The sequence below is a fragment of the Semicossyphus pulcher genome, unplaced genomic scaffold (genome assembly GCF_022749685.1).
Source record: "Semicossyphus pulcher isolate SPU_LCO1_2020_fin unplaced genomic scaffold, fSemPul1.0.p SCAF_18, whole genome shotgun sequence".
In the NCBI taxonomy this organism is placed as follows: domain Eukaryota; kingdom Metazoa; phylum Chordata; class Actinopteri; order Labriformes; family Labridae; genus Semicossyphus; species Semicossyphus pulcher.
Window position 1 is genome coordinate 6,020,134 of NW_027211691.1, and position 144,179 is coordinate 6,164,312.

General features: G+C 40.2%; 1 protein-coding gene across 1 annotated transcript; it reads left to right on the top strand.

Moving 5' to 3' along the window:
• Window positions 1-10,468: 10,468 nt before the first annotated feature.
• vstm2a (V-set and transmembrane domain containing 2A) lies at window positions 10,469-92,459 on the top strand. The gene is made up of 5 exons (XM_069667790.1): window positions 10,469-10,792; window positions 12,043-12,209; window positions 71,530-71,580; window positions 74,203-74,539; window positions 89,348-92,459. The coding sequence occupies exons 1-5, from the start codon at window positions 10,714-10,716 to the stop codon at window positions 89,422-89,424; spliced, it is 711 nt and encodes a 236-aa protein (XP_069523891.1). The 5' UTR covers window positions 10,469-10,713; the 3' UTR covers window positions 89,425-92,459.
• Window positions 92,460-144,179: the final 51,720 nt, after the last annotated feature.

The window sequence follows — 144,179 nt, forward strand, 5'->3', positions numbered from 1 at the left end:
TTTAGATTATATCTTTGATTACAGGGTACTTTTAAATATGAATATTCCCACATCTTATCAGACTTTTGTCTGTTGTCAGCTGTAAAGTTGGGTTTTCTACTTCTTTGCCATGCTACCACCTCATGTGAGGAAACCCACAAAGCAGCAGGGTTATGTTGTGAGCAGAGCAATTAAACTGATGGACTCATGTAGCCTGCGAGCACTGACTGAGTGTGTTCGTGCAAAGTGCATCCAGGAGTACTCTCTAAGGGGTTTCTCTTTCAGAGACAAGTTCTTTTTTTTCCTTTTGTGTACAGAGGCATAGGTTTAAAACTGCTAACCACTGAGTACTGTCAAACACGGATTTTCACTCTTGCACATACAGCAGAAAGGACTGAACTCACTTTGAGTAACTTTGATTTTAATGGTCTCTTTTCTAGGTAGTGAGGCAGGTGGTAGAAATACAAAGTTCTGCAAACCCCTCATGACTTAATTTGACATGTCTGTGATGTTATTACTCTGTGGGATAGAGCTCTATGGTTGTCTAAAAACTTTTTAAAATACATCAGTGCGCTACAGTGTTGATACATTCTTTCATTAGGAACACAGAGACTGTCATTTATTTTGACACATTCCCACTGAGACTGTCCTGCATCCCCAGGTACTCATTACAGCACAAATATGGATTCCTCCGCAGCTAAAAATAGTCCCCAACAAAGGGTCTTTTGTAAATAACTTTTACATTTTTAAGCATGTGACAAGCAAGTTTTACATCATCAGTCTGCATCTTTTAATGTGTTCTTTGTGCTGTGTTACTTGATTGACAGGTGTGGGTGACACTCTGGGAAACCACAGACATGTTTTTTCTACAGTCTAAGGTTGCACATGTCCTGACTAAAGCCAACCACAGGTCAAATCACTCGTGCCTTGGAGGTGACATTTTGTGGCTGACCGTGACCTCTGCCATAAAGAAAAGGATTTGCCCCTCTGGGATCTATAAAGCACAACTTTCCATTAAAAGTTCATTGGCTTTTATCTTGTATTACACACACAGACTCAGCTCGACTAGTTTCTTTTATATATGACATTCTCCCTGTGTCTAAGGTACAAAGCCACTGCATGCTTGTCTCATACACCTCTCACACTGCCCGAACACCAAATGCTGCATCATTCTGACATCAGGCTGCTTTAGGAAGAAGTGACACTGTGCAAGAAGATGATAAGAATAAGTAAAAACCATTGGTCAAAAAAAATTGACCAATTAGGCACAAAATAAGTGATGCAGTTAGTTCCAGATGAACCACATTTCCATTTCTAAACGTTTTTATTGAATGTTATTACCCCCGCATGTACACTTTACACATTAGTATTGTAGATATTGCTCACTGTACACCACTACACTGGCTGTAGGGGGTTTGGGTCTCATTAATGTGCTAGTTGTTTTCCAAAACCAGATATTATACCTATAAAACCTTGGGAAGCAAGATAACGAGAGATGAGACAGTTCAGTGGAAAGTATTATTATTGTGGCAGTCACATTAATGAACATTACTGAATGCAAAGGCAATTAATTACTGCTTGCATCATCACACTGGAAAAAGTGTTTAATTATTTTTTGATGCACTCTGTTGCACTCAGCGCGCCTCGTGGAGTGTGCTCAGGCTGACAAAATGGATGCTGGCAGGGAACCAGCTAAACTGTGGTTTCACTGCCTAATGGCTATTGTACTGGCAGGGCAGATGGTGTTTCTTGACAGTGGAGATGCACTGAGGTTTGCTGCGGCAGAGGTGACACTGCTTCGTTTGAAAGCTCTTTCTTTTTTTCTTTTTTCCAATGATCAGTGTCTGCAACAGCTGAGAACCAACCAAAACGTTTTACAGTGTATGGATTTCGGTTTTTGAAACAGATTAAAAGCTGGTCCAAAAACAAACAGAAAAGAAAAAGGCCCTGAAACAAGACAGTATTTTACTTACACCGAGGTCAGTTGTCCTCCTATACTTTCAGGAAGACATGAAAATGAAACTCTGTAAAATATTTTATTTATTCAGTTAATTTGTGAATTATATTGTCTGCAAATTTTACCTTGCACCGCGAAGGTCAACAAGGTCAAAGCCTGACAAAAAATCTGGTGGGAGCTGAACCCTTAAATACTGAGTACGCCTTTTATATGAGCTTAGTAATCATATGGAATCATGTTGTATTTTAATTACAATAAAATATATTGAATGTAAAAAAATACTGGATGTAGCATTTTTAATATACCTGTAGTGTTGGCTTTAACCCCAAAACACACAAGACATATTCTTAAAGTATTACATATTCTTAGTAGTCAGTAGTGAGTTTGCAAAATTTACGATGGTGGTTACAGCTGGCTCACGCATCACTGAAGTGGTTGCCATAGGTTGCACATAATGATATGCATAGCGTCACCCCGTTCATTAACGGGATTGGCTCCTCAGGTTCGTGACGTCTCAAACCTGCCAATCTGAAAACGTGTTGTTCAGCCTGTCCTTGGTACACTGCAGTAGAGGTCTTCACGGGTGTACCGGAACCTGAGGACCCGGACGGGTTCGGGTCCACATATTATATTATATTATATTATGTGTAATGCCTGAGTGGATCTGGGAAGACCCTGCCGTGATAAGAAAGCATTCATGATTAAAGTGCTGTGTGTGTGTTTGCCTGAGAACATGCGGGTAATAAAGTGGAAAAAAACGGAAGACAGAGCAATAACGAGTTGAGTGGCGTGTCACGTGACTGCAAGTTCAGAGAGGTAAAAGAGGTCAAATCTCATTTACGCAAATTGTGGACAAAGACGAGAAGAAAGTAAGCGCAGTGTAACATGTGTGTGGCTTCTAAATGAGCCGCGCATTTGTCATCCGTCTGCATGGCAGCAAGTGGACTTTTAATCTGAAATATCTAGTGGATTAGCATCGCTGTTTCTGGATGTGTTTTATGAACTTTCTTGGCGGAAGATGGATAATATGCACGGACAGGCGCAGGGGAGAAGGCTGCGTCACACAGGTAGGACAAAACAGGTAAAATACCTCTATTTTCTTACCTCTTACCAGTTTTTTTCTTACCCATGACCAACATTGTCAAAAAAAACGAACCTTTAGAAAGGTAATAAAAATAGTTTTGACTGTTGGTGACATGCAGGAGGCAATCAGTGTTGATGTATTTGTTGACCTTCCTATCTGCCTTGAATTCCTTCCCAAGTTTTGTTGAAGGGGAGCAATTCCGCTGTGTTACACTTGCATAATACACAAACATTTCAGTGGCCAAGGTACATTGTTGGTAATACAGATGCAATGTTTTGATAAGAAAGAGTAGCAATTGGAATGAAAAAGATCCAATGTTTTTAACCTTCAACTTGAGTCTAACAATGCTGAATTGATGGGTAAGGCTGGCAGCACGATTAATCCGCAGCTGAAAATAGTCCCAAACAAAGGGTCTTTTCTAAATAACTTTCAAGCATGTTTTCAAGCATGTAACCTGCTCTTAAAGATTTACATCATCGGTCTACATCTGGTCTTTGTGCTGTGTTCCTTGATTGACAGGTGTGGGTGACATTCTGGGAACCCACAGGCATGTTTTTTCTACAGTCTAAGGTTGCACATGTCCTGACTAAAGCCAACCACACTCGTGACTCGGAGGTGACATTTTGTAGCTGACCGTGACCTCTACCATAAAGTAAGAGTATTTCCCCTCTGGGGTCTATAAAGCACAACTTTCCATTAAAAGTTCGTTGGCTTTTATCTTGTATTACACACACAGACTCAGCTCGACTAGTTTCCTTTATAAATTACTTTCTCCCTGTATCAAAGGTCTTTGACGACAATTGTGGACCATCCTTTCTCCCCGAATTCCTTCCCAAGAGGTTTTTTTTGAAGAGGAACACTTCTAGTAAAACTTGTGGCCAAGTTGCATTATGGGTATTATACTGTAGATGCCATGTTTTTATAAGAAAGAGGGATAAATGGAATGAAAAAGACGATAGCTCTGATCTGCTGCATCATCGTTTTTGATTGAGTCTAACAATGCTGAAATGATGGGTGAGGCTGGCAGCAGCCCTGGAACCCAAAACCAACAGGGTGAAGTTTGCTGTTTGCAAAGAAGTTGGTAGTAAGTTGATGCAATGCTCATTTGTTTAGGAATACCATAAACTGTTTAAAAGATGGACGACATGACAGCTCCCCAAAAGTGAAGCCAAAACATCTCTATCGCCCCCTGCTGACTGACCTGGCTGCAGTATAGGTCATAAAGCCCGCCTCCTCCATGTTAACAGATGGGACATGAGTCAAACTTTAAAATCAATATTACACATCAAATACATTTTTTTCAAACATGGTTTCTGGCGTTATAGTTAGTTCTTATCATGCTGATTTATGTCCAAGTGTTCATTATTTTGAGAAGTGTAGTTTTAATTAGTTTTTAATTTACTTTTTACAATTTGATGCTGTAAAAAGGATCTAACGCCATGAATGACAGCTCTGTTGACAAATCTGGCTCCTTCAGCGTTCTGTTCCCAAGTAGCGGAATAGAGGAGGAGCTGAAGGGAAAAAATAAACTGAAACCTTCCAATGATACCAGCATTGTTGTTTCTTTCTTTCTTTCCTTCTCACTTGTTCACAGCTGCCTTTTATTAAACTATTTTAATACATATATTTTAATAACTGTTCTAATTATTTATATCTGCACTGTATATTTTATTCTTTTTTTTAATGTATTTTTTGGCTTCTGTTTTAGCTGTTTTTATTTTATCTTCACTTTGCTTTTGTTGTTATGTGTAAAGCACTTTGAATTGTCTTGTTGCTGAAATTTGCTATATAAATAAACTTGTGTAAACCTGCCTATTATGACCCCATGTTTTGGAGGGACCACAAGTTAAAATCCAGTTTGTGGCCCTTTAATTGTTCAGTTGTTATATTGCTAACATGGTGTATATTCCTAAATGCATATGTGCTGTAATTACAACAATATACTGCAGTGTTTTGTGGCAGAGGTGGGCTTCCACGCCTGACAAAAATGCATGTAATTTTTTTTTTTCTTTTAAGAATACTTGTGCTATTTGAACAGCAGGGACACAGTACAAAGAAACCCGATTGAAGCAGAGAAACAGACATTAGGAACAGTAACTACGTCTTGTGTTTGAACTGTTATCTAGAACACAGAAGTGGCTCGAGTGTGCTGTTATGGTTTGTTTGCTCATAACCTAACACTGAGTCAATCCTCTAATCAAACAACTAGGACATGCTGTATCAGAGCGTTGGGATAAAAATCAGATTTACTTGTGACGGGCCCGGAGATGCTCTCTCGTCCTCACAGCAGGGCATTCAGATTTTTATCTGTCAGTTATTTCTTAGATCTTTCTTAGATCATGAAATATGTTCACTTGTATAATAGCGAGCGATGCTCCCAGAGCACATTTACAGCTAATGAAATGTCACACTATGTACCGAGACATGCAAAGATGGATTGAAACATAATGTGCAGAAAACGCTTGCAGTTATGCTTTCGGGTTCAAAAGTAAAACCAAGTTTGGAGTAAAAAAGAAAATGAGACAAAGTAACATGATGATTCTTCTCTAAACTGACTCTTCTCTCTTACAACCCCCACAAGAGATACTGTAACTTGGTTTTGATATTTGTATCTTAAAGTGTATCAGTAAGATATAGGATGAAGAAAACATTCTTTGGTGCAGGGCTTACTGCAGCATTCAGACTCAAACAGAATATTGAATAAAGAAATCAGTTTTATGTTGAATCACAGTGAATCCACACTCTCAGAACTTTCTGTTGAATTTAGAAACAACTGTGAGTCTCTACATAAATAATCTGCATTAACAAGAAAATCAGAGACACGTTGTCGTCATCCTCAATCAGAACGCTTCAAAGACTTGTTTTGTATTTGCACATAAGCTGTGTATGTATGGATGGCTGATTTGTTTTGTTCAAAGCCTTTATAAATTTGCTCAGCCTTTACATTTCAGTTTGTGACCGCAGTAGTTTGAGGCTGATCACAGTATGGGCACTTGCTCACGCAGAAGAGTAAAACAGTATCAATAAACTGGAATATCTGCAGAGTTTTAAGAGGTAAAAAAACCATGTAAAACTGTCCAAATAACCAATCATTTATTCTTTACATTCATCCATCCGTCATTGGGCAAGAGAGCGGGGTACCCTGGACTGATGGCCAGTTAATCACAGAGCTGAAAATAGAAACAGGCAACCATTGAAATTTCAGTGTAGTTAAAACTTCAGATATTGCTACTTTCTAATGCTATTTTAATCAGGAGAAACCAGTTTGTTATTTTTTTTTTTGGCCTTTATTTAACCAGATTTGTCCCATTGAGATCAAAGATCTCTTTTACAAGGGAGACCTGGCCAAGAATAGCAGCAACAAGGCAACAAACAACATTTAAAATGTATCAACATAAAAGCACATTACTGAAGTAAATGAAGTAAGGAAGAACATTTATTTTACAATGATGATGTGATAAGGAATCATGGTCAGAAGTTTTGGCGCTTGGACTCTACAGGGAGATATGGTGATCGAAGGGTGTCGGCCCTGAGCGGCCGCAAGATCTATCCCCCCATGGAGTCCGGGCACTGGTGGTGGAGGTGTTGGCTGATGATGTCATCTGAGTCTGATAAGAAGATGAGCTGATGATGAAGACTGGGCGGTGATGGGGAGGTGGAGGGTGAGACATAAGGACGGCATAAATTAACTGGAGGCAGAGAAAAGTCATATTTAAAAAGGCAGCAGCAGTATGATAAGGGTGTGCTGCAGTGCGATTGGACAGATGTGACCAGGTGATGAGAACAGCTGATGAGTGCAGGAAAATAAGAGTGAGCATGTGAGAGAGCGTGCAGAAAGGGATGAAATATGAACAATATCACCAGCATGCACAATGTAGTCTTCCTGACTGAACCTACACTAGAGCTTAATTTTGCTCAATCCCTTGATAGCATTTTACATTTCCAATTGATTTTAAATAATTAAATCTTAAATTAACAAGTCCAGTAAAGGGGATGTCATGAGACATCTTACATTCAAATGTTGGAATTTTATGGATTTTAAAACTGAGGTATGCATAATAGGCTTTTGAGTATCCCTGATTTAGCCTTCATCAACATATTGAATTAATAATTAATATGTCTGTATTCTCTGGAAGAGATTTTAATTAGAGTGGCACATATTTTACATATCACAGTTGTTTAATTACGTTTAATCGTCAGTATTTTGAATAGATGATTCACAGTGAATCCACAGAAAATGTTTGACAAAGACAAATATATGATCTTGTTCTATGAAAACACCTGTTGAGGTATCTTCACGATACTTGTGGGTACAGTATACAAACACTAGTTATGTTCATCAAGACGTATGCTTTTGGATGTCCTCAACAGGTGCGAGACAGCTTATTGTCTCACACACGGTGCACCTGCGCAGCAAATGTGGAGCAATGATTAGAAAAGCTGCAGTGTTTTTGTGTCACTGCTTCTTCCGGTGACACCTCCGACGCCCCCGCCGAACAGGTGCAAACACAACTCTGAGTCTGCTGCGGCACAGATGGGAGGAAAAACAAGGTTCCGCCAAAGACATGCTGCAAAAGAGAGCACAGCGTAGCCTCCAGGCTAAGGCTAATCAAGCTTCCATTGAGAGGGTAATCACAATTACTGTTTCTCAAAACACTGCTTTGGTGACGGTTTTGGACACGTCCCTGCTGTGTATATTCACAATGAAATCTGTATTTGCTTAGAAAAGAAGCTTAGAAGTTGAAAATAAATTGTATGAAAATCTATACACTTCACACTTTATGTTGATGACTCTAAATGTGACTTGTTGAACGTATTTTAAGTCTTTTCTTTTGTCATTGGTCATGTAGTTCCTCTAAGCAAAATCAGACTGAGGGTTAATCTAAAGCATCTGGTTTCAATCAACAATATCATTTTATTTTTTAAGGGTTAGTAGGTGTAACTTTAATATATGAAGTACAATTGTGGACATGCTACACGTCTGCTTTTCTTGCTTTTTTTCTGTACCAAACAACAGGTTGACATCAAAAGGTATGTTCTTAATAAGCGATTTAAAATGAGTGATAAGATCCTATACGAAAACAGATTCCTCTTAATAGGTTAAACAGTTTCTGGTTGTTACACATTTCACATTTGTGTCTCCATCTGTGTTTTTCTCTCTGGTTTGAAGTGGCTGGGGCTGGGGTGGTGTACTTTAAGAGCCAGCTTAGAGTTATCAGCCTTAAAAATGATACGTACTGATCTTTCTTGTACTTTTTCTTCTTCTTTCTTAAAGATTGTAGGACTTTAAATAAATAATGCTGACTTCTTCCAAGAGGTTCTTTTCATTAAAAGTGATCAAAAGTCTGTTTGGAAAGTTTGTGATTTCAGCACCACGGACAGTTACCATAAGTGCAGTTTCTTCTTTCACATTGAGTTTTTTCCTTCTATTTGAAGTACTGAATGACAGGAATCAAAACATTCATCATTTTCATCATCATCAGCCGTGAAATAAAAGAAATATATATGCATATTTACAGTTATTTAATTCTCGAATTGCTCCTCCCGCACATGCAATAATATTAATTGTGCAATAACATTTAATGTGCAAAAATTTCCCTATAAAGTGCAATAATATCCAAAGTTTCTATAAGAGAGCATTGAATGCACTGTTTTCCTAGTACCTCCTTTTTTATTTACCTCTTTTTTAAATTATATTTGGATACGCATGTGTGTTTGGCTGAATGCGTGTGGGTGTGTTCTTAATGTTATTCCTGTGTGTTTAATGTTATTCTGTTTGTCTTTTTGTTTTGGAGATGCACAGCCAATGCTGTTGTACAATGTGCAATGACAATAAAGGTAATATATTCTATTCTTTTCTATACAGGCTACACACAGACCCATTCTGATACGGGACGAATCCAAAGTCCTTTGAGTGAAGTTTAGTTTCTCTAACATAATTTATTTATCCAATCATAAAATGACCACAAGTTCTGATGTTACAAATCAAAATACTTGTTTAACTCAAACAGGCTCAGTTACAACAACCCTGCCAATATTTATTATCAAACACTGTCAAAATGTAAACCTATCCTTTAATAGATTGATTATGTAATCTTAATACCAGGGCAGCCTTCCTTGCATGTAACCCCTCACCACTTTTCCTGTCACTCTTCTCCTGCCTCCATCAAAATGAAGGCAGTAATTGCCCTCCTTCAAAATCATTGCAAACAATTATTGATCAATGATTAAAGGTTCAAAAATAAAGTTAAAGACATAAAGAATCTTTAAAATAAAAATTAACATGTTTTTCATATAAAATAAGCAGCCACTTTTTGTGGGAAAATACCAGACCAGGGTTGCTACAAATCCTCCAAAAGCTAAAACGATTAATAAATAATGATAATAAAATAAAACTAGTACGCATTTTTTCATTCTTGTGATTTGTATGTTTTCCAGTTTGAAATACTTTACAGCACTATGTAATCCATCTGTTAATGAAGCACATTTACTTACAAAAAATGCACCATCATCATCTTCAGCTGTAATGTTTGTGTTTCATTCAGTTCAGTAAAATCATTGTGCTTTTGTTTTCTAAGGTGTAGCTTTAATACTCAAAGTGCAAGTTGTAGGTCAGCTGTGCGACAGCGGGCAGCAGGGACCAGTGATTATCCGGCTGACTTTAGACCAGTCACTTTAATACCTCCGCTCACAGACTCGTCTGTGGATGGAAGAGAAGAGTGCGTGTCCCTAAAGGATGATCTCTGATTTGTCTCAGAATCAATTAAGAGCAAATATTAGGAGTGGCACAATTTGTGCCCATCGCCACAAAGGGCAGAGTGTTCTCAGTCTGCCCAGGAGGCTAATAATATAATACAGCAGGATATCTTCTATCCTAATGATCAGGACATGCTGTGCCTGCCCTGCACTCGCCGGGTCGCTGGTCTACCACCACGTCCCCATCCCCCTCCCTTTTTGGTCCCATCTAATGCAACAGTATTGTTTTATAGCCTCTTATACAGTCAGGGGACATTCCGTCAGCCAGTCTAAGCACTCACGAGTAGGACACACCCCCTCTAAATACGCACACTTATTTATGCTATATTTTGAGAGGGGAAGTTTGACATTATGTTAGTTTCAGCTTCGTTAATAAACAACCATTTGAAGGCCTTTATGAAGTCATTTAAAAAGTAGTGCCTAATACACAAACTAGAAGCAAAATGCACCACTTGGTGCTCATTATACAAACATTGCTAAATACAATCCCCGCATAAAGACGTTAATATTTGTGTTATTTGTGTTATGATTGTGCGGCGCATTTTTTTTTAAACAAGCGGTCAAGGACAGTAAGGGGCCGGATGAGAACTAGATTTGCAGAGGTGTGGAGCGCGTGGATGCCACAGTGATCCACTAGACTGACGTCTCTCCGGTAGCGCAGACGAAGACCGCAGCCCGGTTATTCTACAGACTTCAGTGCAGCCAAGCAGTCGACAGTCTCTCCTGCAGAGAGAGACACAGAGAGCGGAATAAAAAAAAAAAGAACTTCTGCAACGACAAGCCGTAGTTTTGCAGCATGATCCACCTTCCGCAATCTCCGTTTCAACACACGAGCCCAGCAACTGTTTGATTTTGCTGGTGTGCAGGCTTTTTTGGGAAAGATTCGTCTTTTTTCCTCCTTCGGCTGATGTAAAAAGATCAACCCCTCTATATTGGAATGATGTGGACCTCTCACGATACTGTTGGATTTGTTTTCTTAGCCGGATTTTGTGTGCAATTCGGATTCTCTTTTGAAGGTAAGAATATATTATTTTCTTAACCAGCAGTCTAATTCAGTGTCATCGTGTCGGGCTTGCTGCCCTGCATGGTGGAAGCAGCTCAGTAGGAGAAAGTGTTAAAAGTGCGCAGCCTTTGTGGAAAAGCAAAGGAGGCTGTTTGGAGGAAATACTTTAAGTGGGGTGAATTGAAATAAGCCCGGAGAGGGAAAATCAAGCTTTCGATGCTAGATATCAAAAGATATGTTGCATTTTTTACCTCGTGATGACGAAAAAATGCAACTGGTGATTGTTTGAAATCAAGTCATTTCTCACCGTGTGGAAGAAAGCGGACGGCTTTTTTTCGCGTCTTCTCCAATGCAAGAAGATAGACAAGCAATTACAGAAACCCAACTTCTTTCAAGATGCATGAAAAGTGAACGATCAGGCGGTGATTTCAGCACCGCGGACAGCTGCTGCTGCTGCTGCATGCGGCTGTCCGTGGTCCTGAAAGCGATTCAAAGCTCCTGTGTGCCATGCTTCATCTGAACGAGATCCCCACTTTCAAACTGCGCCTGGTCTCTTCTTCGTACTTACTGTATAGCTGCATTCCCAAACCCCTAATAAACGCTTACAAACCTATAAATAGTCTGTGCTCGGCTGTAGTTTCTTAAGCAGAATTGAAACGATGGTTTGGTATGAAACTTTGCATGCACGGATATCCCCACTCTTTTTTTTCATCGTCGCCACCAGTCACCCCTTCAGGCTATATTCCCTTTATAGCCTCCCTTTAACTCATTTATTATTTCTTGTGGTTTTTCCTCCTGTGTGCTTTCTGTTTCTCTATCTGTCTCATTCTGAGACAGTCGAGTTTATTCCGCATTTAATCGCGGTCGCAAAGAGCACGACAACGGCCACAAAATGACACAAAAACAGATTGAGGAAAAGGTAAAAACTCCCATAAACCCCCAACCAGCTCCTAATGAAATATCTGACTAATGTTGCTAATGGTGCGACTGTGCGTTATGTAAATTCCCGATGAAGACGCGTCAGTATGTGTGACAGGAGGGGGGAGCCCCCGCCATCTCCTTCAATTAAAACAAGAACGCACCTTTATCAAGCGCTTGCTTTCAATAACACAGCTGCTGTGACCGCGCAGCCGCCACATTCATGACTGCAGCCACAAGCACACCGTTTAAGTGATTAATTAATGTCTTTGCGTACAAAAATCACACAACTGTCCCCATCATATCGCCCCCCCTTCCTTCCTTCCTCCCGTCTTTCATCTGCAGGTCGATTCACGGATCTGCCCTCCAACATGACGGTTAAAGAGGGACAAAACATAGAAATGGCGTGCGCGTTCCAGAGCGGAACCGCGTCAGTCTATTTGGAGATCCAGTGGTGGTTCGTGAAGGCGCCGGAACCCACTGACAGCGAGGAGGACGTGGATGCTGAAGAGGTACAAGGGATCTTTTTTTCTCCTTTCTGACTTTTTTTTTTCTTCCCCATCAAGAGCTGCGTTATGCGTTATGCGTTATGTTGTCAGCACACGCACTCATAGAGGGGAATAAAGGTATCCAACAAGTATCCGCGCTTTTACGCACACGCTCCCCATGTAGTCTGCACTTTGCTTGTGGAGCATTCATGAAACAATGTCCGACACTATGATGGAAGTTATAGTTGACCTGTACAAGAAACAACATGTTATTACATTTAAATACATCAAGCTGTTGCCTGTTGTCAGTTTTAAACGTATCTATCCCTTATTTATTGCCTTATGTGCCTGGGAACTGTAAGATCTTCATCCACAAAGAGGCAGACCCTTATAATAAGACATTCTTATAAACCCTTTAAATAACTATTTATTCGTCTTTAAATTTAAATCGGCAACTTTCTTATTTGATCTGATATTTTTTTAGCTTAAAAGTCCCTTCTTTCCCTCAAACAGTTAAACTAATCCCTCCATACACTGAGCAGGCAGCAGCCCCATCAAGAAAAAAATAAGAGCATTAATCAAGGGCTACTGTTGGGTGGAAAAAAAGAGCTCGTTCTGGATATTAATTACATTATAAATGAAGTAAATGAGCCTGGCTATTCATGAATGGATAAAAAGTGTCTGAATCAATACAGCCGGAGCATATTCTTGTACAGTGCCTCATTAAACAGTGCACTGGAAGCATGTTGGCATTTTGTTATGAATTACTCTTGCATTACTTCTGCGTATGACAGCTTCCCTCGCCCCAAATAATGATTGGCTGCTTAGTGGATGAGAGCTTCTCAATGTGTTTACCGCATTCAAATGGATGGAAAATGACGTGCTCACATATTGTATGGCAGGTAGCTGCACGTCAAGATTTGGAAGGGGTTTGGATTATTGTCATGACAGACATCAAACGCCGCTCTTTCTATTTCTGTGACAAAGAGGAAGGGAGATATGCATGTGACAGGGGGTGGCTGGATATCCATGTGGCTTTAATTATTGTTCCATTGTTGCCGGGCTCTCATAGTGGCGTCGGCCAGGCTTTGATGTGGGTTTGATCCCATGTGACTCTTTGGATGTTGGGGCTGAAGTGGCCTATTGATGCAGACATCACATTGTTAGCCACATTTCTTATCAGGGAAGGCTGTTTGAAATGAAAGCCGCTGTGTCTCTGTGTGTGTGTGTGTGTGTGTGTGTGTGTGTGTGCGTGCGTGTGTGTTTGTCCTGCAGTGTTGCGGTTTGAATGGGAACAGAGTCAAGGCTGTGTGAGAGAGATGCTTGCTTGGGAAGCAGCTGGTCTCCTGGAAATTCAGAGGAAATGAGCTCGATGTCTTAGGATGCAAATATGTATGCAAATATGAGCCGGATGCATGAAAAGTGAGAAGAGTTGTTGGATGTTTGAAAAGGTGACATGAAAAGAGGAAGGCAGAGAAAACAGGCAGCAGCTTCACATTGGAAAAGTGCAGCAGAAGGTATAAAGTATATGCGTCAGGTGGATGGGTGGGTGGATGCTTTATGTTCAACTCTCAGCGACCCAGGATCAGTTCTCAACTTTACAAATGAGTATTCTACTGTGACTGCGTGTTATTTCTGCTTTTTTTTATTTTACCTTGATGTTGTTTGAAGATTTTATTTCAAGCTCTTCAGTCATACAACAAAGAAAAAAAAACAAAACCCTGACACCTGTACTTAGCTGTATCCACACCTAAAAAAAGTAATATACAAGAGAAGTTTTGTCTTAACTTATCAAATAACATCTATTTTTTCACTTCACAAATGGGTCCATTGTCTCGTCTGTGGGAAGTTTAACAGAGCCCAAAAACTCCTGGGTAACCGGTATCCCTACAGTATTACATGGAGCAGAAACTGGTTTAAGACAGTGATAAAACATTAATGGTTTTTTAGGTCTCCTGAAATGTAAAGGTATTTTCAAGTAGGCAAGAAACGAGAGTCATTATATATCTAAAAGCATGTGTTAGGTTTCCAAGCTAGCAGAAGGCTTCTGCTTAATAACGAGTTTTCTTTAAAAACAGGAAGCAAGGGAGGGACGTGTTGCAGATATTGATCGGTGTTAAAATGCGGGAATAGTGATTGTTGTTTTAACAGCGCAAAATGTCAGGGAATTTAAACTAAAGCTCAGTAAGGACTCGTACAAGCTAGCTATCACATGCCGACCTGACCTTTACGGTGAAGTAGAAGAAAAAACACTTAAGAAAGTGTTTCATTGGAAACAGAATGGGTATACAACCCAAAGTGCAGAATTAGTCATCCTATTTCTTTTGTCTTTTCAGGAAAAGACAAAAAAAAATCATTGTTGTTAGGCTTAAACTAGCAGTCAGTTGACAATCAGCGAAACGGTGATAAACATTCTTAAACATCTATTTTCACTTAGAGGAATTTAATTATTCAGAAGCAAAAGAATACATTTCTCAGTTACAACCTTTAAAGAGTTACAGTCTGCTAATTTAGGTGACTAACCATGTTTGCAAGATCTGTTTTGGTGTGAATGTCAATCATTAACTGTATGTTTGACTAACACTGAAAGATCTTGTTTGGAATGAAAACACACAGAGAAAAGAATAATTTGAATAAAGAGTGCCAGAGTGGTTTTAACAGCAGCAAATCAACACTGAAGGAGGTTTTAATGAATTCAAAATCGTACAAATATTCACGCCTACATACTGTATTCATGTACACATTCATTCACAATGAGACACACTAACTCACACAGACAGGTGCAAACGTACAGCTTAAGCCATTTTTTAATGATTTCAACAGAATCTAACCGCCCTTTGCCATTATTATTTGTATTTCACCTTTTAAAATGGAAAAAAAAACATAAAATATCAGGACAATTTCACCAAAGAGCAACATTAGAGTTATCTTTGTCACTGTTTCCCACCAACTGAGGCATTTGTGTCAAAGAGTTCATTAAGATCTCTGTTTATTTTTTTCACAAGGTTAACAGACGATCAATACTTGGATAAATGTGTCATTGTCAGAATGCTGGCGAACTGCTGTCCCTTGAATTAAATGAAAAAGTACTTTGTAAGAACAAAGAACCACCTGTATATAAGCCTCTTTTTAAACTGATGCATCCAAGGCATTGTGTTACCTTTGAAAAAGGTAATCTGTTTCCAGTGTCATGCAGCTGGTAAAGGTTTGATTAGGTTCCTTAGCTTGTGTCAGGGTAGATCATTGTTAAATTTAATTTATTTTTTTTTATTTTTAAAGTCATGAATTGACTGTCAAAAAAAATCAGGATACAAAAAAGGGCAGTGTGGGGTTTTTTTTGGTTGGGGGACTACTTTCAGCAGTGGATTAATCCACATTTTGTGCTCCAGTGAAGGCAACTGTCATTCACTTTTTGTAAGTATACCTGGGAGAAGAAATGCATTTTACCAGTTACCTGAAGCAAATTGCACATATGTGTGGCAACATTAGACATGGATGCATTGCATTACATTAGATATAGTCCACTTGTGGTGATAGTGAAGGGTGAATGTTAGGTAGGCGGGACTTTTAAACAGGAGAAACAAAAAGTCAATTTCAAGATATTATTTTAGCCCACACCATGTTTTGTTTCCTCTCTTAATCTTTTTCTTAACTAAACCAAATCAAAATTCACGATAGAAAGGGAGAAAACAGACCTTGAAACAGAGGCCTAACAGAAGCTATCGTGTGAGTCAGTTTCATACACCAAAGGTGGGCCATGTCAAACCTTTAGTATTTTAATTGACCCTGGGAAGAAAATGCATCGGACATTAATGCATGAAAAATAGTGCAGCACTTGTGGAAGATATCACATGAAAGGTTGTAGGAGGGTATGTTGTCCAGGAGAGGGAATGAGAATCCTTAGAAATGTTTTATGTTGACAACAAGTAGCAGTTCTTTTTATGAGGAAAATAGCATGTTTATTTCTTTTTCACAAAACTATTTTGTATTGGAAGAAAATAATGTGTAAAATGTTTACATTGCAGAGTTTTGTGCTAATTTAATGCAATTCTATAACATTGTGCTGGGCACCGATTAGAGGAAAGAAAGGAAACAACAATCAGAGCCGTCAATTGAGAAAGCTGCTTGGCTCCGGCTTCCACAACAAGTGGTAAATGATTCTCCTCTCCGATTATAAATGACATGCTGCCAGTTCATAATTATGCACAAACACAGAGAGATGGAAACAAAATATTCACACCTCCATGACAAAGAGGATTCACGCTGCTGCCTGGGATTTGCTACTCTTGTGATGTTGTTGATTCAAGTCAAAGAGTAAAGATACACAGACAGGAGGAGAGTGGCGGCAGAGTGTGAGCTAAACATTTGCTGTTACAGAACATGAGCAGATTGCTGCGACAGCAACGGGTCATCACTCTGTGTAGCATTTTGGCAGCAGGTTTTCTACTACAAAATGAGGCGGTGCGGGGCATGATTACATCTGATTATGTGCTGTTGTTTGATTTTCTATGGCATGCTCTGGGCCTACTTTTTGTATTTGGAAGTATAATCAACAAAGGCTTAAAGGTGGCTCTTAAAAGAATATATCTTTGAGCACCATCATTTTATGGAAAATAGGAAGACAGAGGTTGTTTCCCTTTCAAATGAAGGATCTATTTTTTTTGGAAATCAAATGTCAAAGAGAACAACCCTTCAAAGTGTAGTGTGGTTCAGGTAGAGCCCTGTCTTTGCAGATCCAATACACAATGCACTTTAGTTGTTTTAGGTCTATTTTAAACCTCCATGACGGTTGTGATCTCGGATCAGTTATGCTCTAAAAAATGTTTGCTGTCACTAATTTGACTTAATCCACCTGATGCCTTTGTGTTCTCGTACAGCACCATCACAAGTCATATGACTTCAAGATTGGTTCATACCAACATTTTCCGTGTGATAATCCTGATCGCGCACCACTTTGTACTTGTGCACCACGCCCTGTCTAATAGAAAAGACATTTATCCTTTCCCTGTATGTTTTGGAGGAAAATTCTTTGCTGTCGGCAAATATATTCACTGGCAGCTATATTTTTTAATCAAGGAAGTGCCACATTAATGTTCTGTTTATAGAGTCTGCTTCTGCTCAAGGTTTTTGCCTTTTACAAGGAAGTTTTTCTTTGCCAGTGTTGCCAAGTGCTTGCTCATGGTGGAATTGTTCTCTGTGAATATTATTATGACGAGTACAGAATAGGCCGCTTCTATTTGAAAAGTGTCATGGGAAAACTTTTTTGCAGTTTTTTACATTATATTGACCAAGGTCCATGTCTAGTGTCAGTGTATGGGAAGGTTTTAGACAACAAAAACTTGAACTTGAGGTCATGAAATTTGGTTTCAATTTGGTAAGACATTCTGATCTTGTGCTTCAAGATGTGGGGCCCTATTGTCAACCTGGTGCAGTCGTCATTTTCACGCCCAGCGCCCACGTTGTGTAAATAGCAAGTGATCTTGCACCACCGTTTGTGCCCATGGGCGTGTTGGTTTTGATATGAGGTGTGGTCAGGAAAACGGGTAGCGTGTTGCTATCTAGAGGACGCAGAAAGTGAGCGCGCTTTAAACCAACAAAAACCTAGTCTAAAGTCTATGGCGCAATCTGTGTTTGCTATTTAGAGGGCGCATTATGGACATACATCGCTGAGTTTACAACACGAGTGTGCTTGTCACTCACACGGGGACGCACAGCAGCGCTTCTACTCCTCAGGAAAAAGCAGTGTGTTTGCAGATACAGTGAAAAAACGTTGTTTAAGGGACAGACTGCAAGCTTTGGTTTCCCTCGTCTCCTTAAATACTGCTTTCGGTTTGTTACTGATCTGCTAAGAAGTGCAGGAAGACGTGGACAAGCTCTCCTCCACACACACCTGCTTCAATTCAGGAAGATTCCTGCTACTGTTGTTAGGGATTTGGCATCTTTGTAAAATCGTCCCTTAAAAAGTGTCTCCATTATGCTGAAAACAACATGATTAGGGCGGCATTTGGATTGTGGTTTGTTCCTTCTGCAGATAGTTGTATGAAGTGTTTGGTAAAGTGGAAGGGCTGTCTTATCACAGTAGTTATTTGAGTATTGCAGACTGATTTTTCCCTTTGTTCAGATTTCTAAAAAAGACAATTATCTACCTGTTCAGTACCTCATCAGGAGAAAACAAAAACTAGTCCAACATGGTGGCTCTTTGAAGGGAGCCGGATCCGCTCCTTTCTGAGAGCTCATCGAACGTGCCTGTGCTCTATTCTCCCATGTCAACACACACATATTTAAAACTCTGAGCTTTTAAAATTGAAAAGGAAACAGCAGAATAATGTAGGAACAATGAATCAATAATTTATGATACAACTCTGTATGGTATGACTACAGATGTCAACAAAAAAAACAACAAACTTGCCAGAGGGTTATAATGTTGCTCACTGTCGGCACTACGTTGTGGTGACATGACTCCGCTGCTCATGACCTAGTGTAGTTGTAGTTGAAAAAAGCTGCCTGTGGTAATTCAGCATAAAGGGGAGTGGATGTAGGGCAGTGAAATTTGGTTCCAGTCGTTTCCACCAAAGAGCCGTTCAAAAATATCGGATCGTTCGCGAACGTCACACCACTAGTTGAACAGTATTCTTACATCTCACATACCTCTCATTACGTATAGCCACAACTAACATAGAAGCCAATTTAGAATATACATTTATTATATTATAATGTTTATGTGTGAAATGTATGTGAAAGTGATTATTATGAAATATTTGGGACTCAGAACCTACAGGTGGATGCTGGGTGGAGGAGGGGCTTAGAATCACAAAAGCGATAAATCTGTTGATGCACAGCCAACAGAAAACAATAGATGCGTCCTACTTGCTATAATACTTGGTTTGCGTTTATTTGCACGTATTGCCTACACCTACATTAAACCTGTATTGTTACTTTTGTAAATACTGGGATGTTGTAAAGAAGAAAATGATGAGGTATACGCGATATAACTTTGTAAGAGGAAATGGCAGGTGAGTAAACCAGCAAAGCCAAATTAGATGTTTAAATTCACTCACATTCTTGGTTTCATTCATATATTTTATAATTCACATTTCTTTAGATGCAAAATCCAAGTCCATAACATTAATATAATCAGCATGCAGTCAGGTAATCCCCCCCACCACATTTCTATCACATCTGTAGCTATACTCTTGTGATCGTAAATAAAAGTCAGAGGTGAAAAACATGGTGGAGGTAATAAATACCGCAGCACTAAAGACGTACACCCTCCGGCTGTGAATTTCTGCTTTGCTGCTGCGACCTCCATCATAGAATCAGAAAGCATAGAAGGAACAGAACGCAGCCTCCTGGGTGAAGGTAATAGCTGTAGGCCGTGTCGCACATGGTGGACATAAAAGCCTCATTTCCATGAATTTCAATTTAAAAACGCATTAGTGAATTCCCCCTTTGGTTTCAAACCCTAAATCCCTCTTATTCTGAAGAGGTGGATTCCATTCTTCTTGGGGTTGATCTCTCTTTTTTATCCAGCTAATCCCAGCGCTATTGTTTGCCATAAGATCAATTTATTGAGTAAATCTTTACGCTGTCCGATGGTAATTCTATTTGGTGTGGGATTATGTTTGGATATAAGGAAAAAAGGAGAAAAGCTGAGTTAGATCTATGAAGGTAACTCTTCTGCTCCTATCAGCCAGTGTTCGCTAAGTTTGGAGTCACGTATTTATATCCCTACCCAGGTTGAGAATAAATAGATAAAAATAAAAAGCAGCCAAGAATCAATTTAATGCTTTCTGCGACGGGAAAAACCATCTTTGCATATCTGAAATATCAGAAAAGCCTCAGCCTGACAGTACGAAGCTCGGAGCTGGATCAAGCAAAGAATCAGAGATGATGCTGGAGACTCGACGCAGATGTGTGCTGTTTAAAAATTCATTCTGCATTTCATTCCTCAAATACTGCCCGGAGTGCATGAATGGCTGGGCTGCCGGTGGATTCAAACCTGCATTTACCTGACCTGGGATATGTTAAAAGGCGACGTGATGTGTCTCTCAAAGTGAGATGGATTAAAAAAGGTAAGAGGACATGATGCAAGGCTGCCCTTTGCCAGGCCCCGGCAGCGAGAAAAACAGGGATCAGCCGAGGCCTGTGGTTGGAATATAAATGACAGTTACATAAAACATCCACCGGCGCACTTTGACCAAAAATTCACTCGAGCCACAGCGAGCTTTACCTCTCTTAACAAGTGAGTTTATAAATCCAGTGGGTGTAACAGCGAGGAAGCATAAAATCCATAGGCCGCCATGCTCTCTGAGTGACCTTACTGTCTGCCTCTCCGCCCCTCCATCACCGGCTGACTGCAGCTTGTGCAGCCTCCTCCAACACTCTCGCTGGGATAACTGCACTGCCAGTCAATATGATGCAGCAGGCGTAGTCCCGGTAACTGCTCTCATCAGCCCCGCCGCCCGCCTGTGCACACACACGTCCGTAATGATTGTAATGGCTTCCAAATGGTTTGCGGTGAATATGAGTTCTCGGCGGGAGGTTGCTGTTTGTGAGTGAGCATGCACAGACACACGAGAGAGCCTGCTGCTTTCATTTTCCACTGGTGGACTGTGGATGGCTCACTGTCAGGCTACAGTCATCAGTCATAAAGGAAGGCTTCATTTGAATACACTAAAAGCTGCTGTAACACTGCAGTGTACCAGCAGCACATTGCACCAGTGCCCCTCTTAAGTGGTCTTCCCCCCCCCCCGTTCAGATTAACCTTTGTTGTGGCTCAAAGAACAAGAAACTAGCCAATAAGTTTAAAGTCTTATTTTTTCTTTATGCTTTTAGGTTGTTTTCACATTATGTACGATTGCATCGTACCATACCCAAGTACGATTGCCCCCCATCTCCTCTCCCCCGCCGGTCAGCTTTCACATTAATAATTTAGTTCCATGCGAGCACACTTGCGGGAGGACTCCGAAGCTGAAGGTCGCGGCAATGCACCTTAAAAACAAGGAGAAGAAGAAGAGCATCATCAACTTTCGTAGCATTGTATTGGTTGTCGTTCCAGTGTCGAAAAGCATGCGAATTGCATGATCCCAAGCCCATACAATGGAGCCGACCTTCGCACTTCGCCTGCTATTATTCACATTTTGGAGAAAATGTCAAGAACAACCCTCTCACCTACATTTCTATGGTATCAGCCATGGTCGTGCAGTTCAGAGGATGACATCGGCGGTGCTACGCGCATATGCGGATTTTGGAGAAGACATGATAAAAAGCGGTCCACTTCCGTGGTTTGGTACAGCAGCTATTCACCTGATGCGGACCGTACCCGAGTACACATGGACCCTACTCAAGACCACCTTTTCAAGTGGACCCGGGCACAGATCAATGAACCATGCCCGAGTACAGTACACAGTGTTCACACTAATCAAACAAACCAGACTTTGGGTTCAAGTGTACTCGAATCCGGGCCCAGGACGTTCACTGACTGATGCAGGATTTTGAACAACACAGAAAGTTGTCAATTGTTAATAATCACACTTGTTGTAAGTTGGACCTCCTTTGGTATCTAATTTAGCGTTTGTAAAGCAGACAACAAGTAGATGCCAGAGGGACACCTCAGTAACCAAATGGTTAAGGCGTTTAATGCATAGCCATAATATCCACAGGATAAAGCAGAGGTATGGCATGCAAACTAAGATGGAATTGAACCGAGTGTGATCGTGTGGTGCCGTTCGCGAACGATCTGATTCTTTTGAGCGGCTCTTTGGTGTGAACAATCGGAACCGAGTCGTAGATGAGAGCCGTTCTTTTTAAAGTTGTGCATATTAAGAAAATGACCTTACTAACCCATACAACACACACATATACTCAAAGTATAGACACACACACACGTTTACATCAGGCACACTCAAGGGAATCCACACAAGTCCACACACACACAAACAAAAACACGCTAACAGTCAAAGGCACAAGACAAAAACCAAGTTTTAAGTCTGCTTTTAAAAGAACATAAAGTTTCCACAGATCTCAGGTCAGGAGCTAGTTTGTTCCAGAGAACAGCACCATAGTTATTGAACGCACCTTCACCTGCTTTGGTTTTAACTTTAGGTACATGCAGGAGGCTCATACCTGATGATCTGAGGGATCTGGTTGGGCTATAGCCATGAGCAGCTCACAGAGATATTGGGGTGCCTTACCATTTCGAGCTTTGTAAACAACAAGTAGTACTTTAAAGTCAATTCTCTACTGGACCGGAAGACAATGAAGATTTTTCAATACAATACAGTGCAAGTTTGAATCTGATCCAAATCTTACCCTACCATTATCCTAGTGATTATTTTGCAGATAAACCTAGTAACCTCCGCCCCCTGAAAAAAAAAAAAAGAACGATGAGCCGGCTGTCAGAAAGGATCAGAGCCATAAGATCAGGATCCCTTCAGAGAGCCATATTTTCCAACACTGGAGTGTGAAGGGCTGGTTCATGTTTATTAATGTGCTAAATTAGTTAAGAATCTAATGTTTTTTTGTAAAAACTCTGTTGTATAGAATGCTGATGTATAACTGTAAGTGTGACTGTCAGTTAGATTACAGCAGATTTGTGGCATTACTGCTTCACGAACATACATTTACATAGTAATGTGATTTTCTTGGCTACAGGAAAAGAAGCTTTTCATGTAGATGAGGTGCTGTTAAAAAAATAAATAAATAGCAGAAAAAAATAGTTATCTTCCCTTTTGGTTAGAAAGCACAGTTATTTAAAGAGCAGAACTGTATGCTACAGTAGGAAAACAAAACAAAACAAAACACAATCCATGAATATTTAGTTTAAATACAATGAAAAAGACTGACTAGTTTCTTAAAACAGCACAGGTCCTGTTGTTTTTAACAGACAGTACTTAAACAGAAATACTGGGGACTCTTTTCAGCGGTGGCATAATCCACATCGGCTGCTTTAGCCAGCGTTGGGGGCAGCAGGGCAGTGGATGCTGGACTGAGTGAAGATGAACTCCAGTGTGTGTGTTCATTTTAATAGTTTTTGGACAACAGTGGAGCTGCATGGCACAGAGAAATAGGATTCTGTATACTAGGCTGTTGGATACACAGCCAGTACTTGTTTGTAGGGTGAATTTATTGTTGCTCCGGCTCTTTCTGCGGTCGATAAGCAAAATATAAAAATGTTCAGAATATCTTTTGACGTATGCCTTTAAGATGTAGAATAACTAAATCGTTAAAAGCACACTTTGTCTTAGCTGAGGGTGAATAATGGGACATTGTCAAGATTAAAGAAAGGTTATGCCAAAGTTTTCTAGTTAGAGGGCATTTATTTTATTAGGATGATAATGGACTGAGTGTTATGGACCATGATTGACTGTTCTGGTGTCAGTGAGAATGACTGACGGAGCTCTGCCGACTGACTCACGGCTATACTTCACCGTATTGATAAATCTGATTCAGATGCCTGTCTGCTTTTCTCTTCTTTAAAAATCAAAGCGCTGGAATGACTCATTGGACTGTCATGCCATACAGAAATAATGTGTTTTGAAATTTAAAGGTCACAGAGAATTTTTTTTCTCTTTTAAAAGGTTTTATTTGCGTGTGGATTTGCAGATTTTTAATTTGGGCTGCCTTTTATGGTATTATAACACTCCTCCATCTGCCCTGCAATGTGCTTTTTGGTCTGCAAAATGTGCAGATCACCAATGATGGTTACTATTTTCCTCTGAAACCTCCTTTCCAACACATCGAGAGGACCCCGGTGTGGCACTTTAAGTGGCTCTGTTGTTGGATCGAGGGCAGCTTCAGCCATGTTGTGTCCATTCATGTGCTGTAGAGGAAAGAGATGGTGAAGGGGAGGATGAAGGGATGGGCAGATGGATGAAAACATATGGGAGATGTGATGTAATAAGGATACAGGATGCCTCTGGGGGAAAATCTGGAAGAGGTTCATACATGCATGCAAAACAAATCCTCATTTACTGTCCCATGTGGATCTAGTTAGAACAGTATGCTGGCCAGACATGAACACAGTGGACTAACTAAGAAGGGACCTGATGTTGCATTGAAGCCAGCTTTCCTGGCTTCTTGTCCATAATGAGGGAAAGAGAAGTAACAGAAGCTAGTTAGCTTAGAGACTCATTATATTATTTGGATCTAATGGCAATATTGTCTCAAAACACTGAGATTTAAACCCCCGGAGGTTTTTATTTCTTGGACAGAGATACGAATGGTTGGTTCATTGGTATGATTGCATTGTTCTTGTTTTTTAAAAGTAAGTATTGTTCCCTTGGTTATTTTTTATTCCAATGCATCGGCACACTTGGTACTAAGAGATGCTACACTTTCACAGGCATTGCACTGCTCTTAACCTCCTGCTTTTAGCATCCAGCTTCCTTTGATCAGCCTCCAAATAGTACACTGTGCACTTTGCGCTCAACATACAGCATATCTACCCTCTGGTCAAAAGAACCTCTCACACCGTAATTATATCATGTTACTCATGTTGCTGCCAAGATTGAATCTATCTCTTGCTATCCTATATTTAAAGCAAGTTAAAAGAAGGGAGGAGAAGAAGGGACTCAGTTTGGCAGTGTTTCATAAATGGAAAATAACAGGACTGTATAACTGACTTAAGATGTAGGCAGAGTGCGGCTGAGACAAAAATGACCCCAAGGTTTCTGATAGAAGCCAAGGAAATGTAGTGATGTTGAGAAAGATAAGTGGTCAAACAACAAAGTCAATTTTGTTAAACTGAACTAAAGGATGGGAAAAGATGGAGCAGGGTATCGTGAGATGCGCTGTGTCTCCAAAGCCTTTTGAAGTAAGAGCTCACACTAATGGGATTGACTTGCGCAACTTTATGTGGCACCTGCAGTTCATCTCATTGGACTTGCAAAGTAGCCGACAGAATGCTGACTGATCACTATGGAACCAAGTGGATGGATTCAAGTTGAATCCGTAAACATAAAAAGGGACACAACCATTGATTTAGGCCTGAATAGAAGCTAACCCATAGCCTGATTTAGGTCTGTGTGGACCTCATCTGCATCACTGTTAAAGGCCTGAAGAAATCTGAGTAGCGGAACAACAGTCTTCTTATTTCCTGGCCTTTTTAATTATCCTTGAACTGCTGGGACTAATTTTTCTTTTCCAATTTAAACAACTGACACATCATCATCCATAAAGGGATTGTGGACAAAGTGTTAGCAAACAGTTGCCCATTTAAAAATCCACCAGATCAGCAACATTATCAGTAATTTAACTTCCAATATTACCTCTCTTTTAGCTCTGCTTTTGGTCTCCACCAACTTCTTAGATTATTATATTGCTTTTGGGCAGCTAAAGGCTCAAATGTGTTCAAGATCTCGTCTCTTATAGTGCTGACTGCTAGTTTGTGCTAAGCAGATAGTGTAAAAGTAGTCTTGCTCAGTTGCAATACTTCATAACCAACAATGAACTAAAATGCTAAAAGGCTTTGTCGAGCTGAGAGGACCTCCAGAGTTAGGGGGGTTCATCACTAGAATCAACACCTTTTACAATGTATGTGGTTATTTGATTCATTGTTTAGATCAAAATATTAAGAAGTGCAACTTCAATCGTTATTATCATCAGACAAGACAATGACTATATCATTCCTTTTTTTTTTTTTAAATCTCCATATAGTTATAAATACTCAACTGATCAAGCCACTCTTTTCTTGGTTATACATAAACTATATACATTCACCTGCCACTTTATTAGGTGCACCTGAAAAATTTATGTAATCCAATACACCAGCTCAGCCAGAAGATTTTCTTTTATGTTGCCTATAATGTACAGTCTTTTTTCAAAGCTGTCATAGAGGGGTTAATTCAATGATATTTCAGAGGTCAAGGTCATAATCGGTGGTGGGGCTGTACTGGGGCTGTGCTGCATTATATTCAGAGGTGTTCCTAATACTCTGGCCCCCTCATGTATGTAATTAGGGAGGACAAAACATTACAGTCACATCTAAATATAATTGAGCTCAGTACAACACCACCATTAACTATGGCCTCAGTAGTCAACATGATTGAGTTTACACACTTCCGACTCTCAACAAAACAAAAGGCAAAAAAAAGTAAACTTCATAAAAGCAGAATCCATGGCAGTGCTGTCATATTTGGCAGGCGGCCAAACATTGAAAGGTTTAACCATAAAATTAAACTAGAACAAGATAATAAAACACTAAAAATAAATAATAATAATTAAGGAAATTAAAACTAGAGTAAAATAATAAAATAACACACTAAATGAATATATATGAATCTCTAAAACAGACTAAGATGCTAAAAAATAAATAAATAAATGAAGTTAATAAAGTAAAATTCAGACTTGAAATTAATTCAAGAAATGCCGTTAAAGTAATCAAATAAAAACAACCTATGTAGGCGATGTAGGTCTACTGCAGGTGAAACTGTCTAAGTGTTCATCAAAATGCTGCTGTTGAAAATGAGCATATCTACAAAAAAGGATTTTTTTTGCCATTATTTATCAACATTAAATGAAACGAAGCAGTCAGATTTTAGTATTTTATTTTATTCATGAGACAACCTACAATCAATCTTTCAACGTGCCTTGCACAGATATTGGATATGAAGCATTTGAAAGTACTTCAAGTATGATATGACAAGAAGCAAAAACAGGCACTGGTAAACCATTTATATTGCAGAATTATCAGCTTAATGATATATTTCTTATTTAATGCTCCGGGAAATGACCCGCCAGACGCCAATTTACCGCATCAAATGTCAAAGCTTCACGAGTAGAGGTGGAAATGAATCCATCATTGTCAAAAGCGACCAATGTGGACTTTTATTTTGGCTGAAATCAAACAGCATCAAACACACAAGAACTAAACCACTCAACTCCACTTTAAAGGAATCGGTGACCACACACATTATTGATTCTGATAAATTAGACAAAAGTCCATGAAACACTCATCAATCACTGCTGCTTTCACACGCCTATACATTTCCTGCAGCCAACACATTCACCAACAGCTTTTCCATAATCCACCATATTCCTTTCGGTGCTTTAATCAGCAGCAGATAATGACCAGTGATGTCAGTAACAGGGCTTATATTCATCACAGTGGGACAGGAAATTAAACATGGATTAGGGAGATGGTTTATCCTTGCTGTTTGATAGCAGAGGCAGATTATAATACCAGCGTAATGACGGAGGTGTTAAGGTTCACTGTGACTTTAACACCGTGGAAATAAGCTTATATACACAGACTATTTTCTTCACGTTGTTCTGAATGTACACGCTCTATTTTATTGCTGATATGGCAGCGAAGATTACTTTGAAAACAGGACCTGCTGCTGCTGCCTGTTGTGATGCTTACATTCCTTCAAAATAATAGCATTTCACTTTTACAGACGCCGATGTTTTATACCAGTGTTTCAATCTCAGCCTTGATTCGAAAGCAACCTATCCTATCAGAAAAAAAAACAAAGAAAATTAAAATGCTTTTTCTCTCCTGCCAGTGGGAAATCTCAATGTCCTGAGCTACACTCACTCCTCTTCTTGTTCTATTGTATTTATGCTCCTTGCACACAAGGGTGGAGAGTTCACTGTCACAGATCCGCCGTTGTAAACAGCAAAGTCACTTTATTGCTTTTGATGTCAGCGCTGGTAACTGCCGCGCAGCCGATCCAACGCCGGACAAGCGGGGGGGGCTGGATCTCATGTCTGCCTTTTTCTAACAGCCGCTGCAGATAATTCAATCAGAGGATCCTCTGCTGTCACTGTTCTTCTTGACCCCTCTGTTACACTGTCACCAAAAGGAAACTGAATCCATTTGGCGTCACAAAAGCAGTTGTCAGACTGAGAGGAGTACTTTTCAAATTGAATCAGAGGCTTCTCCAAATGCCTACAGATGATGCCTTTGATGTCAGCTCTGTTGGAATACTCTTCTATTGTTGCAGGCCTCGCCAATTGCAACCCTTTGCTCACCCTGTCACTCCGTGCCGTGCTATCTGACGCACATATGTGCTTTTGTACATCTGCCAATCCGAGTTGATTTTTTTAATTTTTAGCAACTTTTCTGTCATTGACATTTTCAGATAATAAGTGGACTTTTCAGGTATATATGATAAACTTTTTCATATGTATGCTGTATAATAATAATAATAAATGGTGTCTGATGTTTTTTCTTCAAAATATGTTTAATTGCCTTGTAAAAATCCTACTAAGGCATCTCCTCCTTCTCCCTCATTAAGGATTCCTGAATCAGCTTAGGCCCCGCCCATTATGCAAATTTACAACCGCCCCCTTGTCACGAACCAAAACACGTCTCTGCCATCGTTTAGTGGCAACTTGTTGAAGTTAAGCTTAAAATGTAGTAATTAGTAGTAGTAACGTTAACGTCAGTAGTGAGTTTGCAAAAAATACGATGACGGTTACAGCTGGCTCGCGCATCGCCAAAGTGGTTGCCATATGTTGCACATAATGATATGCATAGCCTCACCCCGTCCATTAACGCGATTGGCTCCTTAGGTTTGTGACGTCTCAAACCTGCCAATCTGAAAACGTGTTGTTCAGCCTGTCCTTGGTACACTGCAGTTTAAAAAGCAGATGTTTACAAGGTTAAACACTTGATTCGATAAATCAGGTTTGTGGTACCACTGGCACTAGTTTACAGAAGGTTTTTATGTTTACAGACTGCCATTTAATATGATCTGGAACATGACAGGTTTCTATCTTAATACAGATAGTCAACAACAATTTGAACTTCTGCCCTTAAACATACTTTATATTGTATTTCACCACTAATTCATGTTACAAACTGAGCTGCTGTGTGTAAACCCCATTTAGTTCTACATTTGTTCAATATCAACATTGAGGCATGTCAGATGGAGCCTGGTGAATCATATTGATGTGTAAATGTAAAGTAGGAAAAAAATAAAATAAAACGAGGGACAATCTGCTGTCTGTCTGCTGTCCACCCAAAATAACGCAGTACTTAAGGTCCTTAAATTAAAGGCATTTTTGTTCCATGAATCCATGGGTTTTCCATGCCTTTCATTCTGAGCTTGGAAGGTTCTCTTTGAGATGTGCTGATTCACCTTCATGGAATCACTTCCAACCGATCTGCAGCTTTATATTCTGCTGTCCCTGAGTCATTTTCCCCCATAAATCTCAGCGGTACTTGTTGTGGCAGTAATGTATTTATAATGATCATGATTATTTTCTATTATTATTCTCTGCCCTTTTCATTAGTTGTTATGAAATTGAAGGAAAAATATATCCCATAATGTTCAGTCCATTTCTAAACCACTTCGTCGTGCTGTGGAGGGTTTTTGAGAGCTGGTTGCCTATATTTTTTTGTATCTCATCCCACCCCACAAGAGGACTTAAATGCATAGTCAGGAGCATACAATTTTAAACACACATTTGTTCTGATCAATAGCAGGTGGTGTTAACATATTAAGAAACACAGCATTGTTAAAGCAAAGCATAGGAAGAAGCCAGTAACAGATGAACTACAACAATGCAGGTTTCTATAGATACTAAACCTCAGCTTTGCATATGTTTTAACACATGTGTCCCTTTTCAAGGATACACACACGTTCATGTTGTCATATTCTGCATTAATGACCCCAGATTAGCTTTTAAAAACATAAATGCAACCAATTGTTTTTTGCTTTTTGCATGTATAAGAAAGTAATAAAAGTGAATATAATTACAGCTAGGGTAATATCCATCCATCCATGCAGGGGGGATGGAGCCTATCCAAGCTGTCACTGGGCGAGAGGCGGGGTACACCCTGGACTGATCGCCAGTCAATCACAGGGCTGACACATAGAAACAAACAACCATTCATGTTGAAACACACACCGACCAGCAATTTAGAGTCCCCAATTTACGAGCATGTCTTTGAACACACAAACTCTACACAGAAAGGCCCACTTCACCTTCTTCACAACCTTCTAGCTGTGAGGCGACAGCACTAACCACTGCACCATCGTGCAGCATTAGGATAATATATTTTACACATAATTCACTAATGCAGTTGTAATCAGCGAGTTCATTTATACAGTTTCTTGTATAACTTCTGCCGTGAAGATGAACGCTAAAAATAGTGTATCTGCTTATCGAACACAGTGATGTATCATTAATTATAATTGAAAGCCCATGGACAGCTTAAAAATGCTTATCATTTATTCAAAGGACATTAAATGATCACATAATTTGCACATTATTTAGCATTTTCTAACACTTTTTACTTCCGTTTTCCACAGCACCTTGTTACATATGTTCCACATCCCTCGCTGCATCCTCTTTATTTCTGCATGTTAATGTCAGCAGAGGCAACTTAAGAACAAACCAAATGAAAGAAAAACAGCGCTCTCTTTGTTCCAAACGCTTTGACTTCAGTCCGGGCTCTCTCTCTCTAGTGTTTTTAACATGAATAATAAATAAAATCACTGTACAGAATAAAGCTGAATATTACCACATCTGACTGTGTGCGAATTTAAAGAATAACTTGATGAATAACTTATAAACTACAAAGATTGTTGTTCTTGTGGATATGACACTCCGGGTGGAAGTGAGGGCAGCATGACTCTTCTATTCATGAGGAAGGCAGTATTTCTTGTAGTTTCAGTCTGGAGCATAATGGAAGCAGCTTCTGCCAGAGAAAGAGCGGAGGATGATTTGTTTCAGCTTACAGGACTTATGGCCCATAATGCTTTCCCTGAGGAGCTTAGACCTAATGTAGTGGACTTTTATTGGCTATCATGATTCATTTCTGTAATTGTGTCCAGTCCCCTTAACCACCTACCTTCACTGAGAGATAGACAATTACATGCTCACTGCCAGATTTTAAATATGTGCTGTATTGCTTCACTTTAAGTAGAAAGAATTACTTAACCATTTCTTCTCATCAAGACCTAACGTGACATACGAGAAATAAAATGGCAGTGAATGGAGCATGAACCTCGAGAGGAAGTTCACTGTGAAAGTTTTCTGAGAAAAGATCTGAAACTTCTGTCCAAGCCAAACAAAAGTCACAAAGTCAATATGATTATATCTGGCTTTTCTAGAGTTTGAGACAAAGTGGAGCCACAGACAAAATATCCAACAACACTGATGCAAATTTATAGGAAAAAATAATGTTTTTTCTTTCCACAAACATCGAGGTGACTCAATGGAACCTTTAAAAGAATCCAAATATATGTATAAAGAAAAGAAAGAGACGTTGCTTAACCAAATTAGAAGAACAGATGAAGTCATCACAAGTCATCATCAGTAGCAGGGCTTAAATAAATCACAAGGGCAGCCGCTGCAAAAACAAAAGAGCTGTCGGGTCCTATTTACAGTCAGTTTCTTCCACATCCATTCAAGGGGCGTGACTGAATACAAAGACGTTGTTCAGATAAGAAGATAGAACTATGAACAGCTATCAAACCAATGCATTCACAGAGATGTAATTCACACACTTGTGTTTCCATCTTTCAACTTCAGCTTGGTCTCTAGACTGTGTATGATAAAATATGACTAAATAGTTTTTTTTGCAAGAGCTTTTTACCACCATATTAATGTTTATACTTGGGTATTGACCTTTTTGGGCTGTATTTATTAAGGGAGAAAAGGCGAAAGTCAGGTGAGAACTATAAGAAGCAATAAAGTGCACTTGGGGTCGGCAGTCCGGGTCAAAGAAACTGAAGACCAAAGTTTGAGTGCTGTGTGAAACCAAGGGTCAACACTGACCTCTTTTAGGGTGCTTTCACACCTGACAGCTTTGGTCCGGACTTTCGGACTATACTTGCAAAGTCTCGTTCGTTTGGACAGGTGAGAACACGCATTCAAACTCTTGTGTGGACCAAACCTCGAGGCCATGGTCCACCAGTTTCCAAACGAACCACGGCCTGGTTCGATTCAGGTGAGAACATAAACAGACTTAAAGTAGAACCTAATATAAGAAGCAAACCAATACACTGCATTGTGGGTTGGAAACGGGTGCTGACACTTGCAGAGACAGCCACGCAGTCAGGCAGCAAGATGAGTAGAGGACAGACGGGGGGAACGACGAGGAAATAGAAATATGGGCTGACCAAACAATTTTACAAATTCTTGTGGAAACGCACAAGAACATGGAGGTGTTCAAACTGTTCAGTGAAAAACTAAAGGAGAATGGAACTGATTGAACTGTGGAACAATGTCGGTTAAAAGTAAAAAAACTTTAGACAAAACATTAGTGTGACTAAGGAGTGTGCCCTTTCTCTCTCTGTTTACTTCAGAGAGTTTTCCCACTTGAAAATTCTGACCAATCAGAGAGCAGTTTCCTTGTGCATCAAAACGTTTGGTCCGCTGGTAAAAGCTGAGGTGTGAACACAAACCAAACTCGAGGCACAGTGAACATTGTAACAATTTGGTCTTTGCTGTAGTCGCAGCCGGTGAAGATTGCAAAAAAGACGCTTACGTGTCGCGCGCATTTGTCTGACACTACAGTGTCGGTGTTGATTCCCAGTAAAGGTGATAATAATAAGAAAGTAATATTGACAGTTTATTGCTGAAATATGAAAAGGATATATGCATGATGTGGAGACGGTGATATGAAATGCAGCACTGATGAGTTTATTTGGTGTCCAACTGACATTGATGTGTTCACAAAATGATAAAATTGCTCAAATAGGTCTTACAATGATTTTAGTTGTGACTTTTTTTTCTTTTTCAGTTTAGCGAATTAATTGTGGAGGATTAATTATTAAATAATTAATTTAGGGTGGGGGGGGCTTTAATGTTCTTTCAGGCGAGGCCCACTTTGCCATACTTTGAAAAGCCCTGGTTTAGACCACATGGAGATGAGTCATTTCTATCCTTTTCTCAGTCACTTTCAATTATTTTTAAGCACCACCTTCATCTTTTATTTGCTGCAATGTGACCTGAAGAGCTAATATAAATAACCTTTTTTTTATTTTTTCTTTCTCTTCAAATGGTCCATTTACAACCACTGAATCATGCAGTTTGGTTTATTTCTCCACTGCTGAAACTGCTCAATCTCTATTATTATTCCCGCTCAGATACAGATCCATCAAGTACATTTTGTAGAGTAGTTAATGTGTAATTATATGTTTGTTGCAAATGGTTTGTCCAGTTGGTCATCTATGCAAAAACAGTCACTAGAAGCTTTGATGTTAAGTAAAATGCATCTGTTCCAACTCGAATAGCACATTTCAGCTGTTATTATCTGAACCTTGTTAAAGATTTAACATGGCACCGAGTGATTTTTTCAGATGGCTGTTAAGGAATTAAGATAACAAGAGAAAATACTCCTAATGTGCACAGCACAAGTTATTGATACAAGTATCCAGCTAAAGATTTTCTATGTAACAAGGGATGGCAGTATCTTCAAAGTTATGAAGACTTGGAACTTCGAGGGTCAGTTTGAGTAGCAAGGCCGGCTGAGAATAAAAAAGCCCTGCTTGAATCAGAATCAGAGCTACATCTGGGTGAAAGTGTCTGATAAACTGACTCATTCTGCACAACCTTTCATTGTATTTTAAAGGGCAGGGTTGGAACTTACACAACCCACCCTAAAGCATTAATGCTTGTCAGTTACGATTTGTGGAATGTCTTACCTCACAGCAGGAGCAGTAAAACAACATTGCCATTAGAGACTACATCCATACCAAGATAGCGTGGCACACTCTCAACACAAGCTTGCTCATTGAGAGATGCTAAAATTATTCTTGTACGGACCCCACAGACCATCATTATCCTCATGGTTACTGTATGGAATATTATCAGTGTCAAGAATGACGTGCACAGGACGTGGTTTACATTCCCAGGGTGCATGAGGCATAATTCTCATTGCAGATGCTTGTCTACTTAAAATGCTTACATGTGTAGTAACACAGACAGGCTGCAGGAGCTGCTACGCTTCATTAAGGCAACCTACTGACAGTGAAGTGACAAAAAACATGATGGACTCTGCAGGAAATCTGGCTTCTTCAGGCAGCGTCCTCATCAGCCAAGCATGTCTGTCTGCTGGCATTAAGCTCACCAACCGGCATGATGCTGATGGACTGTTTGGACAAAGCGGCACAGGTGAACAGAGAGAGAGAAGTACATCTGCTGTTCTTCTAGATTAAACATCCAATGCATTTGCTCATTTTGAACATATTTGAAAAAGCTACGTTTTTTCAATACAAGTGCAGACTTCAATCATTGGAGTGGATTTTCCTTTCATTGGAATCAATAGTGAAGAAATAACAGGTGGATTTGTGAGGTTTGTTCTGCATTATCCATGTCGAATATCTCATAAAACAGATATGGGAAAAGATAATAAAGAGTCAATAAAGTAACCAAAGAAAGAATAGTAAGACTTGGCGTGTCATATTCAACCATTTCTACAACACAATCAGGCACTGTTCGGCCATAATTGAGCATCTGTGGCTGATTGCCACTCTCAGGTCTGGCAGTGTGTTTGGCATCGTCTGCTGGCTGTTGTCGGCCCTTGTCACTGGTAATTTAGGCAACCCCTCATGTTGAGTCAGCGGCAGGGAAGCCTGTGAGAGATGGCTGTCTGACTTGCATTCAGAGGATGACAAATTCAAGGAAAAATGAGAGGAGAAAAATAAACAAGACAGATGCTTCTCTGCAAGACAAAAGAGCTGGCTGTTTGATGTGATGTGATGCATATGAAAAGAATGTGTTTCATATGCTATGGTTACAGTCAATAGATCTCAACCCAACTTAATGCCTATAGATAATTTTGAAACAATGTTCTAGGGATGTGGAAAAATAAAAAGATATGTTTATGCAAGGTTTGTTAAAACAAAGCACTTTTAAAGGAAATTAAACGGTTTACAGACCCAATAAAAATCTAAAAGTTGCAAGCAAACTTCCTGCATGTTGGGGTGTGGTGCAGCTGTGGCTCTTAATTTAAATAGATTTCAGACCCTGCATGAAGGAGGGGAATGTCACTTCCTGTGTCCAGGATGTGGTGGTAGAGAGTGTAGACCCCTCAATGTAAATTGACTATGGCTGGATATTCCCATGTAGATATTTTTCGGGATATGACTCTCATCTGAAAATGTGAAATTTTGGGCAGATTGAACTGATTATTATACAATTACAACTTCTTGTTCAATGGCAAAACATCACCGTTTGGCACACAGCCACGCCCTACGATAAAAAGGTCTGAAACATCTAATCAATCAAGTTTTTCTGTAGGCTGACTAAATTTGAGGTGGATCAGATGAATGGCTTACGACAAGCTCATGAAAAATGACCCCAGAAATACACCACAGCAGATTTCTGGTTAGGTTTAGGTTTAGGGTACCACCAGCTTGTTCTCAGTTTTGGATATGCTATATAATTTCACACATGTAGGTGAAACATACTGCTTGATGTACTTTGTGGATGGATGGATGTGTGGGTGGGTTTGTGGATGGATGGATAGATGGATGCTTTATTGATGGCGAGGGAAATTTAGGCATCCAGTAGCTTACAAGACATATGAAATCACACATCTGCCAACCCAACACCCCACCCCTCCTTAAGCCCGTAAGAAGATAATTAAATTAGAGACAAAAAAATAACTAAATAAAGGGTATTAAAATAAAGGCTACTAAACTCACAACTATACACTTCAACATTGAGTGGTGGCTGTATTGAGGTAGAACATGGGTAGAGGATTCTAGAGAGCTATTTTGCAGCTGGCCCCCCATAAATCTGAATTACTTTGGCAAACAAGTCCTATTGAAAACATTCCATTGAATAAAACTCTGACTAAAATAAGTTTCCCTTAACTTTATCACCCAACAACTGAAACAGTATTTCGATATTCTTTTCAACAAACTTCCAAGGACGTTTGTTGAAAGTTATTGACTGGTAAAATAAAGAGGTGCTATTTTTATTTCCCAACTTCAAAGTCTCAGTGCTGTGTCATAGCTCTCTCGATGAGGACAATAAAGAGAATAGAAATACTGAACACTGGTGGAAATATACTGGGTGCAAAAAAACTCAAGATTTTTCTTGCTTAAACCCCCAAATCCCCCAAAATAAACCAGATGTGACCCCATTGTCCTTAATATTAATTAGTTCTTTGGTTGGTTGGCTGGGTGCGTCTGGGCCAAATGCATAACGCTGCGGAAGAGAGGAGGAATGTCCTTTAGGAAGATTTACTTTAGATAATTTTAAGCTTACTGTAGCTACAGTGTTCACCGAAGCAAAATATTATGTGTCAAAATGAACTAATGCAGGCAAAAATCACTTTTACCTTTGCTACCTTAGAGGACTGGAAGTTCCCGAGCACATTGAACAGTGCGATTAGACTAAAGCGCTGTCAGTGCTGATGTGCGTCTGACGTTGATGGGGTTGGATTTCAGCATTAAAAGACCGATGCTGACAGACAGGCAGACAGAATGAAGAGAGGCAGGTAATGAAGGAAAAAGCAAGAACATACCAGATGGGATTATTTAAGACTGAAAGACCGTAGGAATTTTCTTGGGGGAAAAAACACACGGAAAATGGCTGAAAATGTGAAAGGTCTGTGTATTATGTGTGTGATAGTGTGGCGGTGTATCTACTCTACTGCAGATGGTTAAAGACGGATGAGAGAGAGAGTGTGTGTGTGTGTGTGCACACCAGGCAACAGGAAGGGAGCGAAGCAGAGAAATGGGACTCCACTAGGCCTCCTATATCCAGGGATAATAGAGCTGTCACAGTGTTTTGACTCAGGGCATTGATTCTGCCTTTAATTGCTTTAGGCCTGCGCCGGCTGGATGGCAGTCCGAGGATATTAAATGTAATGTATTGTTGCACTAGAACAGTTATGACACTGATCACACACTGATATGTACTCATGTGTTGTCAGTGCCAATAATCCTTTTATCGATTGGGGCCGCCTCCAAACAATTACAGCGATTGTTTGGGGGCATAACTCAGGCAGAGTAGCGTTCCATTTCCATCCAGCATGGATATTTTATTGAGCCAAACTAATGATTTCCTGCATCCCTGCCGCCTTATACACCCAATATTATTCTTTGTCTGCAATGATTTTTAAAGGAATAAGGCTAAACTGCGTCTTGAGTCACAGGTTAGGATCAAATGCCGGAGGCACACGACCGAGAGAAATTTCTATTTTCTTTTCTTTTTTTCTCAGTCAGCTCAGTTTTCCAAGGATTCCATTGGTACATTTGCAGTCTAAAAGCTGCAGTATGATTGAAACAAACCAGGTCATGCACAGTGTCATTCAATCATGTCTAAAGGCAAAAGTGGTTATAGCTGGAGTTTCCGAATGGCTACACTCAAAGGTGCGGTGAAAATCCTTCCCTCCGAGAAGGGTGAGATGCAAAAGTCCTTCAAATGGGGATTAAGGTGCATGCTTAAGGCCTTCATGGCGTCTCACCGGGTTGTGTCCGTGATAAAGGACAGAACTACTTGTGTGAAGAATGAAAATGGAGCTCTTAAAAGAGAAGGGCCAGTGCTCCTCCACACGGCTGGCCAACCACGGCCTAAACTGAGCAGGCTTGTTGGTTTGTTAGTTCTCAGAAATTCTAAAAATAGTCGTGTACGGACCCCGACTTCAGAAAGGTGTGAGGGGAGGGGATTTCAGATGCTAAATTGATCTGACAAGCCATTTGTTTGAAGCATACTAACGCCTTAAAACAGACAATGAAATACTGAATCTGATGAAGCAAAAACAAAGTAGTCATGTAGGGAAAAACTGCTGTTTCACTGAGATTTAACTTATGACATCAGCCTAAATTGAAGCATCAAAAGGGGAGCGATGCCTTTTCTGAATAAGTTGTTTCCCTCTGCTTTCAGGCTTTGTGCTAGGCTAGGTTAAACATCTGTGTACTGGATGCATACAAATGAAAATTATATTGATCCTCTCATCTCACTCTGGGTAAGATGGCAATCAATGTGTATTTTCCCAAATGTCAGACCTTAACTGACAGCAGGAGACAGCAGCTGGTGTTAGAATTTTGATGGATTTCATTACCCGGAATTGTGAGGTCGTTAAACGTCCCCCTCTGTGTCCCTTCTCGATGTGTCCGCTGCCAATACAGTATCACAACAGGGTGAATCCATTGTGTACGTTTGTCAGCCAACGGCCCTTTGCTCTCTTTGGCTGTGGTGCCCTATACGACAAGCAGAAATAGATAAATGTCCTTGTAATTATTAATGGTTTTGTTCTTGTTTACCCTTACTATTGTAGAAAAGAAAAGCTTTTACACTTCAATGAGTGATTACATCATTGTTTTAAGTACCAGCGTTCATTTCTGACTTGAACTTTCTCTCACACCATTTTTTTCCCCTGTTCTTTAAGTTTGCATGATGCAAGCAGTTCTTTATCATAGGGGTTGATTAAGTAAGCTCTTACAGCTGCTGCATAAAGCCAAGGTTAGGCTGTACGATGGGAGCAGTCCTCGCTCGAACCCCTATAATGTGCATGAGGGCGGAGATCTGACAGGCCACCATATGGCTTTTAGCAGGTGGCAAAAAAAAAAGTATCCAACAAAAAGAAAAAAATATCTTTTGTGGGAAAGCAGCTTTACCCCAAATAAACTGCAACAACTCTCAGTTTAAATACAGAAAAAAAAATTTTTTTTATTAAGATTCTGATATTTTTAAAGGTTTTTATGCTGATTTTATAATTGCTCCTTCCTACTAAACTGTGTACTACTGTTGTCATCATGCTGCGTCGGATTTTCCCGAGCTCATAATTGCACTACACTATTATAGGCTAATTGTTGACTGTAGTTAGCTAAGGTTAATGTAGCTTTCTAAATGACACTTCATATTGCTTGTTGCACACTGTTTACGGTGAAGAGAGGAGGCGGAGAAGACGAGGAGCCGAGGGAGGAAAAGGGGAGAGCTTTTTGTGGAACTGAGCTGTGTTCCAATCAAACTGTACTTATACTCGCCTCCTTTTGAGTATATTTAGAGAATAACTATGCATTATAAAAATACTAGATTTTTGAGTGCGGTGTTGTTATACATATTATATACATATTGCTGCAAAAAGCGATGCAAAACAGATGTAAGCAAGAAATGAGCCCACTTGTGGATGAGGGTGGGGACATTTATTGTCGGCTGCAAGCGGGAGTACAAGTGCAATCAGGACGCATTTATGTAGCCGTTTCCTTTGTATGCATTTTTTTACATGACATATAGCAATTTAATCCATTGTTCAATAAATATATTTATTCAAAATAAAGATTAATGTAGATTTAAACCTTCGATTTTACAGTTAAAGATAGACGCTGTTGCTTTTTTAACAGGTACTTGAAGGCTTGCATATAAGGTGATGGATATCAGCCCTCTCTGTTAATGTTAAGTCTTCATAATGATAAATTAACAGCAAGTTATAATTTAGAAGCAAGGCTAAGATTAAATGTTATGCAACAAGCCAGTTGTTCAACAGTAATATCCACAGTTACCTCCGCAGACTGCTCCCAGCGTCCCAATGTTCTTCTTAAAAATAATAATGATGTAACAAAGCTGTCTAGGAGGAAGAAGACAAATTAAAGCTCGGTTCTGAATGAATTGTTTCAAATGCAGCCTTTCCCTCCATCTGTGAAATAACCGACCAAGGTTAAATCATGTTTCCACTCAGGCTCTAAAACTGTCTATTTTAGTTTTCTTGGTTCTTCCATTATTTCTCAGATTTGTCCCCTATGCTGATCCTGCTGTACATGCGAGCGTAGTAGTGTTGGGAATTGCAGCTCTTTGAAGGGAGCCGGATCTTATGGCTCCGTTCCTTCCTCCGTTCATCGTTCTTTGGTCAGACTCGTGAACGTGCCTGCGCTCTATTCTCTCGTGTCAACACACACGCATATTTAAAATTCTGCGCTTTTAAAATTTTAAAGGAAACAGCTGAATAATGTTGGAACAGTTAATCAACGTCATTGATTTGCCAATAATTTATGATACAACTCTGTATGACTACAGAGATGTTAATCCCTAGGCAGGGACGTGGATTTCCGGGAAGGCATGTGTTCTATTTGAAGTATGCTTGTAGTCCGAGTAATATGGATCAGGTATCAGCAGGCTGCGGCGTATGCAGGAAAAAGTCTGTGAGGAGAGGGACCAAACCAGGCGGAACGTAATCAGCGTGATCTGATGACGATTTAGCTTCTTATTAATCTCTATAAACAGACATCTGCATATGTTCAGCTAACAATCCTCCGTTCAACAAACAAGTTAAAAGTTTTCTTCTCCTCTTGAGGACAGACCTGACAAAGCTTCAATTTTTCTTCTTACAAATCTGCATCATCACCCAGAGGCTATATCGTCTCAGACTATGGCTGATGGGATCCGAGATTGCAGAGATGTCAACAAAAAAACAACAAACTTGGCGGCACTATGTTGTGGTGACATGATTCCGCTGCACGTGACCTAGTACAGCAGTTGCAGTTGAAAAAAGCTGCCTGTGGTAATTCGGCATAAAGGGGAGTGTATCTAGGGCGGGCAGTGAAATTTGGGCACAACTATAAAAAGAACTCTCTCACATTTCCTTCCTCTGCACCAAAGAGCCGTTAAAAAGAATCGGATCGTTCGCGAATGTCACAACACTAGAGCGTAATATTCTCTCTCTTCTTTTAAGCAGATTATGTACAACTCACTGTTAAACTTCGTTTGGGTAGTTATAAACATAAGGCCTTTTCTAAGAGTGATCAGCCATTACGCCAGCTCATCTTTATTTACATGGAACCAAATGATGCCGACAGATATGCCGTCATTTTAGACAGCAAACAGGCTTTTCAGGAGCGTCTGTCTGCATCACATGCACACACTCAGCGCCGTTTTGTCAGCTCTGCCGGCATTTAAACGTCCATTTGGCTCTCTACTACCTTCGCTGCAGCGTTAATAGCAATGTGACATCACATCCTCATTCCATCTTTGTACTTTTTATACAGAATGGTGAAGCACAATAACAGCTTAACATTCATCCCTTTAGTAGGCTGTGTAAAGGAGGCTGTCGAGTCTGCATGCCATAAATCACTTTGTCGAATCCTACTAGAAAGAATCAACCGGCATTCATATAAACTATATAGAAGAGCCAATCTTCCTACTTAGGTCTGGTTTAGGTCAATTAAAGAAATCATATATAAAAAAAACTCCTCATAGAAAGTTCATCAAATCACATAATTACAGGTCTGTGAGGGATGAGTGTTTGTTTGAAACAGGCCTTATTTTCCCTGTTATTACTCAGACATGACCCTACATGGAGTCTACACAGGCCGGAAACCGAGTAGCCTGTTATTTCTTACGTTAATATCAAAAATATCCATTAATGGAGTTTAAAATAAACTGAAAAAACCTTGAATCATTGGGTCAAGGTCACCGCAAATATGGCCCCTGATGGATCTTTGTTTTTTTGGTATCGCAGTCGACATTTTGTTTGCTTTTCAATTCCGGCGAGCGGGGGAAGAGCTCATTTAAGAGCGACCTTATCCTGTGACAAAGCCTTATCACCAGAGTCTTCAGTCTCATTCCACTCTCACTCCTCACACCTAATTTAAATGGCCACTTCAAGTCTTAACTCATCCTCTGGGTTTTTGTTTGAATTACTTTCACGTCTGATTCTTTTTTTTTTTTGTCTGTCTCTTTTTTTGTCTTTGGACCTCTTTGTCTGGAACATTAATGTTACCATGGCAAACGGACAAACTGTCAAGGAAAACAGAGAGCGGGAACAAAAAGAAGAGGATTGCTGTTAGTTGGTGTGGAGGGGAAGAAGAGTTGCTTGTACAACAGTTGGATTAACATTTAGGCAATTTTCCCCAGCATGCTCGAGGTGATGAAGCAGCAGTACTTGTACTTGCAGAGCCTTAAATTACACTCGCAGCAAAGCTTTATTCAAGAATTATCTTTGGTCTGCACTTGCATATGCGCAGATGAGATGCTGTAACCATAATACATGTGGCGTCATTGTGCGACCGTGGCGGTGAATGTGCTTTCAAAATACAGAAACCACATGACATTTGTTTCGGTGTCCGGGCAGGTAAAACTGAACTAAGAATCCAGCACAGTAAGATAAGATAATACAATCATGTCCTTCAGACCTTGTTTATTCAAAACCACAATTGCTGCCAATGAGTCGCGGCTGGCTTATAGAAATTGAATACTCCTACGCTGCAGACATTTACAGACAGGCCCCTATCATTCTCAGGTCAATGACAGTCTGAAGGCCGGCAGAAACTTTGAGGGAAGAAAGGGAGATTTTTGTGTGTGTGCGTGTGTGTGTGTGTGTGTGTGTGTGTGTGTGTGTGTGTGCGGAGGCAGGGCAAAGCAGTGGGAATGACTGATTCAATATCCTCAGGTGGAAGCAGACAGAAAGCACTTTGGGTGAGTAAAGAAAGTCATTTCAAGCTGTCAATCAAAGAGAATCGCTGACATCTCCTCGGAGATGGAGGTATCAATCACTCAGAGTGCAGCCGGGTTTATACTGGTAATGCAGTGACATTAGACCCAAACTGAGGACTGGTTACTGGGGATCGCTCTCCATCCACGAGGGAATTGAGAGGCAGTCTAGTCGCAGTCAGTCCCTTTATGTTTTTTCTGTGAGGTACCTCCTGCTTTCTCTTAACCATTTCATTTTCAATTCTCATAAATATTCAAAACTATTTCTGGTGCATTCTCATCAAAAAACTTAATGTACTGTAATTTAAGAAATGCCACATATTTACTGTATCTCACCCAGTTATACTACAGTCGAGCGCACCTGCAACAGCTCCAATAAAACACTGTCAAACAAAGCTAAGGATCTAATTCACAAATATGGTTTGTTGGTACTGATAGCACCTTCAATTGCAACCACTATCAGCCCCGTCTCAAGGTCCAATTCACAACAGATATTGCACTAATGATATTAGTAAGCAAACACACCTATAAAGTGTCTCAGCTGAGTGCAATTTGCCCTTGTTATGCATCTGATTGCAATTATCCATGTGGCAAAGTATACATAGCTCTATGTCAAGAACACAGTAGGCAGAACAATGGTAGTTAAATCACAGGGTAATAATCTCCTCCAAAATATCTGCTCATGATCTAGCCTCGCTTGATTCATCCATAATGAATGTGCTTCAGTTAGCCTCTAAATGCATCTTGCTATTGGCACTGTTGTTTGTGAATTGGACTCTCTTTGCATTGAGGCACATTTGCATAGAAAGCAGCCATTTTTTTTCTTAAAAACCTTAAGTGCCTGAGAATTACCTGCTTTCCGTTGGTCTTATCTGTGCTGGTTTAGCTGCTGCATCAGCTGTGCAAACCTTTGTCCTAGCCATGTGACACTGTACTAGACAGCGGGCATTTGGGCTAAATGCTAATGTTAGCATGCAGACATTATGACAATGATCAAGAAACATGTTAGGTAAAAAAATAAGTATGGGAATGTTGTGAATGTCATAGTTTGCATGTATGATTAGAAACAAAGGTATCTGACACAGTGAAACTTTGTACTCATTATGCTGCTGGTAGAAAAAGTCAGATCGTCAGATGATTTAGTTCACGGGAACCATAAATAGAGATATTTCAGTCTAAATCACAGTCATTGACCAACCACCCAACAGACATCCCAACATTGCCATCCCAAGAAAACTATTTGAACCAGGTATTCTGTATGTCACTGTCAGAGTTCAGGTTTTAAACAAAAAGGGAGAGGACTCAGGTGCAGACTCTCTATGATTTATTGGAACACAAAACTCAAAAGCGCATATCAAACATCTAGATCTTAACAAAACTGAAAACCAAAAGGTAGAACAAAAAGTCTTTAGTCTAGGTAAAAGAATAATCCAAAGGAAAAACAGAAACACACTGGGAGCCACGAGGAAACAGGATCCAGACCAGAGACGACGACGACGAACTAGCACAGACACGGGAAGGCAAAAGACTACATACACAGGTTATACACAGGGACAGGTGAGACTAAAAAACACAGGTGAAAACAATAAGGGGCACACAGTTACAAAGGCGGGAAAAGAAACAAAGGAAGGAAGACATGACCTACATGGGGCAAGAACTACAAAATAAAACAGGAAACACTAAAAACCAAACTCAGGACTGTGACAGTAGAACTCCAAACTAAAACAGGAAATGATATCTAAACAAAAATGTAATTAAATAAAAACCTTAACAATAAGAATGACAATCAGTTGTGGTAATATGATAAAATTACTTTACAGAGTTACAACTTACACATAGTTTGAATCATTTGTCATTTGTTAATCAATCTGATTGTTTCCATAATTACCTGATTGACACCCTGCTCAACATCTCCCCTGATTGGCTCCTGAAAGTGTTGACTGACTATAACACTGTATAACAATAAGAGGTGAAAAGGACTACTCTCGCTAAGGAATTCTGCCAGTCTTGCATGCATTCAGTTCCAAAGCAGTAGAAACCAGAGCAGAAATACATTCCACCATCTTAATTAAAGTTGGCTTTGCAGTTCTTGGTTAGTAAAAGTTTATAGCCTGCTGTGCTGTTATTCACGGGCACTTGACTGATGATTCATACCATTGATGTTTAAAGGGCAGCCCTACTGTGTATTGTGGGATTGTGTCCTGTGTCCTCACTGACTAGCATCCTAGCCAGCAAACTTCAGTTACAGCCCTTTACAAAACCAACGATAATATTTCAGACTAGAAAATATTAGATTACTCTTGGTGTTTAAAAAAAAGCCCCCATTAAAGTTTCTCTTTCCAGGCCATTGTGTTATTCTCATTAAAACTATCTTTAATTGATGAGTTCTATTTATGCCTCTCAAACTCAGACATCGAAGGTTCAGCGGCAAGACAGTCTGCAATGGTAAGAACCCTGTCAGAAAGTGACACAGCAAGAAAGAAGACCCAAAAATGAGAGATTAAAGATGCAAAACAGCAGAAAAGTATTTATTTGAAGTGAGTGTTGATTCTTGTTGATGGACAGTTGTGAGATTAAGGTCTGTTTTGTTGGGATGAGGGGAGAGAGTGTGATGGATGCTGATGAAATGAGTGTGCAGTTTCACAGGACAGGGCAAGGTAGGCTGAACAACAGCAGCAACACAAACCAAAATGCATTTCAGCAGGGCTTTGTAGTCATTGTCTCCGACAACAAAATTGCAAAACAGCCTTGTCAAATACAATCACTTCTGTTTGAATGTTATCCTTAGTTAATTTAGTAGAGGCGAAGGGCATGAGGAGTTAGTAGCAAAGGTAAAGCTCTTCAAACAGAATAATAGCCTTCATGCGTAGCTCGAAACTAACAATTTTTCATGACAGCATCGCTCCTTAGGGCGCTGTTTTCATGGTTGGGCTACGACTGGCACAAGTAGCACTCTGACAGTTTAGTGTTTCCCTGGCCTTGAAACTAGCCTTGCCCATGGGAGGAGAAGTTCAAACCAGTTGGAGTTTCATTCATATCAGGCAGCGCGAAGAAGGATGTTGGGCTGGAGAAAATGGGGCCAGAGAGGTTGCATAATTGGCACAGGCAGTGTAGCACTATGAGATGAGTCATGCAACTGGCTGCCACCTTTGATTTAAATTCCACAACCACCTTTTGAACACAGCACTGCCGGGCCAAGATGAACCAAGCGGTTGCACTCTAACGCCCAGACATTCTATGCACCCATGACCTATGTTTTTTGGGCTTATGTCCTTAAAATAGGGTTCTGGCTACCTGTTCGGGACTTGAAGGCTCTTATTTACCTTTCAAGTGCCGGAAGCTTGCAGTGTGTCTGTACTGAGCACATAATTGGCATGCTCAGCTTGAGTTGGGCAGTTATTTTCTCCTGTTACCACAAAAAGTGCACAATGACCTAGTTAATTTTCCTGGAGAACATTTGCATCAAGAAAAAACCTGTCTCAGCTTTGACAGGTTGTGTGGCTGTGTAACTCTAGTGTTGAATCATGGGGGATGTTGTCAAATTGTATGTCATAGTAATTGCATGCTCGAGCCTTCAGTGTTTCCGTCAGTATGTATGAACTAAAAGTTGGGGATTTACCAGAGTAGAGCTTTACATTTCAAGTGTTTGCAGGGGGTGGTGTATTAGAAAAGGCACTGTGGGCATTACAACTTAAAATGAATATCCCACTGGGAGCATGAATGTTTAAATCATGTGTTTAAAGGTGATGCTTTGGCCTTAGGTCCTGCATAGGCACAGGAACAGAAAGAGTTCATCTTCTAGGGTAATTTTTTCCATTAGATTTAAAATTAATTTCAGAATCAGAATCAGAATTGGGGTTTGTTGCCAGGTAGGTTTGCACATAGAAGGAATTTGTTTTGGTGATTTCGGGGCCTTGTTGACGAGGCTGGCAGCAGAGGGGAGGAAACTGTTCCCTGTGTCGGGGGGTTTTGGCCCTGATGGACCGCAGCCTCTTACCAGAGGGGAGGGTCTCAAAGAGACTGTGTCTGGGATGAGAGGGGTCAGCCACAATCTTACCTGCACGCCTCAGGGTCCTGGAGGTGTACAGGTCCTCGAGAGATGGCAGATTGCAGCCAATCACCCTCTCTGCAGAGCGGATGATACGCTGCAGCCTGCGCTTGTCCTTGGCAGTAGCATCAGCGTACCAGACGTGATGGAGCAGGTGAGGATGGAATCAATGATGGCGGTGTAGAAGTGCACCATCATTGTCTTTGGCAGGTTGAACTTCTTCAGCTGCCGCAGGAAGTACATCCTCTGTTGTCCCTTTTTGATGAGGGAGCCGATGTTCAGCTCCCACTCGAGGTCCTGGCTGATGATGATCCCCAGGAAGCGGAAAGACTCCACAGTGGAAACAGTGGAGTCTCTGATGGTGATGGGGGCAGTTGGGCTGATTTCTTCCTAAAATCCACAACCATGTCCACTGTCTTCAGATCATTAAGCTCCAGGTTGTTCTCACTACACCAGGTCACCAGATGGTCAATCTCCCACCTGTAGGCACAAAACAACGCGCACAAACACACGGAGGCAGCCATCTGTGGTGCCATCTTAGTTTATATTTGTGTAAAAGAGAGAATTTTAACCAGATGGTGACACTAGAAGAAAGATCAGACAGCCACATAAAACATTGCCTCTGGGGACTATGAATATGGTTCTGGACCAAAATGTTGTGCAAGTCAACAGGCAGACTGGTGGGGACCTGGTATAAAAAACATGGCTTTAAAATTCAAAGGGAGGCACGTCGCCAGGGCCGGCTCAAGGCATAGGTGATAGAGGCGGTCGCCCTGGGCGTCACGTTCCGGGGGGCACTGGCTTTAGCCTGAAACGTTTTGAAACTAGCCCCAGCTAGGATGTTAAATATAAGCCTAGTGCCAGATTGACACCTTCATTCCCGACTTTCCTCTCGTCGTTCTGCTGCTCTATCTCTATTACTTGCTCTACCACACACGCGCGCTTCTTCAAGTTGCAACGAGAGGAGAGGAGAGATGCCAGAACGTTCAGGTCCAGGTGGAAAAACTCAAACTCGATCTTTTAATAGAGGGGAGGGTAAGACGTTTGTCTCTGTGCCTTATCAATAACTGTTGATTTATGTTTTGATGTACATACATGTTAGTTTGCCCTACTCGTCTAATCCCACGGTGACAGACAGACAGACAGACAGACAGCAGCATGTGATAGAGAGAGAGAGAGAGAGAGAGTAAAGAGAGACATCACAAATGATTAAAAAAATTGTATTGTCTGCCAGAAAAACTGATATGACATTTTCGGTGTGAGGCGCCAAATCCTAAACTCACCTAGGCCACCAGAATGGCCAGAGCCGGCCCTGCACATCATCTACACCACTGCACTTCCTCAATTAATCAATACTTTTACCACCACATCATTAAAGTCAAACCTTTCCTGTCGTAACTGTGAACATCTGCAATACAGTTACGTTTTTTTTGCAATTTATTTCTTTCCGTCTGCTTCCCCTGACGCCGAGCCTTCCGACGTCTCCGCTGACTGCTGTGATCGTTTACCTCATAAAATTGATTAAGACACTAATGGGTGCCCGTGAGAGAGTTGAAGAAGTTGTCCAAGGTTGCTCCCTAGATTGAAACACCATCCATTATCCGAGAGCAACATGCAATTAAACTTTACAGATAGATTGCTGTCAGGTTGATGGGCGCAGGATTTGTGTGCTCGGACTGGAGAGGCTCATCCCCGGCGATAGCTGAACTAAGTGAAGGGTTTAATACCGCCAGTAGAAGAGTGCAATCTGTGATTAATGAAAATGCTCTACAAATATTGTTTTAATAGTGCAATATACGCTTGATATACTTTACCCGGGGACTTAATTCTTGCATGAGAAATCAGGCTCAGTTTCAGTACTTTCACAATCTTTTTAAAGGAATGTGACATCTGAGTGCAATTTCTCCCCTTCCATGCTTTCATTTCTCCCTTTTAACTTTGGGAAATTTTGTGATAACTATTTCATTACCTTCTGAAGTCAGGCAGCTGAACTTCAAAGCTGATATGGATTCATGGCAAAGTATTGTGGGGAGACTCCCTCTCTCTCTCTTTCTCTCTCTCGCAAACTTTTTTATCTGCTTAAAGAGGTCTATTGCTTATAGAATCAAAGCACTGCAGGAGCACAGCCTCTCAATAATGCAGCGCGCACACCTTCCCTGGCTACGGCTCACTGGAGGAAAAAGGGAAAAGGTTTGACTCCAAACCCCAGAGCAATAGTTAAATAACACAGATTGGAAGCACCTGTGGTATAACTGCATTCACTTTCACTGCGACTGAAAGCCGTCTTTCTCCAAACACATCTCTGTCTCCATGACTCCAAGCTTGTCAAGATATTATTAATATGGCTGCCCCTGTCATCCTGTATTAATCTAGTCATAAAATTCACTCTGTTTTGAATCATAATTAAACCTGTGATTGAATATTGCAACCATTAACACTCCTGACATGGAAACGACAGAAATGGAACTCCTGAATGTAAGATTGATGTGCCAATTAATTTCCATCAAAAAAGATAATATCACACAATATTATTATAATCTGCATAAGTAATAGCTATCCTGTAATTAGAGCTGTTATTCAGCATGAATGGGAAAAAAGTTAACGGTCTAAATGACTGATGCAAGCATCATGCAATTTCTACAGAACTGAAGTAGATACAACAAAGGCAAAGATCGACTGATGTAAGTGTTTCTGACTGTAGCTAGCTGGTTTTAATTTCATATCAAAGAGAACTTAAAAACATGATGACTCACAGTCATGTTCTCCAGTTCTACACTTGAGGAGTGTATTTTTTCTGTCTTCTAAGTGGATCTATGTTGTTTGAAATGTACTCAGTAGATAATCCTCTAAATGTGTCAAAGAAATATTGGAGTGATTTTTGAAGCAGGCTTCCAAAATTAGGTGCTTCATCTCTGCAGCAGCTGGAAGCTTGGGTCAGCAGCTGGAAGCTTGGGTCAGCAACTTTTTATAGAGATTTTTAAGTATGCAACCAAAAAAATGTCACTTTGCCCAAAAAAACCCTCTAAATCCGCTTTCTCACTGGTCAAAAAACTCACTAACACCAACTTACGACCGTTTTTTTTGCTTAGTGGGAAAGGCTACAATCGGCATTCGGACCCGGGTCAAATGACTCTGCAGTAAACCGGTGTTGACACGCTAATCTCCGCCCCCTTTCCGGCACGATGCTATGCTCCGTCGGTCACTTCTGCTACTCCTTGTCATCTCAGCTACAAATTCCGCCTGTCTCCGTCCGAGCAACGCTTAAACATCGTTCCAAATTTGTCGCCGTTGAGTTTGATAAATACACTGAATATGTAATAGATAAAATAAGGACCTAATTACATCTTCACTGTTTACTAACCCTGTTTCCCGCGCGTTTGTGACGTCAGAAAAGAGACCGACAGGAGTATACTTCACTGGCAAAGGGAAAAGAGACAATCGGCATCTATAAACTGATCTTCCCGGGTCTGAAAAACCCGCATCTACACGCTAAATTTGGTGGGAAAGGGGTATAACAAAAGGTCTGCCTAACTACTGCTGGTGGATGAGTCCATAGGAGAGCGTACAGGAGAGGAGCAAAGTGCAATGTTGTTGTTTATTGTACCCAGCTACCCTTCTTTGCTGCCATTCTTGTGGTACTAGCTTTTTAGCTTTAGCTTGGGGAAGACTGTCCTCATCTGCTTTGAGTACAAAGCACACAGGTGGACATAGGTAGACAGAGAATTGGATTTACCGATTACTGTCTAACAAATAAGGCAGAAAATACCTTGAAAATAAAATAGCTAACTCTAACTGTTATTACCGCTCTGAGCCTTTAGAAACAGCGTTTGAAAAGAATTTCTTGTTGTTTTTGGACCACCTGCAGACACACGTCCTTTTCACCTCAACAAGGAAATCTGCCTGAGGTCTTTCCCTCCATGCCCACCTTTCAACTTTCTCACACTACCCTGGGGAATCACGTCTCACAGTTTGAAAACTCCTGCTCCAGAGGTTACTCGCTCAGGAAACACACATCTTAGAGACAGGGCTTTAGCTGCTGCTGCTGCTTTCCCTTGCCCTCTGATTGGCAACCTCAAAGTTGGTGGCTTTTCATCTCCTGGCAAGAGACTGCATTAAGGAAGGAGGGCAGGCTAATCTAAGTGTGCTCCAATAATTGCTTTCCTAAATCATCTTATTTGAGGCCTAACTATTTTAAATTCAAAAGCAGATTGTGCCGCAGCCAGAAATGACTCTGAAACATATCTCAATCTTCGCTAGAGTAGATTCACTATACATCCCCCAAGTTTCGTCGAGCAGGATACAAATGCACTTTTCATCCCTGCGTATAAGCACATAGCACATGAAAGCTACTTCAAAAATGTAATTACACTTATATGGGCGACAATTTAGATGGCAGTACTTAATTTTACTCCAGTAACTGAGCACGACGAACTGTTTTCACAATGATAGAAGTTCAAAATCAGCTACTTTTGTTCTGCTGCAGTGGTTTCACCTGCCTGTGGTTATTTAACACCAGTAATGGGGCGATGCCTGCGAGCTAGTTCAGGCAGACGGCTTGAGCTGCACTGATTTGATATACGTCACTTCCACAGTCGCCTGACAAACACTTCCTCCCAATTGGTGGTCTATTTAAGCTACAAGATTTCCAGTCTCTCCCTCTGCTCTGTCATTGCCATCGCTGCCCTGCACCAGTACTGCGCTCTTACTTTAAGCCCCACCGCCACCCCAGCATCCACCTGCAGGCTCCGAAAAGGGGGCTTAAGATCTTATCTCATCACTCCTCAATTTCTGCATGTAAAATAAATCTGCAAGAAGTGATGAGGTCGAAGCCTAGACGCCAAACACAAGCTATGTTCTGCTGCTGGAATAAACATTTCATACTATCACAGTGTGAGTTGTCTGACTGAACTGTCATTAATAAAGATTAAAAAGCAAAAGCAGACTGTCATCCATCTGTGTGTGAATTAAACAAAACTAGTTCCTACATAACGACAGGGAGTGATTTTTTGAGAAATTATACTCAATCACATGGACGTTTTGTCAATAATTCAGTGAATAAGCCATCCACCCATCCTCTGTTATTTCACTGAATCCCAGTAAGAAAAGATTAACTCAACCAAACATATCCAGTTTAGCCGCTGGCCACAGATCCAGTATACGCCGAACACACATCACTGATGCGTGACACTCCACATTTGAGAAATAAGACGCAGCTAAAACACAAGGCCCGTTTTTCTTTTTTTTTTGTCCCTATAAACTCACATTGTTGGAAATGACAACTGCCAGGAAACGTCCTCAGAGAACACGAGGTAATGAAAGAACACATTTTTGGAGCAGAGAAGGAAAAAATACGACGCATGAAGCTACCTCACAGGCAGATATTTTCACTTTTTGTGGGGACTGATAGATGCTTTGCCTCCATCCTCCCTTTTGGATCCATTTGCTATGAAGCACCATACATCAGCCTGGTTGGAAAACATGAGCATGCTGTGTGATGTACACTGCAGTTTGAAGTGATCAATAGTGAAATGTTTACCCCTTTTAGGGTGTTGACACGGCGTCTTGCAGTTTAAGTACTCGAGCTGTAAGGTAATATAAGAGGTTAGCTTGTGGTGATAGGTTCAGTTTGCTTTATAAATGAGACAAAAATATCATGATAAAAATTGTGCAGAGTGTTTCATCCTCCTTTCTCTCAGGTGACTATCAGACTAAAGAGGCTGTATCAGGGATGCTGCTATAGGTAATGCTCCAGGAGCTAGGAGGCACAAGGTTGGTTCTCTGGGAGAAATTGGGTTGTTTATATTCTTCAAAGGTAAAACAGAAAAGAAGATATTTCTTTTGACGAGAGAAAATCCTCGCTGAACTAAACTTGTTTTTATAGTGGTGTTTGCTACAGCAGTTCTTTTAAGTTCAAAGCAAAATCAGTTTGATATTGGTCTTTATCAGCTACCCCAACGATAAGCTGTTCCCTTTAACTAATGGAAGGTTTAGTGTTTCGTATATTAAGAGAAATAAATGGACACAGTTGACTGACTATAGTAGTGACATTGGTGGAAGTGGGTGCTTAAAATACCACACATCTAAATATAAAAAGACACAATTAAGATGTTTCCCAAAAGCCTATCAGCAGTGGGATTCTCCTGAATTCTGAGGTTGCACCAAAAATGGTTGATCCAAAAAAAATAGCATGAAATAAATTGTTTCCTCGGCTTGTCATGCAGACAGCAATGCAAACCAACAAAAACGATCCCGTCTTCAAAGTCAAGTTAGTTGCACAGTGCTAAAATGTGCTTTGAATCTGAACACAGCTTAAAAGTTTAGCAACCAAACAATAACAACTAAGGGTGAAGCGTATTGTTTAGCAGAATTGACCAGTGAAGTGTTTTGCAGTCTTAGTTTTGTTTTGCAGTCCATTGTATTGACTGCACAGGCGTTAGCTGTGGCTAGTGCAAAGTGTCAGTGTCTGAGTTTTTTGTCTGACTCATACCAGGATTTCCAGTTGTTGTTTTTTCTCCAACATTTTTTATTCTCTCTATTTTTTTATATTGCTTTTGCTGTGGTCTCCCTTGAAGAGAATTTTGGTCAACCCTAACCCTGACCCTAAAACTAAAAAAACAACTAATCTAGTAACTGAAGCAACCTCACCTCTAAAAAAGTATAGTTGAATGAAAATCATAATTTGTAAAACAGGCAATTGGCTTTGTCAAGAACAGCACTCGTGCTTAGCACACAAGTGCACAGTTCCACCATCATGTTTGCAAGCTGTCTTTGACAAACTGGGTTAGAGAGTCCAAGGATGGTGGAGTAAATAATGGGACAACTGATTATGGCCTAATTGTGCTCCTTTATGAGATTTATGTGCATGTTTGCATGACCTTGAATAGATGGTTGTTGGGTAACGTGTTGCCCTGTTTATTTATTCCTCTGGTAATATTCAAGGTCACAGTTTGGTGTTTTGTCAGTCAGGGAGTTTCTATTTGCCACAACTGTTCATCTTTGTCAGTGATGTTGCCATTGTTTGGTAGATGGTTTTGTACATCAAACAATAAACCCTTTGTGTCCAATTAATGCAAACCAGTCAAATCAGGAAGCATGTGCCAATCTCCAGCAGGATCTATGCACATTCATGCACCAGAGGCTATGCTTTTCAGAGCAATTTGGGGTTCAGTGTCTTGCCCAAGGACACTTCGACATGTGACTGTATCAGTCAGGGATCCAACCGCCACCCTTCCGAATGAGAGACGACCAACTCTGCCACATAGCAGCACAGCTCCCATATATTAAAAAGCAGTTCTATTGCAAGTCAGGACAATTTGTCATCTGCGTACGTTACTATTTCCATGTTTTATGAAGCTGTAGAATCACACAATGCACACTTTAATAGTAGTAACTGCCAAACTTCTTTTACACTTCCTCCCACTGACACATACGCTGCTAATTGTCATTCAACTTGCTATACCACTCACTTGTGTGGCTGCATTTGTAATTCTGATCTACTTATTTCAAAGACCTTTTTCAAGTGCTGCTCCCATTAATGTACCACCCCTGTGGCTCTATTTTTACAGTCTCACACCATTACTGTAGGCAGCAGACTACAGCCATCTGTAGTGCTTTGAACACAGACTCTTGTGGGATACGCTTGGAATCTTTTTCAAGTTTTGTGAACTCGACTCTATCCTGTACACCTCAATGAGTTTGGTCCGTATTGAGCTAAGATCATCAGTTAGTGGGTTCAAAATGTAAAGTGATGTTTGTAGTTTTTGTTCAGCTGAGATTGCTGACATCATAGCACTTTTAAAAGAGAAGAAAAGAGCTGATTGGATTTCTTACCCAGAGAGCAGAGAGTTCATTTGGAAGTTGGAAGGCTTGATGTATTGGCAAAGCATTGATGTAAAAGTGACCCGCCTAAGTGGGGCTGGGAGAAAAAAAGGCTTCCCATTATATGTGCTGCTATAGTTTCACCCTATCTTAATTAAATGCTATTCTTTGTGTTGTCACTGATGGAAAAGTCTGTCCGCAGGAGGAGAGAAATCTAAACTGATTTAGAGGGAGTGAGAGAGGCACCATCCTGATAAAACTGGACAGACCACCAGCTGATGTCATCTTGGGTGGTTTCTGGGCATTTCAGCTCAAGATTTTTCAAACAGTTGTCAGTCAAAGCTGCCATGTATAAAATAGCCAAGTTGAGCTTTAAAAAGTGGACTAAAGCTGTCACAATTCAGCGTTTCCCCAAATGTCACCCCTCGGTTCTCATTAGGCATTCCCGTTGCGAATAGTAAGCACTTTGTCATTCTGCTAGCCGTCGCCTTGAATTGACATTTCACTCAGTGTCCCTCATTTCGTTCAGTATTCTTCAGGGACTGCCTTTGCCTCTGTCCCCTCATTTCCAGCCCTGCCATTTCACCTTTTTGTCTGCCTGGAAATGGATAAGCCTGCCAGGAGAAAAAAAATGAAACTGCCAAATCAATTAGAGCTCGTCAAAGGTGCAGATTCATTCTCATGCTTGTTCATCACGGCCTTTTCTACACTTGTCTGTTTCCATCGGTAGGTTATTGGTCGCACTTTTGCTTTGTGCCAGATTACAAAGGTTGACATTTAACAGGAGAAATCCTGAATATGACGTGATTATTTTCATGCAGGGTTTAGAAAGAGCGCCAAAGTACCCTACTCAGGTTAGACATGAACCAAGTTTAATTGCCTGAACTTATCCAAACCTTTAAATTACAATCCTCAAAATTAAATAAAATAGCTCAAAGATATCTTTTTGATTGTGTGTATTCACATGTCTGCACAGTTATCTGAGGAGGGACTTATCACAGATATTGATTTCAGTAGCCAATAGCAATGACTGTGAGAGGGTTTAAACACAAACAGTGATGACCAATGTCTGATAGCCAGCTCGTAGGTCCCATGTGTCATGGCGGAGGGCGAGACTCTTTGGATGCAAAAGTTATAATGAATCAATAGAATTGATTTGAGTTTGACTGACAGGTTTGTGCATAATCCAGAGGGAAGCTGCTTATAGGGCAACTGCCTGGACCAGATCCGGCCTCTGAGGCTTTGGAGGCTTAACACAACACAGCAGAATTGATCAATTACAAATATCTGTATGAGTTTGATTTAAAGCATCCTGTTGTTACCCACCATAGCTGAGAGTGTGCACTCTGCTGACACACTGCATTATACACATAAATGTAATAAATATAACATTGAAATGTATAGCTCTACCTGCTACTGGGCGTCACAGGCCTACTCATGCCTACTGATTTATCGCCTTCTCCCTCATCACACTTATTTGACACTTTTATGATCACTAGCTGTCAATTTGAACTCACTGCTTTAGCCAAATAATATTGCTTCCCTGCATTAGTGATTCCTTAATTTAATTATTTCAGCAAATAATTCGTATTAATAAGTTACATAATCTTAATTTATTTCCACACTTTTTCATTTATTTGACAGGTGACAGTAAAGAGTAATCATGGGGGATAAAGGACTGGAGGATTTGTAACACAGAACCGCATCTTAAAATGAACCTCACTTATGGTCATATTGTACTTATGGCACGTGTCCGAAAGCAGTGGTTCTCAAAGTGGGGTCCGCGAACCATAGCCTGGGGGTCAGCAAAATAATTATAATAAATTCACAATAAATTATAAAATTGTACTGTATCATGTCTACAGATGAGGACCAATTGCACCAATGAAACTGACAATGATATTGTCTCAATTATCCCACCCACGTTAGCTCTGGGCCAATAGAAACTGATATGATTGTGACACATCACTTCAATCAATGTCATGAATCACTCAACTCACTCAGGTTGCAACAAACCTTTCCTGTGGCTTCTTAGCTTGGCTTATTGGAGAAATATTTGAATCAGTCCACACCGTCAAGTGATGCTAAGCCCAAACCTGCTAAATTGAGAAAATATGACGAGGCCCCAAAAAGTTTGAGAACCCCTGTCCTAAAGTTCTGAGCTACAGCAATACCCTGCGTTGTCTGTTAACAGCATTGTACCCTTGTTCATTTTTCTTTTTCTCCTCCTTCAAAGTTGTAGAGGTAACACACAATCCACAACCTTTGGAATCAGACAATAACAAAAGGCTTGTTTCTGCAGAGTCACTCCCACTCCGACTGCCCTCATGCTGGCAGACGAGCTGTTTCTTTCCAATGCAGGAGATGTTCCTGTTGTCTGAGGCTATTTTGTCAGTATTCATCACATAATTGTTTATTTGTCTCACAAACAAGCGTTGAGGCTGTTTTGACTTTGCTGGCGTCGGTCCACAGCATCTGGCAACTGTCATTCACAGATGATTGAAGAATGCAATTCTAACTGAAGCAAAATGTAACTCTTCTTACAACATACTGATTCAATTTAAAGACAAAGATTGCTGCCTAATTACACTGCAGTAATAAGTCATTAGAGCAGGCATCAATATATTGAGTAGACTCCAGTCTAGCTATTTAAGAGGACAAAACAAAATCGTGAGTAGAATCTCTCATTTAGCAGGTTCCTTTTAGTTTTAAAGAACAAACGTGTGTAATTCAAGGTTTATTTGAAGGTTTCAAAGCTGGGGCATAAAAGAGGATGTTTTAAACTAAAGGTATAAGAAGTTAGGTAAAATTCAGAAATGTGTTACTTCACTTTTGATTAGTTTAAATGCAATTTAATTATTAATTAATTTAATAAATTCAAATTTTTATTTAATAGACTGCATATAAATATCGCCTTATTGCTGCTTTTACTATGAGTGGGAGGAAGTTATTAAGCAAATGTCAGTACAAGGTAATTATAACAAAATAATCTCAATACAAACACAAACGAAACATTTAAAGACATTATTGCACATTATAAAGTGGGATTACTATACGTGTATGCGACATGTCGTGCAAATATTTAACATGAACAGATGATAGAAGAGCTGAAAGCACTCCAGCAGCCTTTTGGGCCTTGGTGACTAATTGTAATTCATTGAAGCGAACGCTATGAGGTTCTGATACTCCAACACAATGAAAGTGAAGTGCGTGTCTGAGGATGCCTGCATGTCTTTTTGCAAGAACAGAAGCTGAAAAGAGAACCAACCTCTGATTTCTGACCTCTGCCTTGCACACTGGGACTGTTGTGTCCTAATTCCATGGCTAATGTAGCTGTCCAAGTGTGTGGGTGTCACGAATAGCTGATAATAGTTGAGCAGTGCGTGTGACTTCATGGCATTTTGGTGTCAGTAGAGAGACACATCCTCTACCTCTATTTTCAGCTGTGCTGTAAAACCATTCCAAAATTCAATAAGAGGGCTACTTTGGACTTTAATTCCTGTAACATTGGCTTGTCAAAGAATCATTTCCCCTTCACCGGATAAAGTAATGGAGTAATTGTACACAATTCAAGCACTTTCATGTTTTCTACACGCACAATTGCAGGCTTTACATGTAATTAACATAGCTCTTGTCATAAACCAATGAGCTGTGAAGGGGATTAGTGTTTGCATGTGAATGGGACCCCTGTCTGCTGTGGGATGTAATTAGGGTTAACAACTAAGCTTAGACCCAAAACATCTTCAAGCGGTCGTCAGTTAGCATAATTAGGAAGCACTTTACTGGGTTAGCTACTGTGCTTTATGTACTCCAACTTTACACACACTATGGCCTCACTTTGTTCCTAAAAAGGGGGCACGCTGTCACCAAAGGCCTCAGCTGCAGGAGAGATTGTATTTAAAATGCATGCAACATTCATACCTCATTATAGGATGTGATTAAGTTGTACTGGCTGTAATGGATCCTGATGGCGCCACATCCATCATAATTGGAGATGTGTCATTGAGTATCAATACACTGTCAATTTGTAGATGCACTACATATGCAATAGTTGCTCTGCTATTGCATTGCCCTGGAGGTTTGTTGCTTTGTGTTTTACATGATGAAAGCATTGAACAAAGTAAGAAGAAAACAGTGAGTGTTGTGCTTCTGGTCTGGATCGTAAGAGCAGTCCAAGAGAGCTACTGTGGTTGTGAGTTGAGGAAAAAGCACATCGAATCCTACTTTATACAGTTCACAGGATTTTACATGGAAGATTTCCCACTTATTTAGAGGATGTTAGAGAGTTTCAGTCTCACAATGGCAGAACAAGTGTAGCAAACCTAAACCTTTACAGATTTAGGAGCATAAATGGTGAGGTTCTCTTTGGTATACTGGTGCTATGAAATGGATGAAGCAGCCTTTTTGCACTGAAAGATCTGAATGTTTTCAAAGCTGTCTTCGTACAATACTTACAGGCTGCATGTAGGTTGGAAAAGTTGCTGTGCATTGATACGTTCGACTACGCTGGAGAAAAGAAGGAACAAAAAACACATTCTGTACTAAAATGTAAGCTTAACTTCTGCTGAAATGAGGCTCCACGTTCTGCCAAAACTGAGTGGGTATCTCCCTGCTCTTGTGAGGTCGTGTTTTATATCACATCTGCCGTGATATCACTGGTATGAACCTTATCTTAGAAAAATCTGTCCATATCGGACAATTCCATGCCCCATAATTAATGTCCAATGACAATGTTCAGGAAGGAGTTTAGACATAAGTAGCGTGATTGAAAGTAAATCAAAGCTTAATCCAAAAGGCAACTGGACTTGGTTGAAGTTCTTGAAGACGTTTCACCTTCAACCAGATCAAGTCCAGTTGCCTTTTGGAATCAGCTTTAAATTACCATGACCAGGATGACTGAGAACCTTCACAGACCAATTGAGAGTAAAGTTATGGAGATCAGGTGGATCAATGTGTAGAGAGTTGGATTTAATGAACAGTCTTACCACATACTTGAGATCTAAACTCACATTCTTATTAAATGTAAAACATTCTTTTCCATTTCCTTAACCATGTTGTATGATACCGTTAACAATGGCATCCGGTGAGCTGTGTTACCCTCTCTAACCCTCTCTTGTGGCTTTGACATTTCTCCTGTTGGATACTTTCATTATCTAGCTTACTCTTGGTGGCTTCCCCAGAGTTTGGCAGTCCAGCTTTAATGACTAAATATTTGGCATTCATTATTTTTTAACAAAACGTGGTCATTGGTTAATACCCTAATTTCTGAAGTTGGAGTCAAATTAGCAGAGATTATTCTCCAAGGACATAAGGACAAATAAAAGCAACCCAACACAGTATGACATATAACTACTGTATTGAGATAGACATACGAATCTGTACCTATCCTTAACAATGTTCTCTAACCCACTCGTCTCCAGGACGACAGAATTATTTGATGTATTGTGCAAGGTAATATAATCTTATTTTGCTGTTGATAAGATACGATGAGAAGAAGAAAGATAAGATGAGATAACTTGTGCCAGATTGTTCCAAAGTTACCGTACAAAAATAAAGAGTTACATAAAATAACAAATCAAATATAAGTTGAATTTATAATATAATGTGTATAAGGGTTAAGTTGGTCTACAGACTGTATAAAATATATAATAATAATATACAGTACACTTTATATTTGCAATAGTAAATTTACAATGTGGGGATCTGTGCCAATACTTTGCTTAACTGTATTGTTACTTTTTGTTGGCTTAATAAGTCAGATCGCTTATCTTCTGTATGTTTATCTTTTTATGATTATCATCAGATTAAATCAAACTGCCTCTTTGATTCTGAATCCACCGTCCATGCTGCTTTTTGCAAGTGTATTCTTTCAAAACACCAGCTGAAAAAAATCTCCACAGACACTCTTACATTGTTTAACATCATAAATGTCTGATGTTTGATGTGTCAGTGATTGCCTCATGTACCTCAGTGTGATGTGTTGTTCTACACTCCTCAGATAAAGGCCATGAACACATTGTTTTCAATCCAAGTGTGTGGAGGCATATCATTGGCTACGTAGGTACATTCGGTGTTTTGTTGGTTGCATTTTTCTCGTGCAAAACACAGAATCATATTGCTCCATGTGATCCTGGTCTATTTTCTGAGACACTGTTATCTCAGCCTCTTCCAAGATGGATTACTTCTTATATCATTATTGAGCATCAGTGCAAATGGCGGCTCTACAAAGAAAGCGCCGCTCTTTGATTCTGGGAGACTGTCACCGAGACGTGGTCTTTCAGATCTTTGAGACGTTTTCTGCCATCAAACCCCATTGATGCTGCGCTGGAAATATCCTGACATTATGTCACGTTGTGCACATTTAGCCATTTATAGGACAAGAGAGACACACCAGCTCGTAACAAAATGGATCCAGATGCGCAGGGAACAAAACCAACAGCTGCTGCCATGGGTGTTTGGGTACAGAATGCACAATAATTTAAATAGCAGGCCTTTCATTTAAAGATACACAAAACATGAAATATACCTGAAAAACAAACTATGTTTATGCCAGACACAACAACAAATCCTTATTCCGTGGTTGCTATGGCAATATTCAATCAAGACAACTTTAGACTGGAGGACATGAATAAAAAGTTCTAACTCTGACTTTGACTTTAATTCCACTGTCTTCTGACTTCTGTTGGACTTTTGCCTTTTTCTTTGAAATGAATTGAAGTTAAAAAAGATGTAAAAAAAATCGTGCCAAAAACAAAACTACTACTACTACTGCAGAAAGGGCATCACTATTTATCGCCGCATGAGGTAACACATGCAAATAACTTCATAAAACTTGCTTTTATAGTAGACCTGCTGTGTCCTAAAATGTGTGACTTTAAATTGTTTGTGTAGTAACCTTTAAGGTTCATGTGGCCTCGATTGCTCGTTCATGTCGATTTGCCCTGTACAACATCAGGAAGATCAGACCCTACCTGTCAGAGCACGCATCACAACTGCTGGTACAGGCTCTCATAATATCACGCATTGATTACTGCAACTCCCTACTGGCATGCGCATTCAAACCTCTGCAGATGATCCAGAACACAGCAGCGAGACTGGTCTTCAATCAACCCAAAACGGCACGTCACTCCACTGCTCAGATCCCTCCACTGGCTCCCAGTCGCATCAAATTCAAAACCCTGTTGCTCGCTTACATGAATTTGATTTATTTTGATTTATTAATTTGATTTGAATTTGAATTACAATTCATTTCCCTTTGGGGATCAATAAAGTTATTGTTATTTACAAAGTTACAAAAGTGGCTCCTGCCCACCTGAACGCCCTCATCCAGGTCTACTCTCCGTCCCGCCCAATACGCTCTGCCAATGAAAGGCGCCTGGTACTCCTCACAACAGGGCTCTAAGTCGCTAACTAGACTCTTCTCCTCAGTAGTCCCCCGGTGGTGGAATGAGCTACCAAACTCCATTTGGTCCGCAGAGTCCCTCTGACCTTTAAGAAGAAGCTAAAGACCCAGCTCTTTATGAACACCTCTGACCTTAGTGATATTGATGCTATTGATGATGATGACATTGAGGATGTAGTTTATGCTGATATTCATGATGGTGATCACTATACTGATCTTGTTGATGTTGCTGATGAGGATTATTATTATTTAAAACAAACAAACAAACAAACAACAAAAAAAACAAAAAAAAAACACCATATACACTGTCTGTAGGCACCAGTGTCCGGTCGCACTTGAAGCTGTTTTTTGGCTCTTACTGACTTGGTTCCCTCCTGTCTTGATCGTTGCTTGTGTTGTGTTAACTCTCAGATGTGCGTCGCTTTGGACAAAAGCGCCACATTGCACAATCAAAAGTGAAAGGTGTGTTTGATTGTGGTGAACATCAGACAGAATCTTTTTCCTTCAGATTATCCAGTGTTATGTAAGGACTGTTGGAAAAATATAGCTTAGAGAACAGCAATGATTGCATTGTGAATAACACATCAAGACACACAACAGTATTGCTTTGGAACGTTCTAATAATACAAACCAAAGAAAACAGAACTGCACAACATGATGTTTCCAAATCCTGTTTGAATTGGTCTAAAATAATAAGACTCCAAAATCATAATGTATATTATTATTATTATGTTATATGCATTTCAAGCACTTATAACTTTGACACATTTATACAGTGACTGTTGCATTGATTCAAATCATTGACAGTCACGTAGTGAATGGCACGTATAAATATTTCAGGATAAGGATTCAGGATTTTGACTTGTTGGTCTAGATCTGTTAGTCTACTCTGGACATAATAATCAACACTTAATTGTGACATAAGTGATTCAGATTCTTTTCCACCTCACCAAGTAGGGCACACAATGTACAGTAAATGCTACAGAGGAATCAGTCAGCCATGACTATACGCTTGGGCCAGATGAGCCCTTATCCGCCTGAAATGAAAATTCTATGGAGCAATTTCACCACGTTTAATCGCACGGTTTGTTTTGGCTCAAGGCTGATAGATAATCAATAGGCTATATCTGAGGAGGGAGACCGAGCTTACAGCAAATGCCATGGACACCTTCAAAAACCTTCAACAGCCCTGAAACTGAGAAAATAAGGTCTGTATTCGTGCATCTGTGTCTGAGGCAAAGAGATGTACTGTATGTATTTCTGAAACAAGGCCAACAAGCTGTTTAATAATTTAAAATGTTTAATGATTATTTGGCTCGTTAAATGTCACACATGAGCTCAAAAGTGCTGGTGTCACAGATAAATGACAAAGTCCCCCTCACAGCCAACTCACATTCACATGGAAAAACTCACATATTGCTGAGCTCCGGAAAAATGTATTTGATATGCGGTCTCCTGAACTGAACCGTTATTATGCTCAGTTTTGCTTTGTGTACAGATCTGCTGCACACAATTCTTTTTTTTTCTAACTTAGCTTTGTGGACGTTTTATTTTGAAAAATCTGCCAAATGTATGTTTCACCTGTTACAGTTGATGCTCTTTTTAATGCTTCACAGAATTAAAGAAGTTGTCTTCTGTACTTGGGGCGGCTGTGGCTCAGTGGTAGGTTGGTCTTCTCTCAATCAGAAGGTTGGGGGTTTGATCCCTGACTGCTACAGCCACATGTCGAAGTGTCCTTGGATCAAGACACTGAACCCCAAATTGCTCCCGGTGGCATAGCCATCGGGTATGAATGTGCATAGATCTGATTGGAGATTGGTACTTAGGCCTTTGCCATCAGTGTATGAATGTTTGTGTGAAAGGGTCAATGTGACATTGAGGTGTAAAAGAAGCTTTGAGTAGTCGCAAGACTAGAAATAATTGTCCATCCCACTTTAAAAGAAAAACTGAGGAAAGACCAGTGGTTTATTTTGACCTTTTTTCAAGGTGATGACACACAAAATCTAACCCAGAATATAAAGGGCTGTGGTTTAACGTTTAGATGAACCTAATCTCGATTTACATATTCTACATAAAAATGTGACTTCTAGTACAGGAAGTGTTTGTGGTTTTTGGCTTTGTATGCAGGAAAAACAGTCCATGTGGAGAGCAAAAGCAGGCGGAGCGTAATCCGCCGTAATGACATCCCAGCTCCCATCTGACAACAATTTAGCTTCTTATTTATTTCTGTAAACAGACATCTGCTGCAAGTTCAGCTAACAATCTGCTCTAGATCAAAAATTCAACTTGAGAAAAATTTGCTTAGTGTTTAGTGTTTTCCCACCTTCCTCAAATGCACCAGAAAAGTTCGATGAGACCTCCATTCAACAAACATTTTAAAAGTAGTTTTCTTCTCTTGAGGACAGACCTGACAGAAACTTCACTTGTACTTTTTACTAATCTGCATCATGATGTTGTGATTTCAGCAAACTTAAGACCCGTTAATTCCAAGTAAATCAAAAGTAAGCCAGTTAGCCAAGTTGCTAACTGGACTGCAAACAATGCAACGCACGTGAAAGGAAGTCTTGGCTGCAAGTCCTTATTGCTAAACGCTGGCTAAATGTTCAGCATTGCTCCCAGAGGTTATATCATCATCAGACTATAGCCGATGGGTTTCCGAGATTGAGATTAACTTGAAGAACTCTGCTATAGAACTTGCCCACAAGTGCCTAGATTGGAGATTTTGCTTACAGTGATGGCATGGAAGTGTTCTTGGAGTTTTTTCAGGTGCTTCATACCCTTAAAATCTTAAGGTCATGGAAGTTATATAACTCGTGTTTTAACTTTTAGGTCCTTATTTTGTATCAATTTACAGATACACATCTAGATCGGACACAGACATGCAAACAGGACTACCCCTGCTGCCCGTCTTATCACTGTGATGTCATCGGTACATGTGCAACGTGATGAGGCACGAAAAAGAATCAATCATCTAGCTACATTGGATTATTTTAGATCAATTTAAACATGATTATGGTAAATGGTAAATGGACTGTACTTATAAAGCACTTTACTAGTCTTTGCTAGTCAAAGCTGCTTCTACACTACATGTCACATTCACACACACACATACACTGATGGCACAGGCTGCTACGCAAAGTGCCCAACTGTCAATCAGATATCACATTCATAGCAATTTGGGGTTCAGTGTCTTGCCCAAGGACACTTCGACATGTAGCCTGAGGGAGCTGCTGGATCGAACCTCTGACCTTCCGATTGAAAGAAGACCGACCTACCACTGAGCCACAGCCTTCCTGTGGCATTGACCTCCCACAACCAGTATGCAGCCTCACCTCACGCATGCACCTCTTGCTGTTAAATGTAATAACATCATCAATGAATGCTTTACATAAGTGACCTGTACCTTTAAAAGTATGTCCTCATTCTGAAAGAGTTTAAGTCGGCATGCATGTCCTTTCATGGCATACACACAAATATATTAAGAGCCGTGGGTCTTGCGACTGACTTTGATGCACATCACGTCATAGAGGCATTTAAGTGAAATATTATTGCTTCCTGTCAGATTTAAGGACGATTTAGATGTCTTTTAAATGTGTATTTATACCACTACTAAGCTGGCATCATTTTATGCATACTAGTGATGATAAGCTTTTTAGTGGAGTATATAATGACACATTTCCTCCTCCACCATAGCTTAAGATTACAGGGTTTTATGTGTCAAATGAAGTCCATGACCTGAGTTTAACCTCCCCTGAGTGTTTATGTTTGTGAAACGGATGATTGCTGGATAAGCTCATTTAAATATTTGGTCATATAAATGTGTTTTCATCGGTCATGCATGTCTATCAACCAGGGTCAAGGCTCTCACACGAGATCTTATCCCATCACAGTGAGAGCTGCAATACAATCACAGCAGCACGGGTGGTCGAGCCTATACTTCAGTTTAAATGATGACCATTTTTCTTCATGTGACGTTAATTTAGTCTGAGAAACTCAATAAAACCCTTTTTGATGCACAATAATTGCGGGGCACATTTTACAAGAAGTCAATTTGAGATTTGCATGAAGAATGGCAGTGTGTCATGGTGGAAGGGGTTTGCAATAAAGAGACAAGCGATTGAAATTGAGATACTTGCGAGCGGCCGCAGCTTTGGCTCAGAAGGCACTCATGCGATAGAAATTAAATATAAATGGGAAAATAATGGAGGTTTATTCCGACAGTTTCATTGAAAACTTTTCCATTGCTGTCACTGGCTTGGGACTTGCTTCTTCTGGTGCCACGTTTAGATAAGGACATTTGTTAGTTAAATGCAACAGTGTGATTATTCTCTGTAAAAGGTTCAACACATAAACATTTTTATCGGCAGCAGCAGGAACATCTTAGTGGCAGATAAATGCCTTTTACAGCCGATGATAAATGCCAGGACTGTGAATTGATATTGGACATTCATTATGTCCAAATTACCTTAATTGCATTTGTACAGTGCTGGGTGACTAATGGGTTCGCACTCATAAAATACTGACTGATTTTTTTTTGTTTTAGTGTCTGCAAATTCGAAGAGTCAATTTGGATGAAATATTTTAAAAGTTTTAGAGCCAGAGTTGAAGCCAGACGTGGATTAACTATCAATATATGAAGGAGGAGAACACAGCCAGCTGACCTGGGGACAGTGCAGAGATATTGCCCAGAAAAATAATTTAAAAAGGAGTCATATTGTCATTACTTTTATCCCACTGTTCACACAGATACAACATCATCGCTGTCAGCTCTTTAAAAATGCTGCTGTGTGTTATCAGTCTGTGGCTGATGCTGCTGTCTTGGATATATAACGTCAGCTATGGATGCTGAGCTGTAACTCCGATGAACCTTCAGAGATAGTTCTGTTTTTTTCGAGTAAAGAAAAAATCACATTTTAATCTCTGCATGCAATTTGACAGTATGTTGATTCAGCTCCAAATATAGGGACATAACAGAAGATATCTGGGGTGGGTGCATGATGCAGATTACATATTTCTAAAGTTGATAATGTAGCTTTCAACAAATATAAAATATAAAAAATAAACATCAAACGTTTGATCCACTTCCTGTTTACATTTGCCCACAGCCACAGAGGTGGAAGTGTTAGTTCCACACGGAAATATAACCGACTATCTCCAAAGCAATGTCCTCCTTAAGGCTTGCAGGAGCGCACATATTGGGACTGCTGTGCTGATGATGAACCTGATTTGGAGAGATGGGGCGCTGTTGAACCCGGTGTGTTCCAGTTTAGGTCAGCTTGTAAAGACAGTTGGCAGATAAAGTCATAGTATTGTGATCTGTGACTCTTTTCCAATGCCTTTAGATGACGTTGTTGCCAGTTCTCAGAATTTAAGAATGACATTTATTTTCCTGTTCACTTTAGTAAGTTGCTTGATGGAGACATACAGCAAAATACAAAATACAGCTTAACATTAAAGTTGTAATCTCAAAGAGCTCAGTTTCGTTCTCTTTGGCGGCACCTGTGGCGATAAACTGTAATTGCGGGAGCACACTTCCCAGATATCCAGACAGTGTTGCATGTGTGACGTCCACGGTTGGCTCCGGTTGTAACTCTTGATTTTCCTTGCTGACGGTCGCTTTCCTTTTTAGACTGTTTGCCTTCATCTGAGTGTCAAGTTTGTTGCTTTTTCTTTGGATTTTCACTTATTTTTGAAATCTTCTTTTCTTTGTTTGGTCAGCCATAGTAGATTGACTGTTTACTCACAACATTTGCAGAGACTGGAAAAGCAGCCGCTTTGCTCTGCCTGACCAACCACTGCTGGGTGATGGAAAACGCGTCACTAACTGGGCGCCGCTTGTGATTTTTTTTGTCACACCAGACACCCAGTCTGTAATGCTGCAAATGCAAAGGCTTTCATCAGTGGGCCATAGCCTCAATCACCATTGTGTTACCTCATTCGGCGACAGATAGTGACTTTTATTTGACATTTATTTAAATGAAAATCTTCAAGATTACAACTTTAAATTTGACATTTACTCAACTTCAGCTCATTATGTATTAGATCAGTATGTTAGACTTCAGTTAGAGTTTAAAATCTATCCTACACAAACTCTATCACATCAGGTTCTTCATTCCAGTGTCACATCTTCCTGTACTATAATTAAACATGCAGAGCTCCGGATGACAATTTGGCCAGGCTCTTTAAAAAGATGACGAGCAGAGTTGTTGCCATGTTAAGCAGGTGTTTTAGATTGAGACACCGGATTATTCTGAGGGAGTTACACAGTGTGCAAACGCCACTTATAGAACACAGATGGAACAGAAACCTGCAACAGGACCTACATATACATACACAATGAAAGCGAGATGATTGGATATGTCCAGTATGTTATAAATTGCAGACACATGGCGTCATAAGGAACATAAAAAGGCTTGGACTGGCTACTACTCTGGATAATAATGTATTAAACTTGATGCTACTTCGCAGTAAGAATCAAAAGGGTTTGCAATGATAAAGAGAATGACGAAATTAAACTGTCAAAGACACTGTGGAGGAGGAAAATGTTCCCAGACAGTGCTAAATTATCAAAAGTTAAACAATTTATCACAGTAGGCCTTTGATCAGTCAGAAGAGAATATTGCAAATGATGGTAAGCTTATTTTCAGGCCTCCCTGATGATGTCTGTGGTTCCATTTGAAAGCTTAAGTTATACTTCAAGGCAAGGCAAGGCGGCTTTATTTATACAGAACATTACAAAGGCAATTTAATGTGCTTTGTATAGACATAGGACATATTAGAGTGACTTTCAAAACAATAAGCAATAAAAAAAATCAATTCAAAGTGAAATAATATATATAAAATGGCCTAAATTACAAATCTAACAGGCCCTGAAGTGCAGTTAGGGTGCCGTTAGAGCGGGCACAAAGGAACAGCAGAGTTTTTAATTTAGATTTTAAAGTGGCAAGAGTTAGGACACATTTAAGATCATCAGGAAGTTGGTTCTAAAGTTGCTAAAAGCAGCTTTATTCTGCTTTGTACCGACTCGGGGTACTTCCAGCTGACTGCTTCCTCAAGATCTAAGGGCCCCCCTGGGTTTATGTTATTCCAGGAGTCAAGAAATGTATTTTGGCCCAAGATTATTCATTGATTTAGAAACTAGTTGCAGTACTTAAAAGTTTATTCTACAGAGTACATGGAGGCTAGTGTAAACATTAAGAACACGAGTACATGCTCTTGGTTCTTTTTATAAAACTGGCAGCAGTGTTCTGAATAAGATGAAGATCTCTAATAGTCCTTTTTATTGTCTGGCATGAAACCTCTAATCTTTGCCGTTTGTTTGAGATGATAAAATGCTGATTACGTTTTTTTTCTTGATGGCTGCTGAAGCTCAGATTAGAGTCTATTAAAACATCAATCTCTGAGTTTTATCTTCATAGCTCTGGAAACAAACTGAGCAATAACTTTTGTTGTTTTCTCTTTGTTGCAAAATACAATTATTTTTCTACAATTACTTCTTGTCTTTTTGATGAAGGCTTGATTACATCCAGTTGTTTACTTGCTTTAAGCATTAATAAGTACCTTGGTAAATTAGTTCAGTGTCATCTGCATAGCTGTGATAAGCATTATTTTCATGTATAAATTAACCCAAAAGGCCATGTATAGGTTGAATAATAGTGGGCCGAGAATTGAACCCTTTGGGACTCCACATGTGTTGGTGATCTGCTCTGATTTATGATCAACAGTTGCAACAACATTGCTTCTGCTTTTGAGATTTTAGCAATTTTAATCTTCATCGGGGTCATGCTCCAATTTCCCATTCAAAAATGTCCTTTTGCTTAAACCATTGACGGGTATACACCTGCAGACTGTCAAATTTCCTGCCTCTAATTTGTGGATTTCCTTCAGAAAGGTTTAGCTCAGTGGTTAAAGTGCACGCCCCTTGTATCAAGGCTCGGTCCTCAGCGCAGCGGCCCCAGGTTCAACTCAGCCCTTTGCCACATGCCATCCCCAGGTTCAACTCTGACCCTCAGCCCTTTGCCACATGACATTCCCACCCTCTGTTCCCACTTTCCAACTCTATCCAAAGGCCTAAAAATGTATCTTAGGGAGAAAAGAAAAGAAATGTTTTCTCCAGACTCAAACTGAGATTACCTTGATGACATCAGGGATATTTTAACAGACTTGACAAAGCTTAACTATTTAACAGACTAAGTACTATAAAAAAAAGAGAAATGTACTGATCTTGATGTGTAGTTCCACTTTATTGTATTGTATTGTTCCCTTTAAAGGTTAGCTTATCACCATTCCTGACTAACTGGCTAACTAATCAGTGATGATTGACAACATTTTTTAACATTCAAATGTTCAGATTAAAATCCCGTTTTAATTAGTTTAGCTGTATTATGAAGAAAACCCATTTTCCCTGTTCACCATCTTTTTTGCCAATGTAACCACATCTTCTGAGCGCAGCAGCCACTATATGTAGACCAGGATAGAGAATCTGTCCTCTAGTGTAACTGTGGGACTTTATCTTTCGCAAGTGACATATATAGACTGCACACTGAGCCCATATAACCACTGAGAAGTTTGTAAAAAGAGAGGGCTGAAATTGATGACTAGAAACAGTCCAACGCCAAGAACTGAGGACAATTAATCCTGCCTCTCTGTTAAAGACATCTCCTTGGTACAAAAGAGGTTGCCAAGTCCACCTGTGAAGTCAAGATGTAAGAGTCATGCATACATGCAGACAAGGAAAGCTATGGCTCCTAATTCTGCTCATTAATCACCTGTCTGCCAAACATCCTCCAGAGAAAAGCGCCCGGTTCCTCCAAGGTAATTACAGCACTTGAAGGAACGCTCTCGGCTACGAATGCTCATAAGTAGCCATCTTATCCTGCCCTTCCTTTTTTGTCTCCGCCATGGAGCAAATAGCTTCCATGTCCTCTGGAGAAACTTGCTCCTCCTCCTCATCTCAAGCCTTTTCTGCTGCACCGCTCTTACTCCTCTTCAGCTTTGTAGTCAGCAGACTTTATTTCTTTTCCCGGGCACACATCCATTTGGCATCCAATGTGGGATAAATAAATTATAGCCTCTAAAATCAATGCCCAGTCCATGATGTGGGCTGTAGGCTTAGAGCTTGCCACCAAGCTAGAATTATGCCACCTGGGCTCGAACAGGGGCATTCCTTGAGCCCACATTAACATTTTTGGTGTTTTAAATTTTTTTACTGAAAGCCATTCCAAGCCTTCCAACATTTATTATTTGTCATGAGTTTTCAGGGGTAATATTACCTTTGCTGCAGATACTGATGGAGGTTTTGAGGCATAATTTGTCTCAGCGAGCTGTTAGTTTGTCACAGAATCCTGCTCTGAACCAGTTTTTCCCCTTGATTCTCTGCTGCGTCTGGAAGCTGTCTTTAATTTTTCTACAGAACAATTCCGAGATTCTAAAAATAAATCAAAAACGGAGTGGCATCTTTGTGCATTTATTTTTAAAGGCAGAACCATTGCACTGCAGTCTCTCAGGCTGTAAACTGTGTGTTCATGTCTGAATGAAAGATTCATAACTGTCAGCTGATAGATGATGCTTTTTTTCTTAAAGTTGTTGTAGTAGTTTCATGGCTGGTTTTCGGAAGTCTTACACTTGCATAAATGCATCTTTAAGTGTATCCTCAGAGTGGCTCTGTACAAGCTACACCGTACTTAGTAGGCTACTATTACTGTGCTAATACTCTCATTCTCTTTCTGTGTTCACAGATGGAGATGATACCAGAGCCGGATCCAGATGATGAAGGGACGAAAATAAGTGTAAGTTGAAGAGCACATCATGGAATCCTGGTTTTACTAGCATGCTGTCATAACCCAAGTTGGCAGCATTTCATTCTGAGCAAACACAACAGCAGCTGATTTCCCTGAATAATATACCTTCAACCAGAGAAAGGAGCTAATCAGTGGAATCAGAGGCAGTGTATTATTACTGTCAGAGTGGTTCCCGTCCTGTGCTCATGCCCCAGCAACCGTTCCGCCCCCTTTTTTCTCCCTCCTGCCACTTTGTATGCGTTCTGTCCCTGGTGCACCACAAAGCCTTCTTTCAAATGACCTCATTGGAGTCCTCAGAGTAAAGTAGTGTAGGCGGTAATGTAAAGGCTATGTCATGTATTGTAAAGTGGCAGGCCCAGGACCAAAGTAACCTATAGACATCTTAAAAGATTAAACATGGGTTATTATGAATAAGGGGGGCGCCTAAACCTGTGCAAATGACACAAAAAGACTCTGCCTCATTCTCCAAGCACACGCAGAGGGTTGAATGCACCCCTAAGTGCGCTGCAGAGCAAACAGCATCTCTGTGCTCTAGTGCCGTTTGTGCGTATTTAAATGAGTCATTATGCAGACATTTGGGGCAAATTTGGCCCCTTTCTATGTAAATGAGCCTCGTGGCAAAAAGCACCTAATTCGCAAACGCCAGCGCTAACAACACCGCAAAGTTACAGTGAAAATATTACTGCCTTCAGAGTCCTGGTGGTAACTACGGCGCAGTCACACTCTGAGTTTTCAGTGATCATGCACAGACACAGGCAGACAGTCTGGAGCCGTTACGCATGATGGCGATTGTTATATGGACAGCTCGTCAGCACTGTTGCACGCTCGTTTAAAGAATAAAGCTGCGTTACAGACAGTTAAACTAATGAACACATGTCGAGTTTGGACTTTACAATAAACTGTTAAAAGAGCTATCCCCTCCTCTCCCTGCTCATCATCAATCTGTGCTTGAATTTGAGATCCGTCAGTGTGCGTTCAACTAACCCTCAAATTCCACAGGATCCATCTCCGGCGCGTTCCGTGTGCGCCGCGACCTCCGGAGTCGATCACGCCCATTCAAGTCAATGCTCGTGATTCCACAGCACACGCCACGGTCCGTCTCCGGCGCGTCCCAGAAGCGTCTCGCCGCTCTGCTCCGCCGAAGATACGCGCCAGGTCTATTTTTGACAGAGGCCACTTCAAGCACGCGTCAAGCTGAACAGAGCAGATCGTTCCAAACAAGAAGTCACACACAAAAACAGCATACAGCATCCGGTCATTTCAAAATAAAACACCAAGTACAGACCGGTACAGACTAGAGGTCGACCGATTGATCGTTTTGGCTGATTAATTGGCCCCGATAGGACTTATTAAAAACTATCCTCATCGTCGGACCTGGGCTCCGATAGTGGCCGATGGTGGACGTACATCACGTGAATTTGATTTGGCAATTCACGCGCGATAATGTAGTTCTCCCGCGATCTTGTGATCTCGTGAATCCAGCTGCTTGGGCCAACGCTCCGCTGCGGACCAGACACGCTTCCTGTGGGCAAGGGCTCACGCCGTCTGACGGACCAGAACCACAGCGCAGACGGAACACGCCGGACACGTATCCTGCGGGATCCAGGCGTAATACCTGAGAGTGCTGCAGAGGGTGGAGGTGCAGACAGCTTCTCTCCACAATCAGACACAAAACAAAAGCAAACTGCACAGATCTGCAAAACTTTAGTGCCGTATTTTTGCTTGAATATCATCAGTGCAATTTGCTTTGTGATTTAGACCTTGATCAGCGGCTGCAATTCATTCTTAGTTTTTATTCATTTAACTTATGATCTAATGGTACTCACAAAGGTTTCCTCTCTGACTTCTTTGAGCAATGTAGCTGCATTTGTTCCATGTTACGATGAAACCCACGCGTTGTGGAACTATAATTTTACTTTGAGAACAAAGCAGAATTATTTCATTAAACCCATACATATTGGAATACAACAGTTATACTCAAAGTCACTATACGTAGCTTGCAAGCAGCTGTTTAATAAATATATAGGCTCTGGGAGGTACTTGCAATCTATAGGTGCTTCCTATTTACCTCCCATTTTATGTGGATAAGGGATAAAGGATACCCGGGCCAAGACTTCCTCTTTCATGAAACTTGAGATGCAAGAATTGAGTTTGATTGGAGAGACGACATTAGAAGCCAGATTGTTTTCTGCACTTATAAGTGTTTTCTGTTCACAGAGATTAATAAAAAGCTAAACCCTTGTCAGACGATAGCTGATGTATTCCAGGATTGCATTAAGGCTGTTGCTGTCCGCTTCTCTTGATCTCCATAAGGACTTATTTCCTGACAACAAGAGCTAGTAAAAACGCGATCAGTCAATACTATTTCACTGGCCATTTTCTTGGCCTACAGATTCTCCTCTCAAATACAGATATCTGTTCATAGACGCAACAATGTTGAGAAGACTATTTAACCAACCACAAAAACTTAGAAAATAAGAAATGTCACAGTATCAAAGGTATAGTAGCAGGTAGTTGAATTAGGTGGCATGATGTGTAATGAAACCTTGTGGTATTCCATAATAGCATCCAATGTTATGACACTGTGGTCTCTTTTAATGACTCTAACAGACAGTGAAAGTCCAGGGCAACGACATATCACACAAGCTGCAGATCTCCAGAGTCAGCAAGAACGATGAAGGACTGTACGAGTGCCGGGTGACACGGGCTAACTACGGGGAGATTGTGGAGTACAAAGCCCAAGCCTGGCTGAAGGTCAACGCCACGGCCAGACCACGACGACCACTGTCGCCTCCCAAGAAAAGCTCCCCACTGCACCTGACGGACAAGAAGCCGAGAAAGTCCACCTCATCTCTGGGCCAGGACAATATGAGTTCAGACCAGAGGGTGGACTCCACCTCCACCTCTCACACATCCTCCAACACAAATAAACACAACCCCAGCTCAGGTAAGACCCTAGGGGAGGGTTACATAATGAGGGCACTGTGGAACATGAAAAATGTACTATTTTACTCATGTAGTTTTTGCTTCAAGCATTAAGTCTGGTCTGCAACCTCCCTGATGTGTTAGAGGGCTTTTTCAGTGCACTATCCATCACGTCTACAAGGAGCCTCAAGCAGACTTTCTGGGGACTCCCGAAGAGTCTGCTTGGGTGCAGACTTCAAACTTCACTGAGTAAAATGATCAACATGATACCATATATGCAATAATGTAACATAAAAGGAAGTTGAGGGAATCTCCACAGAAACATTTGAGGTCTCAAGTCCCGTCTGAAAGCACATTTCATCCACTACATTGCCTTTGTACAGGTCATCACTTGTTTCCTACATGCCTTATCATTCTTCTTGTACTTTGGCTATCTGGTTGATGAGATGTTTTCGAGGAACATGGAAGAAAAAGAGCAACGGATCAGCAGCCATAGAATGTCACTGTGCCACCATGTCAATGGATGAACATTTGAGACCAACTAACCAACTGACTAAGTTGGTGCAGTCATGTTTCATTCAGCTAAGTATTGTAAATAAATCCTCATTTAGGCCACACATACACAGGTATTTTTCATTGGCCTACCGTCCACACACAAACGCTGTTTTAGGTCACTGAAAATGAATCTTTTGTAAAACTCCGGCCAGGGTGAAGACTTTTAGAAACTCCGTTTCCGCAGAGACATGTAGACGGGGTAAGTGGTGTTTTTGGCTTGTGACGTCAGGTTGTGCGGCGTTATCTCCATGGTGATGCATCGCTAATGACATTCCTTGCAAAATGACAGACGTGACAAAAACAGTGATGCTTATCAGGACTTTTTACATGTTTACATATGTACAGGTACTCGTCCACAATATTGAGAAACAAAGGCGTCGGGATCGATTTTTTCAGACTTCTGACTGGCCGCGATTGTTCTTCTTCTTCTCTACAGGACTGGGTTATATCGCCGCCTGTTGGTGTGGCATTCTCATGCCAGCGTTTCTGTTGTGTTTTCTTTTTTCGTTTTCGTTTGGACGAGGATTTTTTATAACCGTGCTTGTTTTGACAGGGTTTTTTTGGAAACGAAGGAGGCAAAAGCTCTGTTTCAATAATACCCGTGTACGTGTAGACATGGCCTTAGTCACTACAGATATTAAAGAAGTCAATGGTGTTATGTTATCTTGTTTGGAGTGCTTTAATTCTCTTCATTTAGGGAACATATACCAATGCAACTTGTATGTGAAGAGCTACTTGGCAGTAAACCTGATTCTGATTCAGATCAGCTACAAGTCAATCGCCTCCAGCTTTTCCCAAATGTTGCTTCTAATCTCTTAACTACTCCTAGGAGATGTGTCTTTAAAATTGATTTTCAGGCTTTACTTTTAATGTTTAAGGCGCTACATGGTCAGGCTCCTAGCTATTTTTTAGTATCTCCTGAGGTCCGCAGGCAGGCCTCCTCTGGTGATTCTTAAAACTTCCAATTTTACCAAGGGTCTTCTACTGTAGCTGCAGGCTCCTCAGCTCTGGAACTCCCAACCTGAGCAAGCTAGCCCCAAACTGTAGCATCGTTTTAATATGTTCCACATTTATTTAGTAATTTTACTGCTCCTTAATTTTTTTGTAATTGTTTAAACATTCCTGGGTGTAGAATATGGAAATTGATGCCTTCTTACAGTGTATCAAAACGGACCCCTTTGAATATGACCCATGCAGGGATACTCAGAATAAGGAGCTGAAAGCAACACATGCATTGATTTTCTTTAGGGTTGTGTCATTTTTCTACACATAGAAAGAAAGGCCTTTGGAATATTTTGATATATGCTTTAATAACATAAAATTGCTACTTATACAGGCCGTAAGTTCTTTGTATTGAACTCGGACAAATGTTATTCATGAGATTTACTGCATGATGTCTCTATCATTGAATTCTAATACCCGTCTGTAATTACATTCAGCAGATTGCAAAGAATATCAATGTTACCTTTGTCCTTCGTCAAGCGCAGCAAGGCAGAAATCCTTTCAAAGAAGTGTGTAGTGCATGTTATACCTATTGAGTCGTCTTGGCGAGAGCAAACATCATCAGCCTTTGCAAGAAATGGAAAACGTGCAAACCAAGCAAGTGGAGGATGATTTAACCCTTTCATTACTGTTAAAGTCAGCAGTGCTCCCCTGGATTCCTCTCAAGGAATCCCTTCCTTTAAATAAGTGATGACACCTAGCAGCCAAACTGTACACAATACAGTTTTATTACTTGGAAAAGATATAGCTGTCTCTAATCCGACAATTCACTTCAAAGATTTCACTACAATTTCATTTTGTGATTCAATAATAGGATTATGTTGTTTCTGAAAAGGCAGAGCCAGACTTTAAGATACAGCTCCATGGATTCTTAAAGTAATAATCTTGAAGATTTTCATTTAAATAAATGTCTGTTAAGTCACTATCTATCGCCGAATGAGGTAACACAATGGTTATTGAGTCGATGGCCCACTGATGAATTACAGACTGGGTGTCTGTGGCGACTTTTCCAGAAAAAATCCCAAGTGGCGCCCAGTTAGTGACACGCTTTCCATCATCCTGCTAGAGAGGGCAGACGGAGCTAATGCAACAAAGACACTTGTGTAAAGTGACTGTTTTTCCAGTCTCTGCAAGCGAGTAAACAGTAATCTACTGTTTCTAACAAAGAAAAGATCGATGATTACAGATACAACTTTAATAATAAGTGAAAATCAAAAGAAAAAGAAACAAATTCCACGCTCAGATGAAGGCAAACAGTCTAAACCGTTAGAACCGGAGCCAACCGTGGACGTCACACATGCAACACTGTCTGGATATCTGGGAAGTTAGCTCCTGCAATTACCATTTATCGCCATAGGTGCCGCCAAAGAGAAAAAAACTCTTCGAGGTTACAACTTAAAAATTACTGTATCAACAGAGACTGCTGATAAGCAAATTTGCATTTATAAGTAAAAAAAATTTAATTGTGTGTAATTTCAATTTAAACTGGTTACCAGCAACCAAAATGGAAAGTAAACATACATTTTGGTACAAATAGCTGTTTAAATTATCGTATTGTAGTGGGAGTACTAGTAATACTAGTTTTTATAGTTGTAGTTGTATCAGTAGGAGTAGTTGTATTTTTTATTTTTTTTATAACGAATGGTGTAGGCATGATTAAAAAACAAAACAAAGCATCAATGGCAAGTTCCCATATTGATTGGTTAGGAATTATGGGTATTCTAGTCTATAGCTTTTAACTTGAAGCCATGTGTTTATTAATCATTCAGATTGGGACCTTATTCTAGCTGGTTAAGGTTCAGTCAAAGTTAGGATGGAAGATTATTTTCATGACCAGGGCAAGGACAGTTTTCCTGTCAACATGGTCTTAAACCATCAGTAAAAAAAAAAAAACATATTAGTTTGGACCAACATGGGACAAAATAACTGAACTGCAACTTAAGATCTTGATGTGGCTGCATGTCGTTCATATCTGTAGCATTAGACCATCCTTTTCCCTTCAATTATAATTACTAATTTATATGTATGTAATATATTTATGTGTTTTGCATGCGCAAGGAGTTGAATTAATGTCTGTAGGTACATTTTGCACATTACACTTTAACATCGTTTCTCATATATTTTTCATGTCGGTATACTCAAGGTTATGAAGGTAACCAGTCTATATCGTCATGCTTTTCAATTAGTAACAGTGCACATCAGTGTGAAGCAGCCTCAGTTTCCCATTGGTGTCTCAGTGGCAGTTTTCTTCCCTTAACGTTTGCAATATTTTTAATTCCCTGACTATCAAACTGCGTTATAATTGTACTGCTCCTCTCCATCTAAAAACGCCAATCATTTCCTACATGGTCAGACAGTTCAAACACAAACTTGGCCCTGCACTGAGCCCAGATAGCCCTCTGCACCCTGAAGCGAAACACAGAAAGATATTACTTGTCACTGAATAGAGGTAAAAAGTTGAATAATCCCCCGGGCTGCAGAGTTGGAGATTATGAGGCAGCCAAATTATGCTGACAACTGTGTTGCAGTGAGTCCTGTGCGCGGTGTGTCTGACACTGATAAATGCCTCTCTGTGGCTGCTCAGGCAGCCTTAGCCACCCTCTCTGAGCGGCGGAGAAGTGTTACGGCTGAGGGCGACAGAGTTCTATTACTCCCGCTCAGGTTGGAGGCAGATGAGCAACAATAGGTAAATGGGCTGAGATTAAATTAAACCTGGGCGAATGCAGATATTTTCTTTTTCCGCATTGCTGCATCTGTAAACAATGAGGCACTTTCCAGATGGGGGGAATGTGACTGTGACTGGTGGAGCGGCTGCAGCAGCAGCAGCAGCAGCAGAGTGGTTTGTTCACAGCTACTCCCCACCAGTGTGTCAGCTGTTGTTAGATCACAGATCGGCCTCCATCGTTCCTGGCAGTGTTGTTCTCTCAAAGCTCAGAGGTGACCAGAGCTGAACGTGAAAAAAAAGAAAATAAAAAAGTCCCGTAAGCCAGACTTGTCCCCCCACCCCTGAGGCCAGCCTGTTCCTGCGTGGAGGAAAAACAAATATGGACTCAGCTTGATTGCATAACCATTCATCCGAACGAAAAATCACTGACCTTGTTTTAAAGAACCACCATATTTTTTTAAACTGCCTCGACTGCATATGTCTAAGGAAAGAACACCAATGAGTCATCACTCCAGTAGGTGGTTAGGAACAGCGTGGCTGCTGTTCATGGTTGCATTCATATTGCTCAAGCAGTCGCACGCAATGTCAATGTGTCGTTTCAGGTTCATGCGGATGCCTCTGTCGAAGCTTCCTTATTCACACTGTTGTCCTCTGGGTGCATGTAAATCTGGCTAACGTCTGCGAGTGCTCAGTGGAGAAAAAAAACAAAAAAAGCCCACTTCTGAGATTCCCACAAGCGTCACAGTAAATGTGGCGAAATATTTCCATGCCAAATGAGTTTGCAAAGTGGCAGTTTGTGTCAAAACAAACATTAGTAACTAAACAGGAACAGCACTTACACTGAAAGAGGAGAACCGACAATTTCCATAAACAATATGAGCCCTTAAATCATTAACAAATAAACTAGATATTTATCTCCAAAGAATAGCTTTTAGCTTATTTCAGATTTCAGCCAAAATACTGAAGAATGCTTTTTTTCTGTACAAAACTGAAATCTGATTTGAAAGCTGACTGAGCACATGACCTCGAGGCTGAATAATGGAAGAATGTGTATCAAATGAAGCACTGCATAAAAGCATGAAGTCTTATAATTTTACTTTGAAGACTTATGCTGTTAGGTACTGCAGAAAAACAGCCCATCTAAATGTTATATAGTATTATTGTTTATTTTATCATTACATTCCCTAGCAAGCAGCACGCCGTCAACAGGATATGATTTAACAATATATTGATTAATAAGATTGATGATAATGATGTTTGGAGTTACAGAGGTCAAACTTCTTGCGGGCACAATGAGCCCCCTCAGGGCCCTACAGATAGGAGCACAGAATGAAACAGACAGAGAGCAGGGGAGGGAGGGAGGGGTGCAGAATGCGAGAGAGCGACAGAGGAGAAGAGGGGTAGGTTTGAATTAACGGGAATGCCGGAAGAGGCACGGTCAAGGTGTGGTCCTGCTCCTGAAACTTTGCTATATAGCATCAAATTTTCAAAGTTTCATCCAAAAGGCAACTGGTTGAAGTTCTTGAGGACGTTTCACCTCAAAAGTGGACGGGGCGAGAAATATAAGCCTCTGTTGGTCATTAAAATGCTCATAGATAACCCTAATTAAGGCAGAGTCGTTAACCTGGGCTGTTGACCTAATAGCAATGAGAGTCATTAGCACCCCCTGGTGTTGGTGGGTCACTGGGCTCGCATGATCCTGAGTCCAGCTGCCTTGTTGATTAAGCCTCGATTACCATGATGACTGAGAACCTCCACGGACATCATCAGTTACTGTTAGTCATGCAACAATAAAGTCACATTTATAACTTTTGTATGCATAAGGTTTTATAACTGGTTTTGAAACAATCCTAATCAAATATAATATACATCAAAATTTTAGTTATTCTTATTTGCACCACTGTTACGGGCCAGCTTCCACCAAAACAATTTAAGACAGCCAATTATAACATAGCTCCCAGGAACATTTTTTTGTGTGAGTATGCGTTGGTAAGCTAAAAGGAACTACAGAAAATATAATGCACACAGTTTTAAGCTTAACATGCAAGCCCACTCCAATGGTCAATGCAAAAAAATGCAACGATTCAATCTCTCTTCTACTCTCTTCCAAAACAAATGCACACATTAGCAAGATCAAGATCCAACTCAACACTAAATGAAAGTTCCTCATACTTGCTTTGCTTGTTTTGTCTGCCATAGTCCAAATCTCATAAATGAAATTATGAATTTAAATGAAAAGCAATAATACTTTCCGCAGCTTTCAAACACTTTTAGCAGTGTGAAAAGTACAAGATGTCCCCTTAAAATGTATTTACATGAGTACTGCGTCTTTGTAAGTGTACATAGTTACATTCCACCACTTTAATTTCACATAAAAATAGATACAAACCAGATGTTGACAGTTAAATTACCCCTTCCTGGGCTTCCACATTAAGGCCTAATCAGCAGCATTTTCCTCATGTCAATAATAGCTGTGTGGGTTTGTAAATGGTTGAGGTAATGTCAACTAAAAGACACAAAACTGCTGGTATGATGCTTTCAAATATGGTGGATTGTTATCTTGGAGCTTTAGCATTACACGCCAGACTGTGCTATCACATTTATCCTCTCTCACAGATGAACAGTCAAGCTGCAAGGTAATGACATCCAGTTGTATTTAACCAGCCGCTCAGCCAGAAATGCAGTCATGGCTGAGGCAGCCAGACTGTCAGTTAGAGGGTGTATCAGTCTACAAGCAAATCAGACAGCGAGTTTTATAACACAGCCACCAGGCAAGTAAGCAAGCGAGTCAAAGAGACAGTCAGCTAGCCAGTCAGCCGGCCAGGGATCAGTAGGAATAGATGGAACTGGCACTAAGCCAGTTTGAGCTCCCTGTAGAGGTGCTGTGGTGATTCACCTCCCTGCCTCACTGAACCTGACTGCCTCGCTGGCCTGGAATTGATATTCCACATCACCATTTCAGCGAGCCAAACACATTTTGGCAAAATGTACGAGTGTTGTGTTAGGTTAAGTAGGACAAAATGAAGAGTATTCAGTTTGGGTCTATTCTATCCCAGCATGCACGGAGGAAGCCTGAAAAGGTCTCCTCTCGCTCAAACGGATACTCCTTCTCATTATGCCCACAGATAAGTGTGTCTGTAGTCCCTCAGACTGTGGAGGAGAGCCAGGAAAAACATGCAAAAATTCAAATGCATACTCAAAGAGGCATCAAACCGAGTTCTAAAACCAGAGACAAGATATTGAGGTATATGTTCGATGGAAACCTTTTCACATAAAGCATTCACTCTTCTTTGAAATCCCCCCAGTTCAGCTGAAAATTGATCCAAAATGACTTGCAAAGACATCGTGACCTTGTCAGCCAAACTCTTACAGTAAGTGGGCGGATGTGCTTTGAGCCAGAGTGCTGGCTAAATGAAATAATGCAGCTATTGCTCATATAAAAAAGGTATTTTTTGTGCATTAAGCTGTATTCCTGGAATCTTTTGTCTTTGCTCAGCAATTAAAATGCACTGCAGTGTACGGAAACAAAAATCCACAGTTGTTTTGCCTTTGTTGTCTTCTAAAAATAGCACAGGAACACAGACGGCACTTTTACCTTTAGTATGCTCGCTGGCAAGGTTAGTTTCCAAGTGAAAATCTCCTCACAAAAAACATAAAAAAGATGGGTGTGAGAATAAAAGCCTTAGACACAGTGTTGCTTTCCTGTTGGAGGCGGATAGCTTACATTCATTTCCGTTGACACGAATAGAATAACTGGAAACAACCTGACAACAGGTGCATGCTAAGAGGAGTTGCAAGGTACAATTGTGGTTTCATAAGTCTGATAGAATCAAATTGCATTTTAAAAGCCTAAGTATAAGGCAGAATGCCTCCTGTAGTTCAATTAAAGGCCAACTCTGTTTCATTACAACTCAAATCTTATTTCCCTTGTTGTGAAGTGTGTCTCTGGGGGGGAGTGGGAAAGATGAAAGGGGGTGCGGGGGGAGAGACATGACAAGGTAAAAGGGACAGGTGCATGCTGGTATTCTAGAAGTAAGAGTAAGTAAGTTGACTGCAGTTGCTGTGCCGCACTACTAATGGAGTCATTTAAAGTAATGATCTCGAAGATTGTCATGTAATTAAATGTCTGTTAAGTCACTATCTATCGCCGAATGAGGTAACACAATGGTGATTGAGCCTATGGATGAAAGCCTTTGCATTTGCAGTATTACAGACTGGGCGAGTTTGGCAGAAAAAAATAACAAACGGCGCCCTGATGACACATTTTCCATCAGCCAGCAGTGGCTGATCTGCCAGAGATGGTAGCCAGAGCTAAGCAGATGCATTTCTCATTTCTGTAAATGTTGCGATTAAACAGTAATCTACTATGGCTGAACAAACAAAAAAAACTACAGATACAACTTCATAAATAAATGTATCACAAATTTGATGCTCAGATGAAGGCAAACGGTCTAAAAAAGGAAAGCGACTGGGAAGTGTGCCCCTGCAATTACCATGAATTGCCATTATGGGACACCCAAGAGAACAGAACTGAAATCTTCCAGATCGTTACTTTAAGGTTCCCCAAAACCCTCAGCGTCCAATAGCTCTGATATTCAGTAATAATCACTCTCCTCCCAGAGTCACATCTGACCATTCAGAGACATAATACATATTAGATTCAGCATGACCTGCAGTAGCATCATTATCTATGATATCAAGCGCAAATGAATGTCCATAAATATATGATGAAATCATAAAAAAGATACCTTATAACTCACCAGAACCGTCACATTTTGAATTTTAAGATGTAAAATAAGTCCAGTTTCTACATCTGTGGTTGCAATGGAGCTGCTAATAGCTTATTCAGCATGCTTTTAATTGCACCAACTTGAGAAATATAAACACATTCATGCTTAAAAAACAGGACTCAGTTGCTCAACATGCTAACAAAAAGACTCACAAGCTTTGATTGTGACATTCTACTATTCACTGTGATTGGGACAGCACAGGGCTGCAGGCCACAAGCGAAAGTTAAAAGAAGCTCATGAGAACTCCAGATGAACTATAGCTACAGGAATAGCTCATCATGAGGCCAAAGCAGATGGTCACTAGGTTTCATAAAACTTTAACAAACAGGACGAGCAAGAGTGTGGCACATCCATGTGTGTTTAATGTTTATGGACCAAAGACGGCAATGGAGCTCTATGGCACAGAGGAATAAGATATATCTGGCTTTGGATACGCACAATACTTGTTACATTTAATATCAATGCATGCTCAACAACACTAACAAATCAATAACTTACATTAAGCATGAACTCATATAATGATTTCCTACATTGCAATCTTTCCATATAATCCATTACAGAGATGAGCGCTGAAAGTTATAAATAAGTTGCATTGATTACCTCTGACATCCCTTACAGCTGTTCGGCAAGCTGTGCGGCTATTAGATACAAGTTGTGCTATTTCTCCCCATGGTTAAAAGTATACATTGAAAATGAAATGCATACATCATGTATCACGTTTAACAAACTAAAGTTAATATATGAACATTTGACTTAGGAAGAAAGACAACATACAAAAAAGAAAACATTTGCCCATCTGCAGCTCTGCAAACAAAGGATTTGATGCAATCCTGTCATTATTAAACAGTGTAATATAAAACGTACTCCTCCAGTTCATAAGAAAAGCTTCTCTAATGCAATGTGCAAACACAGTGACTCAAATAGTAACTGAATTATTGGCAAAAATAGTCAGTATTCATGTTGTTAGCAAGCAAAATTTCACAAAACATGCACTCATTAGCGAATAGTAATGGATTTTTTTCCTGCCTAATACAGAACCACTTTTGTCTGTATGCACCGCATAAAAATTGTCATGAAGTACCAGTTTAAGAAAGTAGAGTTTAAGCTTAATTCAATAATTAGCCCAGTGCCACTTTAGTCATAAAGGAGGTTAAAGGAGTTGTACTCACTCTCGCTGTTACCCACCATCATTACATTTCTTCACCGGGTCAGGTGCCGTCATACCTTGAATAGCCAGAATGATTCATTTACAGTGTTAAATGTTGCCTGTCAACGGGAGAGCCATTCCAGCCTCCCCTTCCATCAGTGAAATATGAGACAATACACAGTGTTGTATTAGACAACCATTGAGAACGATGGATGTGAATGGGAATGCCGGAATGTGCAATGGATTTTTGGACCCATGTCCTCTGGACAGGCATACATGTCAGAATGTGGTATGTATGCATGGCTTGATATGTAGCCACAATTTCATGCAAGTCTATACAACCTTTTCACATTCTTTTTTCAGGGCTCACAAACCACGCCATGGTCTGCGCCATAGATCACCCCCAAGAAATGTCCATAGGATTTTCTGGAATGGGTCCAATTCTGCCATATTTTTCAAGACATGTTTCTGATTATTTCTCACATTAAGGGCCTCATAATCTCCTTCCCGCAATGTATCTAGACCCCTTAGTAACTGTCGGACTAGATGTATACATTACATCCATTAGTACATGGATGTATGTCACCATACATTGGAATATAGCAGGTTTCTTTGGCCTCATCACTTTTTTGAATCCTTCTAGATCATTCTGTTGTTCAAGCCTGCTCATTCGATTGTAACAACGCTAATCATAAACAATTTGGGTAGTTGCTTTTTTGAGTCAAAATACTCTCTCCATTCCCTGTTCCAACTCAAAAATAACATCCCAGCCTTCCTCTGGGTACTCAGGAAGAGTGCTCCCCTAACTACTCCCGATCGATCCAATCACTGTCGTGTTCCTCCCACAGTCTTGTCAGGCCTTCCTTCCAGTTGCTGTTTACCCGCCTGGTTTCTTGTAAACGCTTAAAAAAGAATTTCTTTTTCTGGCCTCTTCCGAGGTGTTGACAATATTCCGCTGCTAGGATGGTGGGTCTCACACTCTGCTGAGATCTTCCCAGTGACTGTGATGGAGATCTGTGAAGCTTTGAGGAGACTCGTGCAGTAGTTTTCATTGAAGCTCTTTTGAGAAGTATTCAGATCAACAGTACAACCATTTACTGTAACGGCATCTAATTCTGAAGGTTTGGTCCTTGAGTATTCTACATGTCCAAATTATGTTATTCTATGCGAGGCTGCAGTTGCTGGAAAATTGTATTGGATAATGGATTCTAAAACAATTAATAGCGCTTACCTAAGTCAACCAAAGTCAAAAATTAATGTCTTCAGGACACACAAAAGCATATGTGAGAGGAGACAGTGGCCTACAGCGGTTGTCAAACTTTTTGGGGCCAGGGATAACATAGGACCCCGTCATAATCGTAACACCGATTAAGCATATGCTTACTACCATTTCTACTCTTAGATGCCATTGGAACTATTTGTATTGTAAAACCTAAATACTTCAGACCTGTTTCATAGTGATAAACAGAAAAACATTTTGAATCATGTTGATACCACTTATACACTTTAAAACAGATTATTCAAATTGCTTGGGGACTCAACTTGACAGCATTTATACCTTTCAAGTAACTGATCTTAAAAGCTTTGTTGCGACCTGAGTGAGTTGAGTGATTCATGACAGATTGACGTGATGTGTCACAATCATATCAGTTTCTATTGTTCCAAACGTGGGTGGGAGTGATGAACACAATATGTTTGTTTCAGTGGCGCAAATGGTCCTCATCTGTTGACATTCAGTTTTTAATAATACAGCACAATTTTTTTAATTTATTATAATTATTTCGCAGACTCACAGGGGTCCTCGGACCCCACTTTGAGAACCACTGGTCTACAGACAGCTGTTTCAGCTGTGGAGTCTAAGTACTTACCCTAAGGAGACAAGGTTGATTGAATAATTTAGGAGAGACCTCTAAAAATGACTTTGGCCCAATATGTAATCCATCCATCCATTATCTATAACGCTTATCCTGTTCAGGGTCGGTGGGGGGCTGGAGCCTATCCCAGCTGTCATTGGGCGAGAGGTGGGGTACACCCTGGACTGATCGCTAGTCAATCACAGGCAAATATGTAATATTGCATAGAATTCTTAACGTAAGAGAATTCCTTCACAGATACTTCCACCAAATTTTTTGACAACAAGGATGGCAGTTCTCAAACCCTGCCCAAACAAAGTTATACTGTCACTTTAGACAAACCTGATCCAGTGGCCAGTTTTGACCCACAGGATTGTCTTCAACTCACAACACAGTGTCCATACACCAACATCTTAACCATGTGGAAATGATGGACGTACAAACACATTGTTCATGTTTAAGCATATAATGTGGTCACATTGACTTCCAAAATTTGTATGAATTGTCCCAGCACCAACTGGCCAAACATATGGAGTCCATGGTGGTAGCCTTAATATATTTATCTAATTAAATACATTTGCCAAAATCTGATACTATTAAAACTAATTGGCTCAATACTAAAAACATTGAGTTGCAGACACTTGTTATAATCAATTATCAGACAGTCAGTGAGCTTCATCTTCAGTTACTTTAAATAATTTTCACCAGATAAGTTGTCTGCCTGTTTATCTCATGATTTGAAATCGAAGCCTGAGCTTTGACAACCTTGCAGAACTTCTCTGTCTGTTGATAATATTCCATTAATTTGGAAACTGCTGTGAATTACACTTATACATACTGCATGGTGAGGACTAATGATGGCATTAGACAACTACACAAGCGGGAAGCAGTCCTTCGTCTTTTAATTTAAATCCAAACATATCCAGATCACATACATAGATAGCTTTGCATCACAAACGCACTTTATAGAGATGTGTGATTTAATGACTGTAATAGAAAATAGAACAAGATGTTCAGAATAGCATATGTTTGGTTTGCAACTGCTTAAGGACTTACACCTCCCCGAGGGCCACAAGCAAAAGCTGCTTAGTGTTTTGCATGTTGAAAATCAGGAATGGAAAATCCATCCTGAGATAATTTAGTGGTTTTAACATCTCAGTATACACCTCTAACTGTACTTTCACTGTCACAGAGTAGATCCTTGTATCAAGCTTGGTGTGTATGAATTAGAGCACGTTTTTCCATGTGCACTTCTATATTCTGTCTCTCTGCGTTTGTGTCTTGCTTTGAATCCATGCTGGAGGCTGATTAATTATTCTCTGTGTGAAGGGTGTTTTGGCCCAGAGTGATTGCTGCTCCTCTGTGGCACTCCTGTTCTCTAGATCACCTCGAGCCAAATGAGATGTGGTGGGGAGGAATAAAGGGTCAAAACCTTCCATCTCTGTCCCCAACCCCCCACTATTCCTGCCTTCATCCCCAGTCCCCAGCAGCCTAGAAAATCCAGAGCGGGGCCGCAAGGAACGTGGTGTCCCTTCGGACGATTTCCGTCTTAGAAGCATCATCCGGTCTGACACTGGAATCTAGTCAATGTCAATATGATTTAGTGAATATTTCATTTTCTATTTCCCAAATGCCTGCCTTGTTTCAAAGGATTACAGCTCGTACTTCTCCTTTTTGCGCTTCCACCTCCTTTCAAGCTCTGTCTTTCTCCAATCCCCGTCTTTCTGTCTGCTGACGGAGAGAAAACTGTTTTCTTTTGGTGCACAAAGTTCTGCTGCATAGGATTGTATACTGTAGATGTCATCCGCTACTTCTCATCTCATCAGTTCAGGTTGGATGTCCCCAAGACACAAAGGAATCAAACAGTAGGCTGAGGAGGCAGTGTTCTGGTTTGCAGTCGTTAGTCATGTCAAATGCTCAGTAAACAGTCAGAGCTGCTTGCAGTGCTGATAGCAGTTTGTCAGGGCCAAGGCAACCGTAGTCGCCCATGTAAATCCTTTTTCAAAACAGTTCAAAGACTGTTTAGTCTCAGGGGGATACATTTTACTTTTCTGTGGTTGTTTCCTAAAGAGTGACATTCATGGAAGAATTTTTAAGTCCAATTATTGTGAGCTTCCAAGCAATGGGCATTTTTTTACCTTTAGAGTTTGAATGCTGCACCAGTTTCTTTTAAATACCACTGTATTGTATTGTGCGGTCTGCATGATGTATTTATCTGAGATGATCATGTAAATCAAGGCATGACCATATTTACATTAAGATTCAAGCTCGGCACATGTATAACATGCTTTGGCCACAAACAAGCTACTTATATTCAGTTTTTTCGTTTTAAACCATGCAAATGTGCAACAATAGTGTTTAAAGTCATTAGATGACATGCACACAGAGATGATAAAGTAATGTATCATGCATGGGAATCTATACTTAATGAACCTGCTCTGCAGCCACTAAAAAAATGGAATGTCTCTCATTGACAAAAATTATATACTGATTTGTGACATTTGTGTGTCAACAAAAAGACCTCAATAAAAATGTGAATTTAGAGTCTTCCATTACATTTAAAGATTGTAAACCCTTATTAAGTGATATTTTAATCACATGTTTAATTGTTTTTGTAAAAGTTAGCTTTTTTTTTTTACATATGTTGGTAAGTTCTCCAAAAAAATGTACAGAGATTTTGCTTTTACATTACTGTAAAATGTCGTTAATATAAAATAATATTTTTGGCAGCGTTTTCTAAGCTAAAGTGGCCGTGGGTTCGTCAGAAATGTAATATGCATTGCATCATTCATTAATGATGGTTTTCTTCTCTTTCCAGGTACAAGAATATCATCCAGCTATGGACTGGCTGTCCTCCTTCTGGCATGTGGTTTGGTGAGGGATGCCTTGTTATAATTTGAAGAACTGACATGGTTTGCGCCCAGATCTCGCTCTCTCTCTGTTTGCTCTCAAAGTGAACAAGAAAATTGCCTGTTTTATTTTTTCCCCCTTCCCTCCCTCCCTCCCTCCCTCCCTCCCACCATGCGGACAGCACAGTTGGCCCTCATTTCCCAGCCACCACTGCTCTTGCACCCAGCACATTGTTATTAGCCACTGTAAACACCAGTCACCTTTGAACCAGCTGGATTACCTTTTGTACAGACGTCGACTCGACACCATCTGCGGTGCAAGGCTCCGGTGTGAAAATGGACTCTGTATCTTGTTGGATAAATCTCATGGAAGAATGACTTTCTTATGGTTTCGCTGTTCCTGTTCATGTGTTCATTGCTCAAAAGTGAACAAGAAAAAAGGAGAATCTACATTTGTGTAATATATATGAATCTAAATATATATGTTTTATTTGAACACCTAGAAAATCTATATGTGCTGTATACATAGCTCACCATATTGGCCATGGAACTTCATTGTGAATAGGCACTCTGGCCCTCTCAAAGAAACAAATGATATTCAAGTACATGTTAATTTAGACTGTTAACAATAACCATCAGGTTGAAAAAGTTAAATTTGTAATTTTTCTGCAGCTGTATAAGCCATCCAAATGATCTAATGTGCATACTTTTACATCTGGTTAGTGGTACATATACAGGTGTGCATGCTTCTTGGTCTGAAGGCTTAAAAGAGGGAAACATATGTTAATTGAGCTACATAAGTCAGCACTTGGAGTTCAGTGTTACCGTATGTTGAATTAAGCTTTATTTTGATGTGCTAGCTTCGGTGTGAAACAATTCTTGTCCCTTGTCATTTTAATTTGTATTGCATCCTCAGTAGGAATAAAAAAAGGGTGTCACAATTTATGAGTCATCTAAAAATCCTAATATGTGACCATTGGATGGTTAATTTTCATTCACTTGCACCATTTTTAAGCGGCATGCTTTGGTTGCTGTGCACCTCCCCGGTATGTCTCATTATACAGAAGGGTGATTGAGTATTTACCCACTTCATCATTTAAGTAAACTATTAATAGTTTGCTTTATGTTGATGCAAACACACAAAAACACACATCTTGTGATCGATGTAAGAATGGCTGGATGATGACATGAGATGCAGTGGAACATATGTAGACTTATTTACCAACGACGTAGAAACGAGCCCATGTTGAGGAGTTAGTTTTGTTCAAATCTTCTTTCTTATATCTCACAATAATATATTTTTAGCTTTATTTTCAGATGATATATCATAGAGATTTTTAACCATGCAGAGCATTTATAAGCAAAACGCTTTGACAATCTGACGCAAACACAGACAAAGGTGTTTTTCGGTTTCATAGCGCAACGGCTTCAGATTATTATGGTGATGCAGTATAAGCTCTGAAATAAATGGGATTCTTTTGTTGTTGTTAACTTTTGAGCTGAAAAGGAAATTGTGCACCATCCATCAGAGAGGCAGTCGCTCCAACTCAATCTGAAATATTTATGAATAATAGAGTAGTTGATTTATGTCTCAAGAGCTGTAAGTGAATGTTCCCCACCGTGAGGATCATGCTGCCAGAGTGCAGCAGTCGCCCTGCAATAAGATCGATACTTTATTTTGGCAGACATCGACCCCTAAGCACATTCTGTTTTTTGCTCAGTTGATGCCCAAAATTGACACCAACTTAAGCTAGCATGATAATATGAATCCTCATGTGTTGTATGGTATAATCTAACATGCAAACATAACATGCAGATGAAATTGCCAACGATTGCTGTTCTGTGTGTTTTCAAAAAATACTCACCGCCCTTCAAGCTTTTACTCCGCTTTGCAGACAAAGCAACAATCCTCCTGTATAGTAGTACTGCATTCCCAAAGAGCTGTGGGGGGTGACTTGTTGATTCAGCGCTGGGGTTCAGAAGGCTGAGTGTGTCATGCTTTGGGATCAGCAGCTTCCAGCCGGGGTACAAGATATGTGGGCGATAGAGGGCAACCCTGTCTAATCCCTCAAGTTCGAAATAGCTTCGGGTCGTGTTTGGACAGTTAATCTAGCATCACCTTCATATATATATAAGCCACTCTGCAGTGACTGGAACTCAATTGCTGTGTTTTGAAATGTTATGTAAAATGATTTAGGATGTTGGATTGCAGAAAAAGGACAGTTTATTTTAAGGTATCGAGAATGGGATTCGGATGTTGATTGTATTGGAAATGTGCCCGAGCACTTTGGAGAGTGTGCACAGTACGAGTGGACAGTGTGTCCAACCCTCATGTAAAAAGTTACAGATCTGTACAACTTGTAAATGAAATAATCAGCATGTTAACATGTTTTTTTTTTAAATCCATTTAAAAAGGCAGAGGCCAATGATGTTCTGTACTTGTAACAATGGTGTCATGTACTCATATTCAAGTGTTAACAAGTCCAAAGTGGGTTTTTCATCTCTTCAAAATGAACTTGGATAAAATGTATTTGACAAAAAAAAAAATCTATATATATTAGAAACATCTCCTTTATAAAGCTTCATCCTAATCTAGGGGACTCTTGATTTTGGGTCCCTGCAACATATTGAATAATAAAGAGGAGAGATTGGAGCGATGAATGATGAAAAATGACGCTTAGTAAAAGAAACCGAGTCATGAGTTAGGGTTGTGACGGAGGCTGAATTGCTTACAAGCAACAAAGTCTCTGTTACCAAAGAAGAGAACAGTTCACAGTGATGGCTGGAGCAGCAGTTCCTTCATCCAGGGATGTTATTTCAGAAACATCACACAAGCATTTCTCCGTTCTGTTTTATATGCCACTCTACCCATCCACTCTAGATGTATTTGTTTCTTCTAATGTATTTCATTTCAATGCGGTCCTGTCTGTTTGTTGAGCTGTCAAAAATTCTGATGAATTATAGTTCTCTTTTCTTTGGTATTGTGTGAGGCTTCTGTACTGGAACATTGCAACAGTTTGTATTATAATGACGATATCAGAATAATATTTAAATAAACCATTTTCACAGATGAAATTCAAACACTGAAGGGTTCCATCTGTTTGCTTGGGAACATATTGAGCTTTGAAGGGGAGAGAGCTGGAGAGAGTGCTGACAGCGGCAAAAACTGGCACGTTTGCAACTCAGGAGACGGTTACTTTTTTTGTGTGTGGGGCTTAATTAATTTTTATTTGATAGTGCTGCTGCTAAATGTTACTCAAAATCAGTCCGTCCTTCATTCGCGCAATGAGTGAAGAATATGAAAAAAAACCCACAAGAGGATTAGAGTAAAAAAATGTGCAAAAATGTGTGATTGCTTAATGTAGCTGCTGATTAGCGTGTTTTTTTTTGGATGACTTAATAATCACATGAGAACAGACCTAATGTGTTTACTGAGATAAAGATGGAGAGAATGGGAGCTTAGAAACACTTCATCATTAGGTTTGATGCCTATCCATATACTGCTTTTGTTTTATATAGGAAAAAGTGGGACTGATTGTAGCTTTAACTTATCAAAACTCATACATTGTACATGTAGTCATGCAAATTCATTCATTCATTTTTTTAATTATTGCCATATGCCAGACATTACATCAACAAACAACAACAAAAAACAAAACGAAAATAAGGAAATATGAACAGGGCAGGGAACACAGAACGCAGGCCAATCAACATTATACAATACAAATTATGTTATTGTGGTATTGTGTGTTCATTTGTTGTGTGTATGTGTGTATCAGCGTGGTCGGGGAGGGTGAGAGGAGTGGGATTGATACTGATGATGAGTGGTGGGATTGATACTGATGACGCTCGTAATTATTGTCAAAAAAGTTGAAATAATCATGGTGATGTCAGTAAAGATCAATCTATATCAGTGATATTTTGGTACAAATCTAGTCATAATAGAAGAAGAAAAAGGAAGAAATATATAAATAATTACAATTAAAAATAAAGTAAATAAATAAATACAAAATAATACAAATAAATTAAAAAATAAAATGAAAAAACAAATAGATGAAAATAATTAAGGACACTTGATCAAAGTACGAGTGTGAGCATTTTTAACATTAAGTAGTGTGTATATGCATGAGTGAGTTATAAATGCAACAGGACTGAATGGCTTTTCATAGACACTATTACATAACTCAACAGTGAAAGTCATCAAAATGAGATTATGTACAGTTAATCAGTGTGCAATACTGAGCTTTTAACAAATATACTCAGTATGTGTGCACAGGTGCCTCGGTAGAAAACCAATGAAACAGACGAGCTTCCATGAAAATTAATACATAACTCATATCATCATAATGAAATTATTATTACAGTTAAGCCATGTGCAAAGCATTTCAACATTTGAATTGAGTTTATAATGTTTACAATAACTGAGATATAAATACATCGGGGATGAATTGGGCTTAATCGTCTCCAATAGATAATTTTACACAGAATTTAGACGCGGCAAAGGATTGTTGATCACCTATTTTTAATTTTGAATGTAATTATTGCTTTCAACAATTCTGTTCAGTTATGATGATGTACTAGGAAGTTATGTTTTATGAAGGTACATCAGTAAGAACAGTCACAGCTTTCCTGTGCAGACATGACTTATTAAATGTACAGATGTATTCAGATGTTATAAAAAAGCTGAAAATTGTATAACATGTATTTATTGACATATAAAAGTAATACAAACTATTTTAAAGCACAGGTGAGAACAAAAAGCAGCGATTTACATACAAATAAATTATTGATTTTATTCATACAGAGCCCTGGACCGGCCACAGAGACAAAATAAATGTATATATATGGCATGTTTTACAACATTGAGCACTTTAAATGGTATTCTGTGTGCTCAAGATAAAAAAAAGAATTTATGCACATTACCATATTACAGTCCACCAAAATATGTACATTTGGGTTTAGCACAAGATATAATTTTTTCCCACATTTTGGGTAATTTGTAGGTACGAAATAACTGACAGCATGCACAATAAACCAGCCTCTCTCCTCAAAGACAGAAGTGCTTTGCACCTGCTTCTGGTATTGGTAAAAAACAAGAATAATCCAACACAAATACAAGAGTAATCCAGGAAAGAGACATTAAAATATAAATAACATAAACTATATTGTGCACAGGCAGTAGCATTCCAAGCGCTCAAACATGTGTTCCATGTTTTTTTCCCCGTCTCACTCTGTATATTTCTGACGGGAATTTTTTTTTTTACTTTGATAGTTTCCTAAACACAAAGCAATCTAGACCCCTCACAAACGGCTCCTGATGACATGACGGGGGAAAGAGTAGAAGTCTGCAGGTGATATCGCAAATTGGTCTTACTGCAGGTCTCTTGCTTTTGGCAGTCAACCTTCATCAGAGCGACTGTTGGATACAGGAAACTACTTCTCTGCTGGTAAAAATGGGCCTGTCAAATCTCATCATCCATTCATCTGCTTGAAAGACAAGATAGAGGAATGGAAAATAAAGGGAGAGGGGGGAAAAGACTCTTTGGGATTGAGGAGTGAATTTGGCAGCAACGGTTCAGCTAATCAGGTTTACTTAATCAGTGAATTCAGACTGCAAAGCAGGAAGAGAAGTGAAGAATGGGAAAGAAGCAACAATGCAAAATTAACCCTCAGCCCATGTTTGTTAATTCAGCGAGCACTGACAGTTATTCATGTGGAGGGAAAGCGAGGGCAAACCACCGGCCTGCCTCTGGCACTCTAATCATGCCACTGGTTCTATTGCAGCACGGAGAAAGATGGTGGAAATTATCATATGACTAAGCCTGTCTAAATCTTGCGTATTCAGATATGTTGTGTTGTGGCAGTGTCTATGAATCACAGATGGCCAAGATTTATTCGCCTTTTTATATGTTTCCATCGAGGAAAATAAATTATACAGTGAGATAACGGTTTACATTTTCATATGCTCATAAAATATACATGCGTACATTGTAGAGACGCTATCCACGCTGAATGAGAGTGCTGATAGGATTCCAGCCTTAATGCAAAGCACTGGTAGCACTGCATGGTGTAGGAAATGTGTTCCCAAGTGCTTCCCCACACCTCCAGGATGACATTGTGCATGAGATAGCACAGGGAAGATCTAACCATAACAACACTGAGGGGATGTAGAGGCCTCAAGGTTAGAGAAGTAAATTTGACAGGAGGAATTTTGGCAAGGAAAAAGAAACAAGGAGCGCTGTCTCTCTGAACAACTCTACAGAGGTGCTGTTGGACAACCTTGGACTTGCTAACAGGTATGCTCAAGAGTCTTCCCAAGTAAATTTCAGCTTCAGGAAAGCACTACATACGTTCAAAGAATTCTTGAATTCATCAGGGCTCTTTATTATTGTGATCATGAAATGCCACGGCAACCAATCTGCTACTATTTAAATAGATTTTAATGGAAAGTGGTAATTTTATTCAGCAACCAAACAACAGGTATTTCAACCTCAAGGACAAAACTATCGCATTACTTTGTAACGGGTTACCTCCAATGCTGCAAATGACTAGAGTACTTGTACGAAAGGGACAACATGACGGTGAAATGTCAGTTGTGTCTGGAGGATGAGTGCTCGTCAGCTGTGAAGAGCTCTACTTCAAATTTGAGGAAGCATCTGCAGCTAAACACAGCTCCACAACACTGGTGGCGACTAAGTTCCCGGGTTGTTTTCATTGAAACAGCTGTGCTTAATACTGTATGCCTCTGCCCAGTTCACTGTCAGATTGTTAGCAGAATAAAGAGCTGTAAAGGATATATTGCGTCTGTCAGGCCTGTTACTAGGCTGCAGAGTGAGATTATGGGCTGTAAATGAGGCTATGCAATGATGGTGGAGTCAATACATTCAAATGTACAGTAGGCCACACGCTGTATTGACAATGTAACCGACATGTCGCAAACCTGACCTCGTAGTAAAATGGCCACATGAAGTTGGGGTAAGTTGATGTGTGAATGCAGTAGGAAATAGTCAGGAACATTTAGTGAGTGGGCGGAGTGAGGATGTTTGCATCATGTGGAAAGTGCAAAACCAAAAGAGCGGCATATAACAGGACGATTAAAACCATCTGAGGTGGAACTAGAAGGATCATTTACAAGGCGACAATAGAAAAGATATGGGAGCTTCTGGCTGTGGGGGCAGATGCCAAAATTGTTCACCAGTTGTGGTTAGTGTGGCATACTTTTTAGCTCTTGTCATGCCCCAAAGCACAACCCCCCACCCCCACCCTCCCCACACACACACCGTCTTGTCTGACAAGGAAATTCTCCTGCTGTGAGGGACATGTGAAAGGAGAGAAATTTCAAGGGCGACTTGAAATCTCTCTTGAAATTGTCAGGAGTGCATGTGTGAAAAGGGGTATGCAGACACAACAGATTCCCCCTGTTCACTTCTTTTCATGTGGTTAATATGAAACAGTTTATTTCGTAAGGTTTAAGCAAAAATAAGTCTCATAGTTGAAAGTCGAGTGTTGTTGGATCCAGCATTCATCCCAGACCACCACTCTGAGATGCGGCGTGCTGTGTCAAAGCACATGTATTTGAGCCAGTGATCATGAAGCATGACTGGCTATCTTCTGCAAATCAGCAAATGTAAGAAGGATTTCCGTTCGCTGTTGTTAATCTGCCTGTTACAATAAAACTGATTGTGACAGTAAATGAAAGGTAAGAGGGTGATGACCAATAACCTCTTCTGGGACTGTAAATACCAAATCTGACTAGTTTTATGTTAACTTGCTCTTGAAGTATGGTACAGATTAATGTTGGGATATTAAATGTTGTCATTTGTGGGGCCTCCATTATTTTGGACTAGAGGTGATCAAGATAACGAAGTACTTTTCCCTGAAGAAGAAGCAGGAGCAAGAACAAACCTACTCTGCAATGCACATAATTGTGCTTCTGTTTAGGCTGATATGGATGCCACAGAAATGAAAACAAGTCTCCTGCATGCCTTCACAAATGCTGACCGGTACGTCTGACTTAACAGGATGAAGGGTCCTCTGGCGCCGTCTTATTGGTGCCATTGGGATCTGGTGGCTGGCAAAGTGCTAACAAGCAATTCTGCTCAAAGACATTTTAACAAAGGCAAAGCAAATGAAGGGCATTTAACTTTACTAAAGTTTCTGTTGCTTGCAAGTGTGTGTGTGTGTGGTTGAGTGTTAAGTGTGTGTGAATGGTCCTGCATTATTTATTTGCGCTCATTAAAAGTAATCAATTGAAACTGGCATTGATGTAAGGGTCTTTATTGGGCTTTCAGGAATCCGTCACTGTAATGTACCGAGTGACTTTCTAACCCTACTTGATTGTTTTGTTCCAAAAAACGCCCAAAGGAATGGAAATGTGTTTGTGCACACCCATCAATGCTAAGCATCTCTCAGTGCTGGGGGATTTACGAACCCCAAAGGCTTTGGAAGAAATTCATATCGGCTCACCAGCCAAAACTGTACAGCCAATTACTGTACACGACGAAAACAACCATGTCACTTTAAATTGTGTGAATTGAAAGCTCTGAGTTTAACCCGACATGAGAAGATGGATGACTCAGTATGAAGGCAGTTATGGAAATGTGCTGCATCACCATAAGTGAGTGGGTGTGTTGATTAAAAAAGAGAATTAAGTGTTGAATGTGTGTTGACAGGATGTGAAGCCTGCCTCATTAAACTATAAAACTGTGGACAGACATGTTCTGTTCTTCTGAGCACTTCCCTCACATGTAAACAAACAGATTAGTTCCAATTCAGTATCAATCATCGCCGCTGAAAGATGTTTTCTTGCGCATGTGTTTGAGTGTTTGGTAATGCAGTAAATTGTTGTCTCTGTATCCAGCATGCAGAAGGGATGCCGTGCAGCAGTTCCAAATCTAAGTGCCATGCAAAATGGAGGACCCCTCCAGCAAAATCCTCCTTTCTCCTTCAAATCCTCGCAGAATGCCATGGGGGGGACGAGTGAAGGAAGTGAACTGCATACACAGGAGGACAGAAGAGTGACACCCTGCTGTCAAATCAATTCAAGGTTGTTGTGGGGCATCTTAGGTACTGAAAACAAATCAGTGTCATGAATGTGAAAGTAGAAGACAGGTCCCTTATCTTGTCACTGTGTGGTTGCCTGGTGAACCCAAATAAACTGTCTAAATTGCACTTAAATGACTACATGGCGTTGAGATATGTCACTGAATGTCTCGAGTTATACTCTAACATTTTGAAAAAGGTGTTAAACAAAACAAAATCTGGATTAAGAAGAGATATTCATTCAGACTGTGTTTCGCTTAGTTAAGCTCCAGGAGAGGAACCACCAATAAAATAACAAAAAAAAGGAACAATGTTTTTCTTTATATTTTGTACAAATTTTGTGACTCCATCTGAATTAATGAAAACACTACACCTGCTAGTAAATATCTGTCTGAATGGTGCACATTAACCAACAATGAAACAGACCAAATAACAAATGTATCATCACTGAAATAGTGTGAAAAGAGAATAATTAAACACTTGCTCTAAGGCAATCTCTTACCATTGTCTACCTCAAGGTGGATGTTTTTCTAATGATAAAATTGGTGTAGAACATAGTTATGATAATTTTCTTTATTGTCACGACCCATCAACTACATTACCAACGATGTAGCTAGACTGCCCACAATCTGGTCAGGGAGTCAGTTGAGTGTGTTAAGCTCAGGGTTGGACTGGGAACAAAATTCGGCCCCATTTTTCTCCAAAATACGCAGCACAATATCAGGCTTTTTCAAACTTATAGGCTAAGCAATAGATGGGGGATGTTTAAGAAACGATCAAATCGGGCCCGCTGCCATAAGACTATGGCTTAGCTGTTGTTTCAGAACCATGGACAGCGCTGTGGTGTGTGCGCCTCGCCCCCTGCTGATTTCGACAGAGAATCGTTCATAAATTCAAATGAAACATGAAACAGTAGCCTAGGCGACTGCGTGGTTAGATCAATTCATTTTATTTCATGAAAAAAATTGCCCCGTAACAATTTGCAACCCATCTAATTTACGACTCTTAAGTCAAGAATATTTGAAATATTCTTTTGATCAGCTACTTCAATGGAGTGTGTGACTATAAGTCATAAAACAGGAATGACAGTAGTAGCCATGTACTGTTTGTCAGCGTTAACTACACACTGCTGGGTCGTATCCGGAGATCGGAGATTAGCGCTCAAGTGCGATCGTATCCCTTTCAGAAGCTCTGTAATCCAGCCTGAACTGCAGAGTGTTTTTGGAGACTTTGTGAAATAAAGTGAAATAAATCCTCAATTGAAGGGGTAGGGGGAGGTGTCGACGGTAGCACTTCCAGCACGTGCCTATCAGTAGCCTGGGGCTGTTCCAACATGAAGTGGGCCCAACATTATTTGTACATGGGGACTTCTTCTTGTGGGTGTCTCCAAAACGACGAAGAGCCACTGGAGCAGGAGGATAATGACCAGGCAATCGAACCACACTGGGCCAACGTTTTTGGGTTTTTTTACGATTTTCATTACAAAGGTGTGGAGGCCCTCTGTTCTTCCTCTTCTGGTGGGTGTCTCCAAAATGATGAGGAGCCCCCGGAGCAGGAGGATGGCGCTGTGGAAAGTGAACCACCCTGGGCCGCTTGTTTGAATTTTTGCAGCCATTGTCATTATATTGGGAAGGAGACCCAATGTTCTTCATATATTCCTCTTCTTGCAGGCGTCTCTTAAATGACAAAGTACATACAATACATTTGGTTTAAATAGCATTTTACTCTGTCAGGTAATACCAAGAATTGTGAAAAGGATCAATAGTAGTTCTGATTTCACTGACACAAAGTCCAATCTGTTTTTATAGAACCATATCATCACATTTGGTACTCAAGCGTTTACCAAACGAGGTCTAAAACAACAAGATAAGAGAATACAATACTCGTTTAGCCGTCCCAGCATTTGCTTAAATCAGACACCAGAATTGAGAAGACATTACTCATCGGCTACAGACAGCCTGATTCTGCGTAGTGTTCATTTTTTTTAAAACCATTAGATATACATTATGTACTTTATTGATTCCAAACCAGAATATGTTAAATCCTTTTGCCAGCCATTGATCCCTTTCACTTACAAACCAAACCGCTCTCAAGCCTTATATGAAGCAACACCAAGTACTGACAATGGCTGCAAAAGCATACTACATCTTTATGTTGCACATATAATGTGGTATACTGTCCAAATAGCTCCTGGATAATAATGTAAAAATGTAGCATATTAAGCCTGGCTGCGTGGCTGTCTCTGCAAGTGTCAACATGCGTTAACAACAACAATACAACACAGTTTTTACTTTAAGTCGATTATGATCTCACCTGAATCGAACCGGACCGTGGTTCATTTGGGAACAGAAAGAGCCCCATGTTTTCTGGTGCACCACAGTCAGGTCTGAATGCACCCTTTGTCTGCTTATTGTATCTTCCAATAAACTATTTGGTCAGCAGAGATTCACACATGAACATGTGCTTCTTCAGATAATTCAAAAATCAATTACAACATATTTCTTATGTTCCATAGTTAATCTATGATGTTTAACTTGAGACACAAGCCATTCATCAACATTTCAGTTTTAGCAGTTTACATAGCTATTGACTTTTGTTTGCGGTGCTTATTTCTGAAGGTTGAGATTATTATGGGATTTGTTGTCATAAAAATACAACTGAACAGATGGGAATCATGGCTCATTTAGAAATATATAGAACTATAAAATATTAGCTGTATTCTTGAACATATATAATTACAGCTTGTAAATGTATGATGTGCTCATTATAACTTACATCATAGCTGCTATAGCTCCATGTGCTGCGATTAATTGGCCCGCATCTGACAGTAAAAATGACAAAGAAAGAATGTTTTTATTGCTGAAGGATCCGACGTGACTGAGGCATACACATAATATTCCAAATATAGTTTTCGGGCTAATTAGTTTGCTTTACAGGTGAGCTTCTATCATGATAAACAGTCAAAACAAAAATAGCCTCAATTTTTTTTTTACTTCAGCCTCAGGCTAAAAGTAATTCATCACAGCTTCTCCCTCTGTGCCTGACTGTGAGCCAAGATGCAACGTGAAGGGAAAACAAGAGATAAAAGAAAGAAAAGAAGCTTTTTACTGAAGAAACATTAGAAGAGTGTGAAAAGGGATTTGTGTTTGGTGTGTTAATTCAGACCTACATTTAGCAGAGTTCCAATAATTTAAATCAGACGTTTTAAGGAGTAGGGAACAGATAAGATGTTACATTTGGAATTATTACCTCTGAGCTGAGCTTTCTGTTCCTCCAGGTGTGTGGTTTGACTTCACTCAAGTGTTTCAATACAGCCTGATGAGTCAGATCCGCTGAAGTATAAAATGTCCAAGGAAAGAAATCCACAATAAGATGCTTTTATCCTCAGCTCAGTCAAAGCCATTTATAAATTCACTGCTTCAGTTATGTAAAGTAGCATGTAATGTTAGCATGTAAACTCTTTTCCCCTTTCTTCTCCTTAATTCTTTTGTCAGCCAGGCATTGCAATTGATAAGGGTACTTTGCTCTTGGTATTGTAAGAGAACAGACTAAAAAAATGAATTAGAGTCGTGATTGACAGGTCCACGCTTGCTTAAAAATAAATAAATAAAAATGTGACAATACTGCTACGAATATTTGCTTCATGTCATAATTAAATGATAAAAATGGATAGCACTTTTAGTGCTTTTCTAGTCTTTCGACCACTCAAAGCTGCTTTTACGCTACATGTCACAATCACCCATTCACACACTGATGGCAGAGGCTGCTACGTAAAGTGCCCAACTGTCAATCAGTCTTCACATTCAGACACCGATGGCTATGCCATCGGGAGCAATTTGGGGTTTAGTGTCTTGCCCAATGACACTTCAACATGTAGACTGAAGGAGCTGGGGATTGAACCACCAACCTTCCAATTGAAAGACGACCGTCTCTACCACTGAGCCACAGCCGCCCCATTAAAAGGTAATTAGAAATAATGCCAACATCCAACAAAAAGCAAAGGATATTTAAATATTCCCTACCTGTATGTCATAAGAGGTATAAATAAATAAACGTTAAGACTGAATGAGTGCAACAAGGACAACTGCTGCCTCCCAAATGCAGATGGCACAAAACTTGTAAGGGCAAAACGTGTCAAAAGCACCATTTAAAATTAATGCTGCTGGGCGACGGGGATGTCATGGCCCACATATCATGCTCAACAGACTTAAGAAAACATCTTTGCCTGGCATAGATCCTCGCCAACATCACACAAGTCCCATAACGAAAAAAAAAAGAATGAAAAACTTGACATTCCACAAATATTAAAATCACATCAAATTTACATCATTCAAAAACACAGCCATGGGTACGTATTTTACACGATTCAGCCTCAAAACAGAGCTAGAAGCAACATTGCCTCCTTACTTATTAAACTCAGTGGTAAATGGACTGCACTTATAAAGTGCTTTTCTCGTCTTCCGATCAGCCAAAGCGCTTTTACACGTCTCATTCACCCTTTCACACACATCCATACACTGACTGCAGTGACTGCTATGCAAAGTGCCAATCTCCAATCATGAACTAGCTATCCATTCACACACGCACACAGTCAGACGCTGATGGCTATGCCCTCTGGAGCAATTTGTGGTTCAGTGTCAGTCAGTCAGTCTGTCCACTGGTTTAACCTGGTATTTGGTTGTAAAAAACAGAACTTGGTCTTAAGTAGCAGCTCTATAAGGCTAAAGCATCTGCATATTAATTCACACCCACTGCTGCCCTAATGACATATATAAGAGAAATATGAAAGATCTGCGACTCATTCACTATATTGTAAGGATTTCTATCGCACAACTAAATTGAGTTCTTGTCAAGGCAATTTTAAAAGGAAATATAGTCAATGAGCCTTCTTGAATGTGTTAAAGAGCAATTTCCCTCTGTCAGGAGTTGAAGGTAAGTATGATTCATTTATGTGAAGGCGGATGGCATCAACTGGGGCCTGATACTTAACAGATACCATACAAAGTTTTCTTAACCATAACATTCACAATACCAATGGGTTATATACAGCACAATATACACCTACACCTTTTTATCCCTTCAGTTTATGTCAAATAAAGTGCTTGTATAACACCTTCCTTCTAACAGAAAGTCACGACGATCCTGCACCCAACAACATTTGTAATTTTTTGACACAAACTTCCTGACAATTGCGCCCACGATGCACTGCAATTGTTCTGCACCGTGCTCCTGAGGGAGGACCATGAAAAAGTGCCGGCAGTTATCTTTATTTGCACAATTCATCGCATCAAGACACAGACACAGAATGGCAGCTTTACCAAGGCCTTTGCACTTGTTTCACCAGGTGCAGATTTAATGCATTCTGCCCCAGAATGTATATTGAGGTATTTAGGTTAATTTATCTAACAGTCACTCCAGGCTGCAGCAACAGCTTGCAAGTAATTTAAGAGAGTGTTCGCAAGATGCGCCTCTCTTCTTACTGAATATGCAATAAAGGAAGGACCTCATGACTATTGTGGAGACATCTCAACAGATGTTGACTATATATTCCACTAAGTGTAAGTAAAAGAAATTGATGATGGTCAGAAAATTCCAAAGCACAGATGGGATTTACAGGAGCCAAGAAACACAAGGAACTGTGACAGGAATCTTAATGACTTCTGAAGGATTAGCCTTACCACAAAAATGGTCTGCACTGAGAAAAGTATAGACAAATATCTTAATCTTAGACAGATTAATAAAGCAAAACCATATTAATAAAAAATATGTGTTGTTTCAAAACAAACAGGATGTGTGGATTTGTAGTTTGTGTATATGAAACTGGAATTTGAACGACTTGTGCATCATTCAGTCCTTTAATGATGCATTTACAGTATTTAATGCCTTTGAATTCAACAGAATTCTAGTGAAGTCCTGTCTTCTACTTATTGCACTTTGCAGTTGTAGAAGTTGCAGTCCAGGAGCTGACTGAGGGATCACACGCTGCCTTGGTAAATCCCACGCTCCCTACACTGCAAGCTGCAGCTAATATTTAATCGCATTGCACCCTGGTACGATGCCAATTTCAGATTTTTTGTTACTCAGACCCAGAACTCTTTTGGACAGGAGGGGGGCGGGTGTAAAAGGATGATTGCACAGTATGATGGCAGGCTTTTTCCCTACCTTAAAACCACTGGGAACCCAAAGAGGCTATAGTTATCTAGACTTTTATTAAGAGTAAGCATCTAAAATGTATCTGAAGTTAGCTTCGATTCAAACTCCAATAATTGCCATTCAAGTTTTTTTGTTTTTTTTAAACCTTCCTGATATTGGGTTTGAATTGGGCGTTGTTCAACTGGGATGTTTATTACGAAAATTATATGATTAATTACTTAAACCAATCATTAGACAAGTAACATGGAAGCAATTTCACGTACACCGAGCATGACAGGCACCCACAGGTGATTATCAACCTGTTTGTACCGGCTGGAGTTGAGCATCAATGGAGAAAGTTCAGTTCTGTAACTTTGAGTCATCATTTAGTGTTGCATTCACAGCTTTGAGAACGTTCAGGAGCATTGCTGCTTCCATTGCAAGTGTATGCTATCTGTGAACTATGCCATGGATAAGAAAGCATTGTAACTCCATACTGTGTCTCCTTGAAATAGATTATTTTTCAGACTGCAGGGCTTCTACTTCATCCTCGGATTTTTACTCAGATAGCTCAAATATATGAAGCTCGACTGAACTAAGCCTAAACAACGCGGTCTCAGTGCCAACGTTTATGCAGAACCAGTGAAATGTCAATCAAAATGAGGGCGATGTTAATCAAAATGTGATCTGCCAACATTTATTTTCACTCAAGATTATGGCGGATGCTTAAAACACCTGTAGACTTTGCATCATGGCTTTTTGTTCCTTTTTCAAGCCAATGTTCCGGAGGCTTTAAGAGTGGCTATTCAGAACAGGAAGAGATACTCTGGCCTTCAGAAACGCTTAGACAAACCATTGCACAACCTGCTTTATTTGATGCATCCTGAGGCCTTTACATCCCCATCGCCTTTTTAAGCATTTACAAGATAGCAATTCCACCGTGAAATGGACTTTATCCACAAGTCAAAAAATTGAAGATTTTTTTAAGTGGAAATGAGGGCTGTGTCATTATTATAAAGTGAGCGCAGATGAGAAGCAGCCTTTACAGATGAATCTAGTAATGCATTTGAGAGCAATTCAAGATATCTTATTTGGTTTGTAATACATAATTACAACAGCGTGATCAGGGATCATTTTTCTCAGCTGCCTCTGCACACACACGCTGCTGAGACGTAATTGGGGCCGTCATTTTGTGGCTGCACAGCAAATGGCTACTTGAAGAACTCCCTCTCACTTTCCGGCCACCAGTCTGTCACCTCGAGTACGGCCTATTGCTCTCCTTCTTTATTCCCTTTAATCATTGACTTCATTTCAAAGATAGAAGAGCTGACATTGGGAGAACCTTTCATTGCCATTTCGTGGATCTCATTGACGAGTATTGTAATAGATGTCATATGGCAGGATGGAGGACGGCCTGAATGGCTCTGGCTGAAAAGGACAGTAATATGTTTCTGTCGCTGCACAGAGGAGGAGTTATAGCGGATATTATGAAGCCATTTAGCCTCTCACAGTTAACTCCAAAGTTAGTCCAGCTTTGAAATACTGCACATAACATCATCTGTGACACATATTAGCTGGGCACGACTATAATGAAACGGTTTCAGCGATAGAAGAAACTGTTTCATTCCATCCAGGAAATTAATGAGTATTTGCATACAGTTTATGAGTACCCATGTGGGAGTGAGTGTGTGTGCGTCTAACCATGATTGACTGTTGATATAGCATGTTGATATCGCCAGGGACATCAGGCAGGATGGTAATTTAGCAAAACAGAAGGTTGATACCATGGGAACATAATTAAGGGTATTTCCACTGCGATTTGAGTGTTTGCTCATTTCTTTTTTTTTTTTACAGCCGTTTAGTCTTATCATAAATCACAATGAAATAAACAGTTTTTTGTAGTATGTAGGAATGATTAGTTTACTCTGATTAAAATCCAGTTTTTCGTCTTTTCACAAATGTTATTTTTTGATTTATTTTTGTTTAGAAATGTAGAGTGCATCTGTAAATGGCCTTAAAAGGTAGCTTTACAGTTTGCAAGTCTGTCTTAAAACACATGTCCATTTGAACACTTGAAAGTTCTTGTTTGCTGTAATCATTCTTTCAATGAAATTTGCTGTTCCATGAAAAAACATTTTCAAAGTTTGTAAGATGCATGAGTAAGTCACTGGGCCCTATTTAGATGGCAGTAGGCACACAGTCAACAAGTGATTTAGGCCGTGTCTGACGCACTTTTACTAGTTACACGGCGCACAATCTAGGCGCAAACCGAGGCCCAAAGAGGTTGGCTTATGTCCCTGGATAATTCATAGGCGTGTTTTCACCATAACATGAATCAAACCAGTCAGAGTGTCAGCTCTCATTCCCTTTAAGAGTCTGGTGCACCTGCTGGCAGGCGTGGTGCTATTTACACAGCGGATTTCTTCTCATATAAACCGGACCCAGACCGGCATTTAACTTATTTCTTTCCCCTGTGTCCTTGAACACGCAGAACACACACAGGTCACTGAAGCATGGATTGATGTAAGAGCCACTGAAGCTATCCCACTGCCCAGCAGAAACGAAAGTGAAGAGAGACATACATTTATGCTGTTTACATCTACGCACAAGGCACAGCATCAATGATTTACATCTCCAGACGAATAGGATCTTGTGTTTATTAAAGTTCTGTGTGCTGACCATCAAAGAAAGGTCGGCTTTAAATGTTTATTTACTTATTGTTGCTGCTGGATCACATGGACTGACTCCTCTCATGGATTGACTCTGGACAATGTCTTAATATCTGTGGGCACGATTGTTGGTGCCACAGGTAGTTATGTTTGAGTATGGTCATTATTTAGCTCCTAGTTGCGTGTGTGAGTGTGTGTCTGTTTCTGTATTAGAGAGAGCGTGCGTCAGAATGAGCTCACCTTATGGAGAGCTTTGTGTCGGTCTTGGTAGTTTTTGGTCTGTGCGTGGCTCAAGCAGGAATCTCCCTGAGGTGAAGCAGGTGTGTGTGGAGGCAGCGGTGAGCTTGTGAGCTTTTTCCTTATGAGTAGAGCACTGCTGTGCATCCCCGTGTGAGTGACAAGGAGAGATTTGTGTTGTGAACCCTCCGATGTATGCCCATAATGCGCCCTTTATATAGCAAACACAGATTGCGCCATAGACTTTAGACCAGGTTTTTGTTGGTCTATGGTGCAGTCGCTTTCTGCATCCTCAAGATAGCAATGCACCACCCGTTTGCCTGACCACACCTAATTTTAAAACCATAGGCGCTAACGGTGGCGGAAGATCACTTGCTATTTAGACAACGTAGGTGCTGTGCGTGAAAATGACGACTGCGCCGGGTGGAAGATAGCAATGACACCTGTGCTGCACCCTTCAGTACACATTTTTTTGTTTGTTTTTCCTTGGACAATGTTTCCACACTGAGCTGAAAATAAGAACATTTGTAGAAAGAACACGTAACGTAACTCTAACACAGAGGGCTCAAGTTTTGTATTTTCTCTAGATAAACTATGTAATATATATTTTAATTGAGGGAAGAATGTGCATTTTACACCCATTATAAAGGGATCTCTTAATGCCCATTTCGACTGTAAGAGACAGGAGCTAAAACGGCTTATTTCAGAAATAGGATAAATAAGGGGGGTCTGAAAGGACCAGTATAAGATAAAAGATAAAAGATTTTTTTTAGAGAATAATCTTGCAAAGTTACTCTGAATTCCTGGAATTAAAAAAAAAAAAAAGATAGCCACCTTTAAAGTATGAAAATGAAAAGTCATCAGGAAGTAAAATGGTCCTTATCTGTCTTTAATTATTATATATGATTAATTTTCTGGATTAATACAATTGCTGAATGAATGTGTAAATTGTATTTTACTTTGCTGAAGTTTGTGATTTTGCTTAAATATAACTTAAACCACAGTATTGTGCCCTGAGCTTTGTAAATCCAACTTTGCTGACCACCTCCATGTAATTCCATGCGTGAGAGAGCGTGTGTTACGACCTGGCTTAAAGAGTCACAACATTTTGTACATTTTTGAAAAAACAACATGCTTATCAAAGACCTAAATCAAATTGAAACTAATTAAATGGTTAACTGAATATTTTAGGCATGTGGTGTGGAAATCTGGAGAGTCAGTGGTGTGAAGGAGGGTGCCATGTTTTAGGGTGCATAAAATTAAGCAGCTAAAGCAACAATACAAAACCAAGGATAAACAGAACGCAGAGAGCAGCAGCAGTCATGACTGAGAGAGCCGGAGTGAGAAAGAGAGCCTGCTGAACCTGACCGTTCTGTGGGCCTTCAGGTGTGGCTCTTTGCCCTAACGAGCACCTGCAGGGAAAGAGCAGAGAGGTCAATTATAAAGAGCCCAACAAGATAACACAACAGGGGTCATCACAGGGTGGTACATAAATATAGCATTTTATTCACTCAAAAAATAGTTACCTTTGAACATAATCCAGTCAGGGGGTGATAAGCCTGCTGTCATGGAGGGAGGCGAGAGAAGATAAACATTAAAAACAGGATAAAAGCGTAAACATTTTGGCATGTCTCATAGGATTCTGATATACCGACAGGGACTTGGTTTAAAGGAGAGTTTGATAAAATTTTTTCATTTCTTTTTCTCATTTCTTTTTTATATAATTTTGGCATGGACTACAACTTATTGGAGTTGGCACCCTAACCCCTTCACAGTGTCCCATTATTGGGTAAAGTTAAATACATTTGTATAACTTAGCTTGATTCTTCTTTCTCATTGGTTTTGGTAAGATTTAACTTAGTAGGAACATGAGAAAGAAAGTCTTAAAGCCTTATGGAATCAAGCTTGGAGCTAATTAACATCACTCTGGTAGGCTGAATGCATCGGAAAGAGGAGAATAAGAAAGAGTCAGCTTTTAAAATTCCCGAAAGACCTTTTCAAGTTGGCCAGAAGCATGAAAGAGGAGAAAAAGAGTGGCACTTTGGTGATGGAGAAGGAAGAACTTGACCACGCAAGGAGGCAGATTTCAGATCCCGAAAAGCATCTCCCTCTTAGGTCCCCTAGCTATGTGCCCCATGCAACTGGTCCATCCACAGAGTTTGAAGTGATACCACCAAAGCTGAGCGAAATGAAAGACATGGGCCTGGGCCTAATGCTATTCCAGTCAAGCTCTACAAAAGATGCACTCAAGTTCTGAGTGGCATAGAGCTGTGGCTGTGGATTTTCTTCTCTGTGATTGTCAAGAGGATGACCAAGTTTCTACGACAAAAAAAAACCTACATTGACACAAGCTGCCAGAAAGCTGGAGTCCATGGTTTTACAGGTTGGACAGAGCATGCAACTCATCTGGGATCAGATCCAGTCCACCAAGAGGGACAAGAAGGACCTCCATGTTGTTTGGCTGGACATGGAGAACGCATGGGTCTGTCCCACATCAGCTAATAAGCTTTGCCCTGGACTTTTTCCATGTGCTTGTGTGTATCAAGAACATTGATACACACAGGCATCTACTTTGCGGATTTGAATATTTGCCACACAACTGACTGGCAGCAATTTGGAAGGGTAATAGCAATGGGATGTTCCATCTCACCCATCCTTTCCACAGCCACTTTCAAGACCATCCTGACTGGCACAAGGACAATGGCCATAGGAGTGCAAAATAACACAGAGGTGGTAACAGTTGTCCTGCACTGTTTCATGGATGGAAAACAAGGACCTTCTAAAGAAGTGGAAAAGGGAAGTTTCTGGCTCGGGCTTCAGAGAAGAGACAAGAAGTGGGGGAACCAAGAAGCCACTAAGCAAAATACCTGACCATCTAAAAGCTGCAGGGAGCGGCAGGGAGACGTCCCTGACTGCTGCCCTACTATCCTGAGATGTTCTGGGACTAATGGGACAAAACATCAATGAAGGATGGCTCCAAGCTGAAGACCCTGCAGCTGGTATCCAGGCACTGGCAGAGGTGCAACAAGCAAAAATGCTCTGCAGGCAACAACACCAACCTATTATCAAACTAACTATGGAGATGCGGTGACATCACCGTGGACTTTAACCTTATTTCATATCCTCTTTCAGGCAAATGTGATGCTGCTCAGGGAATAGTTCCATCAACATATTAATTTTGTAGGCCCATGATTTACTTCTGATCTATCTGTCTGACTACTTGCAGGAACTCATGCCTGGATGGGGAGATGGTGACATAGATTAACCTTGAAAATGTCTTAACCAATTTGAGGTATGAGATGCAACATTAACTTGGGTCTGTGGGATTGTCACTCTATACTCTCTTTAAAGACAGCTAATGTAAATGACTATTGCTTTTTGTTGCAAATAGACATAATATTTAAAGAGAGTGACAGCATTGCATTTGTAAATCTATGTTATAATGCAGACCCTCTTCTGATGGGATCTATTTTTTGAACATGATTACACATTTTGTTTAATTTGATGCAAAAATAAAATTCCCGCGGTGACACTAAGTACCCTGCCTAACTCCAACCGTCAACTTTTGAAGAAAGCTATCTTTCTATGGAAAAAAAAAAAATCTTGTAAGCCGTACATTTCCCTTTTTCAGTTAAATCGCTGCGTTTCGAACCTCAGCTGTGAGAAGACTTCAAAGCGGCTTCCCTGCAGTTTCATGACATTTGTGGCGTCCAAGGGAGGTTAGACGGACTGACCTGAAAAAAGAGCACTGTTACTCTGAGTGTGGCTACAGGGAAAGTCTAATTAACATTTTAATTAACACAAAATATTGTTAACTGGAGGCCATCCTCAGAGCCATGTCTGGTACAGACTTATTACATTTGGTGTTAGCTTCTCTACTGCTGCCCTTCAGTGTGCTGCTAGCGCAAATGTCATCCTCTAAATGAATAAAGAGATTGTGATGGATTAAAATTTCCACTTTATACGTGTTTAAGGATGAAATATGTTGTGTAAAAACAGTCAGGAGCAGTTGTGAATTTTTCCATGGCCAAACTGGTTTTATGTATGCATTCAAAGAGGCACATCATGTTCATTCAATGAACACACGAACGAGAGATGAATGTCAAGTGCGCTCTATAGTCAATAATACATCCTAATATGAGCATTTAAGACACTCAAAGGACCTAGCCTGTTGGGCTTGATATGTAGATGACAGCAGGCATTATGGGTGAAAAGCTCCGGAAAAGAAGAATCTTTATTTGCCAAAACATTTCTTCTCTGAAGGATTGTGATTACATTATTTACTTTAATATTGGAGCAGTGAAATGTATTGAAAGAAGCCTGGAGTAATGGAGTCTGTGCCATGCATCCCTTACAAACAGCCTCGCTGCTAATGTATCACGGTTTGATATATGATGCTTAATCCTTAAATCCTTCACATTTGCAGTAATTATCATTAAAAGGCACAGTTCACCCATAAACACAATAAAACTAATTTTCTCCTCATCCTTCCAGATACTGATGCTATGGATTAATGAGGCTTTGAGATGTGATGCAATAAAATCACTACATTAATATTTAGTTTGTCAAAAGAACAACATATGGGTTTTTTTTGGTTTGTTTTTTACAAAGGACAGCAAACTAATGACCAGTTTCCAAGTTGTCACATTAAGCTATTATTACTCGTTAATAATTCACCAATTATGCCTTATATATGTATAAACCGTCCATCGACACCTGCCAATCTTGTGGCTGGCCCTGGACAGATCACCACTCGGTCGTTTAGTTAACACATACAGACAGAAAACCATTTACACGTACATTTACGCCTGCAGGCAGTTTCAAATATGCCTGACCTGCATGTCTATGGACTGTGGAAAAACACAAACACACATGCGCACACGCACACACACGTTGCCTGCTGCATTATCATACTAACCCTCTGGAGTCCAGATAAAGTTTTTGGGTTATTTTTTGCCGACTTTCTAAACATTCATTTTTGGTTTTGAACAAAGGGATGGAACATTTTACAGTAGAGAATATCCTAAATAAAAATAGAACATTTGCTCCAAATGTGGCAGCTGTTCAGTTTACAGCTGATAGAGCTCATTGTTCTCTCTACACGCGTGTCTATGTAATCCTCCAGGTAAAAACAACACAGATGTTTGCTTATGTAAATGCATTTGTAAAAAGGAAGTATTCCACGAGTCTGATGAACCATATTTAACACAGCAGACATAAGAGGGAGGCAATAAAAAAGAACATCCAAAGGAAGAATTGGATTACACGATTTCTTGAAAATCTAATTTGATTCTTAAAATGCAAAATTTTTGTGATGGTAATAGAATACCAAGGTGATAAATGAACACAAAAAAAACCTCCCTCTGTAAGGAGTGTGAAGAGTCCCAAAGTGAGGCTTATATGAGGCAGGAGAGAGGAAAGTTTTCTGAAGTTAATCTGGAAACTAATGCGTTGCAGGAAGAACATATGTCATTAATTTGATTAACCCATTAATATTCTGCACATTAATCAATTTATTTGTATTATATTATGTCCATAAATACTGAGTGTATTATCAGGGGTTAAAAGTTATTGTGAAATATTTGTTATCTGACTAACAGCTGTCCTAATAAAAAGACTAATATTGGAAGCAAAAATGCACCAAATAAACCCTATTTGAAATATTTTGTTTGGTAATTAAATAAAGATAGACGCAGAAAAAAGCAGCCAGTGTCCAAACGCAGGAAAAGATGAGTACAAATGTTTTCACTGTGCGTCACTGCTGGGGTCAGAAACACCATCTGTGGATAAATACAGCAGTGCCCAGAGCAGCAGCAGAAACATCATCAGCACTGGTGGAAAGTCTGTCGTCTCTGTTGACGTATAATCTGGTATAAATGTCACTGCCATGGTTAAAAACATTACCATTGCCCATCACCAGCACTATTTATTCAGGACAGTCCGGACATCTGAGTTAGGAAGATGACCCCTCATGTGTCCCACCAGCACTGGAGTTTTCAGCAGCAGTCAGGCAGTACAGTGAAGGTCTGACTGGGAGCAGAGAGGGCAGCTGAAGGAGGAATAATTCCTGATCTTGGCTTTGGTTCATTTGGTGGTCAGTCACATTGACTCAGGGCAGGGTCATGGTGACCAGGGCACTAGAAACCACAGAGAAAATTACAACCAGTCAGAGATCTGAAAGGAAATTCAATAAAGTGAATAAGCACAATGCAGCAATAAAGCTAAACTATAGGTTTACATTTCCTTTAAGACAATAGGTGGATGTTTCCTTTAAGACAATAGGTGGATGATTCCTTAAAGACAATAGTTGGACATTTCCTTTAAGACAATTGGTGGATGTTTCCTTAAAAAAAATAGGTGGATGTTTCCTTAAAGACAATAGACGGATTTTTCATTTAAGACAATAGTTGGACATTTCCTTAAAGACAATAGGTGGAAGTTTCCTTTAAGACAATATATGGACGTTTCCTTTAAGACAACAGGTGGATGTTTCCTTTAAGACAATAGGTGGACATTTCCTTTAAGACAATAGTTGGACATTTCATTAAAGACAATAGGTGGATATTTCCTTAAAGACAATAGGTGGACATGTTCTTTAAGACAATAATTCAATGTTTCCTTTAAGACAATAGTTGGACATTTCCTTAAAGACAATAGGTGGATGTTTTCTTAAAGACAATAGGTGGACATGTTCTTTAAGACAATAATTCAATGTTTCCTTTAAGACAATAGTTGGACATTTCCTTAAAGACAATAGGTGGATGTTTTCTTAAAGACAATAGGTGGACATGTCCTTTAAGACAATAATTCAATGTTTCCTTTAAGACAATAGGTGGATGATTCCTTAAAGACAATAGTTGGACGTTTCCTTTAAGACAATTGGTGGATGTTTCCTTAAAAAAAATAGGTGGAAGTTTCCTTTAAGACAATATATGGACGTTTCCTTTAAGACAACAGGTGGATGTTTCCTTTAAGACAATAGGTGGACATGTCCTTTAAGACAATAATTCAATGTTTCCTTTAAGACAATAGGTGGACATTTCCTTTAACACAATTGGTGGATGTTTCCTTTAAGACAATAGGTGGAAGTTTCCTTTAAGACAATAGGTGGACATTTCCTTTAAGACAATAGTTATATGTTTCCTTAAAGACAATAGTTGGACGTTTCCTGTAAGACAATAGGTGGACATTTCCTTTAAGACAATAGTTGGATGTTTCCTTAAATACAATAGTTGGATGTTTCCTTTAAGACAATAGGTGGACATTTCCTTTAACCCAATTCGTGGATGTTTCCTTAAAGAAAATAGGTGGATGTTTCCTTAAAGACAATAGTTGGACGTTTCCTGTAAGACAATAGGTGGACATTTCCTTTAAGACAATAGTTGGATGTTTCCTTAAATACAATAGGTGGATGTTTCCTTTAAGACAATAGGTGGACATTTCCTTTAACCCAATTGGTGGATGTTTCCTTAAAGAAAATAGGTGGATGTTTCCTTAAAGATAGGTGGACGTTTCCTTTAAGACAATAGGTGGACATTTCCTTTAAGACAATAGGTGGACATTTCCTTTAACACAATTAGTGGATGTTTCCTTAAAGACAATAGACGGATGTTTCCTTTAAGACAATAGGTGGACGTTTCCTTTAAGACAATAGGTGGACGTTTCCTTTAAGACAATAGGTGGGTGCACCCATCAGTTGATCTCATCACCTGGTCTCATTTGGCCAATAGCAATGTGACACAGCCTCAATGTTGCTGTCTTAAATATGGCTTTTCTCTGCCTCCAGTTCTTTCATGACGTCCTTATGTGTGACCATCCATCTCCCCATCACTGCCAAGTCTTTGCAGTTTCATCATCTCATCAGCCTCAGTTGACATCATCTGCCAACACCTCCACCACCAGTGTCTGGACTCCATGGGGGGTATATCTCGCTGCTGCTCAGGACCCACACCCTTCGATCACCTTATCTCCCTGTAGAGTCCAAGCGCGAAAGACTTCTGACTATGATTCATTCCCACTCCCATTGGGAGGAGTATAGGGTGGTATTGAGGGGCCAATTTTTTAATTTTAATATAAATTAAACTTAAAAACAAGCAGACTTTTTTTTCCTTGAGTGCATCTCTTGCAATGATTTTCTTTGTTAGAAAGCGTTCTTATTGCTACTTGAAAAATGAAATTAATTGCAAGCTCACCCTGTGGTCTCTTAAAAGAAAGCTTTAAATAAGATGAAAAGCAATGTGCTGCCAATGACTGCACAGTGTGAAGTCACAGTTTTCCTTTTGTGGTGTAAAGAAATGCTTTCTAAAATCACCCCAGCCGATTGGTGGGATAATTATGTTATGTGCCAGATGTAGTTATTTGTTTCTCTCCACTCTCTTGCTATCCGAGACATCATTTCCAGATACTCAGATACACGGAGCACAGTGAGAAGTGATGATGATACGGCTCCTAAACAAACTCCTTCAGCTCCAGCCGCCTCCTCTGACACTCACAATGAACGGATCACCTCCCCACGCTGAGAAAAACAATGTAATCCGCCCCATAAAGATGTGTTTACAATAGCTGCGCGAGACAACATGCTATTTTCTCTTCTTCCTATCCCTCCTATTCATTCTGTCCTATATTCTTTAACCGCAGCGAGAAGTGCCGAAAACAAACTGGTGTCATTTCCACATACCCCTGCTTGAGGCGCTGACGTCAGGATGCCTTGCAGCTATACTATTATGTGCAAAATATGGCACACATTCAACGCGTACTGTAATTGCTCATTAGTGTTCTATTCAGTTGTTGGAGAATTCAGCACTTGACTGTTCTATTTCTGCAGTATATAGACGCAACTTTAAAAGGCTGATATCTAATCAACAAAAATAAGTCTGACAATGTTTTTCTTTATCCACTTTCTTTCCATTTACTGCATAGTTTCTGCAGTTTTCTATCTCTACGACAAATAGACTTAGTTATATAAGGGAAGATGGCTGCAGTCTCAGAGGAGAAAAAGAGAGGAGGGTCATGGACAGACTCAGGACCACATTAAAAAGCCTCGGCAAGGCCTCCATCCATATGCGCAGGATCCCAGGGGGGCGGTGGCAGCCATGCCACTGGGGAAGTGTCCTGTACTCTGCTCGGGTTATGAAATCCTGTAGAAAGGCAGGAAAGCACTCAGAGGCTTGTAGACTCAGTGGATTTTTTTTTATCCAGTATGTAATAAGTATTCAAAGCACAAAATATCCTCTGGGCAGAACAGAAATGGTTGGCTGAAAGCTACTGAAGCACTTCGCTGTTTATTTACCGTTATTGTGTTTGTTTCCCTTTCACATGTATTGAGGCTTGGGAAGAATCAACATGGCAATCTCCCCACCATGTGTGTTGATACTGGTACAAACATGTTGCAAACTCAATTTCAGATGGAATAAAAAGCAAATACAAAAGGATAAATTATCTTTAAGGACGTTATGTCAGAACAATCTGTGTGAGTCATTTAAAAATAAGACACTAGTTTGAAGTAAATTAATTTTGGACTGTTGCAGCACGCAGCACTCACAGCCTTCGCTCTCACACAACTCATGCACTTGTGGGCACAAACTAATACTGCACATCCATTTCATATTGATAAATTACCAGCCATTTGTTTGAGGTCGCTCAGCCCCCAAAGAAACAACTCAGGCTTGCATCAGTTTATTTTATTTTCAGGATTTTTATTTTAGCTGCGTGTGCGTCTGGGAGTGTGTGAGTGCCGGCTCATTAGATAAGATGTGGAATTTACCATGGAAGCTGGAAAGTTTCCATTTTTGTGTTTGTATTGCATTTTTATATGTTTACATTTTAAATTATTATGAAATGTAATTCCTAAGAAAGACATTTTTTGGTTGTCTCAGGAATCGAAGATGAGACTTGGCTGTTTTATCTTCTATCATGGGACATAGTTCCAAGCCACAATTAAGAGGTACTCCAGCAATTGACCCTTCACTAAGCCCCTCCCTTGAACGGCCACTGTCCAATCATGCAGTGCAACTGTAACTAGGCGCGGGAGACCCGTCGAGCTTTCAGAACAAGGAGAAATGCCAAAATGGTGTCCGACAGCAGATATGCTCAAAGTTTAGAGGGGGGTGCCGTATTTTTTGCTTTTCCGAAGCCAAAAACTCGAGAGGAGAGATGTCGGACATGGATTATAAATTGTAGAAGACCACACTCGCAGCTTAGATCAACAAAAACCACTTCATTTGCTCCAAGGTAAGACGCTAACTAACTTGGCTAGGTTAGCATGTTAGCAAAGAAAGACGGTTGAATATTAATTTTAAGTTAATCCAGATCCAGTGTGTAGATCAAGCGCACGATATGCAAGCAATATCCTGACGCGCTTAAAACTAAATGATGAAGTGGGATCATTTAGTTTTGCTAGAAATGGGCTAAAACATAATAGAGAATGAAAGTAAAAGGGACATAAACATAAAACAATATATTGACTTACCCTGCTGTGCAAGCACATCGCTGTTCCTGTATATGATTGTCCTTAACATGAACTGTCAGGACGTGGGGTGCCTGACGCTTGCATTGGGACCGGTGAGCTTCTGCCTCGATTTTTATGTCCTTTTCATTCTCAACACTCCGCTGACAAATTATATTCTGGATGTAGCTTTCAATTGCGTATTGTCGTCCTTTCTGTCGACTTCTCTCAGATATTTGGAAACTATGTTTTCCAGAAATTTGCTATTATTACCCATGGAACATCACTTACTGTTATAGTTGAAAACTATATATTTACATGCCGGTGCGAAAGCTTGACATGCGTAACCAAGGGGGGCGGGACTTAGCGAAGGGTCAATTAGGTGTTCCTGAGTTTAATGCTCAGGTTATAATTAATTAGTTATAAAACAGATCTTGATTGTCTCAATTTTTTTCAATATAAATATCTGGTGCCATAAATTGCACTGCAAGAAAAGTCAGGGGTGATTCTGAAAAGTCATTCACATCAAGGGACCACGTGTATGAAATTTTCTTCTAGGGACATGAATGTAACATTTGATGAAGATCCATATTATAGTTATAGGGATCATCCCCTGCTGACTTAGACTTTGAATGGACTGACAATTTGGTACAGAGATTCAGCCTACCAGGCCAACAGTCATGCTGCAGTATCTAAACAGAAAAGTAAAAACGTGTGGCTGCAGACGTGGAGATTTCCTTACTTAAGGTCAACAGTGCGGATGTAAAATCCTTACATCCTACATATCCCATAATGGTAAATACTTAATATCCATTGGCCTACTTTGCCATGATGTTTGTAATTTCTCACATAAGGTCTGCAGTACAAAGTTGAAGCAACTGTGTTGCCCTTTAGGCATAACTTTGGTTGAACTTTTATTTTCAAAAGACTTTTACTTTGAAGTTGATTGGTCATGCTTGAAAACCTGTCACTTCCTGTTAGTCATTTTGAGGAAGCAAGGTAAGTGAGAGCACATGGCTTTGTCTTGACTGCTATTCACACTGTAAACGCCACAGAGGCAATGACGTAAGTAAATAAATTATTAATTTCCTGGTTGCCTAATAAGTTAAGGTTAAAATACATTATTTACATTTAAAAAGCATTTCACTTGTTGCTCTAAAACATGTATTTATTTACATGTATTTGCCGTCATCTTTTTGCAAGAAAGAGTTGAGCTAAATGGAAAGCAGCCGCTCCCACGCTGTAGTGTAGACAATATAGAAACCCTGGTGACACGACTTTGATCTAGCTCCTCGCAAAGCTTCTCCAGTACGACATAAGAAAATATAAACTTTTTTCACAGGCTGACTGGTGAAACTTAAGTAATATGGATCCTTTATAAGTTCTGAGTTTGCCTTCAAGACAGTAAAAATAATGGAGCCATATTTCTTGTATAATGTTCAGTTTTCCTTTGTGCTCTTTTGCAAATAACCCAGTCTATCAGTCTGCACAATCTTTTTACTGCTACATTTTTAAACTGGGACTGCCAGACACTCAATTCATGACTTCAATTCACAGTCATCCTCACAGATTTGATAGGTGCCTCTGACAGGTTCAGACTAGAATTTTTAAGTTCTCCGGAGAGCTGGTTTCAAAATTGCTTTCTGTTTATGACATCCTTCATCTCAACCTTTTATCGCTACCTGTGAAGACGAATCAGAGAGACGAATGAGCTAAATTATAGAAGAAACTTTTTTGTGATTGTTACTGATCTTTGGTTTATCTGCTGTCTGACATCATTCTAAGAGATTTATTTACCCCTTGGGTTTTTTCAATGGTTTTCTCTCCAAGTGTATGATTCCTAATAATCTGCTACTGCGTGCAGACGACTGAGAGGATGCAGCAGCTCCTCTGCAGATATATTTGATCATCATTCATGCAGAGGTGTTTACCACTTTCCCCTGAATGATGAAATAATGAAATGTGGCAAGGCTCCACTAGAAAAGGCAGAAAATCAAATGTTCACATGCACGAGATGAGAGGAGATGCATGTCTGCAAGTGGATGGAAGCAAAGAAAGACAAGCCCTCGCTTCTCCTGCTGTCAAAAACCAGAATAATTACTGCTGAAGAGAATACCTAATTATCCCTCTATTCAGGACCCAGCCCTTTCCCTCTCATTTTATAGTTCCTTTGAAAATGAGGTCTCTTATGTCTTAAAATAACCTGAACCTTAGAACTAAGCTGTAACTCTCCTTCTGACTTGGACTCCAGCTGCGTTTCTGAAAGGATTAGCATAGTGCGTTAATATAATACTCAGTCACTGGCTGTGTGTGTCAGTGTTCCGCCTCCCGCCTTCACTTCATCTCAAATCAAAGCTTTGCTTAGCATTTGTGCTGAGATGTTAGAATCGCTTACACCCCAGTGCTTCATTGAAACCAACTTTATCTGTCCAGTGAATATCATGTTATTGATCTGAAGGAGAGCTAAAATAAAAGGTAGTCAGGGATGTTTTTCTTTTAAGACTTCAGGACCTTTATCAGCAGATGGGATTAAAAGGGTAGAGAGTGAAAAGGACAGCAGGATCATCTGCACGTTGACGCTGCATCAGAACAGCTGTGGACAGCAACATTTGGATGGAGGCAATGCACAAGCTAACATTTACATACAGGAGGTTATATGTTAATGTGAGTTACTAATCTCTCCCTCTGTTCCACTTTCTCGGCCCTTCCAGTCAAGCCAGACGGCTGTTCACCATGAGCCTGGTTCTGCTTGAGGTTAAAAGATGGTTTTTCCTGCAACTGTTGCCAAATGTTGCTAAGTACTGCTTATGGTGGATTCATGTTGGATCTCTGTAAATAATAAAGAGTATGGTTTAACCTGCTCCTTTGTATAGTGGGAGATAACTTTTGTTATGATTTGATTGTTCAAATGACATGCCTAGTAGAAATCTGCCAGTGTAATGTGGATTTTCGTTATAAGTGACAAAGTTTAATTTGATAATATTTTCAAAGTTGCAATGTGATGCTTTCAGTTCTAGTTTGTGCTACATTTGTGGCGCAGACACATATTTCATGCACTCTTTGCATATTATATTTTCTTGCTTAACATCACTCCCCCTAATCCCGAAATACATCCAAACAACCGACGACGAGCCGTTTTAGGGGACCAGCTCTTCGTCTTCTATTCCAGACATTTGACTTTCGTTCCTCCCGAACATCTCGGCTGTTTACTCTTTCACTCAACTGCTGCAGCAATGTAGGAGCTCATGACATGACATGCCAGCTCCCCCCCAAAAGAAAGCCAAAACCTCTCGATCGCCCCCTGGGGGGTTAGCTGTTCATTCAGGGAGCGCTTGATTTGATATGCAGAGTTTTCTACGGGCGGAGCACGCATTTTAAACGTCAGTATCACCATCAATCATGTTTATTTAATTGTTGGAAGCCAAAACCGTGATCATGATTAATATTTGATTAATTGTGCAGCCCGAAGTCAGATGATTCTTAAGAGTTAAACTCTAACCAGCCTGCCCCTTCTCATCCGTTACCTCAAACCATCACAACAATCCCATTCAGCTGCTGGGGAAACAAGGTGAGGCGAGAGAGATACCAAAAAGTCAGTGTCGTGTCTCGGCAGGTACAATGAGCCTACTTATGTTGAAAGCCATATTCAGAAGGTCTGAGTATCAGCCTGTTTGTCTGTTTTTATCACTTTTCTCTCAAACAGGCGGAGGAGGAACTGGAGGACAGAGTGGATGGGAAGAAATTGGTGCAAACAACCATGACCCTGTCGACAATGCAGACTGTGTTGTGCAACTGCCGTTTCATAACAAAAGTGGGTAATTGCGAAAGATGATTTTGTCTATCTCACTGTTATTCATGGGAAATGAATGGGATTTAATACATCAGAGCACGTAGGGTGAAGACAGGAGCCATACACACCCTCTCACTCTTATTCACACACACACTTTGCACTCATGGGGGGCCACTGTTATTGCCAAGGCCTGTCAAGCCCCGGGACGCTGGAATATCCATCGTGCGCTTTGTTTTGGCAAGATCCGTCTGAGGCAATAGAAGCATGCGTTCCGTCTTTTCCTCCGCACACATCTGTCTGAGGAGGTGCGTCAATATGATGTATGAAGCTGTTTGCCGAGGCTGAGCTAAGAAGAATGGAGCCCTGCATCACTTAGCATCCCATTGCCAGACACGGCCCCGCCATTACACCTCCCAGAAGTATCAGGCACACCCTCGCTTGAGTAATTTTGCCATCTGTTGACAATGTTTACACGGCGGGTGATTTGTCATCACAAACAGCGGGGCAAAAATTAACAAGCTTATTTATGATCCGAATTGCATTTGCACAATGAAAATGCCATTGGTCATGTAAAACAGTCAGAATGCCATTACGGGACTGTTTGAGACGACCGTAAAAAGATGCATTATATCGTTCAAAACTTAATGTTGTGTAGGCGGGTATCTAATACCTCTTATACCTGTAAATAATAGCTATATTTCAGAGGCATCAAGAAATCTGACACGAGTGATGGGATATATTAGTTTGAAGAATTGAGATGGACTTTTCCTTCAGCTGAGCTCAGCGCCCAGAATTAAAGTCCTGGGAGCACAATGCTATTTGCACTTTCCCCAAGAATGTAGCTGAGAAAAGGTCAAACAACAAATTGAAATCTTGGCCCAATATTAGATGTAGAGTGAGAGCTGGAGTGTGGAATGACTATGAAAAAAACGCCAGGCAGAAGAATAGGGCAGGGGGAAAAAAGAGAAAGAAATCATGCACACTATGTCTCAATGGGAATTTGAAAATCACTGCAGTGCTGGAAAGTGTCTTCTTAGTTAGGGGATCGCTCTCAAATGGTACATTCCTGAAGGGAAAGAATCTCATTTTGTATGTATAACTTTGAAAAGGTCACAAGAAGAGCAGACAGGCATGAGAGAACTCGAGAACCATCAAGAGACGGGAGGTTTGACGAGAAGATCAGAAAGAGAAGCATCAGAGCGAGCTGTTCAGATGCCCTGATATTCTCTTAACACCTAAAGCGCCTGGAGACATTGTTATATTGTGTGTGCTGGTGTTTGAATATGGATTCGCTTGTGTACTTGCACACACATACACAGAATTTATCGTTCACGCACGAAGAACAAAATCACCATGAGATCAAAGTGAACAGAGCAAAAGATGAGTCTGCTCTTATGCCTTATGGGTGTAGTTTTCTCACTCGTCTTACTTTAATGTGACATGATGGGGTAAATACTGTGTGCAAAACACAGGGGGTCCTTAAATATATTTGTATCATTGCGTCACATGTATTATTGTGTAATCATGAATACTGTTAATAATATTCTGGATATAATTATTGAAATGTTTAACACTTTTTTAAAAAAAAAATGAAAAATGTTATTTCATTTTAAAGCAACACGCCAAATGTTCTAATGAATTACATTATTGATAAGTGCAACAGAAAACTATTACCAAATCTGCAGATCCGCTCACCTCTTCTGAGTGTTTTTGTATCTTTCAGGTAACTGCCCATAATGTGACTTATTGTTTCCTTTGAAAAAGCCCTAAAATCCCACTGTACATAAACTACTCAGTTGCAGACAGCAGGGACAGAGATTTTCTAATAAGGTGGTGGAGACCATATTCAGAGCTACAAGGGAGTTAACATAGTCAGAAACAGAAACTCGCTTGCTAACATGTTCTTGAGAACAACTTTATAAGATTTATAACATCAATATTTTGTTCAAAGCCTATCCCACTGCCAAAAAATATTAATTGTTACATCTTTAGTGATCACTGTGAATTGTTACATGACCCCATAGAAATGGAGTATATCTGTTAGCACTGATATAATATTGAGATGCCTACTTCCAGGTCAATCCCAGGCCAGACACCCTCTATGTAATACTACATGGTTTTGCTGGCATGAGGGCAGGAGTCAGAGTAATCTCTCTTTACTGACTCTACATAGAAATGTAGAATCTGTAGGCAGGGACATGGATTTTCGTGAAGGCAAGTGTTCTGGTTTTCGTTCGTACTACGTAATATTGACTAATCACGTATCAGCAGGCTGTGGCGTATGCTGGAAAAACAGTTCGTGAGGAGAGCAAAAGCAGGCAGAATGTAATGACATCCCGGCTCCTATCAGCGTCATCTGACAACGATTTAGCTTCTTGTCATATTCTTATTATATCAACATGAAAGTTCAGCTAACAATCTGTTCTCTCTCTCAGTAACTATAACAAATGGCCTGCGAGCTAGCTCAGGCAGGCAACTCAAGCTGCACTGATTTTACACTTGACATGCATCATTTTCCACAACTACCTGTCAAACACTTCCTCTCAACCTGGTCAATTTAAGCTGCGAGATTTCCGGTCTTTCCCTCTGCTCCGTCATTACCACCGCTGCCCTGAACCAGTCCTGCGCTCAGTCTTTCTGCCCCACCACCACCCCAGCTTCCACCCGAAGGCTCCGGCTGAGGGTGGTTTAAGATATTATCTCATTCACTCCTTAAACTTCTGCATGTAAAATTAAATCTAAGAGGCGCGATGAGGTGGAAGCCAAGACGCCAAACACAAGCTTATGTTCTGCTGCTGCAATAAACATTTCAAACTTTTACAAATGTGATTAAATGATATATTTTACAAAAAACAAAAGCAAATGTTTAAGAGCCATCAACTGCCTACATTTGCATAAAGCATAAATAAAAGCTAATTAATACATTTGACCTCTTCTGCGCTGTTTATGTTATATCAGATAATTAAAACATATCCAGATGCTCAGAAGAAATCCATCTTCCATGGCAACACGTTCAAAAAAGTAGGCCCTGCCTGTCATAAGGTCTTGGCTAAATACATGATGAATACATTCCTTGACATTACGAACAAGACAAATAGTCATTATAGTACTGTGCAGCCGTATCCGTGGCTCTCTGATTGCACAGACATTGACTTTGTACGGCTTGGCAAGCAGAATAAGTTTCTTGCACAGTAAGCTTAGAAGCATTAGTTACACTTTGGGTGTCATCTGGTCTCTGATGCAAGATGAACCACGTTCTTGTCTTGGATACTCATCTAAAGGAAAGATCAACTGAAAGCTTGATGGGTCAGCCGCTTGAGGAAAGCATGATTCAAGATTCTTGACGCCTTCTAAAAGCATTAACAGTGTGCACGGTGTTTGTTTCAACTCTATTATAAAGTGTTGCTCAGTGTTATCTCACTCTGACTAATATGCAACTTTGCAGTCTGCACACATTCTACAAAAGACTGCTGAATGTTACTCTGTCACCGGATTTGGTCTGCTTGTCGCTACAGTTGTAGAATGTATTTCTGTCACATCGTGGAAATCTGCTGGCAGATAAACCCAGGCAAATAGAAGTCAGCTTGATGAAAGCAAAGCACATCTGCCAGCGAGGTTCTGCCTTTCATAATTTGGAATCTCAGTGAAAAGATAAGTCTTCCTTTTTTGTAGCAGGGATAAGCCGTGAAGTGCGCTTTTCATCATTCTTTTTTAAAATCCCCCGCTCTCACGAAGAGAGCAGGAACCAGGACTCTGCATTTCCAGAAGCCACAGTTTGTTAGAAGGCCTGCAGCATGTGTCACAGTTGTTTCTGTGTGGTGGTTCTCCGGAGAGATGCTGGTTCCAAATGAGTGCTATTACAAGATGTGAACGCCTTCGTCACATAGAACAGCCTCACCTTCAGACAGATGGTGAGTTGTAATAACTGCAAAGATTCTTGGGGATTGTAATCCTGCATAAATCTGCCACATCTGAAATTTATAAATTATAAATGCCATTTTGTTTTGGACAGAGACGACTGATAACGCTGTAATCCTTTGTTAATTAAACCCCTTTTTTTTGTCAAGATGATGATTTAACTTATCTCGCACACTTTTATCCAGGGGAGTGATCATTTTGAATAAGAAGACATAGACTCGTTGACATCCATACCCTTTTAAAGGGTAGTACATATACCACTTGGTGATGTCAGAGTTTGACATATAAGCAGGCGCCATCCTAGTTTTTTGGGATGTAAAAGGGACAGTATTTGGATGTGAAGATAGATTAGCATTGCTTCGGCCAGCTATGGCTCAGTCTACATGTTGAAGTGTCCTTGGGCAAGACACTGAACCCCAAATTGTTCCTGGTGCCAACGGGTATGAATGTGATAACTGATTGACAGTTGGGCACTTCACGTAGCAGCCTCTGCCATCAGTGTGTGAATGTGTGTGTGAATGGGTGAATGTGACATGTAGTGTAAAAGCAGCTTTGAGTGGTCGTAAAGACTAGAAAAGCATAAGAACAGTCCTTTTTACCATTACGTCTCGGTCGGGGTTAACAGGTCACTGTAGTAGTAACATGTCAATCACAAGGTAGCCACGCCCTAAATCCAACCCTGCTTTATCCTCGATTTTACTCTAAATTTGACTGTTATTTACAAAAGACAGTTTTCCCCCCATTTTGGAAACACAAAAAATTGAACCATGCACACAATTCTGAAAACTTGAAGCTCACGTATCAACAACATGACTCCAAACTGCTAAACTCTAAGCACAATTCCATTGTTCTCACTCAAATCCCAATGCACCTGTGCAAACTCAATTGGAAGAACATCTCAATCATGTGTCGGAGTATAATGGAGGCCTCAAGCGACTTATACAGGTGTCAGTGGTAGAGTCGGACATCTTTCAATTGGACGGTCAGAGGTTTGATCCCCAGCTCCCTCAGTCTACATGTCGAAGTGTCCTTGGGCAAGACACTGAACCCCAAATTGCTCCCGGTGACATAGCCAACAGGTATGAATGTGATGACTGATTGACAGTTGGGCCATCAGTGTGTGAATGTGTGAATGTGACATGTAGTGTAAAAGCAGCTTTGAGTGGTCACAAAGACTAGAAAAGCGCTATGTAAGTACATTCCATTTGCTGTAAATGCTATTTCGGGACAAAAAACCCTACACTTCACCAAAATGAGAAAAGGGAAACTTCCTCCTTTTCGTTATTTCCACACACTTGTATGCATTTCAATATGTCACATGGCCTCATGAAGCCAAAACATACACAGACACTTTTGATGGTAGTGTTTTGAACTGATCACATCAGTGTTTACTTGATACTCTGTCAGACATAAACATATTAAAGCTGTGTATTGTCTTGGTGGAAAGAATCAGTTTTGAGATCTGTGGAGCTTTGACAAAGTAGTTAACTCTTTTCAGTGTGTGTTGAGAGTTTTGAGAAATTGAGCCACAGTTTCTAGAAATGTATTTAAATGTTTGGGAAAATTGACACTTGAAACTAGCAATTAGGCCTGCACAATATATCGGCCTTCATTACATTATTGCAATATTGAACACATATTAATGTGTGCATATGAACCCTTACTGTTAGTTTCTATCTGCTGTTATGTTGTACACAATACCTGTGTTTGCAACATGTCCCCCCTGAATCAATCTAAAAAGCAGTTTTTTACTACTTAATTGACACCAATTAATCTGAGCATAGCTAATACACAGCTTGGGCTTGGTGTGATCGCATCAAATTGGTGTGAAAGCATGGCCATTACACCCAGGGCTCCATCCAACAGGTAACATTTTCACATGCTGAGTGACAAAGCATGGCTTGTTTACATAAATTATTTTTTCATATTCATTGTGATACATTTAGCCTTCTGCGATGTGTTTATTGCAAGTACTTATATTGCAATAATGATGAAATAAGTTGTTTTTGTGCACCAGCTCTGGAAGGAATGCAGGTTTAAGACACTTTTCAGACCCAAAGGCTACACCCACTTCCTATACCATCTATGGGCTGATGGCACAATGAGCCAGTGTGGATGGTTAATAACGTACTTGGCTTCCTGCTGTAGTATGTAGTATCATGTTTAAACCACAATATGACACTTGTATCTTTTCTCAGGAGCATTTCAATATTGCTGTTGGATCTTATTATGCATCGTTGTTTCGTTTCACCTTCTCCAAGCGAAGGTGTGAAGGCTCAGTGATCACAGTCTCTCTGTTAGATATTCTTTACACATAAAGCGGTGTTTACTATAAACATGTTTGGCTGTTTATTTTCCTTTAATCAATTAGAGCACACAGGATATAACTCGCTGTGGAAACTGTCAGAGGATATTTCAGCAATTATATTAGAAGTATGTGATTAGACAAAAAATGCTGTTATATTTTTTTATTTGGACTGTTATCAGTGTTTCAGGATTCTTTAACACTATTCAAACCCATCACATAAACTATGTGACTCAATGACTTCTGGTTTTTAGTTTTCATGTAATTTCCAAATTGTTTACCTTTTCATGAATGCATTGTTGTCAAGCCGTAGCCTGTTTCAAGCAGGGCCATAGCCAGGATTTAAGAATCGCTGAGCTCTGAAGTCTGGGTTTAACTAACATTCATTAAGTTACACTATGTGTGTATGCCATTTTTTTTTCAATCAAATAGTTCAATTTCATATTTTTAAATTTAATTTCCAAAGTTATAGGACTACATGCTCTTTCACCCTACTACAGTAGAAATAATAAAGCCTTAGTAATGTCCTTAAGGTCAAAAGGATTCACCTCTAAAATAACCACCATATTAATGTAGACTCTCAATAGATTAATAAAATACTAATTCCAAGGATTATTATTATTATTTATTTATAATAGGGACAAGTATGAAGCAAGTAATTTGATGCCACACACTACTGCATTTATAGCCTTGGCTAATTTGCAATGCCCGCTCCAAGGCTTTGTGTCTTGAAAGCTACAGCCTTGGTTTTAAATATTGGTGGTTTTAAAAGGAGTTTGTCACTTGAACACCTTGGTGTATATCAAAACTGAAATATGAGTTGCCATGGGATTTGGAGCAGAAATGAGGTTCCAAGAGGATAAATCCTTGTGATTTGGCAATTCCTCGTACCGCCGGGGTCAGCCCTACATATGGGTCTGTATGTGACTGACTGACTGACTTAGTGACGGTACTTTCAGAGCCATAGAGAGAGAGAGTTGCGACATCGCAATGGTGGATCATGGAGCATATTGGACCTCCACTGACGCGACACTCTGTCTATACGGCTCCAGATACTTTATTTAGGAAGTAGTCGGGGCTGCTCCTCCGCTGTCCTCACCTACATCCGCAGTGCACACCTGCTTTCAAACACGTTGTCATCGGCCTCATAAGGACAGTCCTTGTAACACATTGCCCACAACAGCGCACATTGACCTGATGCGGTCAGCCACATACAAGGTTTTGACCTAGTCTTGTTTTAATCTAGCTTCAACTGGAAGGTAGACATTTGAACATTTTAAGTGAAATATATCAGCATGTATTTGATGGTTTGCTATGCAATCACCACCATCTAGACATCCAATGCCAACACTGTCTTTGTTTGCATGTTAGCATGTCAACAATATTTCCTGTGGAGCCAAAAAAACACAGCTGATTAATTGACGTCATTTTACAAGCTAAAATATGAAACATTATGTGATTTAATTTCTTCTGAAATTAGAGGTTGTGTTAGTCTTTTTATAAATATGCAAAAGAAAATAAAAAATTTGAGGTTTTGGACAGTTCATCATTTAAACAAGGACAATGAAGACATCACTTGAGCTCGAGGAAGAGCTTGAGGATGTTATAAATCTTGTTATGATTTTAAAAAATACTAGTTTACCACTTTCCTTCTCTTACTATTATCCCCTAACAATGACTGTGACAGTCGACTCAACCATGCCATTTGTCACTTATGTAACAGTAACTTCACATGAATCTCTTTAACACATCTTTTGTTTGTTCAGTTTCATTATCTGTTATGTAAATCTTTAATTTATCCAGCTACCACAAATACACAACAGCATATCATCCCAGGTCTGTTTGTGTTTAGTGCTATATTTAGTAGATTTTCTCACCTTCTCTAAATGCAGGTTAACACAGTAATGACAGACATGACAAACATGGTTATGTCAATTACTTTTATTAGTTGTTGAGTTAGTGAGTTATTAAATAAAGTAAATTCCTTGGTCTACAAACAAACTTAACCGTTGAGGGAATCATGGTGTAGGGAGGGCCGCCCCACATTTCCTCACCTGTTAGTCTTTCTATGACATCATCAATGCATCAAAGTCGCTACCATGTCTGGGGGGGGGAGCTGCTGACAGTATTAATATGTATGTCCTTTATGTGTGATCCACACAGCTAAAATAGCACATGGTGTGCATTCAAGTACCGTGGGGAATTTGACCAACCCTATAGGGAGGACGGTTAGGGCCAAATGCTGGATATTGGAGATGTATGCCTCTATAAATTCAGTTCTCTGTGGGAAGCCAGGGAGGAAAGCCAGGAACAGACAACAGGATTTATGCTGTTATGACTTTACTTATCCCACTTTCTTATGTTACGTTATTTTTTTGTCCACATTTTGTTGTTTTGCATGTTAAAATGTCCCATAAATGTAAGAATTTTGTGTCTGCGTCCTACTTAATCATAAACCCTTTGGCTACACTTCCTCACAAGGAGAGTAAAGGTATTATATTGCAGGGTAGCTACATGTGAGCTGTTTATGCAGCAGAAATGTACAAATATTTCAAGAAAAGTGTATTTGTAAAAACAAATCTCTAAATGACTAATTAGTATTTTTAGGTACAAACTGAATATTTGCGTAAACATCACGCTATTGCTCTTTGACATCTCATTAAACCAAACAAATAATACAGTGATCAATAAAAAAAACAGAATAATGATGAACTGCTGAGAGGACAATTGATGTCTGTACCCACCGTAAAAGATAAAAGTGTGATTTCACAGGTATTTTTTATTTATTTTCACTCCATCTTTATTTATCCAGGAAGTTATTTTTAATGATTACCTGGGAGATGTCTCATGTGGATAAGAGGATAGGAAGAGTGTAAGGAAAATGAACTAATTAATCAATTTCAAATCCCTAACAGACAGACGTACAATAGGGTATGATGAAAAGAAAAAGAGAAACACAAACGGGACACAGCCAATAAAAAAAAGATATACTACCTCTCATATAGAAAGCTGATATATACAGAGAGCTTTCTTATGTAACTGCGCGTTGGTATAAACTTTGCCACTGATATACGTGAGCTGATGTATTTATTTCTGTCTAAAATGTGTTGTGGATAACATCAAAAATATACAGACAATTCCGAGGTAAAATGCGCTGCTTGTGTGGGTTCAGCTGATGGATTTAAGGTCCTGGAGGGTTATCTTTTTGCAGCGTATCAGTGGCTTATTTCCTCTCTCTTTTGGATGAACCTTTCACTGAGATCGGTAGGTAAACATAAACACTGAAAAAATACACACATGACTGGGGTTTGGAATGGTGTAGAGTAGGTGAGGATTCAGAATGTGGCATGTATCCTTCCTTATTAGAATTTTACTTGACAAAAGCAAAGTTTAAAATCTTGATAACAAATGCAATTATTTATTATTCAAAGGTGTAATCCTGAAGGGGATCATGCATTCAGTTGTGTATTTTTTGCACACATTTACTCATGTATGCTCTCAACCTCTGTTGTTTGAGTTCATTTACATGTTTTATACAGTCTGTCAGTGCCGGATCTGTTCACCGGCCAAATCAGCACTGCACATGTAGTAAGAAAGTAGTAAGATGGCTCACATGTTAACTTCTTCCATCATCAGCTCCCAGATAAGAATTTCGTGTGCACATTTATGTCTGTACGGTCAAAGAGCTCTAGAGGTTGTGTTGATTCACCATTGTGTGCTTGGATCCCGTGTGCTGTCCCTTTCAGCTTGTGTCCCTTGTGTTTTACTCGTTTCTTTTTTGTTAGATTCAAATTTGGTGATTATGGGCCGTGGTCTGTTGTTGGTGCGGGGTCAGAGTCAATGTATGCAATGGAATGTTATTTTGTGCAGTTTCAGATGGGAGTTGCAGAGCAGCTTGCATTAAATTTTTGACCGTACTTTCTTGATTGTGGTTGGAGCTTTCGGATATTTCCGAAAAGATTAGATTTGTTTCTTGTTTGTATGTCGAGAACAGTTTCTTCAGTTTTCTTTTTTGATTAAAAAAGTAAGAGAGTAAAAGTGAGTGTTGGAGTTGTGTTGTCTCTCTGGAGTTTGGCTAGACTTGGAGTGAATTCTAGACTAAAGTTTTATAATGTCCTGGTGGAGCATGCTCAAATCAGTTATTTATTTATAGATTGGAGTACAGTGACCTGTATATCAGTGGTGATCAGGTCGTTAGTGCCAGTGGATGAGTCCTTTTGCCTCCTTCAGTTCTTCTTCAATTGTGCACTTGTAGTCAGAATGAGCTTTGGAATTCCTCAAAGTCCTCCACTCTTAGATAGTGTTTAATCGCTCCGTGTTTTTGGAGGAAAAAAGAAAAGGTCAATTTTGCAGAAATGTAGAATTTCAACTAGCAGGCGGACAGTGCCATGTTGGATCTGAAAAGTAGCGGTCTTGCGATCTCACAGCATCTTGTCTCACCAAAACAAAATAAAAAGGCAGTTGTTATTCTTTACTTACAGACCATGGTTATAATGCAGTACAGTTAGGCACGATATAGAACCTTAAGATATATTTGATTGACAGTGTATGGATTGTATTGTTCAGAAAGTGTACCAAAAGATCCAATCCAAAGGGTTATGCCAAAGGTAGGAACTTCTATTGTATCCTTTTTGCATTTGTAGATGTTGATGCATACTCTAATTTAAGCTTTTTACCTTGGTAGACTAATTTTGTTTTAAAAAGTATCTTTATTTAAAAATTCTAGCAAGTGTTGCGACTTTCCAATAACTAAGTACTACTTTTAAACTCAGTTGTATGCCTTTTAATGATGTAATTAAGAAACTGTTTAGTTATGAAAAGAGGTCCGAAAATAAATTCCACGTGTGACGTATTCCATCTTGAATGGTCCTGACACTTTTGTTGAAGGGATGTTAGGCTGAGTTAACTTTTCCCATTAGGTAGTATTTGCATTTCCCTCATAATGTGAATGTACTTCCCAATGACTCACATCTGTCCCTGCTCTCAACCAGTTTCCAATCAATTCCAGTCTTAATTAAAAGTGCCCTGTGGAGTTTTCAAACAACAAACGAAGTTTATAATTAGCATTACGCACCAAAATTCATTGTTTGTATCCTAAACAGACCCAGACTGGCCAGCGTGAACACCAGGTGAATTCCAAGTGGCCTGGCAGCTGACTCCCCAGAGTGTCAGGCCAGTTTAAAGTTTGCTAAATATAATTTGTAACTCAAGGTGTAAACAACACAGGCAGCTACAGTCGCTTTGAACTGTCTGCATGATGCCCAACTTATTATTGCACAAGATTTGTTGCACAAAAAAAGACATAAACACAACATTTTGTCACTGAGAGGCGCATGACCAAGCAGTGTGCAGAAGTCCAGTCATAGGGAAAACACTCCAAAAGTGCACAAAATTATATTTAAAAATATTTTTTGTCGCCTAATAAGGGAGGTGCATGTGGATAACTCTTGAAACTTAAGAAACGTGTTATATTCAACTATCATGGGCAGTTTTTGAATACGTTTTGTGTGTTGTACTGGCATAAATAGTAGCTGTAGTCTGTTGTACATGTGTGTATATTGCCATGAGTTTAGATACCCTGGCTGGTTGTCATACGTCAAGTCTACCATTCATGTTGAATGCATGTCCTTCTTTAATATCAGAATAAAACATCTAAATTGCATTGAATTTGTTTTATTATAATGTTGCATATAATGCTACAATTGCTGTGTTCATTCCTTTAAAGAAATACCATGAGTGCTTACATTCACATACAAATATATAAGTGTAACACATGGCCTATATGACTCTACATTTCCCTGCGCTTGAAATGCAACAATGTCCTCCACTCAGTATTTTGTAGTAGTTACCCTTTAAAGCTAATCATACATTATAAAGTACAGCTGGATAGCAAAACAGGGAAGAAAAAGGTTAATAAGCAATTTCCAGATTTTCCGCAAGGCTATAAGCAATCAATGCTTAATGAAACTCGAAAATGGGGAAAAGAGCTTATCAAGTGACACAATTACATTACAATTACATAACAGGGCCGATCTTTGTATTAAACTAAAAATAATAACTTGTATTAAATCCCTCCTGATCACTGGTGTTACCCCTTAAAAACTTTGGAAAGCTGCCTTCCTACTTCTTCTCAAACAGCTGCCTTAAGTACTGATAACAGTTTGAAGTCAGGAGAAATACATGATCAAGGTCAAAAGTTATATTGAAAAGATGTTTCATTAATTAAGAAATGTCTGCACACTATCTTATTCATCAAAGAGCGTCAGCAGTAAGAGCTGTGAGCAACTTTGATCATGCAACTACCACTGATGTTGAAGCAGTGCCTGCAATTATTGCACATACATGATATCACTCCGGAGCAAGTGGCACTTCCCTCTCATGTTGAAGATGAGTGTCTCCTCCTTCATGAAATTTTTACATTTGGCAGAGGGAGGGTGAGAGCTCCGTGCTGCATCGATTCTGTCAGAAGTGTCTGTATGCAAATGACTCTGTCAGATAATCTCCAAAGTCAACTACTGATATTTAAGCCTCCTGACGGATCATCACACTTTATCTCAGACAATTTTAATACCGTCTGTTTTACTATGTACATGATGCTGCACTGAATAACAGAAACATAATTAAAATGTTTTTTGTTGATATCATTGCATCTCACCTGGAAACAATGTGGATTCTTAGTTCTGTGTAAAAAGGAAACTTTACATTACGTTGGAATGACAGATATGGGTGACACCTTGTTGGGTTGTTAACAGACTGTGATGTAATAAACAGTGCTGAAGTTAATTGAATTAATTTGTCTTTGTGACCAGACAGCGATCACAAATTAGTATTGGAGTGTACCAATCTAAAAAAGCAACAAAATACAATTTCCCTACAGTCTTCCTGCAGAGAGCCACATTTGTTAACAACTGGAATTTAGAAATAAAACATTTTGGCATTTTTCTGTCTCCCCCCCCCCAAAAAATGAATACATGTTATTTCAAACTTTTACACTTTTAAAGGTGAAATATTTCACCTTTCAAAAAGTCACTCAGAAGCTTTACTTTCTGTTTATTCTTTAAGTTTCTGAATCATCATCACTTAAGTTGCTCGGCGTGCCCATTTACACCCACACAAGCTGCACTTGCGCTAGCTGTATTTTCCTTCCATCAACACTGAAGGCTGTGCAACTCAATTTAAGAACGTGTTTTCTTGTTACATTCGTCAAGTGGCAGGAAACATGACTCAATCTGGCAAATGCTCTGAGAAACCATCAACCAGTCTCCAACCCCATCCTCCTAAGTAAGATCCTGAAATCCTACAATAAACAGAAACAACTGTTATAGAATAGAATATTTTTGTCATGTACATGTACAACGAAATTTAGTGCAATCCTTATTAGTGCAGATAAGAACACATAAAACAGTAAAACCCAAAGTGTAAAAAGAGTATATAAAAATATATACACATCACATAAAACACACACACACACACACACACACACACAGGGCATGTCCAATTCTAATAAAGTGCATCACTTGCAGCTAAGCGCCGTTTTTGCTTTTGGATAAAAATGTTATATTTTATAAGGATCTTAGACTCCTAGGGCCCTATCGTCCACCCAGCGCAAAGCGCCAAAGCGCGCAGCCCAAGTGTCATTGCTATCTTCCACCTGGTGCAGTTGTCATTTTCATGCCCAGTGCCCACATTGTGTAAATAGCTAGTGATCTTGCGCCTCCGTTAGCGCCCGTGGGCGTGCTGGTTTTGATATGAGGTGTGGTCAGGCAAACGGGTGGCCATTGCTATGTGGAGGACACAGAAAGCGACTGCACCATAGACCAACAAAAACATAATCTAAAGTATATGGTGCAATCTGTGTTTGCTATTTAGAGGGCGCATTATGGACATACATCGGCGAGTTTACAACACGAGTGTGCTTGTCACTCACACAGGGACGCACACTTCTACTCGTAAGGAAAAAGCGGTGTATTTGCAAATACAGTGAAAACACATTCTTTAAGGGACAGACTGCAAGCTTTTGTTTCCGTCGTGTCCTTAAATCATGACACTGCTTTCGGTTTGTTACTGATCTGCTGAGAAGTGCAGGAAGACGTGGACAAGATCACCGCTGCCTCTGCACACACCAGCCTCACCTCAGGGAGATCCCTTCTCCAGCTACTCATGGGCCAAAAACTACAGAGACCGACACAAAGCTCTCCATACTGCAGGCTCACTAAGACGCAAGCTCTCTATAATACAGCAGAAACTGGGACACACACACACACACGCAACTAGGAGGTAAATTAATTACCATACTCAAACATAACTCCCTGTGTTACCCACAATTGTGCCCACAGATATTAAAACACTGTCCAGTTAGTCCCATTATGCGGAATGTCCATTAGGCATAGACAGAATACAGCCATGTGATCCAGCAGCAACAATAAGTAAATTAACATTTAGCCTACCTTTCTTTGATGGTCAGCATGCAGGACTTTAATTAACATAAGATTCTGTTCATCTGGAGATCTAAATCATTAATGCTGTGCCTTGTGCGTAAATGTACACAGCGTGCCTCTTTTCATTTTCGTTTCTGTTGGGCAGTGGGATCACTTCAGTGGCTTTGACATCAATCCGTGATTCGACATATCGTACAGTAACCTGTGTGTTTTTGCGTGTTCAAGGCACAGTCTAAATAAATAAGTTGAATATGCCGGTCAGGTCCGGTTTATATAAGAAGAATGACTGAAATGTCTCCTCCTAGGTCCATACTCACCAATGTGAATTGTCGGATCCTGTTGGAAAAGTTTAGTAACTGGCTGGGAATATTTGGAACGGTTCTCTAGTGGTTTGAATCCTACCTGCATAATTGAAATTTTATCATCACACTCGGAGATGTACACTTTTACTGTCACTAATTAATGTGTGTACCTCAGGGCTCTAGCCTGGGTCCTCTTCCTTTCAACCTATATATGCTTCTTCTTGGCTTTATTATTAGCAACATAGCATGAGCTTCAATACTTATTCTAATGATGTGCTGTGTGGAAGATATTAATAACTAGGTAGCAGCAAACTTTCTTTTGCTGAAAATAGACAAAAAAAAAAGATATCATTACTTGAGGGTAGTAAAGGTCATAGCTAACTGGTCTCCAATTACCTGGACTCAAGATCACTCAAAACTATCGACCAGATAACACAGGGGAGCTGCCTTTTTTCCAGACATACCAAGAATTAGAGGGGCTCTTTCCAAAACTGGCTCTCGTGCAAACTTCTGAATAAACTTCTGTTTATGGGATAAAAACACAAAAAAATATGCAACTTATCCAGAACATAGCCACACAAGTTCTGCCTTGGACTAAAAGATCAGACCACACAACTTAAAAATCCTCCTCGCTAGTCGAGCTACTGTCCATCTCATAAATGACTGAATGTCTCACCCCTGCAGATCTCCCTGGCCAGAAGGTGGAAAATGTCCTCCATGTACCTAGAGCACTTTAAAAGTCTGGCGAGATGGCATTCAGTATTTATGCACCTGAAGAATGGAACAGTCTTCCTCCTGGTCTAAGAGCTGCTCTGAAACAGAGTTCTTTTAAAAACCAACAACCCCCATCTCATTTTCTCCCGTGCCTATTCTTCAGTGTACACATCGTACATGTACAGTTTGTATATAATGTGTGTAAGTGTTGCCGCAAAGAAGAAGTCAGTCAAATTCTCTGGCAGTGTCAAAGTTACTGAAACCATCCAACATTTATGCGCTTATTTTCCTGGCCGTGGTTAGCAGTGAAAAAGATCTTAAATGCAACTTTAGTGTTGTTATTAACAGTTCTTACCTAACATCGGTACAAACACAGACTGGAACCTTTTTGAAGGAAAATGAAATATATAGTTCAATTCAGTTTTCTCATCTTCTGCACTGATGATTCAACCAGGGGAGGATTGCCTTGAAAGCCTTGCAAAGTGTTCCAACTATCAGACACCAAACATTTCTGTAGAGGAAAATGAAAGACACTTTTTACTTCAGGATCCAAGGGTGGCTAAAATGGTTCCTCACACTCAGAAGCGAAGTGCTTAGTAGTCTTAGTACAATATGTTGAGTCTAATCTCATGTAATAATCTAATACAAATGGTGGAGGAAAGTAAATGGTAAATGGTAAATGGACTGTACTTATATAGCGCTTTTCTAGTCTTTGCGACCACTCAAAGCTGCTTTTACACTACATATCACATTCACCCATTCACACACACATTAACACACTGATGGCAGAGGCTGCTACGTAAAGTGCCCAACTGTCAATCAGATATCACATTCATACCCGTTGGCTATGCCACCGGGAGCAATTTGGGGTTCAGTGTCTTGCCCAAGGACACTTCGACATGTAGCCTGAGGGAGCTGGGGATCGAACCTCCGACCTTCTGATTGAAAGACAACCGACTCTACCACTGAGCCACAGTATAAGACAATGTAATTGCCACAAAGTTCAATGGAAAAGGGATTTTATCTTGACATTTTCTTTGAGAGTTGTCTTGATACCAATGTTTACCAATGTTGATACCAAAGACAGTATATCAATCTACTTCCAATGCTTACTAGTTTCTGTTCAGTTGGTATTAAGATTAAGAAGCATTGCAACAATTTCTAAAGAAAAAAATCTAAATCATGGTCCACATAATGAGTTGGAAATCATAGGAATAAATGGCCAGTGTTACACTGTAATGTTTTATTTTCCCCCAAAGCACTGTTTGCTAACTGTAACAAGGCAACAATGAGCCCTTTCACCAACTATATATGTTTCTGATGATTTCAAACTTTTTATACAAAAACAGTATTTCAGCCCTGCAGCCTTCACCTCAAACAGTGGGGACGATAAACATGACATCCAAAATACCACAACAAAATATGCAATGAAAAAAAAACCAGAAGAAGAGTCTGGCTGGCCAACTCGCCATAAATCACTGTAGCGATCAATAACTAGAAAACCCATATGGGCTTACGCCCCAAGCATAAACAAAACAGAGACAGCAATGATACAGAAAGTGTTCCTGAATCAAATAGTCTGCTGGTAGCATCCCCTAACTAACGCAAAGGGAATTAGTGCACAAGGTCTACACAGAACTGCCATGACATAACCAACAGCACAACATTTATCTACCTGAAATTTAAGTGCCACTCTGAAACAGAATAATGACAAGATATAATTTAGCATCAACAGTTAGTTACATGTTAAGTTGCCATCAGTGCTGAACCATGGTTATTACAGCAAAAGGCACATAGCCTGAGTAGACAGGAAGTGGTAAAAGGCCTTGGTTGATTCCGAGAAGTAATAGAGGATAATAGGAACATTGTGTTGTCAAAGAAGGTGGAAAAAAGTCACAACATCAAATCTCCCAGCCTCCTGGAACATTTAATATGTCAACCTTAACATAATGCCAACTTGACTCAGACCACATTTGGTAATACTTCCATTACTCCCAAAGAAGGAACCAAAGACAAAGTCTGACTGCAAAACAGAGACATCTCAGACATCTACTGTAGGTCCACCATCCCCAATTGGTAAAAAGTAGACTTAGACTTAGACTTAGACTCAACTTTATTGATCCCTTTGGGATGACTCCCTCTGGGAAATTCAGTCTCCAGCAGCTTATACAGTACAATACAATAGGAAAGAATCAGCACACAGAGGGTAAAAAATAAAGATCAAAATATATATATCTATCGATATATATATATATATATATATAAAAAAGTACAAAATTAGATAACAAAATATATAAAATATACACTCTTAGAAAATGTACAAGTAAACAGTGGGTAATAGTTCAATTAAACTAAATTAGGTTATTGCACTGTGGTATTAGGTTATTGCACTGTGGTGAGAGATTATTGCACATTGACAGATTTTTATTGCACATATGACCCTTTGAGAAATAAATAAATATTACTATTGAATAAAAGAAGTTAACTACTATTAACTTTGTGAGCTGAATTAGTGGCTACCGCTTGTGAGAGAGTCTGTCCCTGTTACCTCCTCCCCCTAAGTGAGGAGTTGTACAGCCTGATGGCATGAGGGACAAAGGAGTTCTTCAGTCGGTTAGTCCTGCACTTTGGAAGGAGCAGTCTCTCACTGAACAGGCTCCTCTGGTTGCTGATGACGGTGTGCAGAGGGTGGCTGGCATTGTCCATAATGTCCAACAGTTTGTTTAGTGTCCTTGTCTCTGCCACCGTCACCAGAGGGTCCAGCTTCATGCCGATCACAGAGCCGGCTCGCCTGATCAGTTTATCCAGTCTGGATGTGTCCTTCTTGGATGTGCTGCCTCCCCAGCACACTACAGTGTAAAAGAGGACACTGGCAACCACAGACTGGTAAAACATCCGCAGCAGTTTGCTGCAGATGTTAAAAGACCGCAGTCTCCTTAGGAAGTACATCCTGCTTTGTGTCTTCCCGTACAGGTGGCTGGTGTGTGTTGACCAGTCCAGTTTGTTGTCCAGACACAGCCCGAGGTATTTGTAGGAGTCCACACTCTCCACCTCAGCTCCCTCTAGTAGGACTGGTCTCGGCTTCGGTCTGGACCTCCCAAAGTCTATGACCAGCTCCTTTGTCTTAGAGGTGTTGAGCTCTAGGTGGTTTGTGCGGCACCAAGCAGCAAAGTCCCCCACCAGACTCCGATACTCCTCCTCTCTGTCGTCCCTGATGCATCCAACGATGGCTGTGTCATCGGCGTACTTCTGTATGTGACACAGCTCTGAGTTGTGACAGAAGTCCGAGGTGTACAGGGTGAAGAGAAGAGGGGCCAGCACTGTGCCCTGGGGGGCTCCAGTGCTGCTGACCACAGTGTCAGACGTGGTGTCCTTCAGCCTGACGTACTGTGGCCTGTCGGTGAGGTAGTTGGATATCCAGGCCACCAGGTGGGGGTCCACTCCCATCCGGTTCAATTTATCCCGAAGCATAGGGGGGTGAATGGTATTGAAGGCGCTGGAGAAGTCCAAGAAGAGAATCCTTGCTGTGCCTCTCCCCTTATCCAGATGGGAGTGGACTCGGTGTAGTAGGTAGAGGATGGCATCCTCCACACCAACACCTGGCTGGTAGGCGAACTGCAGGCTGTCCTGGGCGTGCTGCACCTGGGGTCTGAGGAGGCTGAGGAAGAGCCGCTCCAACGTCTTCATCAGGTGTGAAGTGAGTGCCACCGGCCGGAAATCATTCAGCTCACTGGGCCGGTTCTTTTTAGGAACCGGGACAATGCAGGATGTCTTCCAGAGGGTGGGCACTCTCCCTAGCTGCAGGCTGAGGTTGAAGATCCGTTGTAGTGGTTCCCCCAGTTCTGCAGCGCAGGTCTTCAGAAGTCTTGGACACACCTTGTCCGGGCCTGCTGCTTTCCTGGGTCGGAGCTTCCTCAGCTGTCCCCTGACCTGGTCTGTGGTGATGTGAGGTGGAGATTGTGTTGAGGTGGGGGGGGGGGGGGGAGGAGGAGGGAGGTGCTGTGGTGTCTGGGGGGAGGTGTGTTGTGGGAAGAAGGAGAGATGGCTGCAGTGCAGGTGGGGGTGGGGGGGGCATGGGTTGGTTGAACCTGTTGAAAAAGTCATTCAGTTCGTTCGCCCTCTCCACTGTCCCCCCCACGGCTCTGGTCTTTGTGTTGTGACCTGTGATGGTCCTCACACCTTCCCAGACCTCCCTCATGTTGTTCTCCTTCAGCTTCTGCTCCACCTTTCTCCTGTAGCTGTCCTTAGCTTCCCTCACACGGTGTTTCACCTCCTGCTGTGCTGCCTTCATGGCCTCCCTGTCTCTGCTCCTGAAGGCAGCCTTCTTCATGTTGAGGACAGCTTTGACTTCCCGCGTTACCCATGGCTTGTTATTAGGGTAACAGCGGACAGTCTTAACAGGGGAGACCACGTCTGCACAGAAGTTCAGGTAATCTGTCAGACAGTGTGTCAGCCCCTCGATGTCCTCATCATGCTGGTTGATCAGCACATCCCAGTCTGTGGTGTTGTAACAGTCTCTCAGGGCACTTTCCATCTCAGGGGACCATCTCCTGCTGGAGCGAGTTGTTACCGGCTGCTTTCGGACCAGGGGGGTGTACAGTGGCTGTAGGTGAACCAGGTTGTGATCAGACTTCCCCAGTGGGGGGATGGGTGTGACTCTGTATGCATCCCTCACATTAGCATACAGCAGATCAATTGTCCTGTTGTTCCTTGTAGGACAGTCAACAACCTGGTGGAAAACAGCCAAAGTAGAGTCCAAAGTTGCATGGTTGAAGTCCCCAGAAATGATCATGAAAGCCTCGGGGTGCTGTGTCTGCAGCCTCGCTGTGACAGAGTGGATTTTCTCACAGGCAGTGACTGCGTCCGCTCTCGGAGGGATGTAAACACAGATGGTGATCACGTGACTGAACTCCCTCGGCAGATAATATGGCCGCAAGCTAACAGCTAGCAGCTCGAGGTCCCGGCAACACCACACCGTCTTCACAGAGATATGTCCTGGGTTACACCAGCGGTTGTTCACATACATGATGAGTCCCCCACCTTTGCTTTTCCCGCTCGCTTTCGTGTCTCTGTCGGCTCTCACAGCAGTGAATCCCAGCAGGTCCACGTTAGCATCCAGTACGAGGTGGTTTAGCCATGTCTCCGTGAAGATGAGCAAGCTGCTCTCCCTGTAGATCCGCTGGTTGTTCAGTGCGGACAGCTCGTCGATCTTGTTCGGCAGCGAGTTCACGTTCCCCATGATTACGGAGGGAATCGTCGGTTTGTAGCGCCTCCGGTTGTCCGCTAGCTTAGCCTTTAGCTTAGCCCCGGCTTTGCAGCCCCTGGTTCTCCTCCTCAGCTCCGCCGGGATGGGGTGTCGTGTCCCGGCTCGTCCCTTTGTTCGTAGAGCCAGCATTTCCTCTCTCGAATAAGTGAGAAAACTGGCTCCTGGTCGCATATTAAAGTTAAAAATATCCATGGGATAAATAAAAAAAGCACACAATCTCTTCGCAAGAAGAGCAGAAAGTGAAAAGAGCGATTAAAAGAGTTAAAAGAGCTAAATAACTGAAGAGCTACTGGAGAGGCAGCCGTCTCCCACAGCGCTCAACTACATGCCACAAAGTACTGTACTTATATAGCGCTTTTCTAGTCTTCCAACCACTCAAAGTGCTTTTTACACTACAAGTCACATTCACCCATTCACACTCACATTCATACACTGATGGCAAAGGCCTAAGTGCCAATCTCCAATCAAATCTATACCCATCCATACCCGACGGCTATGCCTTTGGGAGCAATTCGGGGTTCAGTGTCTTGCTCAAACCGTCTATGCGCCGGTCAAACTCTACAGAGCAGATCAGCTGGTTAGGAAGACACAGGAATATTATAGTGAATCAGAACAGTTTTCAAATTAAAAACAACCACTCCTGCATGCGTATCACACCACTACATCCACATTAAACCATGTAGCCCGTTCTACAAAAGCACCAAAATCAGAATCAGGGAAAATTACTGGATCACAAGATTTAAGCAAGGTATTGGAATTGGGCAACAAAGACGTGCTGCTTCTGAAAAACTCAGGGGATGGAGCAAAGACAAAATCACACTGTCATGTCCGATGGAAATCCCAACATAAAGAAGCACCAAGCTTCACAAAAAATGGGGTGTAATGAGAATGACTTCTTGGTTAACCCAAGCTACAAGTAGACTGAAGACTTTCATGTGGCATATTTCATGTTATATGAGTAGCAGCAAGTGACAGGATAGCTCCATAGTCAACAGGATGCATGGATATATTCTGTAAGAGAACAGTAGATCAAGTTATTCAGGTTTGAGTAGTGCTGCACTGTGTGATTTAAATTTAAATTACTGAGAACCTTTATCTTGGTTTGTTTGCTACACATACAGAATCTCGATGGTATGACATTCCCAGAATACATCATTATGTTTTATTTTTTCTTATTTCCAGTATTCACTGTCACCCTTTGAGAATGAGAATCAGATAGCCTACAGCATTAACAATGTTTTCCTATGTGAGCTGAGCAGTTAGAAACAGTTGGTCACATGAAACAGGGAAGATGAAAAAGCAAATGCAGATGAAGATCTGAGAACATACTGGGAGCTAAACCTTGTCTGTTTAAATACATTGTTCATTTAGAATCTACATGTGATGTGCATATTGTTTTGCTCCAGGGATACCAGGAAGCCAATCATCAAAGACAAGCTGCATGTATTTGCTACAATGGGACTACAATGTCTCAGAGGCGCACACCAGGTCAGTTGGCAAGCCACAATAATTGGTCAATCCTTGAAAAACACAACAACATGACT

What these genes read in the sequence shown, in the direction of transcription:
- vstm2a (XM_069667790.1), top strand. Translation starts at nt 10,714, where the DNA reads ATGATGTGGACCTCTCACGATACTGTTGGATTTGTTTTCTTAGCCGGA. An exon ending in AGGACGTGGATGCTGAAGAG is followed by an intron (nt 12,210 to 71,529) that starts GTACAAGGGATC and finishes CTGTGTTCACAG; the next exon opens with ATGGAGATGATACCAGAGCC. An exon ending in TAAACACAACCCCAGCTCAG is followed by an intron (nt 74,540 to 89,347) that starts GTAAGACCCTAG and finishes TTCTCTTTCCAG; the next exon opens with GTACAAGAATATCATCCAGC.